The sequence below is a fragment of the Sphaerodactylus townsendi genome, linkage group LG04 (assembly GCF_021028975.2).
Source record: "Sphaerodactylus townsendi isolate TG3544 linkage group LG04, MPM_Stown_v2.3, whole genome shotgun sequence".
Lineage (NCBI taxonomy): Eukaryota > Metazoa > Chordata > Lepidosauria > Squamata > Sphaerodactylidae > Sphaerodactylus > Sphaerodactylus townsendi.
In genome coordinates this window covers 59,684,801-59,828,979 of record NC_059428.1, presented here as the reverse complement: position 1 = coordinate 59,828,979, position 144,179 = coordinate 59,684,801, and the positions used below count along the sequence as shown (strand labels likewise).

Sequence of the window (144,179 nt, the reverse complement as noted above, 5' to 3'; positions counted from 1 at the left end):
GAAATCTCATTGCCCAGAATCTGTTTCTTTTTTCATATCCTGCCTTATGCACCAAATGCACCAGCACAAACCTTCTAACAGCGGTGGCATGTGAGGTAACAGTAACTTTGCGGCATTTGTGGCATATTTACAAAGACTCAAGACAGTTTCAGGAATCAGAAAGTTTTATTTTTACTGAGATTGAACTAGGGGTTAAATGTAGCAGTACTTTCATAAGCATACAAAGCCATAAAAAAAACCTCAAAGACCATACCTTCTTCATTATGAACACAGTTGTAATGTGGACGTACTGTTACAACAAAGGTGGATTTGTGGAAATGTTTCCCCATTTTCCATTTGCCAAATACTCAGCAAATCTTGTTGTGAAATGATGCTTTGGCATTTAGAAATTTTCAGTAAATTAAACACACTAGCAGAACAAGAATTGAAGTCTTTTATACTTTAAGTTTAAAAACTGAATAAATTATAGAAACTCAAATCCATCTGGGCTGTTGCAGGAAGTGTGGGAATTTATTCATAGCTTACAAATGAATAAAATCATAACACCAATAAGTGCAGCAACACTAATCTAAATACAATCCCATCAGAAGTTCTTTCCCATGATTGCTACAAAAAATACTACATGACTTAAAATAAGCATTTTATTGTCATTGTGCACGCACAACGAAATTTACAATATATCTTTCGGCTATATTAAGATCACTGAGATAGGGCTCTAAGCTTTCCTATTGATATATCACCTATGCCACAATTGCCTCTTTTATTTTCTTGAGTGGAAATTCATGTGTTATGCTATTTGATAATTGGTTGATAACATGAATTTGTCAAATTGCTCTCGCCATGGATCATTACCTCTTATCAATGCTTTTCACCCAACAGTTAAGCCAAACTGAAGAGAACAAGCTTATCACATACTGACTGGCTCCTTCCATCTGATGGCTATCACTTAAACTGAATATAGTGAAAAGCATCTTAAGTAGCAGCTAAACTGCTTTTCCTGTGATAAGAGAAACCTAGATTGCTTGCAGTGTTGCGTATGATTCCTCAATTTGTACACGGTATTGGTTGCAAATGCTGATTTTTGTCACTCAGGTTTAGATTGACTCCTGTGGCCAGGAAGTCATAGGGAGTGATTCTATGGTTTATTTGGGAGTAACTCATTTTTTATTCATTGGGACTTACTGCTAGGAAAGTTTTTTTTTAAAAAAAAACAGTTACAGTTGTATACTCCCTAGTTGCTATCCATTTATTTCATAGGATGGGATAATGCTCCATTCATGTTCCAACTAGAGGTATGTCACATTGAACTGAAAGGAGTAAAAAGAGACTTTCAAAGACTGCTCAATTTTTTTGTGTTAATGCAAATATACCTACAAATTTCAGAAAGAAAAACTTGCATTAATAACTATTTGTGTAGACCAGGGGTCTGCAACCCACAGCTCTGGAGCCGCATGCAGTTCTTTCAGCCTTAAACTGCGGCTCCACATGGCCTGGAGATAGGAGGGTAGCATGGGCATGTCCCTCCAGAGCAGCTGCCATCCTCCCCTCTGCCATCCCCTCAGCCGCCATCTCCCCTCTGCTCCGTCGGGCAGAGGGGGTTTCCCTGCCCAGCACCTCTGCCTCCCAGCACTGTAAGGAAAAGTGAGTGGAGGGGCCGAACCGGAGGCAGCTCCATGTGGAGCTGCATCTCCAGCTCGGTAGATCTTCAGGGCAGTGGAAAACGGGTCCAAATGGCTCTTTGGATGGTAAAGGTTGCCAACCCCTGGTGTAGACATACAATACAAATCGTAGATACAGAGTTGTGTCTTGCTCCATTTACTTATTTGCTTTGTGGTGTCTGCAGCAATTGCAGAAATGTGACTCAGCAAACATAGGCTGGGTTCAGACATGGCACAAAATCATTGTTTATTGTAACTATAGCTACTTTGAGAAACCAGGATCTGGCTCACAGATGGCCATTCAAAGTCTGGGTACCTCAACAAATGCTGGTTTCATCATCTCCATTGTTCTCTTAATACTCTATTTTTTAAAAAAATGGTGCAAGAAGATTTAGTGTGTATATATATAGAATACCTATATATATATAGGGTACCTGAACACTCTTTATTTAACTCATAGAGGCAGTTTTGTCCATTAGTTTGGCTGTTAACATCACTTAAGCCTGTTTGTGAGATTACTTTTCATATATACTTTTCATATATACAATACAGTGCAACTGGCATTGCTTCACACATACACACTCTTACACAGTACAATGAGGGTCACACTTTCTCTCATCCACCACAGACCTATCATTGCTGCACACTTCTCAGAAGTCAATTGTAAAAGTAAATAGCAAGCAAATCAGTCAGCCAACTTAGGCTTGCCAAACTTTCACTGGTAGCAGTGGATCCTCTGCTTCCATCAGGCACATCCCACTGATGCTGAGGTGGCTGGTGGGAAAAAATTCAGGAAGCCTGTGGGGGTTGGGGGTGGGGTATTCATAACATTTTGTTGTGCTGATGTCACTCCCTGTACAGTCAGAAATAATGTCAGTACATCATAGGGAACACTCTGGCATTTGGGTAAAAAGTGAGGCAATACTTGGAAATACACTGACAGCACTTCTGTGTACATGGGGATTAACAACAGTGCATCACCAATGACCTAACTGTGTCTGTGTTGTCATCACTATATCACTGGCAAGACCCAGCAAGATAAGTCTGTGTCTGGTTGCCAGGGGGACCTAACAACTTTAAGCCAGATAGTAGTTATAAATACATGCTGCATGTTTTTAAAAAAATGCTTACTGTTTGGTGTTTAAGCCTGTGTTATCAATGTTATTTCACACATGCACATTTTTGCACAGCCTTATGTGAGTCATAATTTTTTTCTCTCTTATCATTTAATTACCTGACCTGTCCAACCATGGGTGAACTGATTTTATCCAAAGAGCATAAGCAGAAGACTTCACAAGGTCAGCAAATGAAACTGCACAAGGAAACATGACTCTATCACCACAGATACTAAGCAGCTGCAAAGCTGTTCATCAGCCATTTGACATGGACAGCAGTCAAATAGATTGGAGGTTTAGTTAATGTGGCTGACAAATTCCTATTAAAATTGTGTGCTGTGAAGTTAATGTCATCCATAATTGAAGCATGATAAGTTACACTAATAATTGTGCATTTTTGAAGCAACATGGTCCTCTTCATAAGTATGATCTGGATTTTTGTCATAGCTATTGGCACTAGAACAAAAAAGTGTTCTAACCATTCAACTTTTCTTTTTCTTTTGAGCCCTTCATCTTTTTTATTGTTACTTTTCTAAATAATTTCAAAGTACTAGTCTTTGGAATTCCATATCTATTGATTCAAGGAATAATGAATTGAGGGTACTAAAAAATTAAAACTGAAGGAGGGAGAAAGCATTCATGATATTTACATTAACCAGCCCTTGAAATTATGAAGCCAAAGACTACAATGAAAACAAGTAAGTACTTGGAGATTATGAGTTGATCAACACTGGAAAGAAATCAAAAGTAAATTTGTCTGATTTCAAAAAAGTTTTTAAATATTTTAAAAAGATACAGAAATAGCTTGCACTGAGGCAGATGGAGCTATGCATGACTTCTATGATTTCAGCTCAAGAGAAAAAAAGAAGCACTATATAGCACTCTTAGGAATAAATACAGTTCCTGTAAATGATTGTAGCAATTCAGTTTTGAACACAACAGAATTCAGCAAGCTGATATTAAAGCTTTCAGCTTTTAAAAACTGAACAGTAGTTATAGCAACATTATGTTTATAAACAATAGTACTTCCCACACATCATCATAAACAACATCTAATATACATTCCTAAAGAAGTCACCCTATCATCTAGAAAGTCCATAACAATAGAAATATGAATTTGTGTTTTTTTAAACCAACTTGCTTTGCAGATTTGATATACTGCAATGAAATATCCTTTTTTCATCCTAGATCCACTTCTGCCTCATTTTGTGGAGCAATATCTTGAATGAAAAAGGCTTTTAGAGGGGAAACAAGTGTACAATTCACAATTTCCAGTGCTCTGCATTCCAATGGAATTGGTGACCTATAGCTAGAAGTTTAGAACAACTCAACAGAGCAGGTTAATTCTACAGACAGCCTTTTGATAACTGGGAGTGTTTATAGAAGTAAGGTTTGAGAAAGCCTTATGTTACACACACTAGTGGCTCTATTGAATGTAGAACATCTAGTCCATAAAATAATGGGTGCCTTTTCAACACTTCATCCCACCTCTTCAGTAGAAGTAGCTTAAGGAAGTATATCTATGTATACTTTTCCCATTCCTGAATATGTGGGTCAGTACAATCTTCCTGGGAGAACGCTCGATCACCAGGCTCCAGACTGTACAAGTTAGGACTAGGAATTCTACCCTCATATTTGTTAAGCTAATATATGGATAAAATTACTGCATTATGTAGAAAATTATTGTTGATGTTCTGAGGATATGATAAGAGGTTCAAGATTACAGCATTTTCAGATTTTGTAATGTTGATGTTTAAAATGTTGTTTTTGTTTTCTGAACAGTAAGAACAGTAAGAACATAGATTGTGTGTTCCTGCATTGCAGGGGGTTGGGCATGATGGCCCTTGGGGTCTCTTCCAATTCTATGATTCTATGTTTTTCTTGAACCCTTGTCTCAGAATTTTTTCCATTACATTTTCCATATTTCTATCCCACCTTTCTAAAATCATGTCAATTTATAAAACTAATAAATTTTAACCAAACAGTAAAAACAAAACAAAATACCCTTATACAACAGTCATTATTAAAGCACAGAAAGAAATACTTGGAAAAACAAAGTACATGTGAAAGCAGACTACTTAAATCTGAACCTGCTCAACTAAATATATGCTGAAACAAAAGTCTGTATTGTTTTCCAGACTTCTGGATTGATTGGAGTCCCACCCCCAAGCCCCACCCCAAGCCCTGCCCACCGGCAGCCGCAGTCCCTTCTGCCCTCCCCTGTGGGGAGAGCAGAAGGAACTGAAAGGCTCCATCCTCAGCTCCTTTGCTTTTATAAGCACAGGAACATGGCTTGGGTGCAGGGCAAAGAGATATTTCTGCCTTTGCTCAGAAGCCTTTCATAATGTCAAACAGGAGGCAATGTTGCTGCGTGTCCAACATATGGATGGTTTTTAAGCAGATGTTATGATCTTCAGGTGATTTGCCAGAGAACTGTCAATGTGCCCATCCTCCAGAATACTTAGAAGGCTGTGGTATCACCAATAAAACAGTTAGGGTCAGCCAGACCTTGAGATAGTATTCCAGGGCCCCTGCTCTCAGTGGTTCAGCAAGGGGCAAAAATTGATGTCTGTCTTATTCTGAAATGGTAGACAACAATCAGATCAATGCTGCCTGAAGGGTACAGACTGAAGGACAGAAATTCAATTGACTCAGTGGGCAAAAAGGCACGGTAGACCTGAACAAAGTTCAGATGGCATTGTGTGTGCTGTATGTCTGGCCATATTTGCCAAGCTAGCACCTGAAACTGAAACCAAAGTGAGTATGTGTCCTAGTTGCAGCCACTTCATCTGCCTTTTTGATCTTTTTCATTTCACCTTTTCGATCTTTTTCATTTCACCTTTTTCATTTCACAAAAGGAGGGAAGATGTTTCTTTCAGTTGAGAAATAATGACTGGCCCAGGTTTACCCAGATAACTTTATGGTAAAGAGGGGATTTGAGCCCCAGTATACACAATTCTAGTGTAAAAATGAACACTTTTTAGTTATTAGTGACTTATTGTGTTTTCTTGTCTCCAAGGAGTATCATTTCCTCATTCATGGAGACCAGAGATATAATTTGAAGTGTATTTTTCTTATGTAATTATAAGCACTTCTGAATTTGAAATAAATTCTGTGTGGGCCTTTCCCCACTTTTCCCTCGGCCGTCGTCGCTGCGTGCAATTCCCAGTGTGCGGCATCCCTGGCACGCTCCTGGGCATCCCCACGATCCCGCGCTCATCAGCCCCTTTGCAAGAGCACCAGGGATGCCTCGCGCTGAGGGGGCGTGACAGCAGCAGCGTCAGGGCGGCTGCGCTGTCTCCACCCCTCTCGTGGGGAGTGCCGGGGGACCCCACAATACTCTCCTCAAGTAATGCAGGGCTTAAGGTAAGAGGGGAAAGGCCCTGTGACAACTCAAACCAGTGGGGAGAGTGAAGCATGAACGTTATGTGGTGTGAACTTGCACCAACATATTTGCCCACTCTGCTGGCATAGGTGGCCTCTACACTGGTGGGGAGCACACAGAAGGTGGTGGATGGGTGCCAAAGAGGTATGTAATGTCCAACCCAGAAGAGGCTGCCTGCCCCAGAACTGCACTGGCATAACTGGAGATGCCAACATGGCTGGGGTAGCCTAATGATGTTGTCAGGGATGGAGCCAACCTTAGTCAGCTTTCACCAGGCTTTTATGCTGGGAACACCCACAGTGTAGGCCTCTTATGCCTCACAAGGTCATTGTAAGTTTGTTCTCTCCAATAAGAGTTATTCAGGTGGCCAGGGATTCTCTGAGTTTTGCTACCTTCCAGCACCGGCTGGAAGCTCTCTGGAAGTGGTGCAGCAGGTACAAGATTGTGTGAGCTAAAGCTCCTTTTATCAGATGTAAATAGAATGAAGTCTATCAGTCCTTAAATCCAGGTCAGAAGGTTGAAAGGGTGTTACAAAGAAGGGCCAATTGGAATCAGGATGCAGAGGTACATTGCAAAATGTTATCAGTTTGATGAAAACTAGGAGATATGCGTGCAGGTGAGAAATACAAAAAATTAGCATCTGTAATGACATAAGAATTTGAAGAAAGTGATATACTATACATTACCATTTAAAAGAGGAAACCGTAAATCCATGCAGTCCATAGATGACAATTACCTTTGAAAATCACTTTTCTGTCAGAACACTGGAAGCCATGAAGCAAATGTACTGACATCACTTTTGTATTTTCTAGTCCAGGGGTCTGCAACCTGCTGCTCTCCAGATGTTCATGGACTACAATTCCCATCAGCTCCTCCCATCAGCCGCTGCCACCATGCCACCATGGTGGCAGGAGTTGATGGGAATTGTAGTCCATAAACATCTGGAGAGCTGCAGGCTGCAGACCCCTGTTCTAGTCTCTCCTTGTATTATAGAAGGCAGGAGCAGAGGGCAATCCAGGAATATCCCCAAGACTATGCAGAGGACTCTAACAAGGATGGCCATGAGAGGCTGTGGTGGCAAGAGGTGATGACTAGAATGAAGGGAGATGCAGAGAAATCAGGGGCAATGCTTTACGTAGAATACAAGGATGGTGTTTTAAGCAAAATCTGGCTCTTCCTGGAACAGGTGCAGATCAAGACAAAGCAGAAACATGTGAAAGGCTAAAAAAAGCCCTGAAAAAACTTCAAGAGCTCTTGGGTGTACTTCTCCATTAACAGAGCCTTGTCAGACTCACTGGATTCAATGGCAGATCAGATATGGACACTTCAGGGGAGGGTAGAAGGCAATGAATTGGGTACAGAAATATGCATGAATGTCAAAAAAGCAGTGATGACTCAAATTTGCTATTACTGTGTACTTGTCTTAGATCTTTCATGACAAAACAGAAAGGGAAAGCCATCTTTCACCACAAGGGACACCTTGCACCTGGGAACAGACTTTTGCAGATGTGCACACACACATTTCACAGTAGAAGAAACTAAAAACCGCAGGGAGAAAAAGGATGGTGCAAACAAAAAAATCACACTGCAAAGCAAAAATTGTCAATCAACTGCTTCTCAACATCACAGTAAATAGTACATGCATAAAGAGCTGAACTACTGAAAGCAGAGCAACTGTCTTCCTCTCATGAAAACACAAGGCTTGCAATGACAGGAAAAACTTTTCTCATAATGCGGGTCTTGTTTTGCTCTTGTTTCTCTCAAATTATTATTGTTTCTGTGTACAAGTGTTACCCGCTCCCTTAATAGTGATTTCAGTGATTTCAGCTTGGCAACAATAAGCAGATACAGAGGCAGGATTCTTCCAAAATAAAGATTCTTTACTGCAAGATCAAAGAATCTCTGACACCAAGCTCATTCCTGGCAAGTCGCACCAAGAGCATGTACAGAGCTTTTATATAGTTTCAAACAAAGGTTACAAAAGGCACACCAAACACACACAGTAACGTGCTTAAACATCGAACAATACAAGGTATTCAGAGTTTTTGTGAATGAAACTGGCAAACTCTCGTTAACTATCGCAAGAGATCGCAGGAGTTCGCAAAGGCGGGAAAAACAAAGAACAGGGAAATAGTCCTTATCTGAGGTGTTGAAAACAGTGAGTCCAAGAAGGAAGGGTGCAAGGCTGTGCCCTTGGCCTGAGGATCCCATCACAGATCTGGTACTTTAGATTTTTAAAAGACAAAAAGAAGGTCTGCGCTGTCAGTCCGGTCTTCCGAGGTGTTTCTTTGTTATGTCACAATAAAGAATCTTGAACCCGCCTTGTGAGTCCTTTGTGTTTTGATTTGTAAATCCATAATCTTGATGAAGTTACCTCCTAGGAATGTTGAAGGAGGGTGTTGGCTGAATTCTGCAGGCTCCTGGATGTCTTCCAGAAACTAAACTTATCCCAATAATTGGAACAGAAAAAAACTATCTAATAATAAACAACCTAACTAAATACAACAAAATAAATAAACAATTAATAAGATTTATTAATTGGGGTTCCACTGCTCCCACAGGTGCAGCTGTCTTTTTACTTCATCCACATCTAGTAAACTACTCTCCACATAGACATCAGAATTGTCCCTTGGCTTCTACAAATGGCAAGTGGCTGAACCTTGTCTTGAGTCATGCAGATATGCAGAACTGGGGCTGCCAAGCTCCAAGTGGGGCCTGGAGATTACTGGACTTATAATTGATCTCTAGACTATATAAATCAGTTTTCCTGGAGAAAATGGCTCTTTGGATAGTGGACCTGTAAGTATAATATCTTTCTAAGGTCCCTTCCCTCCCCAAACCTTGTCTCCCCTAGGCTGCACCCCTAACTCTTCAAAAAATTCCCAATTTGGACATGGCAATCCTATATAGAACACAGTCAGTCTTCCCCATCCCTTGAAGTATAACATGCACAAATTACTATGAAGAGTCCAGTCCAAGTATTTAGGATCTTGTAGCTTCAAAACAGTTTTTTGTTAGGAAAAATGTGTTGGAAGAATGTTACATGTGATTCCAGGCAACATATATTTTGGCCTTCTTTTACTCTGAACTGGAGACTTCACTGAAATGACTGCACTAGGCATATGGAGATAAGAGTGTTTAATAGATAGGTGGACAGCAAAAACACAAATATCTTGATCAATTACTGCTAGCCTGACCTTGAAGTCCTAATTATTAAATAGTTTTATACTATTCTGTGCTTAGATGACACTGATTCATCCATCTCATTAGATCACCTTTTCCCAAGGCATTTTTCAATAAATGAATAGCAATTTTGCTTGCCTACAGTTCTTCTGGTGTACATGACTGCTTATATAGATTATACACTGTCTTTGTTCAAAGTATTAAAATTCATCATTCAGATGTAGCAAATGGCTATAAGCATGTGGTCATTCATTTTACTCTAAGTGGCTCTATTAGTCACCCGAGTTAGATTTTACTAGGAGAAAATCCCTGTGCATTGCATGCTTGTCTGCAAAAGGAGATACTGAAATCCAACTATGACAATTTTTCTGTGAAGAATTGAAAATGAATTATGCTAATTTCCTACTGAGATATGAATCTGCAAGCATTGAACATACTCTTTTTCTTTAATATAAAACATCAGTCAGTATGATACAGTCAATGAATGCACAAAAATATTATTGTATGATATTCAAAGAGCTACTTTTGGTACACTGTGCTTGCCCAGATGGATGTTTGCCTTGTTGTTTTTTTCCTTTAATGACGTGGCTTCTTATTACAGTCCCCTTAATTTGAAATATGTGTTCTGTGTAACCCTGAACACATGGTATAATGAATGCACGTTCAACTTGTGTAAACTGTAAGAAAGAACCAACACAAGTTCACTTTACAAATGAAACTGGGGACCAGTGCCTGCCTGAAAAAATGTGGGGTAAATCACATCTTCAGCTGCCGTTGCTTTAAATGTAACATGAAAATTACTCAATGCACATAGAAACAAAAATAATGTGTATCCCGTCCACAGATTGTATATGTATTTACTATAACATGTAATCAGGGTTTGTGACATCCTGGGGTATGGGGGCTGCTGCTTGAGAGATATAACCTCAGTGCATATTTGAGAATGAAGATGTTGTACCATTCTCTTGAGATGTATCTACTTGTAAAGTCAAGAGAATCAATCTAATGCTGCAGTTAATATGTGTACTTTAACCGGAGTTCAAATTCCCAACCAGTCACGAAGTTCCCTGGATTATCTAATTGTAGCAAAGCTCCTCGCTACCACCATCTGTTGGGGCCTGCACCGTCCCTCCTTCCCCTTCCTGGGTGTTGTTAGACCCATACTGAATCCTGGTCTCTTGGGGCTGCATCATATGGAAAAGCTTCCTAGCACACAGCTTTGCAGAGATAGTTAGCTATCACTTGTACCAAGCCTTCTGAACTTTCCATCCCTCAACCAACTCCTTTCCCTGTCCTCCTCCATACTCCTCTTCCTTGTCACCACTCCTCTGCCTTCTCTGTTTTCCACATACAACACATCACCACCTCCCTCTGACAGCACACCTTCTTTCCTCTTCCCATACTCCTCCACCTGCTGCCCTTTATTCCCCTCCTTGCCAATCCCAGCCTGGCCACCCAGTCCATGCCCCACCCCCTCTGGGCTAGTTGGCATTCCCCTTCTCTCTGCTGGCCCTATCTCCCTTTTCCCCACCCTCAAGGTGGGAGATCATTGGCAGACTCTCTTGTCTGTGCGCCACAGCTGTCAGGGCCCGTCACCTCTGCCAGGCTTCCTCTGACATATTTGGCCCAGCCTCCTGCTTGGCTGGCCACCCCTGCATGGATGTTGCATTGCCCACTGTTGCAGCCCTCATTGCCACGTGTGCAGCCCCACAGGACAGCTGGCTGCCTTTGCCTGGGGCTGCGCCAATGTCATGCACCCCGGCCATGAGCTGCCATGGGGCCTGGCCATCTGATACATTCTGGGCACCTGTGCCCTTGCTGGCCAACACCTCCTTTTTGGAGGCCAGGTCAATGGGACATGCGGGTGTTGACCCGAGTCTGGGGCAAGTCCAGGGAGTGGTCTTCTGCCTGACCCCAGACACTTATGCTATTTACTATAGTAATTTTTTAGGCATTCCGAGGTTGGAGTATGACATGCAAGGGGATAATTGGGGCACGCACCAACTTCATCTCTGCATATTGGAAACCCTTTATAGAGACTATATACATATAAGTATACTAGCAACAAAGCCCAAAGTAAGGGAAGATGCAATGGGCCCTAGCAAAGGGTGGAAGAGGAAGCATCTTTTCCTGCAATGGGATTTACTGGGGCTGTAGCACACACACACCCCTGCTCCTGGAATGACACTTGCCACTTACCTGGTTCTAAGTCTGTGACTTAGCGGTGGGAGAGGTTGGACAGGTGTGGCTTGGGGTGGAAGGAGGGTGTCAAGGTGAGGCTTGGGGTTGGGAAGGTTGTAACAGAGTGGCTTGGGGTGGTAAGAGGGTTGAAAGGTGAAGCTTGGGGTGATTGGAGGGATGGAAGGTGAGGTTTCGGGTGTGGATGATGGAAATATGAGGATTGGGTGGAGACAGGGTGGAATAGGAAGGCTTGGGATGGGGGAGGCTTGGAAGATGTGGTTTAGGGTGGAGGAGAGTTGGAAGTGTGGCTTGGAGTGGGGGAGGGTTCAAAGGTGAGTATTGGGGTGGAGGAGTGTAGCCCCCATCTCCTATTAGCTCCCATTGGAAACAATGGGGGATGGGGTACCCTTTTTTGGAGTCCATAACTTTGGACTCCCTGAATGAAACCTCACCAAACCTGGATGGTATCATTAGGAGAGTCTCCTTAAAAATCCCTGAAATTTTGGTGCTGCTAGCCTAAAAACTGTGCCCCCTGCAGGCCACAAACTGAAAAAATGCTAAAAATACAAAAAAAACCAATGAACCTGAAATCTTTGCACACACACACCCCCCATGTCCCCTAAATACGCCACTGCCCACTATTGGTGGAGGGTTTGTCCTCAGGACATTCCATCCTGAACCTTTTGTTATGGGTAAAATGCATTTACAATTTTTCTGCATTAAACCTCCCCACCCATCCCACACTCACAGAGCAATCTCAGTCAGGCCTTGCTCAAGGTGGCCATATTCAATAGAAAGTAAAATGGGATGTCTTGAAATAACATTTTATTTTGAAGCCTTCAAAATGAGTTTATGTATGTATGTTAAATGAATAAATAAGTTCTTTAAAATCCCTCTATATTACACCATGACAGTTATAGAAGACTAGATTCAACAGATTTGGAGATTCCAGATGCTTTCTTTCAAGCCAATAAAAGAGGCTCCATTCACTTTTTTTGCTATACCTCAAATGATCATCTAGATGATCTACCACAATTCCATTTTGAAGTACATGTTCACTTTTGTATGAGTAGATCTGTACATATGCTCTAATGAATGTGCCTAAGTAGAATAATAGAATCGTAGAGTTGGAAGAGATCACACAGGCCATCAAGTCCAACCCCCTGCAATGCAGGCACACACAATCAAAGCACTCCCGACATATGCTGATCCAGCCTTTGTTTAAAAACCTCCAAAGAAGGAGACTCCACTACTCTCCGAGGCAGTGACATCAGGGGAAGAGCTCAGTTCGATAATCCCCTTCCTCTTCCTATACTTGTTCATTTACTAAATTTAGAACATTAAACAATGCCTTAGTCTTTTGTGGAGATACAATCCCCAGGCATGTCACCCTGAGAATGAGTGGACAGAGAGGAGCAGTATTACTGTCTCAGAACTATGATGCATCTGGTCCAGTATTCTGTTCAACACAGTAGCAAACTGGATGCAGGTTGACAAGCAGTAGACATCAATCAAAGACATCACCTATTTCTAGTGATCTTCTGAAACTAGAATTTTAAAATGGACTTCCTCCAAACATGGAGATTGTATATACACATCATGGTTAATTCCATTGATAAAGTTATCCCCTATTATCTGTTAGATTCCCCCCCCCCCCAAAAAAAAAGTGTATTAAAAGCTTCATCGCTTGCTTTGGCATAAGTTCCACAGTTGTTCAGTAAAGGTGCACTTTATTTGGTCCTGAATCTCTGATGCTCATCAAAAAAAGTTCTCTTTGTTCTCCTTCTGCGTTTGTTTCCATAATTAAATGATTTCTGTTCCGATCATATTTCTATAGCTTATTTTTAAATAATGATCTTAAACAGTGATCACATTCTGATAGATTTATTAGAATGCAAGTTACTGTTTTGCCTGTTTTTTAACTTTTATACCCTTTTTTCATAAATCATCACATTTCTTCACTTTTATGCAAATATATCATTGAAAGCCAGAGGATTGTACTGATTATGGTGTTGGACTTGTATCTATATTTCACCTCCCCATTACTTCTCAGAGTTCATGGGCTTACCTTTGGCCAGTAATTCTCTCTTAGCCTAACTTTCAAACAGGGTTGGTAGGCTGAAATATAGAACAGTTCACCATTCATGCTGCTCCAAGCTGTTAGGAGGAAGGGCAGTATAAGATACAGGGATATAATAGCAATAATCTTCCAAATGTTGCAGATGTATTTTCTGTATTTTACTTTTCAGAATTCCTTAATCTCTGCAATCTCTATCACAGCAGACATCATCTTAGGAAAAGAGTGTCAGAGAATAAAATTATGTGAATATTATAAGTCCAGTTAAAATTAAGTGGGTGATCTACTTGTCTGAGTGGTCATTAACAGAAATAATTTTGTATGTAGGCAACTCAAATCCACCCTGTTGATCAAGATGATTGTGTAACCTCTGCTTGTGGGTTCTATGGGGCAGAACTTGGAAGGAGTTTGCAACAACTAAATTTTAAACAAAATGGTTTACTTTTCCTTAACATATGACACTTATCAAACATTTACATTTAACCTAACACTTCAAGGTCCTGTTCAAGTTTCATTCCAAGTCCTTCTAATTGCAGTCTGATAATGCTAAGTCCATTTCTTCTTGCTGGTGGTTTGCTCATGAAGACTCCAGAGGCTTGGTGAACTGGATTCAAGATGATGAAGGTCCCTAAAAGAATTCTCACCAATTACATACACAGAGAGTCCTGAAACAATAAATTCTAACATTTACAATATAGCAAAAATAAACAACTCCCTTCCCACTAGTTCCCAACAACATTGCAGTTACCTTAAACAAGAGCTTATAATAATATATCCAGGTCCCAGCCTGATAGCTTTGCTCCCTTCAACCTCATGAGTTCTGCAGCCTTCTGCTTCTTTCAGACTCCACTCCTTTCTGGGTCATCCCATTCTTAACATAGGGGTTACAATTGCATCAATTATCCCTTACACCATGCTATCAGGACTGTCATAAGATAATGAGTGCCTACTGTGAAGGTTTTTTTTTTAATCTGGATCTAACTCTGCCAGGAAATTATCATTTCTTTGATCAACTAAAATGGTAAAGTCCTAGTGACTTATTTCAATCCTGCACATTGTGAGCTAGTTATTAATTTAATATTTCTCTATTGCTGCTTCCCTTGTAGATTTAGCCCTTCATCTGTCAGATGAGCAATTGTTTCTGCTATACTTGTTTGCATTTTACGTGACCAGATTTTGGATTACATATTCAAGGGGTGGGGAGAAGCATACCTGAATTTCCTAACAAAAACAGAGTTGCAACTGTTTTATGTTTTCTGCATGAACATATTTTGGCCAAACTGGATTTCACCTTTAAAGACACATGAAACAGTCTTACAAAATTACCAGGGCTTTTGTGACAGTCCAGCAGTGCCACCCACAGTACACAATGTTTTTTTTAAAAAAAATTGTTTACTTATTTTCTAACTATGGCCAAAAAAAGCCCTCATTCATAAATGTAAAGCCTGAAATTAGAAAGCAAATTTAAATCAATGATTTTGAATTAACAACTAATTAAGTGAAAAACACAATTAGAAATCTTCTTAACATGTTACCTGAATTTCTACTGCTTCTGGCTAATGAGTAAGCAACGCTGAAACTGATGTGGATCTCCAAATATCAATTATATAATATTCATACAATCTGTCTTTGAAAATTTAACTTCTTAAAAAATGCACCAGTTAGCTGCTCTAATCCATATTCTGTGGTATTTTTAAATGAAACTGAATATGTTAATGAAAGCCAGGTATAATTCAATATCTACAAGGCAGCTCCTGAATCAGAAGTAAACTAATTTTATCATTTTTGCTGTGTCTTTGTTCAAAAAATTAGAAGATACAGATAAGTAAACATCAATCGAGCCATGGAACAGCTATTACTTAGTTTGCATGCTTGCCTTTTGAAAATGTTATCTCATAAAAGGCATCTACTCTCCCTGATGTCTCCATTCTGTTTTGTTATTACAAAAACCCACTGTAAAATAAAGTTTTTATATATACACACACACACATGAAATAGCAAGTTTTTATTTTGTCCATTGAGAAATGCAGTATAAATGCTGATAGATAGATAGATAGATAGATAGATAGATAGATAGATAGATAGATAGATAGATAGATAGATAGATAGATAGATAGATAGATAGATAGATAGATAGATAGATAGATAGATAGATAGATAGATGGGTGGGTGGGTGGGTGGGTGGGTAGGAGAGAGAGAGGGGGGGAGCATATAGACTGCATTCCTCATTGGACAAAATAAAAACTTGCTATTTCATGTGTTTGTGTGTGTCTGTGTGTATGTATAAAAACTTCATTACTTTATTTTCAGTGGGGTTTTGTAATAACAAAACAGAATGGAGAAGGTGGGGTGGGTGGGTGGGTGGGTGGGTGGGTAGGAGAGGAGAGAGACATATAGACTGCATTCCTCATTGGACAAAATAAAACTTACTATTTCGTAGTAATCTTGTGTGTGTCTGTGTGTATGTATAAAACTTCAGTAGCACAATTTTCCAATTAAAGGGGTTTGCTTAACTAAACAAAACAGAATGGAGAAGCATTTAGACTGTGTTCCTCAATGGACAAAATAAAAACTTGCTATTTCATGTTACAAGACTTGACAGGTTTAAGACCTCCATATTTTTGTAATGGAATGAAAAACTGGTTTTTTTCAATGGTAGAAGTTGATTATCCTCCCCCAAGAAGCTTGCCTAGTGCCTACCTTAATACCCCCTAAATGCAGGTCAAAAGACTTCTTATTTTACAGGGTTATAGCTGCGGGATTCCATTTTTTAAAGCTCTTGGATTGTCTTCTTCCAGGCTCTTGCCTCTAGCAGTAAATAACCACATGGACACGGCTTGTTAAAAAAACAAAAACAGGAAGGCATTTATTTCCTTTCTTCAAAAGTAACATACACACAGTGCACAGCAAACGTCTCTCTACACCACCACACCACCATTGTCTCACCTCCACCCTTTATTGGACTTCTAGGCTCTGAGCCAGCCAATCAGCATCTGGATGATGCAACCTACAACATCTGGGGAAGCAGGCCACTTTATCTTGTGACCTTGCTGACTCAGAAACTTAGATCACAAAATGTAACTGGGCTTGGGTCTAGCAGACCCAGGTTTGAATCTCCACTCTGCCAAGAAAACTTGCTGGGCGAACTTGGAGTGATACACAATCTCAACCTAAACCACCAAATATGGTTTTTGATAGGGTAACGTGAAAGAGAGGAGGAAGAGGAGATCAATGTAAGCTGCTTTGGGTCTCGTTGAGAAGAAAGTCAGGGTATAATGAAGCACATGACTAAATTAATTAATTACATTGCATTTATTCATTTAAAACATTTTATGTTACCTATACACTCAAGTTAAGTTTCTCTGGCAGCAATCAAAAAATTAATACAAGCTTTAAAAACATGTGCATACATTAATAAAAGACAATGACAGGAGTACAGATATATCCATCTGGAAAGAAAATTCTATATTTTCAATAGCTTTTTTCAAGTTGCCATCCATCTAGCATCATCTAATTGTAGTCCACTGGATTTTTCTTCAAGCTTCTAATACAATTCCAGTGGATTCATCAATATAAAACATGAACCCACATACACATGTACACAGTACTTTATCTGGCTAGGAATATGCATGCTAGATAGGGAATCAGTTGGGCAAACAGATGCTACATGTGCAATTTTCAGTTCATGGCCATGGAAATTAGCCTTTTTTTTAAAAAAAAAGGTTACAATTCTTGTTTGGCAGTTAAGAACAGGAGCAGGGATCTAGATTTATAAAGCCAACTGCTTGTTCTTTGCCAAGGACTTTTAAGGAGCTACCTGCACATCCCCCTCAACTTTTCCATGTACACACTATAGAATCAGAGCTAATTTATTTATGGGTGATTCTGAGTACTCTGAAATCAATCAGTCTTAAAAAACCTTTAATCTTTAGCATCAGAACTCCATTACATTAGAATTGGTCCTTCAGCTTTATACATCTGGAATGTCCAGAACTGCTTGACATCAAGAATTAAATTGAACTGTCAAAGCCAAATTCAGGATTTATAGGGATCTTGTAATTACTTCTACCATGTAGGAGATGTTCTTGTATACTAAGATGTCCCTGTCTAAAGTGCCCAAGAACCAATAAAATATGAGGAAAGAAAAAAAGTGTTGTTTGATATGACACAAGAAAGAAGAGAGGATCTCTACAATGAATGCAGACCCCAGTGTATAAAAGATTCATTTTTCTTACAAAAAGAAGAAAAAGAAGAAGAGTTGGATTTATATCCCCCCTTTCTCTCCTGTAGGAGACAATCTCCTTGCCCTTCCCCTCCTCACAACAAACACCTTGTGAGGTGGATGGGGCTGAGAGAGCTCCGAGAAGCTGTGACTAACCCAAGGTCACCCAGCTGGTGTTTGTGGGAGTGCACAGGCTAATCTGAATTTCCCAGATAAGCCTCCATAGCTCAAGCGACAGAGCAGGGAATCAAACCCAAATCCTCCAGATTAGAATGCACCTGCTCTTAACCACTGCGCTACTGCTGCTCCTAGATGCTATGAAAAGAGTCACCTAGATGCTATAAATCCTTTCCTAAATACCACAATAACAGTTTTTAGCTACTGTTCCTCTCACTGTAGTTAAAGTCAAACAGATTCTTGAAATGGTGCCCTGAAGATACAATTCTGTTTGCTTGGATTCATTTAACATTCATTTAACAGATCCCATAAAGTAGATTTGATACCATACTTTTTTTGTTTTAAATTTTTCTTTGAATGTGTACTTTTGTTTATTAATTATTTCTATTAAATTTTGGAAGGAGGGATCGTCTTTCACTAAAGACATCTTTACATATTACAGAGAACTCTGAAAAAAGGACTTGAAACAGATGAAAGCGCTATGTAAGACCGTTTATCATTGCAACCAATGTATGCAGACACAAGCAGTGTCTTTCCCCCTGCACTGTTTTCTCCTCTGTAAACCACACCGCAGAGGACCAATCAACTCCATTTGTGAAATCTTATTATACACTTGCAAGTTTTAAATTGGAACAGTTTCACAAGATCTTTAAGGAAAAGAAAACAGTGCTGAGGACAAGGCAGCCACAACTTCTGCCTATGCACCCGGGTCACAACAAGAAAAAATATGCGAATGTGGACAACACAAAACTACTATTAAACATCTCCTTCAAAAGCCTCATATTGTTGCTCAACAAACATAAGGACGTGGCAACTTGGGCCGTTTCTGCACGGCCCCACCAGCGCATACGCCGGCAGGAGGAGTTCTGTCGGCGTGGGGGCTGAAGCCTTCTCGCATGCCTGGCGTGCGAGCAAGGCGAACGAGAGGCAGAAGGCAGGGGCTGACTCCGCCGCCCGAGGAGCACGCCTCTGCCTCCCGCCCGCCACAGTTGTGTCTCCACTCGTGTCGCCTGCGGGGAGCGTCGCTTAGCCCAGCCCACGCTGCGCCCTCCGACCCCTGGAGGTCGGAGGACGGTGTAGGCGAGGGAGCTGCGATGCCCGGCTGGCGACTGGCGCTGAAACAGTAAGTGAAGGCGGAAGAAAGCGTCTTCAGCCGGCCCGGCCCCAGCCCGGTTCGCACCGCAGCCACAGGGAAGAGCGATCCCTCAACAACAACCCTTTAAAGGGTTGTTGTTTAGGGCACGACTTGACGCACCCGCCCGGGGAGGAAGAAGCGTCAGGTCGCCGCTAGCGTTGCAGCAGCGGCCCTCTTGCGAACAGGCGACCTGAGGGGCACCTTTTTGGTTTTAGCCCAGGCCGTCGTCTGCGCTTTCGAACTGCAGATACGGCCTTGGAAAAATGTCCTAACTAATGAATGCCAGAATAATTATTGGTATTTCAACAAAAGGAATCAGTTAGTGATTTTGTGATGGGACAGTGTTCATGGGGCAATGGACAGGTCATGGCCATAGCTGTAAGGTTAAAGTTATCATGATTACATTTATTTATTAAATTTTTATTATCCCTTTTTGCATCATGGAACTCAAGAAGGTATACCTAGGATTCCTAGGAATTATCCTATCCAGGCGCTATCAGTCACAAACCTGTGAGTGCCTAGCTTTTGCAAACTATTAGGAGCACATGAACCGACAGAAAGAAATGAAGCAATCATGTTTAGAGTAAATCTTTGATACTGTTAAGAAACTATAATGACACACAAAGAATTACATTTAAAGTGGAACTGTAGTATTACTCATATGACCTCTATAGAGGATAGTGACACAAGGACAATCCAGTCTGAGTTCAGTAAATCAATCCTATATGACCCATGGATAATTATGATATAACATTTCAGAGTAGATTCATACAAAAGATTTATACTCTGCTATGAGTACCAAAAGTGACATCAACTACATATATATTTGAATAAATAGTTTTGTAATATTTTTAGCTTATGTGAAAATATTTGTTTTAGATAAATCTCCAAGAAATACTTCTGATTTCTGTTCTACTCTCAGTACATGATAGATGGGCACAGATGGATAATAATACATTTGTCCTAGTTACATTCACCTGAGGAAAAAACTACTAACAAAAATAGTTCCTTCCACACAGTTACTCACCTTTGGCAGTCTTTGATTTTTAATCATTGCGATGTTATTTTGTTTCATTAATTTAATCACAGAGAGCATCTCAGTAAATTCAAAAATGCTTTTACCCTAATCATCTATCCCTTGCTATTTTTAAAAAATAAAAGCTATAAACAGCCCTAGCACCAGTGCAAAAGTTGAATTTCCTGCAAAAAACCTCCCCACAAAACAAAACAAAAAAATGACTGGATATTAGTTTACTGATATTGTAGAATGATATTATTTTATTCCAGTTTAAAAGTTGATATTTGATATATCTATAAAATCTTTCCCCACATATGAAGAATCCAAAAACATGAGTTCAGGGGCAAATGAGGGATCTTTTGGCCTTCTCATATAACTCTCCCAGGTAGGCAATAAATCTCCCAGGTAGGAAAAAATGTAAGAAGTCAGATACTTAAACAGAAAGTAATACTATTAAACTAAACAGATGCAAATTGGAGTGTGGAATCAGTATGAATATTAATAGTGAGTAGCTACTAAATAGTGTATAGTACTAAGTGAGTAGTTATACCAATAAAAATTAGTCACTTTGCACAAGCCTGCTATTCAGTTGAATTCTTTTGAACCAAATACTTGTTACTTTTCAATTTTAATTATGTTTCTCTCACTTGGCTGGTCCAGAGAAAAGTCCAGTGTAAGAGGTAAGAGAAATGAGGTGAGAACAGGGGTGAGATAAGAATGCTCTGCAGCCAGTTAGCTGTCATAAAAGAGTTGCAAACAGAGGAGGGGGGAAAGAGAGAAGATAGAAAAAGCCTTAGCAGGAACAAGTGGGGGTAGAAATTATATATTACCTCTCTTGAAGAAGAGGTTCATGGTACTGAAAGGAGGTAGGGCAGAGGTCAGTGATTTTCAGCAATGAAATGTCTGTAGTGCAGAATTAAGATCTGTTCTGGTATTGGATCCTAATTGCTGCCCATTAATAGTCTTTGAACTGTTCTTATTAGTGGAAATTTAATGTTCTGGACCACATTGCAGTAAGTCCAGAATTCAGACTGTGATACAGGTGCACAGTGCTCCGATAGCAGAAGGGTCAACTGAATAAGCATACCATCATATCTTTTAGATTAGCTTTAGGGTGTAGTAGTTTGGGCTTTAAAGTAGGACCTGGGAGATCCAGGTTCAAATCCCCACTGTGTCATGGAAGTTCATTTGGTGATCCTGGTCCACTCACACATACTAACTTGTCTCACAGGGTTATTGAGAAGGTAAAATGGGGGACAGCAGAATAGTGTGAAGCTCTTGGAGTCCCCAGTGGGAAGAACAATGAAGCATATGTGAAATAAATAAATTAAATTAAGAGTGATCAATGTGAAAAGTGGGGGGGGGGGGCTTGGAAAGTGTTGCCCCACACCTCTGGTATGCTTAAAGTCAAAGCATCCTGAATGGGGAGCACCAATAATAATAAATGGGGGCCAGGGGATTATGTTGCATTATCCTATTGTGAATGATCCTAGCACTGACCTGATAGGGCCAATAAGCTGCACAATGGTTGCTGTACCTTTGCCACCTTGTAGAACATTCCACAGGTTTATTGTCCCATGAGAACTAAGACATTAAGTTTTAATACTCCTCCTGAAATTATTCAGGGTGGAGGGCATAAAGGCTTCATGTAGAAGAAGAAGAGTTGATTTGTATACCGCATTTTCTCTTTCCAAATATACATAAAAATACTATGTCAGGGAGAAGATGGGACTAGGAATGTTGGCTTGTGTAACGGGGACACTTATATTCAAGGGCGAGGGAGAGATATGATCCCACCACTAGCCCTTCAATTGTAACGGGACGGGTGGCCTTCAATCAAGGTTCCCACTAAACTGACCCGTGGGGTTTTCCTTTGCCAGCCAAAATATCCCAGGCTAGTGTTCAGGGATCTTCTTTTTATTCTGCTGTCACCATTAAAGAAAAGAAACACTAGGAATCCCAGAAACTGCTGCTGGCTGTCAAATATATAAAGAATCTTACCTCACATTCACTCTTTGACTGAAGGGAATAAACTTCAGAGCCCCTAAATGAAAATGGAGGGAACTCAAAATTGGCTGGGATTCTAGACTCACAGACAGGCTCTTCCCCACTCTTACACACACAAACGCAGGCTGTCTCAAATGGTAGCTTGAACACAACGAATTAAATTTATTTTTAAAACAAAAGAAAGGCTTCTTAAACTGGCTCAGAGAGGTACTAATGCTTGATGGTTTCAGAGAGGTTCTTTTCACTTAAAAATTACAGAGCTTCAGATGTTTCTTAGGTTTCACACATATACAGACACACGCAGGTGTCTCTTCAGGAACGATTTTGCTTTAGTTCAACTAAACTTCTTCACAGACAGACACTAATCCTTTCTGATCCATAACCCACTGAATACACTCACACAGCCTATGCCCAGTGAGATTCAGGCACATATAGCCTCCCTCTCTCACCCTAATCCCAATTTGGCTTCACCGCCTCTGGATTGGGTTTTTCCCAAGACTGGTGGTAAACAGTGTTATGGCAGACTCTATGACTGGACAGTCTTCACTGTCAAGCCCCTGACTGGCGCGTCACCCTGCACCAAACTCAGGGCTTCCTCTCTCTGTCAAGCCTCCTCAGCTAGCAGAGTAACTGGACTTCTGTCAGACAACTCAGCTGAGACAGAATCCTTCAGCTTCAGATCTGAAAAACTGGTCTCTGCCAAACTCTGGCTCCTTCTGATCTCTGTATCAGAATCTCTTCAGAGAGTGTGAAACCTCCTGACAGGCTCTGCTCTGTCTATTTATGCTGCCAGCACTTTAGCTCCCCCTATCCTTGGCCAAAGGCAACTGTGCCTCTGCTCGACCAATCAAGTGGGTTCTTTTGTATAGTGGAGCCTTCTCTTTAACTCTGGCTGTCACTAAGGCCTTTTCAGCAGGCCTGCTTCACACCAGCACTTCAGGGTGGAGCAAGTCCGTTACAGCTTGCATTCAGCCAACCAGAGACTGAACTCCTGATTTTCCACATTGACAGAAAAAAACCTGATTTTTACCCTCTTCACCTTTTTTCACTGTATCCCCATGATCCACAAGGCTGTTGTTCCCCCAGCCCTTTGAATAACAGATAATTTTATAGTCACATTAACCATTAATACCTTAATTCATTATTCATTCATTAGCATTAATCTGATTTTTCAGATTTTTAGGGTTCCTTCTGGACTTTTTTTTTTTACATTTTTTTGCTATACATTTCTGTGGAATATGTTAACCTGTCATGTACATTGGTAAATTTCAGGTTTGGGGTTTTTTTTCACCCAGATTTACCTGAGAAGTTGGGATGCTGTGTTTAGAAATGCTAAAATAAAAAAAAGACAATAGACAGGTTCTATGAGGATTTAAAACCACTACAAATATGCATGACATGTATTTTTTTAAAAAAAATAGAGCACACATTCCATAAAGGGAGGGGAGGAGAAAATGCCATTCATCCTTAACCACAGGAATGTGGCACAATAATTGCTGTCAATTTACTAGACAGAACATAACCATTGAGAATTCTGTCAGCCTTGAGCATCTGAGCAAGTCATGTTTATTGCTCGATTAAATATTAATATGATGAGAGGTCATGGTCTTTTGTGAAATCCCATTAGTAAATTGCACAATAGTCGGAGGAAAAACCATCTATGTTCAGCACTATTTGTAATATGCTCTGTTTAGAATTGCATGACTGTCAGCAAATAAAATAGCCTGTGATGTCTCTTAATCTCAGAATTACACTCTATTAAAGCTTTTCTCACAAAATATTTTGGGCAGTGGCTTTTCTCACAAAATATTTTGGGCAGTGGCCTGCCTACTTCATGTATAAGTCCAGATTGCTAAGCATTCGTTATGTCATCGGTCCATTCAGTGTAAAAAAAAAAAAATGCTCTCGCAGGTAACCAGCAACAGAATTTCAATAGACAGTGAACTATTGTTGCTCTTGTATCTGAGCAAGTGCCAAGATGATGTGTGATGGATGTTGGTGCCTTTGCTAACATATGAATTTTGGGTAATTGATCGGAGAAAATGGACACTAAGAGCAAGTGCATGCAATTGTCCTCACTAGTTGTGGCATGCCAGTATTTATGTATATATAAATACAAACAAACAAACAAACAAACATCGATCTGACTCAAGTTACACTTTAGACCTGGAATACTGTAAGCAGCTTGCCATTAAATTGTTCACCATTTGACATAATGGGCAACCCCATCCAAGCGGTGAGGTGGGCGGCTATGGTGCCACAACTGTGCCACCCCAACGTACCCAGAAAGACTTTCCAGCAGTACAGAGAGGCCTGTAAAACAAAATCATCTCCTTGCCACCAAGAAGCCTCTATGGGGCTGAATAGACTTACATGACAGAAAAGGACTGCATAAGTTCAAATTTTCAACACTAATTTCAGTTCTTTCCCTGGCCACATCCTCAGACCACCTCGCTGCATTGCCAGTGGCAGCACTACCAGTGACAGCTGAGACACTGGCACAGTATCCCATGCAGTTTCCCAGCTCCAGGGGAAGCCGGTGGTCATCGCACACTGGAGGTTTTGCCTCTCCGATGGGGTAAATGCCCAGGGGGAGGGCAAATGTGTTGGCATGAGGAAGCACTGCTCCCACATACCCTTTTGCCCACCCCCTTTGGATAAGGCTCCAAGCTATTCCTAGCTTTCAAATTAGAACACTGAAGCAAAACCATGTGAATTGCATGGCAGATTACACAAAATGGAGATTTATTAGTGAGGTTAAATGAAAGGCAGTGATTCAAAATTGTGTCAAGTGCATGATATTCCTAGGTACACCACTTTGAAATATGTTTTAGATCTCTAAGCAAGAACAGTTTTTTTTAAAAATAGCTTACTTGGAAAAACTACTATCTACACTTAGAGTTATCTAATTTTAGGATACATTGATTTTAATCAAAGCTCTTAATCTTCAACCATTCATTTTGTCTCACACTGGGGTCTCAAAAATAATGAACTTATTTGAAAATAATATTCAATACAACGTATGCTGCTTGTGCTGGTCTAAGCTTTTGTGTGCATTGTCTGATAATTAATATTAATAGCACTATACATTGTATTTATACAGAAATTGAAACCTGAAATTCACAGTCACAGCATCTTTAAGTTTGTCATTGTTTGCAAGGAAGTTGCAGAAGTCCTATTGACAAAGAGCAGCAGTGACCCCCAGTGGTAAGAAATATTGTCCACAATAGAAGTTACGATTTTCACTTTTTCACAGGCATAAAAAACCCTAAGCCATTCCTTTCAAAAGTCTGTCAGCTAATTGCTTGTTCTGCAGGAGGTAAAAAAACATTTGGATGATGTCTTCATGCTTTGTTCCATGGAGTGGTAAGTATGGAGGTACGATTCACTCCAGTACAAATTTATCAATATGCTATTTTTATGACATTTCCTGGAACCTATAAGGCAGTAATATACTTAGATGAAAATTTATTAAAAGGACAGATACTTAAGAACTTTCAGACAAGGATTGTGTGAAGCTTTTGTTGACAGATAAGAATGAAGCAATCACATCTACGATAGCTCATTTCCCATCAATAATAATGGTTGACAAATATCACTATGTCTACCATAACAGCAAATCGAAAACATAAATTGTTCCATTGCCATAAACAAACTTTTAATCTCTTTATGATTTCCTTCTGTGCACTTTGCTAATTATTTATAATATACCATTAAAGCTTTTTTGATTTGATTTGATTTGACAGATACTTGTGGTATATCTCTTTGTTGTTTAACAGTTCAGTACTAAACTTATTTTCAGGTACAATAACCCCCATTTTATTTCAACAGGACAGGATTAGGGTGTTTTGCAAGTGTTAAGAAAATAGAAATAAGCAACTTTTTTTTAAAGGTTTAAAATCAATACCCCTCCAAACTACAGGAAGCCCTGTATAGTCTAGGAAATACTTTATAATACACTAGAGTCAGCAGGTAAGCCCCTTGCAGATGTTTTTCAAAGGAAACCACTTTTTTTAGTTTCTATATGTATCTTGTTCCTCCAAAGCATATTTTGCTTCAGAAATAAGATCAACAATTATCAGCTGTTAGGGTGTATTGAAAATAACAGCAGTTTTAAAAATATTTTTCCATTCACTAACATTATGGTGTACTGTGGGAGCAGCCAGCAGGCAGGACGTGAATACTATTAAAATCCCACAGTTTTGTACTTGGGAAATGACAACAACGAGTGTAAAATTTGAGGAATTAATCACATTAAGATATGACATTAGGTGCTGGCAAATAATCAAGAAAAGAGATTTTCTCCTCTTTAAAAAGCAGCAGATTAGATTTGTGTTGTTTTTTTAATTTAAAAATCTGTCCTTGGTTACTATTATAGTCTGGTTTCAAACTTGCCTTTTCTGGGAAAGGTGATAGGCAGGTGCCAAAATAACTCCAAATGGTACTAAATGACTCTTAATCCTTTGCCAAGTGGTTGGATTAAAATTATATATTTAATTTAAAAGGTCAGGGCGAAAAATATGGAAGGGAATCTTTTCTGAAGAAGAAAATGGAATGTTTTCAAAATAACTCCAGATGGTATTGAATGGCATAGCTGCCCTTGATCTTTTGCCAAGTGGTTGGATTAAAATCATATATTTAGTTAAAGAGGTCAGGCCAGAAATTTGGGAGGGAATCTTATTGAAAGTTGGAACACATACACACAATATATCACTACATATTGTTTGCTATATAACTGTATGTTGTTTGCTATGTTGTTTTGTTTGTATACAAATATTTTTCTTTATCTAAGATTTTAGTGGCTGTATGTATGGAAATGTTTGTTTTATATGCAGTTTCCTACCTTTCTAGATGTGTGTGTGTGTGTGTGTGTGTGTATGTGTATACACACCTATACATACACACTTGTGTATGGCTATATGCATTAAATAATGAGTGATGGACTGGAACGATAATATGCAGAGACAGGGAAATGGGTAGGCATAAGAGTGGACAAACAGATAAGATGGCAGGGAGTGTATTTATAAGTATTCTTATAAAAGCATACTTATAAGATCATCAGTGAACCATTACAACATCTATCTTTGTTACACACTGTGCTGAAATCTAACTCCCCAGTCAAGAAGCCTTTGGCAGTCGCAAGCCTAATTTAACAAACCATTAAACATCAGTCTGATATTGAGGGTGTATGAATGTCTGCTTTTTGGCCTAATTGGGTATCTCATGTTCTGTCAGAAAGTCTATGCTAGTCTTTGTGTTTGATTTGTAGAAGGCAACTTGTAAGAGATTCCCATAAAATCTGGCCATGGAGATTGCAGAGATATTAGGGTGATTTGGAAATATATGAATATACATGGATATACATGAATGTCATGGAAAAGATGGCATAAAACATGAAGAGGTGAACTAGGGGCTCAGTTAAACTTTATGTGTGACCCAGATTCGGTTGGGAAACTCCAACCTGACTTGAAGTACATGTAACTCTTATTCTCTCATGAACATGACACAAGGACGGGCTTCAGCTTTCCTTCTCATGACATTTTTCTGAGCACGAATGTTTTAAGATGTATGTGCAAGCTACCTATTATGAACAGAGCTATGTTTGGATCTTTTGTTTTACATGCCCACTATCACAACCTTAGATTAGTTGGGACTGCATGCAGAACACAGCTAAACTCAGCACATAGAAGAGAAGAAGAGTTTGGATACGTGGAGGATTCTTACCTCTGTAACTACACATTCCTTGCAAGGAGGTGTTGTGCAAAGGAGCCATAGCAACCCGGACTGTTTGTAATTGCTTCCTGGAGGGATGAAATCTCCAGTGCGAAGGCAAACAGGGGAAAATGGGTTCATTAATAACGAGTTACACATGTTATTAATGTGCTGTGCCTACATCGTGGATGGTGTATCTCCAGATGTCTAAACAAAAATTGGAGGAAACCCTTGAAAGAAATAGTGAAGTGAAGCTACAGGTAATTGTGCATCCATGGGATTTCCCAAAATACAGGGCACTAGAGAAAAACAATCCTACACACTAGAGAAGACAGCATAGTAAAATATCTTGGAAAAAATATGATTGTATTGAAAGGATATGTATTTCCCTCAAAAAGGTAGAAAATGTTTTTTTTAAACAAAACACACCAAGACTTGCATATAACATTGACCTTAGTGACATAACTCTCTATTTACAGAAGCAAATAAAGGCAGACCAGAGCACTGACCCTGACCTAGCCACATAAATAGAATTTGACACAAAATCAAAGAGTTTCAGCACTGCAAAAGATCTGCACATTTCTTTTTCTAGTTCTTTTTCTATTAAACAAATTGAAAGCTTTGCTCCCTTTCCCCAAAGGACAGTGCATGGAATAAAGTATATTCATTTGTATGCAATAAAGATTTGCCACCCAGGAGTTCTAGTAAAAGAGTGAGTCACAAGAGCAAAGACTTTCAAACAGCACAGCTGCAACTGCTTTCATCTTTTACTTTTTATTAAATAAGCTTAGGGACATATTTCTTCCCTAGGTGCATGCACATAATTCTTATTAGCACTAATGGGAATTATGCATTCAAAGAAAAATATAACCATAAATTGAGAGTTTATAATGGTACAACTTTTTTCCTATTATTTTTGAAACTAAGCTGTAAAACGAGGGCAGCCACAACAATGAAACAATGCTGGAAATCAAAAACATGCAACAGAAAACTTCTTCCTAATGAGAAAGTGCAAGTAGTTGTAGTAGCAATGAAATAATGCACTTTATCTTAACAAAGGCATTGGATTCTTGCAAGGGATCAGGACAGTCTTCCTAGCCAATTGTCAATGGAAACAACCCCCCAAAAGTAACGTTTAAGTGCAGGTCTGAGCGGGATGACATTTTCAGAAAAATGAGACACTTCACACACTGAAAACTCCTTAAATAGTAGTAGTCATTGAGGTACCAAACAAAACATACCCATTGTGAGGGTGTGTCTCATAGCAACTGGATAATTGATGCACATTTCATACACATGTTTTTTTAAAGATTCAGACTAAGATTTCAGTGACAAGGTATGAGGAATTGGTTCTGCAAATGAAGTCTTCCTTACTTTGTGAACAGAGACAGATCACAACAAGGGTCGATTCCCCACTGACTATATAGCACATGATATTCACGTGAATTATCCAGGTTTGGTGCAGAACTCCCCACTGCTTTCCTGGTTATCACGGTTCTGGCACTCCTTGTCCGGCTTATCACATGCTTTTCCCAGGTATGGATGGACGTAGACCTTTTAAAAATGCTGTGATCAATCCGGGATGGAGGGGAGCAGTGGGGAGGATCGGGAGGTTGACGTGGAGCCTCCCATCCAATCAGGGCGCAGTGGACTGCACGCGATGTGCACGCAGCCCTTTTTTTGTGTAGTCGAGATCCACGTGGATATGAAGCAACGTGGGGTTTACAAAATGATTTACTGAGTAAAAGGCAATACAAAGCAGCACTGAAATGTGCTTGTATCCACGTGGATACATGAGGGCACAAAGCAGCACGAAAATGGGGCTTTGCTTTATTTGCCCATTTCCCCGTTTCCACGAAGAGTTGTTCTGCACATGCTCATGCAGATGTGGATACACAAGGTAGAAAATTTAAAAAATCCCACCCCAGCACAACACAGCAGCCAATTAGGAAAGCCCCTGAGCAGATTATGCAGCAGATCCGCTGAGAGTTTGGAATTTTGCGTTGCTGCTGCATTGCTGGGACCAAGCGTCTTTTGGGAGCTACAGGCTGCAGTGGGGAGCATAAAACCATGATCAAAAGGTGCCAATTCTTTTCAAACCTGGATGTATCTAGATTCATTTTTTCAGTGGGGAATTGACCAAGGAAGAGTGGGAAATGCAGATATTTCAGTGGAAAAGTAAACAAAAATATATTGTCAGTTTGCCACTATATGAATACATAAAGAAACCAGATTTAGCCAGGCATTTTTTTAAAAAAGACATCAGCAGCCAGTTCTTTCCTACTGGACCTCCACCATTTTCTCTCCATGGATGGGGGGAACTGGAGAGAAGTGTGCCAAGCGGCAATTGATTTGTGGGTCTGTAAACTTTGTCCAGTCTGTTTTAACTTACAACATCTTTAAATTACAGGGAGAACATATACACATATGTTCTGTGTAAATGTGGTGTCATTGTCTTTAAAAATAACTGTACCAGACCCTCAAATTGGTTCTTCCACTGAAAGTAATAGTCTCAAAATTCTGGAATCTTGAGAAAAAAACGCAGATTGAACTCCAACTACCTAAAAATTAGCAGTACATAGTGAATGTGTCCTCTCCAAATCCTGAACCCAAAATTATAGCATTTTTTTCTCAGAGCACAGCCCTACTGGAAACAGAACTATGAATGAGGCTACATACAATATACATAAACACTGACTATGAGCAGTAGCAGGAGGAGGAGGAGCAGAGCAGCAATAGATGTTCAACTATTATTCAAACTGTGTTTTCAGACTTAGGTTTCTTGAGGAAGACATCCTCAATATGATCAGAAATGGTGTACATACTATCTTGCCTTACCATGACTGGCCTTCCTCTATAATGTATGGTTCAGTGGTCAATATATTCTTGTGTACCCTGTAGGTCATACAGCTGTTCAGTAAGAGCTAACAGGCCTCTTTGGGATCCTCTATTAATGGATCATGCCTAATAATAAACTGTAACATACAGTTGTTTTGTGGCAAGTGTTATGGTTCCTTAATAGATGTCTATGTAGAAAGAGTTCCCTTAAGGAAGTAAACAGAAACAAAAATCTAAACTAAGTATTGGTGATAGCTTTTGAGTAGTCTCTTTTTACACAGTAGAAGGTCAGACTCATTGTCAAAACATGTGCCTTGTATACAGATAGTTCCAAGTCAACGGCCCAGAATTTGCAGCAGTGGGTGGTGGGAAATGACTTTCTCCACTGTAAAAATGGTGCCAGTCAGCATAGAAAATAGTGAAGTGAATGGCCTAATGATTGAACTTGTTAAAGATGGTATCAGATATCAGTTTGTGGTCCAAATCTTTCAGTTGCGTTAAATGTTAAGGTGGTCTTTGTCATTTTTGCAATATGCCATTCAGTACATGAAAATTCTGCAAAATTATTCATAATATTATATCTCCAAAACTATATTCTATTAGTTGTACTGATTATAGCACAAATGTTGGTTTTTACCAACCTATATTACCTACAAAAATCAAACTTTTCCCAGCTATCCAAAAGGCAGTCATTACTGATTGCAAAGAATTTTTGAAGTGAGACTTTGAAGATACTCAAGGGTACAGAAGTGAAATGGCCAGTAAAATATTTATAGAGCTTTGTGAGCTGTAGGTTTTTCTTTTCTAGTATATTTCCCAGTGCAGCACCAGCAATTTTCTATTACTGAAATGAAAGAGGAACAGTTGACATATTTTCCACTGAACTAATACTCAAAGAAACTACTGGCAAAGTCAAGCTAACAATAGTCTTTTCAGGAAAACAATCATTTCGTATTTGATACAAAATGATGGCATAACAAGATTCTCACTATATTAACAGAAGCTTTGCCTAATTAAAGATGGGAGCACAGCTAAGCTACTTGAAAATAACTCTCATGTTATTCAGTGGGGCTTACACTCTAGAAAGTACACTTAGGTCTGCTGTCTGTAAACTTAATGCCATTTTAAGACTTCTAATGGCTGAGAAACTCTTAACTGTCTACATGCAAGAACAAATTTCTGCAAGAAGCAGCCTGGTTTCACCATGGCTCTTTTCTATCATTTGTTATTTTGGCACTTATGTCTCACATACCATGAAACATACTATGCATATTCCTGTCAGTTTACACCATCACAATTTTGGGTGAGCAGGGCAATATGTATTTGTAGCATTGGTATGCACAAACATATACCCAGAAAATTAGGCTTCTGATTGCAGTACTGAAGGTGAAAAATCTCTGTGTTATCTTATTCACAAAAAATGGTGACTACCCTTACTAAGAATGTAATATATGGCAAACTCTCCTTAAACACACTGTAGGAGTCCCAATATTATAATGACTGAAACGAGTTTGAGTCCGCCACTCATGGTGAAGGAAGATAGGGTGAGTTTTTTTCTCCCTTTCCCATAATATTACAACTTGGGTGTGCTCAATGAAGTTGATGACAATAGGTATGCTATGGACAAAAGGAAATAATTCTTTTAAAGTGTAGAATCCATATGCTCTGTCTCAGGGAAGGGTGGGAGGAGATGTGTGAATAAGATCGCCACATCTTCTTGTATTGAAATGCTCTGTGAGGTCCTAGTGCCTGTCAAGATCTGCTTCCCCCTTCAGATTTTAGCATCTAATAATCTTATTTAAGTTCTGCCTTCATCAACACATTTATTCTCTGCACAGTTAAACATAGACCTTTATTTACATTGCATTTATATTGCTCCACAATTTTACAAAAAGGCAACTCTTGGTAATAGCTGTCCAGAGCAATATAACTGCAATATAAATAAAGGTCTATGTTTAACAGTGCAGAGAATAAAGGTTTTGATGGTGGCACTTAAGATTATTAGATGCTAAAAGAGAATCTGCACTACATTAAAATGTGGTTGGGTGCTGCTGCAATTTTCACCACAGCACACGTTCCCAGATTGTCAACTTTCCCTGAGTCAAGGTATACCAGTGAAGCTAGTGATGTTCATGAGCATAGAAAAGGGTTAGACAGGTTAATGGATGATACAGGTCCATCAATGGTCACTAGACATTGTAAATAAAGGAAACCTTCATATTCATGAGTAAACATCTGAAACCCAGTGCTAGGTGCCAACATCAGGGGAAGATCTTAGTATTTGTGTTCTGTTTGTTGTCTCTCCAGGTGTTAGATCCCTGGATTTCGATCCAATAAACAGTCTCTGTAGGATTATTCAGCAGCGTTTATTGATGAGGTAGATCAGTCATAACATGGCAAACCAATTCTGACTAAACTGGCATTTCAGCACCATATATCTCCTTTGAGTCCCGCCCTCCCAAATTCCCAGAGAAAGCATCTGGTACCTAGACTACAAGTATGCCCAGCCCCAAAGTCAGTGGCCAATAGCGTTGGAGCCACCGGGCTTTCTGCCCATGACAAGATAACAACAGTAACTCTTTCCCATGGACCAGGCATGTCTCCCTCACAAAAGTCTTCCACAAAAAACCTTGGCAAATGCCTGTTGGCCTTCTAACCTAAGATTTTCAAACCTGACCAAATGTCTAGCTAAGCTAAACGTTATAACAAGCACTGCAGTGTGAAAGCTATGAACTCATTATATGGTCCCCAGGCCCAATCCCAAGATGAAGAACTATAGGCCAAAAGCTATAGACTCACACTTCTGGCAAGGAGAAGCCTTGCAATTCAAAGGCTCAGAGCCCCTGTCTCTCACCTGCCACAGCAACAGCAGAAGGCAGAGCTAACAACCAACCCCAGACAAACAGACCTGCCTTACTCTGCAGCAAACTAGACAAAGGAACACAGAGATCATATTTCATTAAGTGGGCAATGTTATTTATTTAAATGCTACACCACAATCACAATGTACTGATTTACTACTTCTCATCTCAAAAAGGATATCGAAGATATAGAAAAAGTGTGGAGAAGGGCAACAAGGATGACTGAGGGATTAGTGCACCTTCCTTATGAAGAGAGGCTGCAGCGTTTAGGACTCTTTAGTTTGGAGAGGAGGCGTCTGGGGGGGGGGATATGATTGAAGTCTATAAAATTATGCATGGGGTAGAAAATGTTGACAGAGAGAAATTTTTCTCTCTTTCTCGCAATACTAGAACCAGGGGGCATACATTGAAAATGCTGGGGAATTAGGACTAATAAAAGGAAACATTTTTTCCACACAATGTGTGGATTGGTGTTTGGAATATGCATGCCACAGGAGGTGGCAGTGATGGCCACTAATCTCGGAGGAGCTTTACAAAAGGGCTTGGGACAGAATTTTATGGAGAAGTTGATCTATGGCTACCAATCTTGATCCTCCTTGATCTGAGATTGCAAATGCCTTAACAGACCAGGTGCTCAGGAGCAACAGCTGCAGAAGGCCATTGCTTTCACATCCTGCATGTGAGCTCCCAAAGGCACCTGGTGGGCCACTGCAAGTAGCAGAGAGCTGGACTAGATGGACTCTGGTCTGATCTAGCTGGCTTGTTCTTATGTTTTTATGTTCTTATTAGTGTGCAGCCTTACAGATTAAAATTCATATATCTTGCTGGTAGTGTGCAGTCCTTTCAAATGCAAGCAAACTAATAGTCAAGATAGGCCCAGCCAAGATATGAACCCAACCATCATAGTTGCCCATCCTGAATGGCTTAACTGCAGACTCATGCATTCCCCTTGCATGCATACATTTGCTCCTTCACTTTTTGACTTGTGATTACTATAGTTTGCAATGATGTCCAGATTGGAACTATGAATATTGCTAATACATGTGCTTCCTCTAAATCAATATGAAAAACTGGGGGGGGGGGGGGGTGGGGCTTTTTTGGAAATGCCCAAAATATATCTGGAACATGCTATCAAAACTGGGAAACTGGTTGCTGCAGGAACATACTGAAGAGTGGGTGGGGTGGGTGAAGGGTTGGTGCTGGAACATCATTCCAAAATGTTCCATAATGTTGTCTAACCACTGCCATCTCCAGTTAAAGAGTTCTGGCAGTAGGTGATATGAAAGACCCTGCCTGAGATCTCGGAGTGCTGCAGCCAGGCAGAGTAGACCAGATTGATCTTGATGATCTACCTGAGTATAACCCAGTTCCATGTGTTTTATATGAAGAAACTACTCCCGCAGCTGCTTCCAAATCTGCTGAGGCCTGTTGGCACTGGAAGAAGGAAAAGAATTTATTTAGGAGTGTAGTCTTGCCCACGAGGCCCCAAGGAAGAGACGAGATGTGGAGATTCCATCTGGTGGAGGAGGCCCGTAGCCAGCGGCTCAGGAAGCTGCGAGATTCCGGGTGATCCCTGGCAACTCTGCGATGTCAGAAGCTAGGCTCTGCCGTCTCAACTTTTATTAGGGTTTACAAGAGGGGGGGCAGTGTGGGCGGACCGGGAGGCAGGAGAGCGGGAGAGCGGGAGATCATCATGTGATGCATGATCTCATCGGGCTACTACGTGCAGGAGGAAGCATCCACGTCTGGGTCTAATCCACACCTGGAGGGCAAGATCCCCTTTGTCCCTTTGTCTGGGACATCTGGTGACTGTGAGTCAGGCATCTCATGACCTGTGACTCACGGGGGACTGGGGGGTGGGGGAGCTTGTGCGCCCAGAAGAGCCCGTGAGTCAGCGGCACCGGCATGCCAGGCGCTCTTTCTACGGGTTCTGCTAGGTTCGGCTGGCTCACCCTACATCTCTCCCTTGTTTTCTAAGTGTTTTAGGAAAGGAAGCTCAAATTCAGTTGGGGCAATTTAGGGGGGATGCTTGCCTCCCCAGTGAACGCACTTCGCCTGCTGGCTGAGCTGTATGTGCAACATGAGGACCTGGTTGCGTGATCGTGTAGCGGAGAAAGTCAAAGGGTCTCTTACACACATTATAAGCAAGGCTGGAAATATTACATTACATAGTGAAAAGGCTTCCGAAAGCAGTAAGCAAGCATAGGCCAATCAAACCAATGCAGGGAATTGAACAAAAGTATAAAGCATCTTGCAACTCGCAGCACTCTTCATATGAATCCAACAACAATAAGCAATCAATAGCTGCATGATTTATCTTAAGGTCGCTTTTGATCGAAAGCTCTTGCTGCCCGGAGGGCCAGGAGCATCCAGAGCAGTCCGAGGTGGAAAATGATGGGATTTCAAGCCAAGGAGCGCAGGCCAGAAATGGCCGACAGTCTTGGCGCTTACAGGAAACAAGTCCGGGTGACCTCCCCACAGGGGAAGGCTTCAACGAGGGAAAACATACTCTGCCTCGGGAAGGGCAGCCAGCCGCCTGGCTGCAGAGGGGTCGAGGGGAAGGGCAGAGTGGTGGCGACGCCCTGGGCTCCCCAGGGGCGGAGCCTGAGGCAGGATCTAGATGGTGGTAAGGCGGCTGAGACAGCAGAGAGTCCCAGCAGAAAAGATGAGCCTCGAGGATATAAGTCAACAAATAAAATAACATAAACGCGCTTCTAAAAATCAAGGCATGCAATAACTTCCCAACGCATCAGTTGGGTTACCAGTAACAAGAAACATTGCTAAACTTGCATACATAAGCTGGATGATGTACAGAAGGGAGGCAGCCCTTGGCTGCATAATTGTCCAATGCATGGCTCTTGCTTGTTTGACTACCACAAAGCTGCAGGAGCAATGGTGTTAAGAGTCCATGGATTTCTCAAGAGCTTAGGGAGAGCTACTGATAGTCTTTTAGCATTGCAAGTTCGAGTGACTCTCACGAGCAAGGGGCTGTGAGAGAGAGGCATGTTCCGATAACAATCAGGTGGCTGGAAACAATACGAGCTGAGACTTCAAAAGGTTAACCTTATCAGGGAATGTTCCTGGCTGCAACTTCAAAACTTCAGCCAGGGGGCGGTAGAGAGGGAGAGAGAGATGGCGACTGTAGATTGAGGGGCAGCTGACTACTACAGCGTCAACCTTCTTGAGCCATAGCTGGCCCAGGCTTGCCGCTCCCTTAAGGGGCCAGCCGCAAGGGCTAAGCGATCTTTGTGGGAGAATAGGTGTGCTGGCTCCAGGAGAGATCTTTCCCATCTCGGCTCAGGCAGGGCGGCAATCGGGCTTTCTCAATAGGGCTGGCTTTCCTCGTCCCTGGGATTGAGTTGGCCCCATCGAGCTGGAATCCTGTGTGGAAGAGAAAAACAAGCAAGGCTTTTTTCCCCAGGGTTTTTTTTTTGCCTTTGCTGAGTTGAGTATAGAAGAATAGTACTTTGGATATGGTCTGCCGCTGAGTGAGACCTTGATTGGGTCTATAGGGAGGGGGACTACTCCTCTTTCTTTCGTTTGTTTGGCCATTCCAGTGATCAGCTTGCAACATTCAAGGCATTAGGAACACATGACACAGAGTAAAGTTGTCACACTCCAGGTCGGGTGCTTGTTTCAGCAAAGCAATCCCACGATCACCGTCTAAAGTGTGTGGTTTTTTGAAAAGCAACTAAACAATTCACAATTATGAACATATCTTAATAGAGGCATCACATAGAGAGGATATAGAAAGAGAAAAATGCAGGAGAACAGTTCCTGGTTTATGCGGTTTTGCTCACGGGACGCAGCAATCCTGAGAGCAAAAAACCCTTTATCAAATCTTACAAAGAATTCGAGAGGTGGGGCGTGTTAGCTCCATTTGAGAGAATGCAAAAGGCAATGAAAAGAAAAGGGAGGGGGGAGGGCTTGGAAGTTAACAACTTTTACCTTGCCCTCCCTGTAAGGAGATCCTAGCTGGTTGGAATTCGCTTCCTATCCTCACAGTGGAGACTGTGTGTGAGATAGGTGGGGCTGGAGAGACCCCCCCCCCGGCACTGTGTGACTAGCCAGGTAAAAGCACTCAGCAGAAAATGTGGGAGCACGGAAATAATTCTGGCTTCATTGATATAAACTCTATGCGCCACGCCTCAATGTGGCAGTGTAGGCTCAGATAGACAAAGGAAAAGGTTCTCAAAAGGAAAAGCAGCAAAGAGAAGAAGCTTGAGGGTTAAAACTAAAATGTATGGAGGTGGCTTGAAGCAGATTCCACTGGCATCCTAGAAAGTACACAGACTGTGTTCCTTTTAAAGGCCGATGCTGTAATGGGTGAAACCTTTCAAGGCATTGGCACACATAACCAAAAGGAGGAAAACTTTAGATTGAAGCACAAGAGCATAGCTAGAAGCAATGGAAAAATCCCCCTCATGAGGGGAAAAGGGTCTCTTAAAAGGGGGCAAGACACACAGAACATACATAAGCATACACAATACAATGTGGAGGTTTGCGATTTTTAACTGTCCTAAGCAAAACCAACTGGGATTTCTCATGATAGCATTTTAAGAACAAGGCTGAAAAGGAAGTGGAGGTTAGTCTTTTGTCCTAATTCTATAGGAGGTGTTTCCAAGCTGGATCATTTTTTATTGAACATGCCACTAACTGGAGACATTATATCTAGGAGGAAATAACATGAGCTGGAAACATCCGGGCTTCCTTTACCTTTCACTGGGGGGGGCGGAGCCGATGGCTCTCCTTTTGCCATCTTGAAAGAAAGGGTTAAGGTGAGAGTCGGAATTGGGGGGGATTGTGCAGGCCTTTGTTGTTCTCTATGAGCCTTGATTCCGAACCCGGCTCATTCTGGTCTTCAGGAGGCACGCGACGTGTTGGATTTTATGAAGATGGTTACAGCTGAACTTGGGGAGCTTTACTCTCTGGGTCCCGCGAGGGCCGGTCCCTTGCAGGCTGTGATCCTGCTCTCCCAGGGGTACTGACGATTTTCCTGGTACTGGGAGCATTGAGCTTAGGGCTTTGCATATGCTCAGAGACTGTGAGGTCTGGCTTGAACCTTACTGCTGGAGGGGGCCAAGGGGGTTTCTTCTTTATGATCATGAATACAGGGGTGTTCCATGGGGAGGTTCTTCTACCAGCTGGTGCATGGCGGCTAGCTTTTCCCTGGGTAGCAGCCATTGTTCCACCCAGACGGGGGTTTCTGTGACCCACGTAAGGGGGAGAGCGGTGGGGGTGGGCTTACTCATCTCAGTCACGGCTGCCTCGACCTGGCCCTGGGGATCCCCTCCCCACGAACCAGTGTGGACACCCGAAAAGACGCGGCGAACTGTGAATTGCCTCTCGGGCCCCGGGTGCCGGCGGGGGCTGCCAGTGGGCGCCCCTGCTGTTGCTGTAGTGGTGCTGATGGGGCTCCGGTGGTCACCTGGGCTCATGGCTCCTATCGGGCCGGCAGCGGGTAGCTTGCGGGGCAGGAGGATCAGCTGGGCGTGGCTAATTCCGCTGGACTGCTCCCGTGGGGGGCTTATCCCCACCTGGTTGCGGGTGATACCCTGGGCCATGGAGTCAGTGTCCCCTGGAACGACAGACAATCCTCGCTCAATGGTGGAGGCCTTGGAATTTGTGAGGCTAACCCGACCTTTTCCGGGAGAGTAGAATGCGTCCATACTGGGCTGCCAGGCAACGAGAGCCTCACAGAGGGGCGTGGTCTCGGTTCTTGGGGTCGTCTTAGCACTCTCCCCCCTGGCCCTGGTTGGGGGGGCCCCAGCTGATCTTTTCCCCAGGGACCCTCGTCCCCTGGGGGAGAACCCTCCTCCCGTCAGGGTCGTGGAGGCCCCCCCACCGGGCAGCTCTACAATCCCTCCGGAAGATGTCCCAGGCCTTGCGAAAGTTGGAAGCACTCCCCCCGTTTGGGGCTGTCTCTGGGCGGTGGAGAGTGCGCGGCTAGGAGGCTGGGCCTGATGGGCCGGAAGATCCAATATCCTGGCAAGCCTTAAGGCTATGTCGACCAGCTTCGGGGGTTCTTCCCTAAGCCCGTGATAAGCCCTGCCGCACTTTTCGGTGAGGAGGCGACCTCTTCTGGCAAGGCGCAGGAGGAGCCTTCGTGTTGGGACTGCACTTCATTGTCGATACCAATGTCTTCGAGGGCCCCCTATGGAGCCTGTTCAGGAATTCAGCGTAAGGCTCCTGAGGCTTCTGCCGGACGTTGGAGAAACTTTGGGCTGGTTGTCTGGCAGCGGGCACTCTCACAAACGCCTTGTAGGCGCAGTCCCAGAGGCAAATCTTTACTAAAGGTTGGCCTCCGGCAGGGATCGATCTGCTTGGCCGTTGGGAAGGGCGAAGCCTCTCGCAGCCATAGAGCTGTGCGGCAGTATAGAGCACCACCAGAGGCTGCCCCTCTGCTTTGCATTGTTGGCCGGTGTTCGCTTTCCCCAAACAACATATTGCGCAGGGTTCAAGAGCATGTGAAAAGCTGTTCTCCAGTCCTCCGGAACCATCACGTGATTCCGCATGACTGCTTCCAACATGCCTCTCACATAGGAACTGGTGATCCCTACGCCCCATATTGCCTTGCGGAGCTCAGTGAGAACATTATAGCCTATGGGACGATACTCAACGACTCCCTGGACGGCGCCGTCCTCCCCCACGTTGTCAGTGTAGTGGGCTGGGCAGACGGCGAGGAGATTGGCATGTCGTCTTCCGTCAGGGTTTCCTTCCTCTGCAGATGCGTGGGTAATTGGCGACTTCCGCTAGAGTGTTGAAGAGCTTCGCACTCCATTATGTGGCATTGGACGGAGGTGCGGTGGCTTCAGAAACGGGAGGGAAGTGGAGCAGAAGGAGGAAGAGGAAGCTGACAGGGCCCTTGTGAGAGCACGAGCCGGGGAGGAGTTTGAAAGCGGGAGAAGGACAGGCGTCCTGCTTAGCAGGGATAGAGAAGAAATCTCCGGGCTTGAAACTGTAGGTGAAAGATCAAAGGAGGGAGATCCATGGCAAAGACACCATGGACCTGCAGGCTGATACGGGCATTTACATAACACTGACTCATCACGTCAGTAAGCAGCGACATCGACGCGCTGCAGGCTCTCTTGTGCAGAGTGCGCCCGATGTTTTCTCTAGTCGCCAGATTGAATGTCCCCTTTCTGGGTACCTGGGTATGGACATTGCCTTAATATCAATCTCCCCTCAACCAATTGGTGCAGCTCCCCTCTCTTTACGGAGACTTCCTGCCGCTACTTCGCTGAAGCACTTTCAGCTGCATGCTTAACGTGCGGCTTTGTCAAAAGCCGTGCTTTTACAAGCGCCTCTCATGCTTACCGGGTGTGGTTCGATCAGACGCAGAGGAGTGTCTCTAGGAACGCGAATCCCCTGGATGCGCCGATCCAGCCGGATGGTCGGGTTTACCGGAGGGGTGGGTCCCTGGATGCGCTGATCCAGCAGGAGCGCATGCGTGGTACCGAGTGGCCCCTTTCCCAGGTGACTGGTAAGCACGGCGGAGGTCTCGGAGGATTCCCCGGGTTTCGGCACCAGCTTGTAGTCTTGCCCACGAAATTCAGGCCCCCAAGGAAGAGACGCAGAGATGGAGATTCCATACTGGTGGAGAGCGCCAGCGGCAGGATAGCGCTGGGATTCCGTGCGGATCCCGGCAAAACTCTGCCGTGTGCTAAGGGCCTCTGGCCTCCTTTATTAGGGTTCATGCAAGAGGGGGGGCAGTGTGGGCGGACCGGGAGGCAGGAGAGCGGGAGAGCGGGAGATCATCATGTGATGCATGATCTCATCGGGCTACTATGTGCAGGAGGAAGCATCCACGTCTGGGTCTAATCCACACCTGGAGGGCAAGATCCCCTTTGTCCCTTTGTCTGGGACATCTGGTGACTGTGAGTCAGGCATCTCATGACCCTGGTGACTCACGGGGACTGGGGAAGTGGGGGAGCCATTAGCTTCCAGAAGGTCAGGTGAGCCGGCACCGGCATGCCAGGCGCTCTTTCTACGGTTCTGCTGGGTTTGCGGGCTCACCCCTACATAGGAGACTTCATACTCAGAGACCATCTTGTTTTAATTGGGCTGCTGATGGAAGCTGTAGGAATGTCTGCCTAAAGAGAAACTTCATTTAGTGAGACTTTTCACCTGTCTTTCAGTTTTCCTAGTCCACAAAAGCTAAGATTAATAATAATAGCACCAGACATCCTTTTTGAACATCTGTCTTGTTATACAAGACCAGACTTGAAATGTATTTGGGCATTAGTCACAGATTGTACTAGGCAATGATATACTGTCTGGTGTTTAACAGTTACATACTTACTGATTGTATCTAGAGTTTGTGTGTGTGTGTGTGTGTGTGTGTGTGTGTGTGTGTGTGTGTGTGTGCATGCGAGAGAGAGGGAGAGAGAGAGAGGGAGTGTGTGTGTGTGTGTGTGTGTGTGTGTGTGTGAAGCATGCTGTCAAGTCACAGCTGACTTGTGGTGACCCCGGCAAGGGGCTTTTATGGCAGCCAAGAAGCAGAGGGTGTTTATCATTGCTTTCTTCTGCAGAGACTTCCTTGGTGGCTGACTCAGTTCAGACTTAAAACATAAAATCGAAGTTTATTTTAACAATTGTTAAATTTAATTAGTTTAAATATATTAAATCATAGTTATTGCATGATGTCTGCACTGAGCAATTATCTGTGAAACCTTGGCCAGATAGACTCAAAATGAAACTAACAATACTAAGCAATGTGATTGATGTTACTATATTGTAATTGCATAGTTTCTCCATGGAACTCAAAGCTGTAGATCTCCATCCATTTATCGTCACAATCCTGTGAGGCGGGTTAGATGATATCACAGTTAGTAGACCAAAACCAAACTAAGAATTCTAGCTATCATATCATATGTGTGTGTGCATGCCATCAAGTTATAACAAACTTTTGGCAACCTCATAGAGAAGAATAGTTCAGAATGGTTTACCAAAGCTGAGAGAGAAATACAGAATATGATGACATTAGAAGGCAGGTGAGTTATACCAGGTTCATGGTCTCTGTTTTCAGTGCTAATCCTGTGTGTTTGAATGTGTGTGCATATCAGAATTTGTTTGTTTGTTTTTGCAATGCTTGGGTCAATTCCAAGGCATATTGTTTTAAGCTCCTAAAATGTTTTGCGAAATTCAGATGCCCTGTAAAACAATGGTCAAATATATAATAAACCAACTGTGTTTTCAAAAAGCAGGTGTATTTCTGTACTGTTGTACAAAATAAAATAAAGCCCACCACATCAGTCCTTTCATCACTTTATTGCTTAATGATCTTGTCAAGCATCCACTGTGAAGTGCTAATTAGGAGCAAGAAGTTAATTGGATTACCACAGAGGTCTAACCTGAATGTCTTTTCTCATGAGGTGCTTAAAAGCACATAAATTATCTTTCATTCAGCATTTGGTTTCCCTGTTGACTATGGATCTTGCAAAGAAATAAAGCAAATGTGATTGAGCAATTTGATCTAGAAATATACCTTTGCAATCCTATTTTTGGGCATTGGGAGCATTTGTTCAATAATTTTATTGTGATAAAAGTAAGACATATGAAGGCTACACACATCAGACAAATGATCAAAAGGCACAAAACATTTTTGTATTATTTGTATTTCCCAAGTTTGTTATGTCCAAACTCACTGAGGAAGTGGGGTGCTGTGTGGTTTCCAGACTGTATGGCTGTGTTCTAGAAGCATTCTCTCCTGATGTTTCGCCTGCATCTGTGGCTGGCATCTTCAGAGGATCTGAATCAGATCAGATCCTCTGGATCAGATCCTCTGAAGATGCCAGCCACAGATGCAGGTGAAATGTCAGGAGAGAATGCTGCTAGAACATGGCCAGACAGCCCGGAAACCACACAGCACCCCAGTGATTCCGGCCATGAAAGCCTTCGACAATTCACTGAGGAAGCTTTTCCACAGGAGAGAAAGAAATGGTCATACTACCTGATTCTCCACCTCTGTTTTATTTAGGATTATGCCCGTAACCCAGAGTCTTCAATTTGAGGTTTCCAAAAAGGTTTCCCTTGCACTAGGGAAAAAAGAATTTGTTAGTATATTACTACCATTATGTTCTGTTCCCCAAGAAAACTAAAAATCAGGTGCCTTGCACTTGGCCAGAACAGAGTGTAAGACCCACAGACAAAGGAGTAACAGTTCAAATATGGTTTAATATTATTGAAGGTTTAGGACTCTGATTCCTCCCATGAAGTCTAACTAATAATGAATACTTGAGATGCTGGAAATGATTGGAGATTGTTTGAAGAACTTGCAGATACCAACTCTTCCTTGCTTGCTTCCAAGAAAGTCTGTTCTGTTTATGCTTCTTCTGAGTTCTCCTGGTGTCCTCTAATTGGACTCTGTTTTTTCCTGCAATCCTGTTGAAACTTGCTTATTCTGAGTTCTATGGATCTCTAACACAAACATCTGCGATATTGCTGTCTCCAGCCTTCCCCAGACACCTGAAACTAAAACAAACTGAAAACAAAAAGGCCGCTAGCTAACAAAAATGCTATAGTGCTCTTGCCTATAGAGGGCTTCATAAAGGGTCTAACTCTTTCCTTAACTGCTTCTAAGGAAGTCTGTGCTACTTGTCTGTGCCTAGCATTGGTACTGCTTCTGAGATCTCCTGGTGTTCTCTATTTGGACTCCTTGCAATTATATTGAAACTGGATTACTTAAAGTATCATGAATCTTTTACACTTTGAACATCTGAGATATTTCTATTTCCAGCCTTCTCCTGACTCCTGAACTAAAAACAAACTGTAAAACAGAAACTGCAAACTAACAAGAATGCTATAGTGCTTTTGCCTATGGGAGCTTTTTAAAGGGACAGGTCTAACTAAGGCTCCCTCCCACAGAAAACTGTACAAAAAACAACTAAGCCCATTCTAACTAAGGGTATAACTGAGGCTTCAATAAATAAAGAAAATAGCGAGCGTGTCTCTAGGGGCATGACACATGATGTACTTCACAAGATACAAGAACAATTTCAATTACTTTCATCATTACTGGTTGTTAAAGGGGGTGCATTATTTGATCTGACTGCACACAGAAAAGTGCATATCACTGAAGCAAATAAAAACTTAACAAGAGCCCTGTTAGATTAGACCAGAGGTCCATTTAGTCCTGTACCATGTTTACACAGTGGCTCACCAGTTGTCTGGGACAACTAACAAGCAGACATATATACCTGGTGTTGTTGCCTAGCATTGGTATTCAAAAGTTTACTGCCTCTGGATATGGAGGTTCTTTTTTGTTATCATGGCCATAGTCAGACCTATCCTCTATCTGTCAACCCTCTTTTTAAAGCTGTCTATGCTCATGGTTATCACTACATTCTCTGGCAATGCATTTTGCCATTTAACAACTTATTAAGTAAAGATGTATTTTCTTATTATCCATCAACTTCATTGGGTGTCACTGAATTCTAGTACTATGGAAATGGGGGAAAGTTCAATCTCACTATTTTCCCACCCCATGCATAATGCTATAAACCTGTCTATTGAGTTCTACCTTAGTCGTCTTTATTCCAGTTTCTTGAGTCTTTCCTCCTAGGAGAAGTGCTCCAATTCTTAAATCATTCATTATTTTCTTGTACATGGTTACCAAGGGTATGTGGCATTTTCTGTGGTAAAATAACTTATAGGATCAAGAGATGAATGTATTGTCAATGTCACCCAGAATTTAGACCTAGTAATCCAAGAATATGAAGTGCAGGATGTTGTCCGCAGGAGTCCTGAGTACAGAATTTGGTAATAAATAGAAGGCATATGCCATACTGAATGCTTATGTAACCTCAGCTTGTGGGTTCTGTGGGGCAGTACTTGGAAGGAGTTGCAAAGAACCAAATTTAAACAAAACAGTTTACTTCTCTTTACAAATAACATTAAACATCAACATTTAACATTACAATTCAAGGTCCTGTTCAGGTTGCATTTCAAGTCCTTCTAGTTACAGTCTACTGATACTGCCAAGTCCAATTCTTCTTTGCAAGTGGGTTGGCTCCTGAAGACTCCAAGGGCTTGATGAACAGGATGCAACATGATGAAGGTTTCCAGAAGAACTCTCACCCATTACAACCATAAAAAGAAACCCTTAACAAGGTGTTAAGGGCTTATAGAAATCAAGGTCTGAGTCTGGTAGCCTTGTCTTCTCCAAAGAGCTCTGCAGCCTTTCTGCTGTTCTGAGTCTCCACCCCTTTACTGGTTCAAACCATTCTGGGCATGGGGGTTACACTTACAGCATATATTACTTTCTGATATGCATTAATTCAGCAAGTTATACATTTTAAAAATTCTGTATTTGACATGCACTATATTTTTAAACATTTCCAAGTTATAGTGATCTTCTTTTATGTTCCAAATAAGCATCTCAGTTGGTGGAGAAGAACAGGACTTTATCTGAATTCCTAGGTTTTGAAATGCATTGATAAGAACCTGGTCTTGATGCTGTCTAGACTATGGGCAGAAGGGGTAATATATGTTAAAATATGCTTGGGTTAAGATTATCTCTTTCTGATAGTACAACCAGAACTTTGACCATCACCAAGTTGTTATTAACTTTCTTTTCTTTCCACTGATAATGTAACCATTTTGGCTCCACGGCTATTGTCATTTCTTTTTGACCTTCTTGCCGTACCTGTCTCTTCTGCTATTAACATTATCAGCAAAGATAAGAAACTGATTATCTCCTATTTATAGCTCATCTACTACTGCCCTTTCCTTTGGCACAAAGGACTTTAGCCTCATCTCAATACTTAGTTACGCAGTTGATGAGATAAGAATTTTTTGTTACCATTTAATACATTTCTTATGTAATCTTTTAATGCATATTCTGTCCCCCACCCTGCCAAGTGCTAAGAATTCAATTGGTTAAAAATTACATTATCTGAACTGGAGCAAGATGGACTAGGCATGTTTCTCTGTGGGTGCATTCACACATTCATATCTGCTAGAGTTACCTAATTACCTAATATCTGAGCCATGGTGATATTAAACCCTTCACGCTTTATATAACGTGCACTACAAATAATAGCACATACATTTCCCTACAAGTGATAATAGCATACCAATTTCTCTACAAATAATCTCTATATATAAAAAGCAAACAGTGACTTTGTTAGTCACTCCCTAACGCCGAAACGGCTGGATGGATCGCCCCAAATTTTCACATGATGTCCCTCCCTGTTGCGGGCAAGTAATCGGACCTTCAAATTGCCGAAATTCCATACCTGAGCCAGGTAAAACGTCTTTTTCCTGGCGCACCAGGCCATGAAGCTGGCTGTGTTTAACTGTCACCCTTAGAATGTTCATGCAGCCTGTCTGTCTGTGGCCTGAGGGCTTGGGATGAGGGCTTAGAATGTTCGCGCGGATGGGCAGAGATGAGCAGTGAAAACAGTGAATAGGCAATACTGTTAGGTAATACGAGGGAAAGTGAAACACATACACACTTTGCCGTGTAAGACGTCAGGTGGGGTTCCTCCCCCCACACACATGCAGGTAACTTTCACTCTCTGTGCCTCACCCACTGCTACCACACAATACACATTCAGCTCATCCTCACACACCTCACTCTGCCCTCCCTCACATCCAACCACCACTTACCCACTTCCTCACCCATATTCGCCACAGCTCTCTTTTACTAAAAGCAAGCTGGAGTTTGCCTTTTTCTTTTAAGAAAATCCACGAGGTGGGGGCAAACCAACACTACTGGCTCCGCTTCTTTTGCACATGGCCCTTTAAGAACCCAGGGAGCTGGCCTCGATCTGAACACCTCACCACCCTGCCTCTGCTGCCTGACTGGGATAGCCTGCTTGCCCCAGTTCTGCCTTCCCCAAGCCAGGACTGTGCGTGTCAACCAGCCTCATGGACAGCGGGATTCGCACTCTGGACAGTTCCGTTGTGGAAAGGAAAGGGTTACCTTATACTAAAAAAACAAGACACCATCATATAACAAAGAGGGAAAGAGGGATTCCATTTGACCACCCCAAAAGGCTATGCTGCAGATCATTGGACCTGCATGGACATCTGTGTGGGTTGTGGACTGTGATGAGAAGGACAATTGCCACAGCAACGCGTGGCTGGGCCCCGCTAGTAGTATATAAATGTACACATACACACACAGACCAAAATTATCATTATATTGTCTAAGTGAACCTCTATTAATATTGCTTGTGATGAAAGACTGAGGAGCTGCTGTATGGCTCTTATTTTCTTTAACTTCTACAAAGTTAAACCTGCTACCCATGGCATTCTACATGAGAACATGAAGTGTGTACATTTTTGTATGCTTATGTATGTTAAACCCCAGCCCTTCCACAAGGTGCAGTCTAATTTGAAATCACAAGCTTAATTAGTAAACAAAGTTGGAATAGATTCTAAATTGCATAACAATTTTGTCATCATAATACTACTGGTATTGCACAAGTGCAAGGTAGTTGAAACTGTTTAGTACCTAAGCATAACACACAGCATGCGTGGAGCTTCCATACGCAGAAATCCCAAATTATGTATCAATTCATACATTTTGGCCAAACCTTCTTCCAAAAAGCTCCTGACCAAGCAACCCATTTTACTCCCTTAAACAATTCTGTATGGTTAGTCAAGCTGTTAGAGTGTGATCAGCCACATATCCTTCATACTGTGTCCAATGATCTCCAAACTATGTATTACTTAGAATACCAGATTCTTGGCGAGAGCACTGAAACTCCTATCCAGCCTCTGTTATTTGCCAGTCCACCACCATTATTGAGGCCTAGCTTTAAAGGGCCTTATATGAGCAATGAAGAAGAAGAATTTGTGTTTTAAAAGCTCAATTTATCCTTGCTGGCACTTGAAGACGAGACATGAACCAGCCTCAATGGAGCACCAAATCCAGAAACATGGGCTGAAAATACAGATTCCCAAATCCCGAATTTCATGGCCTGAAATTGCAGAGTCCCAAATTATAGATTCTCAAATTGGCTACTGGCTGATCATCCAGATTCCCAGAAACTGATTCCACCAGAGATCTCCCCCACAGCAATAATTTGGAAGCTGGAAGGGAAGGGGGATAGAAAACAGCTGAGTATGGAATACAAGCTATGCATACAACATTTAGCAAAACATGTTCTTTATTTTTTTGCATCTTACAGGCAATGCCTCTAAACCTCCAGGGCTAGCTTTCCCTTAAAAAAACAAAACACCTTACTGATGTTTTCCCAACAAAGAATTCTCAAACAGGTAGGCTTCCAGTGTTTTTTAAAGGGCATGGGTGGGGGGAGGAGAATGTTAAACATTTGTCCCTGCTTGGCAAAAAAAAAAAAACCCTTAAAATAGAATAGAATAGAATAGAATAGAATAGAATAGAATAGAATAGAATCTTTATTGGCCAAGTGTGATTGGACACACAAGGAATTTGTCTCCGGTGCATATGCTCTCAGTGTACATAAAAGAAAATACATTTGTCAAGAATCATAAGGTACAGCACTTAATGATTGTCATATAGGTCTAGTAAGCAATCAGGAAACAATCAATAGTAATAAAAACATAAAATGTAAAATCATAAAATAAAATGAAATGTCAGCACAGGCTATAGTCATACAGTCATAATTGGGAGGAGATGGAGTGAAAGCCAAAGGAATGAAAGTGAAAAAAAAGTAGTGCAGTGAATTATATAATAAAATATATAATAAATAGTTCTGACATTATCGAGGGAATTATTTGTTTTAACAGAGTGATGGCATTCGGGAAAAAACTGTTCTTATGTCTAGTTGTCTTGGTGTGCAGTGCTCTGTAGCGACGTTTAGAGGGTAAGAGTTGAAACAGTTTATGTCCAGGATGCGAGGGGTCAGTAAATATTTTCACAGCCCTTTTTTTGACCCGTGCAGTATACAGGTCCTCAATGGAAGGCAGGTTAGCAGCAATTGTTTTTTCTGCAGTTCTGATTATTCTCTGAAGTCTGTGGCACTCTTAAAAGGCACTCTTAAAAGGCACTCTTAAAAGGCACTCTTAAATCTTTTTCAAGGAGCAGCCATCACCAGGAGCTGTGATATCTTTTGGAATGAGTCCTTTTGAAAGGCTCACCATGGAAACGTAAAGAGACTTTGAAAGGTATTATAAGAACCACCATGTATGGCATTCTGAGTCATTATGCTACAGTAAACCTACTTGATTCCTGTGAAGGGTGTGTCCTGCAAGCGCCAGGTCAAGCCAACCATTAATGTGTAAACTGTACTGATACAATAATGGACAAAAAAGTACAGTTTGTGATGAAATGGACACAAGCCCTATTTATTTATTTGTTTGTTTGTTTGTTTATTACTCAATTTATATCTTGTCCTCCCCCATAGGATTCAGGGTGGCAAACAACAGTCATATTAACAACAAAACATCAATAATTATAAACAATCAGCAAAACATCAATGAAAAACATCACAAAATGGCCCAAAACATCAATAAACATGGCACAACAGCATGAAGTATAACAGTATAAATAACAACCATCAATATCATAGCAACATCAATCATAACATAATAATATATTAATAAGATCAATGAACAGACAAACATAAATAATCATATAATAACAGACAACCTAAGTCAATCGATGGCGACTTTCATTTTTGAAGCTAAAACTTCAAAGCATAACGACCAAAACTAACCATTTAATCAGCTCATAGCAGTGTTCATAGAATGCCAAGCCTAGTAAACTAACCTAAATATGACATCAATGACTATACTAAGCTTAATACAAGAACCAACTATATCTAACACTAATTCTATAAACTACAAATAATATAACAAACTAGCTATCTAAAAATACAATGCCTGAACTAACTGAAACCAACAATACAAAACTCCAAAACCTCAAGAGGCACCCCAAATGGGTCTTGGGCCTCTAATACCTGTTAATACCAACTCCCCCTCCCCCCCGGTTAGCATCTTCAGTAAAGAATAATAACGGCCACCAAACTCCGTCTTTGGTGGGCTATAGCATTCCATCTGGTGGGCTGCTGCGCCATGTTCTTGAAGAGGCACACGACTGTTGAGTGTAATGTCATTGCATGTTCCAGGAGGCTCCACTGCCACCTGGGAGCCACTGGTGATGAACAATCGCACCCCACCCCACCCCTCCACGAGCCCACATGCCATCGCTTGCAAGCCTGCCTCAGGCAGACCCGCCCAACCCGTCGTTGTCTGGGGGGCCCTGCCGATGGTCATTGAGGGGCTGCTGCCACCGGCCCCTCATGCCAGAGCCACCCAGGAATTAAAGGGGCACCTCGCTACTCAGAGGAACCTTGCTGCACACTCATTAGGTCCAAGGAACCTTGCTGCTCGCTAAATCATTGCTTGCCGAGTCAAAAGTGCAAGCCAGCAGCAGACAAGCACAGGCAAAAAGGAAGTGGAGAGGCATGCTATTTCAATACTCTATTTTTCTCCACCTCCATTCCACAATTCAAGCCAACCGATTAACAAGTACTTAGCAAGGTTTTAAGAAGTACTCAAACTACTTAAAAATAGAAGGAAAGTAGCAAAGTTTTTAAAAGTAGCAGAAAAACACACTTCTACCCCTGCTAGGTCCTAAAAAATAAAATAAACTAATTGCCAGAGCTCCAAACTAACAACCCACTCATTTACCTCATTTGCCTATTCATTTCACTGTCTAAATCTAACCCAGGAAAATAAGGACCTTAATTTTCACTTGTTAAATAAAGTGGGAGATGCTCTGGACTTCAAATGAGCCTTTGAAAAGATTTTAAAAGACAAAGAGAATGGCAAAGCATATGGATATCTTAAAGACAAATGCTACAGGTTATTTTCATTCAATGAATAAATAAATAAACATTGTCACAGCATATTAATACATAATAGGGGTGGGATGGGCATTTCCTTTTTAAATGTCTGTAAATAAAATAAACTGTAAATAAAGGAACCATTCTGAAATTTATTGCTATTTTTGGCTTGTCCAGACATGTCCCCCATGAAATGGAAGGGAGGAGGGGAGACTAGGGGATTTGGGTTGGGGGAGGGCAGTGACTATGCAGTTTAAAATGAACTGTAAGGTTAGTTAGCACAGGTCTATTTGGTCATGTTTAGGTACTGTATATTCATTACCAATTTTGAGGGCTTGCGGCATATTTTTAAATCAAAATTTTAAAAGGAGACTTACTGACAGGCCTATGCCATGCTTGGCCTGGCAGCTAGCATGTACACAGCCTTGGAGCAGATGGCCCAACTATTATCATTGCCCAAGGCCATGGGGCCTCTTTCTTTCATTTGCAAGTAACTAGAAATAGTGATCAACTGCTACTTCTTATTGGCCTGCCTGTCCCAAAACCAATGTCTCTTTCTCACTGTCCTCGTTGCCCTTCTCTGCACTTTTTCTATCTCTTCAATATCCTTTTTGAGATGTGGCAACCAGAACTGAACACAGTACTCCAAGTGTGGTCGCACCACGGCTTTATATAAGGGCATGACAATCCTTGCAATCCTTTATCAACTCCTTTCCTAATTATCCCCAGCATAGAGTTTGCCTTTTTCACAGCTGCCATGCATTGAGTTGACATTCCCATGGAACTATCAACTAAGACACCCAAATCCCTTTCCTGGTCTGTGACTGATAGCACTGACCCTTGTAGTGTGTATGTGAAGTTTGGATTTTTTGCCCCTATGTGCATCACTTTGCATTTTGCTACATTGAACCGCATTTGCCATTTCTTAGCCCAATCACCTAATTTATTAAGGTCCGCTTGGAGCTCTTCGCAATCCTTTGTGGTTCTCACCACCCTATACAATTTGGTATCGTCTGCAAACTTGGCCACCACGCTACCCACCCCTACTTCCAGGTCATTTATGAATAAGTTAAAGAGCACTGGTCCCAGATCAGAGAATTGTGCTGGGTGTGAGCTAGCAGCCACAAAGGAGGAGGCAAAGAATGATTTCTTTGCTTCCTTCATGGCTCTCTCGTAGGACTTCATAAGTGTCCCGTATGAGCATCTTGTCTCTTCATCACGAACCCACCACCACACTTGCTCAAGTCATCTCAGTTCCCATTTCATCCTTCTCAGCTCCTCAGTATACCAGGGAGATAATTTGGGATGGGTACAGAGAGGACATCTTGGAGCAACCTTCTCAATGGCTTCAGAGATTCTGGAATCCCAGCTCTCTACCAACTCACCAAGAGAGGAGCCAGTGAAATGAACATCCTCAGGATATTCTGGAATTCCTCTGGATACAAAAGCCTCCATGGGCGGACTCATATGCCCATTGCCTAGACTGGGGCGGGGGATAGAGCATCAATCTGGGTCCTCTGAATGTAGTGGTCAGACCACAGCACTCTGACAACAGAGGATAGAACCATATGCACACCCGCCACAAAAATGACCCTGCTCTCATCTCTACTGGCCCTGCTTTGTAGGATGTCTTAGTTTCACTGGGCCCCCGCATTCCTCCTCCCCATAGTTCTGGGCAACCAGATAATGGCTCTCACCTCACTAGATGTAAACATTCTGATCTCCCTGCTTTTCCCACCAGTTGGCCGGGGGGGGGGGGGTAGCTAGGGTGCTGAAACTATATCTCCCTTTGCCTTTCCCATGTTTCTCAGATCTGGTTGTGAAAACTGTGGTACCTTGCCCTGCATAGACCTCCAATAAAGATTACTATTACCAATATCAGAGTCTGGTTAATGTCTACTGACAAAGAACCTTACAAACAGGTGGAATGTAGATTGTTCTTTCATCTGGTTTCTATATAAGTTATATGTAATAATGGTGTGTCATGGAAGAATTTCTTAGTATTGGAGTGGAAAATGCTTAGTGGAGGTGGAGGGGAGCTACAAAAGCCTCAGGAACAAAGCCAGCAATCAGACAGGGTTTTTTCACGTACACATGTTTTGCTTCACTCTGAGTGTATGTTCCCTTCAGGTTTAATTCTCAGTTATGTACATGTTTTCTCCTCTTTGGCAGTCACCCCACCCTCAGATCAGAGAATCCTCACAGTGTCCAAAACCTGTTTAAATGTGACTTTTCTCTCCCTTCATAGGAAAGCAAAGGAGATCTATATACATTAGGCTTTCTTTAAGCTTTTCTACTCTTCTCCTGCACACACCACAGCACAGCTCATATAGATGGAGCTATAGACCCTTGAAATTGATATGAATTTGACACAGTCTGGCAAAGTGACACTAAACCAAAAATGGCACCAAAAAAAAAGCAGCAGGCAACTACCCCAAATGGAAGTGGAATGGAAAGAACAAAGAAATGCTGAGTGGGCAAAATGGTAGATCAGCTTAGCTAGGGAAACTTTGCAGAAGGAAAATCCCTGAGTATACAAACAAACAAAAGTAATGGGGAAGAGCCACTGTGAAGCAAACAGTCATGGAGTAAGTAGTGCATGCATAAATGGTCACAGTGTTTTTGAGAAAACTTTGTTTCTTCTATTTTCTTTGCAGATCTTTTTGTCTGTTCTTTCTAGGATGGGAACATTTTGCAAGGCAGTCTAGCACAGACAAGTAACCAGGAAACTGAAGGGTACTACTAAGATCACCAACCACATATGCCTGGTTATATCCACCGTTGAATAAGACATTCACATGCTGGATTTGGGGGGGGGGGGTCAACATGGGAAAATCTAGGATGTTGCTGTTTTTTTATGTTTATAATATTGGATTGGATTGGAATTTTAATTTATATACCACCCTCCCCCGAAGAACACAACAATTTTATGTTAATTGCACATTTCTCTCTCTCTCTCTCTCTCTCTCTCTCTCTCTCTCTCTCTCTCTCTGTATGAATGTATGTATGTATGTATGTATGTATGAATGTATGTATGTATGTATGTATGTATGTATGTATGTATTTGCTGTCAAGTCACAGGTGACTTATGGGTTTTCAAGGCAACCAATGTTTATTGTGGTTTGACATTGCCTGCCTCCACGACATATTCCTGGTATTTCCAAATACTTGCTAGGGTCAAGGTTGAGAGTGTGTGACTTGCCCAAGGTCACCCAAAAAGTTCTCTGGCAGAGTGGGGATTCAAACCTGGGTTTCCCAGGTCCTAGTCTGACACCATAACCAGTATATGACACTGGCTCTCATTTATTGCCATAAGTAATAGTAAAACAGGCATCTGGCATGTAATATCTGTAGCATTGGACATAAGGGACTTTTAATTTTCATTAAAAAAGCTTATTATTGGAGTCATATATGAAACCAGATTTGTCAAGATGATTAATAGAAGTGCAGAACAAATTAGCCATTTCTAATACTCCTCTATATGACATTATAACTAGCTGCTGTTATAATATGGATTTCTTTCAAAAGCCAGGGATGCTTATATTTCAAAAAGTTACATTTCCCAGGATATGACAATATCCATTTAAGATTCATAGCTGGTAAGGTGTCAGCAAGAATTATCAAATGGTCTTTTTTTCCACGTTTTCATCACAGATCCATTAACTCTCCGTCACAGCAGCCAACACTGCAAAATGGACCAAATCATTTAACACACCTGCTAGAAGAAAGCTGAGTCTGACTTCATCTTCTTAATAGAGGGCAATTCTGTGCATGTAACCAAATAATTTCTCCACAGATGGATTAACAAAATGTCAGGTCTTGGCTGCCTTCATCATAGATTAGAAAGTCAAGAGATTTTTAAAAAATGCTTCTCATTCTGTGTCAGCAACCTCTTTGCCCTGTGCAGTAATGATTAAAAGGGCAGAATGAAGACACCACAATGAGGCTGTAAATCTCTCAGAAGTTGCTGTTGTTGTTGACCCAACATAAATTTAATCTTAACATGAATTTGCTAGAATTTTCTCCTAAAATATATATGTTCCTTCAAAAAGAAATTAACAAGCGTTCTGGTCTTAATCTGACATCTAGAAGGCTGCGAATAGCACTTAACTAACCAGTATTTAAGGTGAAATAACCCTTCTGTCATTTGTTGGAGATGGTGCAGAGGTTGGCTTACTCCTATAAAACACAAGATTCGTTTTATATAAATTATACTAGGGTTGGAGATCAGATACCTTGGATATACTAGGGTTGGAGATCAGATACCTTGGATAATCAAAACTCTGACAGATCATGTAAAATGAATTTGTGAGCCTCACCTCCTCCCTGATGAAATCAATCATCTAGACTGGGCTCTGCAGGCTAATGGCTACTCCACAACAGAAATCAGAAGAGCTTTAAGACCAAGAGAAAACCAGAGGACTGAAGAGAAACAGCCCACCACAGGAAAAATATTTCTACCATACATCAAGGGAATCACTGATCAAATAGAGAAACTGATGAAGAAACATAACCTACAAACCATATTCAAACCTACCAGGAAAGTACAGCAGATGCTATGCTCAGCAAAGGACAAGAGAGACCCCCTCACTTCTATCTGTCGCATACCCTGCAGCTGTGGAAAGGTCTACATAAAAACCACAAAGTGGGCTTTTTCTGCCACAAAAGACTATTGCTACCTCATTTATATATTGTGGGAGGGGCTGGTCAAATTTACCTGTCACCAACTTGTCCCTTGCTTCACCCAGTTATCATGTCCTTGTGTATGCCAGCCACTTCCTTTCCTTGTTTCCTAACTTCCACGCAATTTAAATTTGCTCAAAGGCATTTGTCCCTCTAGCACCAACCCTATTCTCTCTTACTGGCAGAATAGGGGCACACATTTTGCCTTCATGGCCTTTTTTCACCAAGTGCTCTGAGCCCTGACTATGTGATTCATTCACCACACCTCCCCCAGGCTATTGACTTGGGTGAGGTGATTGTCCCTTCTCCATGACTTGCAGAAAAGGGCTTGGCCATCAAAGGCATGTTTTTGAAGAACTGGGAAAGAGATTGGCCGTTTCCGCACGGGCGAAATATGACGTCGTGGAAACGGGAAAAGAAACGTCAGAGCGAGAGCGTTCGCACGCATAGCGGCGGAGGTGCGCAGTTGTGCCGTCGCGAAAATGCTTAATCGGCGCGAAGACGCCGTATTCAAAAAACGCTTCGAATCACTCTTTTTCCACATGTGACGCACTGACGCCGCAGTCGTGCGAACCGCCACCACGGAGCCATTCTCAACAATGGTGACTGCCAAAAGGCCAAGCTTGGTCACCGTCCCCCCCCCCCACACACACGTTTGTCCCTGGTGATTTCCCTGCATGGTCAAGCACCTTTCCCAGATCCATGTCGCCTGTGCAGATGGTGGCTGCCCATACACACTCTGGTCTCACAGGTAACATGAACTGGGACTGACAGTAGCTGGGAGGGGAGGCAATGACAGATGGGGGACGGGCAGGACATCAGGGCAGTCACGTCAGCCAATCGTGCTGCTTCGCGAGTGCGCAGCCGCAACGGAGCGTGGCAAGATGCCGCTTCCGCAGCGCTTCCGTGTGAACTGTCACATTTCTGCAGGGCTCCTGACGCACGCAGCTCCACCTGTCTGTGCGAACGCTTTTTCGCGGATGCGTTGCTATTTACGACGTCATCGTGTCGCTCCTTTTGTCCGTGCGGAAACGGCCAGAGATATTAGAGGACCAATGCTGTCCTAAGCAATGACCCTTTCCATCATATGTTATGTACTGTTTTTAAAATTTGGTTGAACTCAAACTTTTTACTACATTTCCTTGTTTAAAAAAAGCCCTATTCAATCTTGGTACTGTAATTTTTGATAGGGCAGCATGTCTTTCATATAAAATACTGCCATTTGGCAGTTTTCTAAAGCAAGAAAGTATTGCTCCTCTGGCTTCCCTTTAAAATACTAATTTATACAATTGGCAAAGCCCCCCATGATTTCTAACTTGGCTCTTTATTTGATTGCAAGGGCTCAAGAATTTCTGTAAAGGAAAAAAAGCTGATAGCCATTCAAAAATTGCTTGGCAGAAAAATACCATGCACCAGGTTTGTCTTGTGGATGGCAAAATATGAGCCTTTTAATATTTCATATATGTACTTCCATGAAGAAACTCTTCTTATATTAAAGACCTTAAAATATCTCCTTAACTGCCATTTTTTTTAAAAAAATGACATTCACTCTTAGACTTTTTTGACTAAGGAAAACAATGGCAGCCAAAAATGGGTATATTCAAATCACATTTGCAATCCAAAGCATGTATTATTTCATTATTTTATGAAGATGGTTCAGATGGCAACACATGCCTATTTTTAGACTTCTTGTTAATTAAACTGGATTGATATGAAGGCAGTTACTAATTACAGTGTGAATGTTGTGATCCAATTAAATTGAATATGAAATAGAATACATAGATATATTAATAATGAATAATTAACAAACATAAAATGGTTTGATAAAATTGACATACAGGGCAAGCAAACAAGGAGTAATTCATTCTAATTTCTATTTTGGAAATTGCATAATTAAGTTAAGGTTTCAAAGGATTATATGCATCTTTATTACTCTGTTCTGCTTATGAGTTTCTTCATGGGTTTGACTACTATCAAAGACAGGTGCATAAAGTCATGCAATACATTAGCAATTCCATATGTTTGACCCTCAACATTTCTCATTTTAGAAGCTCTACAGTATGTACCAGGCCAGTTGATTAATTTTATCAATTTTAAAGTGTTTGGCTGTTCTACTATTTCATATACTTGAATCACATAGATGATCTTATTTAAAAAAAAACCTGGATGTTGATTGCAATATAATAAAGTCCATTACTGCCATAGCCTTGAAGATTTGCATGTTAATTACAACTACAGTTCATAAGTTTGGCAAAGCAGGTAAGTATATATTTTCTTAGTTTGTTAATTCTTTCAGAGCATTCTGACCAATATAAAAGAACTTACTGAATGCTCCATCATTGACTCAGCCCGTCCTCCTACCCAATTGAAGTCAAGCATCTGCAAAGCAGGGGCAGGGAGAGACTCAGTGGGGAATAATGCTATAAAATCCACCTTCTAAGGTGACTATTTTTTCCAGGTGAACTGATTTCTGTTACATGGAGATCAGTAGTAATCCCAGGATATCTCCAGTCACCACCTGGAGGTTGAAAATTCTACTTCTGATCTCCCTCTCTCTATTTTTATTTTCCAGAATTTAAATTTTACACTGTTTTCACACTCCCATCTTCTTGCACTCTCCTTTCAGCTAGGAGAGCAGGTTACCTCTTCCAAGGCAGTTAGGCACTTGGCCAGTCATCTCCTGACTTTAATATCCCAATGAGAAAATATTTACATACATTAAGACACATATGATTCTTTTTGTCAAGAGGACAGTAGTGTACATTTCGACTATAATCAGTAAAATTCAGATTGGAATTAGGGAGACCATCAATAATTAATCTAAAATTTTCAAGAATCCCAATGCCTGTTCAGGTCTGTCTGTCTGTCTGTCTGTCTGTCTGTCTGTCTTTCTTTCTTTCTTTCTTTCTTTCTTTCTTTCTTTCTTTCTTTCTTTCTTTCTTTCTTTCTTTCTTTCTTTCTTTCTTTCTTTCTATTTATGGGAGCATTGATTCCAATGGGAAATAGACAGTTTTATGGATTCTGGAACAAGTGTTTTTGGAGTGAACAGTACAAATTTGCAGGAACAGTACAAATTTGCAGTACAAATTTGCAGGAAAGTACTCCACATCTCCTTAGGCACCTCCAAGTTCAAAGAGTATTGCACAAAGGGGTACAATTTATTGACACCTGAAAAGTCGTCCCCAGCTATCTTGGTTTCATCTTCTAGTGGAAACTAAAGGAAGCATACAGCAAAAAGATGGGGGCATTGAAACACTAATTTAGCATGAATGTGTGTGTAACACACACACACACACAGAATACGGTTGCCTGAAAGGCCAAAATGCTTTGTTAGATATGATCATAAAATCATAGAGTTAGAAAAGGCCACAAGGGCCACTGAGTCCAATCTCCTAAATGATGTCCAAAGAAGGTGTTTTCCTCTGCAGATAGTTTGCTTGGTTACATTTTAGTTTCACCCAGAATCAGTTCTATAAGATAGCAAATTGTCAGAATGTATTGATATAGTCCAAAGACTCTGTGCTACAGCTCTTGTGCAAGCAGAAGCACAAGAAGACCACTGGAGCAATTTGCATTAAATTAAACTTATTGTATCTGCATTTACTTTTCTGCTTGCACAATATCTGTGCTATCAATTTATGTACACTATTATATCAAGGCTAGAAAGCCCTAGATGTTGTGCAAGATCTCATTGTAGGTTTGGAAGCTCATGGCTAGTCCTTTGGATCCTCACCTAAATCTTCTATGCATGATATGTGACAGGAAGAACTGCCATTTAGGATTTCTGTCTCAGGTCAGGTGCCAATATGCCTGTGGTTTATGTTGAGCAATTGTGAACACACACACACCAATCTTCATAATGTTTACTGAGTGATATATGCTTTCAATATCTGTCAAAAATGACCTTTGGAAACAGACTGCCATTGTTTCCATAAATCTAGAACTTTGGTTTTACTTCTTGTTGATGCAAAGGTAAATTGATATGTGCCTAACTATTTGCAGGAAGCAAGTATAAGAAGCAATGTTTAATATCACTTAACATCACTGGTGACAGATAAATGGAAGACTAATAATGCAGAACTGACAACATTTATAACCTTGGGTGTTTCTTGTGTACATATTTTATCTTGAAAATATTATTTTTTTTTAAGTGGCATATATGCTTCCTATGAAAGTATCAACCCTGCACTGGATGACACAGATGAATGACCTGAAATTACCATGTTTAAATGAAGATTAAAGTTCTATTTACCTTTTTAAAATCTCTGTTTTATAAATATCTGTCCACACTGATCATTGTTCTTGTCATCCTTTGATGCATCTGGAGTCAATTCTTAGTCACTGTTTCTAGGTTGAAACGGATATTAAAAAGTCAATAATGAAGAAAAGTATTCCTCTTAATAGTTACGAAATTCTGTTTGCTGTACTCTTCATAATTTTGATGTGTGTTTCCACTGTCTTATTGACACTGCTGTGGCTCATAAATGAAACAAGTCAACAAGGTAAGGAGTTATGTGAATTCTGTGGTAAATCTTCAGACACTTATGTTGCCTTGATTGTTTTAAATATTTGATGCTAACAGTATGATCTACTGTTTTTTAAAAAAATACAGTAAAATTAGTGAAACAATGCTTATTTTGGACCATGATTTTAATTGAAAAAATCAATAAAGTACTGAAGTATAGAATGCTTTTCTTTCTAAGTAATTGTCTATCTCATTAATTACCTAGAAAAAAGGAAGAACAAATGTGTTGATTGAAGCATCTTGATTTATCACCATGTTCTGTTAAAAGTCATATTTCGATAGTCTGATACCCTATGAGCTGAGAAATCTTACAACCAGTCTAAATGAAATAGCAAATTCTTCCTCCTCCTCCTCTGAAGCTATTATTTAGAATAAAAATACCCTGGAAATCCAATTATGGATTTTTTAACATGCTATCTAGTTTGGCAATCAGAATAAACAATATAACATCTGGGAAATTCATTACTGCATCTCCTCAGAGTTATATTTCACTTAAAATATGTTGTGAAGAGAACTACAAACTGGACCAGAACAGTGACATTAGGAAGAGAAGGATTAACAAATCTGTAATTTTCCAAACTAAAACCCAAAAAATGTGTACTGTTTTATCTGTGGAAAACACTAAAGTCTGTAAGGGAACATGACATCTGAAGAAAGGGGTGGCACCTTTTCTTCCATAACAGTTTCAATTCAATGTATAGATCCCCACAACTACTTAAGTAATAACATCAGGTGATCCAATCAAGTGTAATTCTCTCCTTACACTCTATTAGGAAATTCAAGTTTTTGACATCAGAACTGGGACCAAAAGACATTTATGTCCAGAACACATGAGACTTGCCACAGATTTGCTGCCAAATATAGCTCTTTCATGGCAAGTTATCCTTGTCCTGAGTGCTGCCATGCTGTTTGTCTCAGCATATATATCAAATATATATCAAATCAAAGCAGTCTTTTAAAGCTGCACATCAGAGAAGTATGACTGGGACCTGGAGGAACATAGTTAATCATTCTTACAATACTGTAGGAGTGTATGGTTTTGTAGTATAATTTCTTGTATTGGATGAAAGCAGCTGCCTAGCCATTGTTCCCCTGGCCAGTTATGCATTCAGATATCAACTAATTTTAATGATTACCTTTTCTTTAATGTTGTTATATAACTAATTTGAATGGAAAATGAATGCTTATTTTAGAGAAAATAATGGTTACTTTTGAGAAAAAAGAAAATTTCAGTTTCTAAAATTTATCAGGAAAATCATTTAATTGAAAGCTACAATCCCTGTGAATTTAATCATTTGAGTGATGATAAGACTACAGCTCAAAAATGAGCTCCTCACTGGAACAAATAGGAATGGAAAAAGAATATAGTGGATCAAGAACATATGATATACTAAAAGTAGAGAAAAAATAATAACATTTTCAATGTACCATGAACTAAAAACATGGATGTATGCTTACTGAACTAAAAAAATGGATGTATGCTTACTGGAAAATGCTTCAGCAACATAGCCAACGAACCCTCCATTACTTAGGCAGTAGTATCACAACTAGTAGCTAGTTGCTTCTAAGATACCGTAAATTACTTCTGCCTTTTTCCTGGCAACTTTGTTTTAACTGCATTACATTGCCACTATATTTTGCATTGTTTAACATGTCATATTTAATCCTTTCAACTTGTTTCAGATTTCTATATTTATTGCATTGTTAGTTAAATGTCTCATCCTGTTGATTGCATTGACTTTATTTAATCTGCCTTGCATCTCAGTGAGAAATAAATAAATGAGGGGTGAGTGTGGGAAGGAGACAGTGATAATGAAAATGGCTTGGACCTGTAGTATATTTCTGCAAATGGGAGGAGGCACTTTTGGCAGTTCTCCTCTCCAGCTTCAGGTGTCTGATCCTGTCTTCAATTAACATATTCCAAATCTGTGGTTTCCATGAGATAAAAATGCCTTTGAATGATACTTCTCATGATCCTTTGTATATCAGGAGAAAAATTTCAGAAATCAATTTGGTCTGTAGTAGAAAATGAGAGGGGAAGATGTCGCATTCAAACATCCTTCAATTAGCAGTATCTAATCCTATAGTCCTGTGATACAAAAAGGCCTTTAGATGTCATGCAAGGAACATGAATAGCCCTTTCTGTGTTAAGCTTAAAGACTCCTAGGAAAATATTGGTACAAGTACAAGCATTTGTGCCCATTCACGCCCAGGTCAAAATTGAACACTAACATCAGGACTGTTGTCAGTTATACTTCATAATTCTGAGATTGTCATAAACAAGTTTTCTTCCATTACTCCTGTGTGAATTCAATTTTAAGTCAGTAAATAAAACAAGAAGAGCGCTAAACAAAATATAAAAGAAATCTATCTTTGTTGTAGTGTACATTTTTCCATTTGATCTATTTCAGGTGAAAACAGTCATGAAGCCCAATGTACATTCACAATGCTGTCAGGAGCATCTTTCAGCTTGGCTTTGCAAGACAAATCATCAACAGCCTTTAAAAGTCTTGCTTTTGATGTCCAGCAAATGGTAAGAATTAGCTGACAATTACATTTAAAACTATTACTAAACGGCATTTTCTTTTTTAAAAAAATGAAAGGTATGCAGAATGCAGGAAATGTAAGTCTCTGTCTTTCTTGGAAACACACACACACACACACACACAAACTCATCAGTAATCAACACCAGGAGTTTTGGAATACTATGCAAAAGAAATTGCCTTTTGAAATCTGCTTGATTTGTGGCTGAGGATTGAAGTTGATGTGGGTACTTTGTATGAAATAGCTGTTCAGGTTTTATTTTTCCCTGACATCCTGGAGTGAAGGTATGACATGAATTGCCAAAGGTCTGCTATTTAAATTGAGCCTTACATTTTAGTGTGGCTGACAAGATTGCCAACATTTTGTATGTCTGATTCATATCATGGCCCAACATTGTTATGGGGATTCACAGTTTTGAGCCTGAATTCTAACCTGTTCCAAGAAAAGCCAAATGACACCCCCCTCATATAACATTTAGTGTTCATTTGATGTTGCCAGCACCAAGAGAGACTTCCTACTCCAATATTCTGGCTCTACAGCTGATTGAACTGGGCAACTTCATTTTTCCCTTAGATGTCTCTGGTGATCAGCAACTTTCTGTGCCCATATGTTACAACAATATGCTTTATTCCTCTCAGAACTAGTTAAAACCTCTTCATTCCCTAAACTCCATGCCTTTTTTAGTATTAATCATTTATTGATAAGGGAGTGCAAAGTAGATGAGAAAAGGTATACTCCATACCAGTTTGACAGAAATTCCAATGTATTCCTGGTTGGCTGCTACGTTTTCACAAAGGCTGGAGGACCATCATACGCTGTAAGAGGTGAGAATGCTGCATATAGCACCCCCTTGGCCAGCACCGGTCGGCCACCGTACATAAGGCACTTAAATCCACTCTGCCCCCTCATGCGTAGATGATGTCACTACCAGGTAGAGTAAGGAACAGGCCACAGTACCATACCACTACCACAGCAGTACATTTGTCTGATAGTATGTTCCCAATTGAGCATGGAGAAAGTACATAAATCTGCTGCGATCAGTTTCATTCTTGACTCTTATATGATTTTTTCCCAGCTAATATAATTCCTCTTTTTCTAAAACAACTGTATCTTCAATGGGACATTAACTCATCAGTTAAAATTCTGGGACAAATATAGGCTACACATATAGGTTTTCAAAATTTTCTTAATCCAAATTGGTTCCAGATGTTTGTGTTCCAAATGATCTGAGAAGAGTTTGTAAGGCAGAGGCAGTACATTAGGAACCCCTCATTGTTCTATTGTTATTTCAAATGTGTGTACACATTGCTAAGTATGCATACATAGTGTTGTGTCTGTCTTTTTAGTTCCTACATGTCTATAAGCCTTCATGATCAGGTGGTTAGATTCCTGGAGGCACCGCTGGAGAACCATAAAGCTGGACTCAGTGGATCATTAGGCTGATCCAGCAAAATTTTCTTGGGCTTTTATCAAGATTTTTTCCCCAGCATTTAAAAAAAATTACATTGATTAAATTTACAAAAATCCTCTAAAAAGCTTGGTGAGATTGTAAATATTAATGTAACAATATTGTTTTAATGTTATTTTATTACAGTGTTTACATAGAAGTTTATCAGACTCAAGTTTATCAATTTATCTGACTCAAATGTACAGTAGTGCTGTGGTGTTCCTCCTCCTCGGCCCCACCCACAGAGCCCTGTCCAGCCCACCTTCCCTCACCCAGGTGGTGTTCGACCCAGTCTAAGGTCTTGACTGCTGACTGGGCATCCCAAGAAGCTTGCATGCTCACAGCTTGCTGGGCTCCTAGGCTTTCCCTAGCAGTAATCCCCTTATCATCCATTCTTTCGCAGCCTCTGCCCCTCTGCCCCACATCTCCCTCACACTATCAGTCCCCTTAGTAATGATGGTCTCTCCTTCCATGCTCTCCTTCTTGCTCACACACCTTCCACTCACCGCCTCCCCATCCCTCTCCTTCTTCCTCTTTAAATACCGTTCCTCCCTTCCTCCTGCCCATGGCCAACCTCCTCCTCCATTCTGCCCCCACCCCCTCCCAACCACTTGGGCCCATCCCAGCTTATTGTTGTCTGCTGGACATCTGACCCCGCCTCCCACCAGCCTGGGCAAAAGGGGCCTGTTTGGACTTGCAGCCGCTTCCCCAGGGACCTCTGGTGTAGGTGTGTCCCAGTGGCTGCAGGGCCCTTGTGGGGCCCACAGGTCCATGAGGCTGGGGGCCTGCTCCCCGCAATCCCTGCAATCCCCCTGAGCCTGCCGAACCCTGGCTCTCCCAGCCATTCCTGGGCTGTGCACCAGACCGGGCTCCTCCCCGGCACCCCGCCACATGGCCTCGCTTCCTCTGGGTGATCTGTCCCAGCGTCTGGAGCTGTGGGATCCCCGAAGTTCCCTTTTGACCCCAGATTAGTGACGGGGGTTGGTGGAGTCAGAGAAGGTGCCCGGAGTGTAGGAAAATTCCCCTTCTCCAAAGGATTTGTGGGCACTCTGTGCTGCTGGAGGGCTGTCTGGGGAGGGGGGGATCTCCTGACCCCAGACAAGTGCTTTGGTTTTGATGATAAAAACCAGTTATTCAATTCCTTTTAATTCATCTGAAAGCTTACTGAAAAAAATACTTATTACATAGATTTCCAGATAGGTATTAACAGTTATTAATACAAGAAAAAAAGATTTTGTCTCCCTCATATTTTGATCTAGGTAGATGATATCTTTCAATCAAGTAAAGTTCAAAATGAGTATAAGAGATGTGAGGTTTTGCAGTTCAGGTGAGTGGACTGACAGACCAAAAGTTCATATTAAGGGTCCCTAATGGACACCATGGCAACATCCAGCATTTTTGGTGTCCACCAAGTGTTTTTTTAAGTGGGTGGGACCAGGAAGATCTTTTCATTAGCAGAACTTCTGATTGACTGGTAGGGATTCCATTGACTGTGCCATTTATTTTAAAAGTTGCCTTGGGAGCAGCGATGTACTATGTTACTGAAGTTAAACTGTGGCAATCATTTTGTGACTGGTTCTGCCTCTTGAAGCAGCCATTTTGTGACAGTCATTTTGCTGCTGCACCTACCACGCCATGTCAGAAGTCCAAATGTGCTTACAGGGTCGGGACTCCTTGGAATATGTTGACTGTATGGGCTGTTATACTTGTAATATTGGAAATGATTGAAGATTGTTTAAAGAACTTGCAGACACCAACTCTTCCTTGCTTGCTTCCAAGAAAGTCTGCTCCATTTACGCTTCTTCTGAGTTTTCCCGGTGTCCTCTGGACTCTGTTTTTCAGCTCATTCTATCTAAGGGTATAACTAAGGCTTAAATAAAGAAAATGGCGAGGGTGTCTCTAGGGATATGACAAAAAGCATAAGGGCAAATTATTTTCAAAGGCAAGTAAAGTTTGAAACTGCTAAAGAGGCTAGTGTTTGGGGATTATTGGATTTTGGTATAAGCAGTGTTAGGTCTGCTGATTAGGCAGGGAGTCCATTAGAGAGGTTAACTTTTTTGGGGGAAAAGACAGAGTTTGGATGCTGTTAAAAAGTAAAAGTCTTTCTGTTGCAGTCAAAGAAAAAAACTGTTTTGTGGGCTGGCTTGCATTCAAAGGCCCCAGGTCTCCAGTTACTTCTTTTTACTGTAATACTGAGAGGGCTGGAAAAAGGAAAATAAAGAAACTACCAAGCCATGACTATCACTAAAATAAACCAGTTGCAGTTGCTTAATGGTTTTCATCAAACTTAATGTATGGTTCCTTCAAGCTTACAATCCCCTCATAATAGATGAAGTGAATGCCAAGTACCACCCTGAGTCTAGTCATTGTTCTCATTGGGAGACTAAGTGGTCCTAAAAACCTTAGTTATATTAACATATATATTGGGGAGGACACTTTGTATGTCATGGAATTTAAGTTCCTTGTTTCTAGGACTGGAAACTGGTTGTTGTCCCAGACACAGCCATAAAAACTACAAACAGATCACCTGGAACTTGATACCTAATAAAATCATATAACAGATTATTGAGTAGTTCTGTGGACTTCTTGAAAGAAAGTATTGCTCACTGGGGAGGGATCGTGGCTTTTGTAGTAGAGAATTTGCTTGGCAAACAGGAAGTCCCAAGGTCAGTCCCTGATATCTCCAGTTTTAGGCAGTGTTTAAGACTTTTCTGTCTCTGACTCTGGAGAGCCACTGTCTGAGTAGATGGTGCTGGCCCTGATGGACCAATACTCTGATTCAGTATAAAGCAGCTTCATGTGTTCATGTGAACTAGAGTGTTTTTTTTTATTTTAAAAAGTTGTGCTGGACTAAACTTACGTACTTTTTGATAAAAATAATTTGTTTGATAGACCCCTGGAATGCTGCAGATACAATGTGTCTTGATTTCAGCAAAGCATTTGACAAAATATCTCATGACATCCTTGTGATCTCATTTACATGTTACACAGATGTAATTGATGTAACCGAGAAGAAAAATCATAGTTGCATTCCTAGGTAGACAGTAATTTCTGTAGCTTTTGTTTGCTTTCTTGGCATTAGACTAGTGTGTTTCTTTCATTTTTAATTGTAATAATTATGAAAATGGGGGTTCCTAATTGTCATAGTTAATATGAAAATGAAACAAATTCCCCATCTAATCAGCCTGTAACAACCACCACCCCCCCCAATGATTTCATTCATTTTGTTCTGGTTTCTTTTGTTATTGTGGTTGCTGTGTTTACTAATATATTGCATGAAGAGGCATTTTAGTGTAAGCTCTTCCTGTATTTTGCCTCTTATAGAGCTTGGACAATATAAAAAAATAATGTAAACATTAATGTAAATGATTCTTTTGTCCACAGGGTGGTGTAGTGGTGAACCAGGTTTGTTTCCCCTCTCCTTCACATGAAGCCTGACAAGTGACCTTGGCCCAGTCACATTTCTCTCAGAACTCTCTCAGCCCCACTTACCTCACAAGGTGTCTGTTGTGGAGAGAGGAATGCAAGGCAATTGTAAGCCACTTTTAGCTTCCTTAAAGATTGAGAAAAGCAGGGTGTAAGAACCAATTTTTCTTCTACATGAGAATATTGATAGGATCTATCATACTTGGAGATTTTGGTATTCTTTTCTTTGAAGAAATATTTACATTGTTATTTCAATCCAGAGAGTATAAAATTAGACTGTTTTATGAGAAAAAGTTATGCTGTATACTTTGGAGCAAGCTAGTTCTTTTTTATTTCATCCTTGGAACACAGATGAGTCATCAAGATAGCAACAGAAGCCTTTGTTTACTCAGCATTCCCTCTGCGTTATCAGAATCATTTGAGAAATTAAAGGGAAGAATATTGTCACTTCTGCTTTGTGCTCTGATAGGTTTAATCACCACTGCCATAAAAGTGTCTGTGGCAGTCTTCTAGCCCATATTCTTTGAAATTAAAAAGGTCACAATTGATTTTTTCCTCACCAAGAGAAAATTTTATTCAGTTGAGTAAGCATGATTATTGTCACAGATCATCTTCAACCCAGATCTTTCTACAAGGTAAATCAGCTGCATAAGTGAGAGTTATTGAAACCGAATAGCAGTTTCCAAAAGGCAATCAAATATCCCAAAACAATGCTCAATTAAAAAAAAGCAGTTGCAAGCTATCTTTGGATGTCACATACAAGTAACATCATGGTGTTTTTAGCATCCCTAGTGCGCTGTTTTCCACCCGTGCAGAAACAGCCCAGGTTTTAATAGATTTAAAAAAAAAAACAGAAAAGGAAGGAATAATCTCTCAATTCATGCAAACGTAACAAGCTTTTTTTTTTTAAAAAAGAATGATATCTGAGATCTCATGAGATTGCCTCATGAGGTCTTGGGTTGCTAGGCAACTTCATGCAACATTACCAAAGCCCTGGCCTTACATGGCCTGTTCTGTGATAACAGAAGCATCTAAGTCAGTAAGTCAACAGAAGGATGCTAAATCACTTAGGCCGTTTATGCACGGCCTCCAGTCGCTTCCCCACGGGCGCAGAGTTTCACCGGCGAAAGGGATACTGTTCACGCACGGAAGCCGCTATGCAGCGAGCATGCAGGGGAGGTCGGCAGAAGGTGAGCTGCTCAAGATCGAGCAGACGCCTCTTCCTTCCTCCATTTTAGCCAGCCGTTGACCAAGGTCAGCCTGCGAGTCTGCAGCCCATACGCTGCCCCCCCACCCCTGGAGGTCGGAGGACGAGTGCGGGCGGGAACTGCCACGCCCGCAGACCCACGGTAGCGACACGTAGGAAGGGAGGAGGGAACAGTTTTCCGCGGCGCTGTTCGCAATCACGCCGTTAGGGAAGATCGCGCCTCCCCAACAACAACCCTTTAAAGGGTTGTTGTTAGTTTAGGGCTGGCCTGAGGCCGCCATGGGAGGGGAAGCGTGATTTGAATTACGCCGGGCTGCCGCGCTGGTGCAGCAGCGGCCTGTGTAACGGGCGGCTCCGGGGCTACAAGCACTGCCTTAGTGAACGTCAGATTTGGGGTCAGTGCATAAAGCTGCCTACTGCCCAATCCAGAGGGCTGATCAACTTCCCCTCTGGAGATGGCATGGGCTTACACCAGCAGAAATGCCATCTATGGAGCACTTACTCAAGCAGATGGGCAAAAGTGTTGGTGCCCAGCCACTGTGGTGCCCTGCAATGCCTGGCCATGGCATCCAGCCTCATGTTGGCACATCCATATCACCGAATAGAGTAAGTGCACCCAAGACAGCTAGCCAAATACGGACCGAAAAATCATGTGACTCACGTGTGCTGCACAGTGGCTTATTTTTCACATGATTTTTCAGTCCGTATTTGGCTAACATCCATATCACCCCCAGCTGCATAACCATGGTGAGGGCATTCTGGGGGTGTCCAAGGGAGGGGACCAACCTTAGTTGACCTTGGTTGACCTCTGGAACCCAATTGGCCCTCGTGGGCTGATGGAGTGACCAGCAAAGACACACCACAATTTTAGTGGTGTGTCTGTATTCACCCCATGGGGATTTCAAGGGGAGTTCTCTTTTTTACCATTTTCAGGCTTCCTGCACCACAGGGGAGCCCTTTGGAGCAGGTGAAATGGTGCCAAAGTGGCATGGTCCTTGCCTACCTGACAGCTTTGGATTGGGCTGCAAGTGTATCAATTTTCTCCAATCCCTCTCAGTTTTTCACCTTGAGTAACCATGCAAAGAAAGCAGCAAGGTGAAGCTACTTTATTCTGAAACAGACTATTGGCTACTCAGACTGACAGCAGCTCCCCATGGTCTCAGGCAGATCACCTGTTATCTGAAATCTTTTAACTATAGATGCAAGGATTGAACTGGGAACCTTCTGCATAGCAAGTATATGCTCTATGGCCCCTCACATATAGAAGGATGTAGAAGGATTCTGAATATTGTTATTATTTTGAAGATTCTGATTATTTTTAGAAAATTAGGTTAGATATGCTGAAGTCATTAGATTGTATCCAGTTAAGTTTTTCATTAAATATTGCCAAATTATCCTCCCTACCACTGTCTATCATGGTATTTATATACATGCAGGTGCCAAAATATCCAACATAGCCCTAGTTGGTAGTTAAAAGGGAATGTTGATTTCTTTTTTAACTGCAAAAACTTGGTTAGAACCAGCTCATTAAATAAACGAAATTATTTGTTGAAGTTTCACAATATCTAAGTGCACACATCCCTTGTGTAGGAAATAATACTAAATCTACATGCTAGACATTACAGGTTCATGGGTCAGACCTGTGGATGCTGTTGCCATTTGAGAGCTGAACTCAACCATTTAAAAATGTTCCAGGGACCATCTTGATCAGCCTACAGCAAGGGAGACCAGGTGATTTTTAGCCCCCACCCCCACCCCAAGTGCTGAAATAGACACTGGCCCTATTGCACAGCTCAAATAAGACATCCTGAGGACAGGAGAAAAAGGTATCTTGGGGGAACTCCATGCACCTTCCCCTCTCAAATACCTTATTTCAGTTCAAGGCATCTTTTTTTAAGTTACTAAAATGTAGACTTGTTTCCAGACATCATCTGCAAGTCATCTCCTGCTTGCTGTGCAGAACTCAGGAACTGAGGAGCCATCTTATTTTTCCTGCCCAACAGTTAAAACTGCCTTTGTCAGTTTGCTCCTTCGCTTGCACCTGACATTTTATGTAGTGCAGTGATTTTTTGTGCCTGGAGCCATTTGTTGAAGATTTCCCCAGGATGTTTGCTCTGCGGGCTCTGCTGCTAGGCACCTTTTAAGCTCCCCAAGGTACATGGTTGCACTTACCTTGTTCTGCTGATTCCAACAATATATAGTTGTTTCCCCTTTATTAAAAAAAAATCAATGAACTGCCTTTGAAGACCCGCAGACCAACTTCAGAATTCATGCCAATTTTCATATCAGCTGATTACATACGAGGCATCTGCTGTGCAATTAGGGCAAATGTGTATCACCACAAGATTTATTTTATGGACATATTACCTCAAGCCCTGCTTTCACTTTTTATTGTCCCCAAGGCAAGCAAGACCACATCTAGCACAACTTTAATTTTGCTTCATAACCAGACCAGGCAGATTTGACAGTGAGCATAGCTTTGCCCCATACATCTTCCCTTTGTCCACAGTCAGCCCACCTAGTCTCACTCCCCACTCCCTCACACTGCTTTGCATGCTACTCCCTCCTCCTCCTCCATGTTGCTTACTCCTTACCACTTCTCTAAATGGTTATGTTGATACAACAATATAGTAACAAAACAATATAGTAACAAAAGCAAACAAAGAGTTGGCTTTTGCTTTCAACTGGTCTGAAAAGGAGCACATCCATCTTACCATCTGAGCTGGAGCAGCAAGCAGTGAAGGATAGCATTGCCTTGCCCCATTCATGACAGGTTAGGTTTAAATGGCAGAAGTTAGTTCTAAAATGGCATCGACATCCATGGCTAGGACACATGGACACCATAAGATCTAGATTTGTCCATAGATAAATTGATACCCATATATGGAATTGATGCAAATCAGATATAATAGGGTTGCTGATACACCTTTTCAGGGTCAAGTTAATTATTGATCTCATTTATAACTCTGAGAAACATGTCAGAAAAACAAAACAGTTTGACTAATTTGGGTAGTTCTACCTATACAATTACAATTTGTGATTTTCTCTAACAAAAAACACTGATCACTAAGAACTTCTATTGTTAAAAAAATACCATTGTTAAAAGAATATTGCTCCCGCTATATTAGTAATGATGGGCCATCATCCATTCAGACAATTGAGACAATTTAATTGAATACTTGAAGTTTAATTTCTGCTTAAATTAAACCTCCACACTCCAATTTACTGACTGCTCTTTTATGGTAGTTGAGATTGTTTTCTTATTTTTACTATATTCACACATTTTGAATGCTAATTTTCACCTTCATATGAGTTATTTTTTGTGAACTGACATCTAGTATTTTTGTTGTAAAAACTATTATTTAACATCATTTTTTCTGAATATTTTGCAAACTCCATAAATTGAATTAAATAATAAATTAAATCATCTGAAAATATTTTAACTAATAATGAACTGGAAAATTAACTTTAGAATCCTAAGAACACTCTTCTGGGAGAAAGTCCCATTGACCTGAGTAGAATTCTGAATAGACTTGTTTGGATTGCTCTTTGGCCTCTTCTGCACATGCAGAATAATGCCCATCCAATCAACTTTCACAGTTGTTTGAAAGTGGATTTTGCTATTTTGCACAGTAAAATACAGCTTCAAAGTGCATTGAAAGTGGATCAAAATGCATTATTCTGCATTTGCAGAATCAACCGATCAACCAGATGTTCGGGACACATTTAAAAATAAAAGCTGAACTGTCAGGGCCCTTCTACTCACTCAACATCTTCTGTCCCTCACCACTTATCAGTCAAACACCCATGACAGTTATCAAAAGAGTAGGTGGGCTGCTAGGACAATTATCATTGACTTTCCTCTCATGTCTACTGATACACACACACATTCTTATAAGCAATGAGAAGTCCAGGGAAAGTGTAACAGAATTTAGTTCCCTTGGAATCTGAAGAAATACTGAAGTTTATGTGTAATATTGGTTTATCTGTAAGTATGCAATAGAGCATATTAGAAGAAAATATAGAAGAAGAAGAGTTTGGATTTATATCCCCCTCTTTCTCTCCTGTAGGGAGCCCCAAAGGGGCATACAAACTCCTTTTTCTTCCTTTCCCACAACAGACATCTTGTGAGGTAGGTAGGGCTGAGAGAGTTCCAAAGAACTGTAATTAGCTCAAGATCACCCAGTTGGATGTAGCAGTGGGGAAACAAATCTAGTTCACCAGGTAAGACTTCACCACTTAGATGGAGAAGTGGGAAGCAAACTTAGCTCCCCAGATTAGAGTCTGATCTTAACCACTACACCATGCCAGTTACTGAAAACAGGCAGTAAAACTGCTTCTCTTGCTTTACTTTCTGAAAACTAACCGAACAACAAGAAATTAACTTTAGCTAACTCCAATTAAAATTTGGAAGCCTTAATTTCTCTGTATCCAGATTCATACCTATCCTTCAAGCTAAAGGGCACTACCTGCCAAAGGCAGGGGGAAGTTTATATAGAGCCCTTTGGGGATGGGGCGGTATATTAAATTAAATAAATAATAAATAAAAATATTTATAGGAACATCAATGCTTTTTTTTTTGGTTAATTCAGCTATGTATTATTTACCCAGGGATAGGTCTGTTCACTACTATCGGGACACAAAATTTGTAACAGCCCTGTTTTGATGGCTAATTTCTTTTGATATTGATTATTTGGCAGAAATGGCAGTGTTATTGTGGTACTCAGTCTCTTCTTTGTACAATGGTTATCCGACATAAAGATACAAAATGAACTGTCTTTGGGCATTGAAGGAAATAAAAGTGTCCATCTGCAGACTTTCATCATTGATGTGAACAGCATACAAGTAACAGGTAATAATTATTTATTTTTAAGCCTTGAAACATCTCATTTGATTAATTACTTTTATTGTTCCTTCTCAGTCCAAAATGGTATCTACACAGGTATATTATCTACTACAGCCAGGAACACTTTCATAATGGGCAAAGCCATTGGCATTTCCCTCCATCAGACATTTTAAATCTGGGTAGGCTGCACTTGTCTACAAAGCATTAACAATAATTAATTTTTGGCTCTTCAAGTAAGATTCCATGGAACTTTCTATTAATAAGGATGTGAAGTATAGAAAAAGGGTGAACCTACATCTCATGCTAATTAAAACCAATAAAGCTTAAAGGCTACCCAGAGATGCTGGCACTAATTGGTTTACTGTATTACATTGAAAACACTTGAATTTTCAAGTAATAGTTACCCTGACAACCAATGCCAAGTCTGATTTTAATACAGTGTAAAATATGCAGTGTTTGAGCAACCCTTACATTCTTATATTCTAATTGTAGTTTGCCAAATTTTTAGATACTTAAATCAAGTGACTAGAGTTAACAGGCCAGATAGATCTTTCTACAAATCTGAACAACGCCCTAGGTTTGCAGGAAAAAACCTAAAATCTAAAAAAAAATACATTGAAGTGGTTAAAAACCTAAAATGATGAAAGGAGAACCTGTAGCTTTAACAAATCAATTCTCTCATGGCTGTTGCTAGGCAACAACATCATTTCAAGCTTGTGTTTTTGTTTTATTTTGTTTTTAGTAAAAGGCAGGGAAAGAGAGCTGTTTTCACCTTTGAGGGATAATTCATTGGGACCACTCCTGACAGCAATCACTGGGTGACTAGATATCACCTGACTTGTGTGATTCACATAGGCCTGAATGCTTTTTACTCTTCAGCTCAGCCACCCTACGAAGCCAGTATGGTGTAGCAGATTGAGACCCCTTCCGCACATGCAGAACAATGAACTTTCAATCCACTTTCAACACACTTTGCAGCTGGATTTTACTGTGCAGAATAGCAAAATCCACTTGCAAACAATTATGAAAGTGGATTGAAAGTGCATTATTCTGCATGTGTGGAAGGGGCCAGAGCTTCAGTGGAGTCTGTGAGATGCAGTTTTGAATCTCCATATTGCCATGGAAGTTCACTGGGTGATTTTGGGTCAGTCATACTTGACTTTCAGTCAAACCTGCCTTGCAGCATTGTTGAAAGGAGAAAAAAAAGGAATGGATGAGAATAATGTAAGCTGCTTTGGTAACCACTGTGGAGAAATGAAGTAAATAAATAATAAATGTAGCTGAAAATGGGAGGCAGATAAAAGGTAGATTGGTGAATACCTGAGAAGGTGAAAATGAGGAAGGGAAATGGGAGAGGATACAGGGGTTGACAGGAAAAGGGGAAGAAAAATTGTGTGGGGATGGGATAGAGGGGATAGTGAAATGCCCAAACAAGTTCTTGAGGATTCCCTACTATCAATGTGGACCTAACCACATGTCAAGCCTGGATATAGGAGGGGGTGTTTTGCAAAGTTCCTTTCACTTTTTCAGGTACTTGGCTATATTTCGACCTGGGCTTGAATGTCTACTGCTGCTCAAGTCTGGGTTTCTCTGTACTGTACTGTTCTCATGTGGGGGTGGGGATGTGTGGGGCATATTATCAAATGCTTGACGTCTTTTTGCCCAAATAGTCTTTCTCCTTGTTCTCTGAAGTTTGCCAATAAAATCCTTGAACCAAATGAGTGTTTATTGGGTCCTGAACCAGGGATCTGACATTAAGACAATTCTGCCATTAATTCTGACCTCATGCTGTGGCCAATGGATGAGGTCCAAGATACCACATCCAAGGGTCTGCAAGCCTCCAGAGGTGTCCCGGAGGAGATGGTCTGTACCCCTGGAATGTTACTCCACCAGGCAGTAGAGACCCGACCTGAAGCGGAGACAGCCACACTGGGCCTGGAGAGATTCTACATCACTGAACCAGAGGAGCGACCTGACAGTCAGGGGTCAGATGTAGGCTCAGTCATTTGGAGCAGTGCGCCATCCAAGAAAGCCGAACTGGGCTTGGGGAAGCTCTGTTCCGCAGGTTGGGGGCACTCCCTCACCTGTGAGTGGAGACTAAGTCCAAAAGGAGAAAGAGTTCTGCCTGGCTCATCCGGCCAGTGAACCAGTGCTATACCAAATCGGATGAGGAGGAGAAGGTCTGGCAGCCTCCGGGGTCCTTTGCCAGAATGCTAGCCTTTGGCACCAGAAGCGGGATGATCTCCATAAAGAGATCTGTCAGATGAATCATGAGATATATCTGCTCATGGCTTGTGCTGAGGCCGCAAAGGCAGTGAATACTCGACCTGCGAACAGTGAACTACAGGGTGGCTGCCCAGGCAACGCAAGTTCTCACCTGGTGCCAATTGTTGGGGTGCAAGGACAGTTCAGTCAAATGGTAGCACAGCGGCTACCACCTCCGCCTCCACCACCTTGAGTTGTGCCAGCCCCGCCAGCACAAGCAGCACTGCAGGTGGTAGGAATACCTGCCCCAGTGGCACCCTGTCAATGGAAGCTGAAGTCAATTACTGACTCTTGATGGCATGCAGCTAATACCTGCACCAGCCTCATGAGTCTTGGTGTGATAATGTAAGGGTTTGGTACCCCAGTCAATAACAAGACTTGAGAATGGCTTCAGGAGCTTTATTAGAACTGTGTCTGACCTCTATGGCCAGGTAGCTGAGACTGAGGCCCCAGCTCCCTGGCCCCAGTATAAACCTTATAGTTGCAGTCAGTTAACCCCCACCTTTGCATTCCCCCCATATCAGCATGAGAAAGGACAGTTGAAGACAGTTGCAGTAGATACATTGTTTTGGGAATGGCTTGGCTTCTCCCTGGGAAGGGGTGATTAGGGAGAGTCGGTGGACTCCATTCACTACATTACTGCAGTAACAAAAGGCAGGGCCTCTGGCCTTGGGCAATGCTAATATGAGTCCAGCTGCAGCCAGACATGCCCGGGCATGTCTTGTGCATTTTGGCAGGTCCAGAATGGCGAGGCCTGACAGATACTTGATGCCTCTCTATCAATGGAGGCTTAAGTCATTCATGGCTCACCAGGATTTTGATCATCTGTGCCAGATGAGATTATTGGTGCCCTACTTGTCCCAAACTGACTTAGATACAGTGATCCATGCAACAGTCCCCTCTAGATTGGACTACTGCAATTTGTTTTGTGCAGAGCTGCCCTTTGGTTTGCTCCATAAGCTCAGACTGATGCAGAATATGAGAACGCAGGTCCTTAACAGGACCCATTGGCAGATATATATATAATCTATGCTTTGCCAGCTGCATTAGCTTCAGGTGGGAGACCAAATCAAGTTCAGGGTTTGGCTGTTGACCTTCAAAGCCCTAAATGGTCTGGGTATGTCCACAGTGGATGCTATGATCAGCAAATATCAATTTACTGGTGGTCCCTAATCCCCAAAAATGTCTGGCAGGCATCAAGCGGGGCCAGGGCATTCTCGGTCCTGGCCTCGCTTGGGGGAATACATTGTCTAGTGAAACCCAAACCCTACAGAACTTGGTAAAAGTCCTCAGGGTGTGTAAAACAGAGCTATTCCACATGGCTTATGGTAAGGCAGCTATAGTTGTACCATGTGAATCTTCTCCTCCCCTCTATTGTTGATATTGGCAGAATAATTTTAATAAAAAATGATTTCATGTGCTGTCTGCATTTTCATGTGCTGATTGTATTTTAAATGTTGTAAGCTGCCCTGGGCCTACCAGAGAAAGGATGGCATGATATATATAATAAATTAAAATTAGTAAAAAATATGTGAGTCCTAGATAAGCACCTTGAATTGAATTTGGATATAAACTGGTAGCCAATGTGGCAGTTTCAAAATAGTCAAAATGTGTTCCTATCAGCAAGTCCTGACAATAATTAGGATGCCATGTTCTGAATCTCTTGATATTTTTGGATTGTCTTCAAAGGCAGTCCAGTGTTATTGCAGTAATCCAGCTATGAAGTTATAGAAGCATGGCCAGGTCAGTTAAGTCTAATAAAGGAAAACACAGGGAAGCAGCTGAAAGAAGGCACTCTTAGCCACCAAATGAACTCACTTTTCAATAAGAAAGTCCATGAACTTTCTTGTCACTAATGTCACTAATAATGCCTCGCATTATTGTATTCAATTGTAGCAGGGACAATTGCTTCAGAAACAACTGCTGATATGTTTTTGTGTTTGCTTTACAGATTTGGGAACATACTCTACCAGCCCTCCTCTGGCAACTGCAGGTTAGTGAATACAATATGACAAGTGGAGGGATCAGAAGGGACTTGTGGGGCAGCTAATTTTTCCCTCCCCCACTATTTCATCTTTCTCTTCTGTGAAACTTCCATACCTCTCCCCTTTTTCTGCTTCTCTTCCCCATCCACCAGTGAACCTGTCTCCCAAGAGTCAGTTCTCTGCACAAGCATGGACAATGCTCTCTTTTTAAAAAGTTTTTTAAAGCCTTCCCTCTTTTTAAAGATTTTGTATTTTGTCTGCAAACCTTTGCCCTTTCCTTCCAAGTTGAAGAAAAATCTTACTTCTGTCAACATGCCCCCAGTCCATGGATCTAAGTTTCTACAGATTTGACCACATTGACCACATTTATTAATATGGCTTTGTATCAATTATTCTTAATACCCAAAGAGTATAAACTATATATTTCCAGGAGCTTAAGTCTATTTTTAAAGCACCATTGAAAATGCATTTTTAACTGACAAAATAAGTTCAAAAATAAAGGGGAAATTCTTTTAGATAGTGCAGTCTGAATATGTATAATTTGTTTTGGGGGAAAAAGCATTTGAACTGGAGAAAAGTTTTTTTAAGACACGTCTTTCCCACTTTAAAACTGCTAATAGTGCAAACAGTCCAATTTCAAACCTATTAACTGAAATGATCATGGCTTGAGATTAAATTTCTTCCCGTCTTGTAAGGAGCTGACCAAAACATGATTTTGCATGTACATAGTTTACTTTTTAGAGATTAATGGACTCCATCACATCTGTTTGGGCTCTGAGAATGGAACAAAACATTTTGAAATTGACTCATATGGTTTGTCTCCAGTAGATGGCATTGTAATGTAATTTTTCTGAAGTTACAAGATTCAAGTAAGTGGTCAGTCAGCATGAATACTAGTTTTTGGTATACAACTGCTGGTGCAAATGGGGAGTGTGTGAGGACTTAAGAACATAAGAACATAAGACTTCAATCTAATTGTTTTCTCAGTTTTCAAAAAGAAGTCTGACACATATGCAGTAACATATTAAGATGTTTTGTGCTTTTACATTGTTATGTTAAATATAGATTGAGCCAGTGATTAAACTACATTACTGTGCACTTTTGGCAAAATAGTTCTTTGGTGACAGAGAGATACTGCTCTGAGTGGCATTCAAGTAAGTCAGGCAAGTCAAGTAAGCATTCCAGAATAATGTAATTTCTCATTTAAAAATTAATTTCAGTTAAATGTTTACCTCCTAATGACCTTTGTGCTGATGGTATAAGCTGCATTAAAAAGGACAAATTTTGTGATGGAATACGAGACTGCCCGGATGGTTCTGATGAATACAAGAAAGCATGTGGTACGTATTTAAGCAGCTGCAATTAATCGTTGAATTTCTTTGAATAACCTTATATTGTGATCTATTAAAAATCTACTAGAAGTAATATTCTTTTCCCCAAGTGTAATGAATATTCTTTTACCAAGAGTAATAAAGAATATCTTATTTTATGTGTGTGGCATTCTGCCTCCCCTGCCGCCAGCAGGGCCCCCACCTATCCCTTCCCGGGCGCTGTCAGGCCCATTCTCACCCCTGGAGATTGAGGTTTTTCCTAAGTTGGTTACTCAATGTACCCACAGAGTGGCATGGCTTTCCTTGCAACGGAGTCCCTCCTCAGCCCCTCTTCCGCGGAGTACTGGGCCTACCCTGTCCCTTCCTTAAGGGGTGGGCCTATCCACTTCCTCTGGTCTGTTGCCTCCTGCAACTTTTTTTGCTCCTTTTCTTTCTCCCCCCACACTCCTCCTTCTCTATCTTTTCTCCGCTTCCTCTGGTCTCTTGCCTCCTGCAGCTTTTTCTGCTCCTTTTCTTTCTCCCCCACCCTCCTCCTTCTCTGCCTTTTATTCCCTCTCCTCCCCCTCCTCTCCTTGTCTCTCACCTCCTCTTCCACACTTCCTTACATCCTTTTATCTTTCCCCAGCCCTTGGACTCAATCGGCTCGGCTGCTACGGATCCCTCCCCTGGCCCTACCGGGCCACACCCCCTCCTTCGTAGCCCATGCCCATTCTGCTGGCTGAGCCTCGGGTTTTCTCCAGAGGGCAGAATCAGGGTGGGATCTCCAATGCCCATCTCAGTGTGGCCGGGTTTCCCTGCAGCTCCGCCTCCTGCTTCCTGCTTGGTGCAGCCATTGGGTACAGTGATGGATGAGTCTCTCCTCTTGACCTCGGCCTCCGGGCTGGCAAGATTGCCCAGTGAGTTGGGGGAGAGAAGCACAGCCATTGTGGTTTGCGCAGCTGTTGGGGTTTGCCTGGCTTGTTGGCCTTCCCACCGGGAGTTCGTCTGGGGCTGGGGTTGTCCCACAGGCTGGGTCACAGCCACGCGTGAGCCCCTGACAATGTAAATTATTATTATTCTGTCTACAAATGTATTTTGTATTATTATTGTTGTTGCTGCTAATTAAATTTCATAGACCACCCACCCCCAAAGGTTGTCCTTTTTTATTATTTCCAAAACATTCAAAGTAAATTCATATCAAATACTTCTGCATACATTTGGCACATTTAGAATCTATTTCTTATGGTTAAATATTTATTTATTTATCATCTGCTAGTTACTGATATAAGTACTTTCCCTGCGGGAATTCAGATCTTGTATTGTAATTCCAATCTAGATTATTATTGATTAATTCTTTTGAAACAGGAAAAAAATCCTTCATACTTCCTAATATGTTAATGTTAGCACATAGTTTAAGAATGACTTCAATAGCCATGTGAAACAAGGAGCAAGCAGTATAGTGTACAGATGAAAATGACAAAAATAATAAGAACAAAATCTGCAGATAGAGTTGTTGGGATGGGAAAATACCTGGAGATTGTGGGGGTAGATTTGAGGATAGCAAGGTTTGAGGAGCGGATGGATTTCAATGGGATATAGGTCCACAGATTCCACCTTGCAAAGTGGCCATTTTCTCCAGGTGAAATGATCTCTGTTGCCTGGAGATCAGTTGTAACAGCAGGAGATCTTCAGCCACCACATGTAGGCTAGCAATCCTATCAGCAGACCTATTAAAATTTGGAAAAAAATGAGTAAATTTTGAGATACAAATGTATACCATAGTGCCATATTTTGTGTAAGTTTATTTTAATTTAGGTTTTGTTTTGTTTTTTGCTTTTCACTCATATCTCATTGCCAACATGACAACATATTTTTCCCATAGAGAAGAATGGCATTTGTAGTGATTTTACAGTTACCTGTGCCCACCAAATAATATATTTCTTTCAAAGAACTATGTCTGACACCATCCAGCCTGCATTACAATTCCCTGTAGTGATACTTAGGTTGAGCATATGGTAAAAGTATAAAAGCATAACCTAGAAATTGTATAATTGTAACAGTTTTTTCAGGCTCAGAGTTCAGTAAAATCAATTAACTTCTCACTTGACATGTAGACAACAGGTGACATCACTTCCCAGTTTTAATGATAAAATAATCCTGAAATGAGGTGACACCACAACCATCACAGAATTACCTTAGTTCAGCTACAGGAAGAAAGAATCACAGCCTGAAATACATTTAGTACAAAAAAAGTTTAAAAAAATTCTGGAGGCATGTAGAAATCAAAACAGGGTTTCATTAATGTGATGTTCTCTTGAAAAGAAGCCATGAAGCATATCAAAATAAATGAGAAATGTAAGCATGATAAAAGGATAGCCTCTTCGGGCATTCTTCCTACTAAACAGCTCTAACAATTACTAACTATATTCTGTCTGAAGTTGTCTCTCATTAAATTTGTCTAATAACACAAATGTCATGAATGCCTACTTTCTATCTTTAATCATAGAGCATGTGGCAGGCAATAATCTGAGAAAAAATGTGGCTCTAAATGGAATTATCTACAAGCAGGGGACTCTCAAGGACTTATATGGGCATCGAATCTCCTGTCCTCCTCTATTCTTTCCATAAAAGTCCCCATTGCATTTCCCCTTTTCTTGATTCCTTCTCTCTTTCCCATTCACAAGACAATCTATCTTTTTACTTTCCCCCCTGTTATCTTGACCTCCTTCCCTCCCCCAATACCCTCTACCTGGGAAAACATATGACCCACATGTGCAGTGCAAACCACAAGGTGAGGTCCAATCATGCAATTAAAAACCCCACAGAGATTTGTGGGGTAAACCTCATTTCCCCCCATCCCCTTCCCCATACTATTTTTTCCATCCTCCTGACAACCTCCATATTCTCACCATTTCCTGTTTTTTAATCTCCTTCCCACCCACCAACCTAATTTTTATCACATATATTTATCATTTAATTCATTTATAGTCTGCCACTTTCCACAGTGATGACCCAAAGCTGCTTACATCATCTCTTCTCCATTTTATCTTCACAACAATCCTTTGAGTAGGGTGGTTAGGTCAGGTCAGGCTACTAGTGAGGAATAGGGAGGTTTAGGAAGGAAGCCTGGAGGGAGAAGGTAAGAGAACTCAGTGGAGTACAATGCCATAGAGTCTACCTTCCAAAAATCATTTTTTCACAGGAACTCATCTCTATAGTCTGAAGATAAGCTGTACTTACAATGGGTCTCCAGATTCCACCTGGAGGCTGGTATCCCTACCTGTGAGGAAGGTTAATCTGAGAACATACAACTGGTCCCGAGTCACCCAGTGAGCTTCCATGGCTGAGTTGGGATTCCAAGTGGCTTTTGTTGGGTGGCTGTCATTGAACAGTAGCAAACAGCCCAGCCTGGGTAACCACTCAGGCCATGTGATAGCAAGTCCTTTGCTTATTGATGCCAGGCCTGTCCCTAGTGAGTCTTCCCTTAAAGGCCAAAAACAGCCCTGGAAAGGAAGAAGTAGAAGAAGAAGAGTTTGGATTTATACCCCCCCCCCTTCTCTCCTATAGGAGACTCAAAGGGGCTTACAATCTCCTTGCCCTTTCCCCCTCACAACAAACACCCTGTGAGGTGGGTGGGGCTGAAAGAGCTCCGAAAAGCTGTGACTTGCCCAAGGTCACCCAGCTGGTGTGTGTGGGAGTGCACAGGCTAATCTGAATCTCCAGATAAGCCTCCACAACTCAAGCGGCAGAGCTGGGAATCAAACCCAGTTCCTCCAGATCAGAGTGCTGCTCTGCTGCTCCCTGCATTTTACTGATAGAAACCAAAGACTGAAGGCTAGTGATGCCATGTTATTTGCATAGCAATGGCTAGTGAAAACATTCATTTTTTAAAGCGACAGGTACTACTATTAATTTTGGAGGAGGCTTTCAACCACTTCCCATTTAAGCATCCACAGATTTATCCATGTTGAGAATTAGATATATTGGTGGGTTTTATTTCAGTGTCCTTGGACAATGTTGAAATGCCTGGGAACTGGCAAGGGGGAAACTGTGTGGTAGACTCTAGCAGGGATGCTTTGATTGTGTATTCCTGCATAGCAGGGTGTTGGACTTGATGGCCCTTGTGGTGTCTTCCACCTCTATGATTATTTTGATTAGAAAGAAGCCTTTGATCTTGTCTTGAAAAACAGATGTTGAAAATTGTATTGTCCCATGCTCAGAACTTACCTCATTATGAGAAACAGGAAAAAAATGAATTATATTGTGTATGAAAACAGTTCTTGAAATTTTACTGAAGTTTCTGGGCACTTCAAGCATACCCCCACCCCAGCAATGATGATTAGGAAAGCATATATAGAAAGAAGCTACCTGGCTTGGCTTGCTAGTTGTTTTGTGAAGTAATCTGTCTAGCTATTTTCTGTTGTTCACATTACAGAAAATCATTTTAAGTAACACAGGAGCAACTCCTTAAAACAAGGAAGTTGCTGCTTTCCAGATACTCTCAATGAATCTACATTACTGTCTGGCAATGTAGTCAAGCTTGTCTTTAAACAGAGAGAGTTGTTTTTCCACAAGGCAGGTAAACCAAGTTTTTTTCCATAATAAGGCATGTTGGAAACTCATATTGTTTTATTTTAATCATAGATGGGAATGGTCTTTTTTGAGTCTATATTAATTGAGAAGATAATGGTTATTTATTTACAGCTACATCTTGTGATGGGAAATTTATTCTGATGGAATCCTCCGGGTCTTTCCACTCAATTAATTATCCAGAGCCCTATATTTCAAACTTGTTTTGTCGATGGATTATACAGTAAGTGACTTCACAGAATTTTATGATCTAGGTAACCTATTTACAGATGAAATGCAACCTGTTTTCCCTATTAGTCTCAACACCTTTCCTTAAACATTCCAGTTAATGTTCTCTACTTCTCTACTTCTCTAATGTTCTCAATTTCTCTACATTTCAGATATGCCAGTAGTTCTTGAAACAAAAAGACATAACAGAGTTCTAAAAATATCTGCTAAAGAATCTACAAATTTGCCTTGTTCCATGTCTAATTATTTGAACTTGTAGAAAAGATTACTGTCAAGAAAGTATATTCCAGTTAGCTATTTCCAGTAAACAGTGTCAGTTGGGGTGGGGAATTGCTCAAACTCATTAAGAAATTGTCTTCTGCTTGACACTTCCTGCAATAGCATGCTGACATCAACAAACACCTGCAGATGTTGCCCTTTTCTGTTTATGAAAAAATTCATCAGAGGCAGCATTTTTAAAAAACTAAGATTATCTGTAATTTTTTGTATATTTCCTTTCTGTATTAACTAATAATAACTCCACTTTTCTTGAGATTTTTCAATTTCCTTTTTCAGTTTTCCTGAGCAAAGAAATAATATCATATTCATTTAACAAATGCAGACAAATAACTCGGTTGTGGTCAAATTACATCACCACATTAAATTAACCTAATATGCCTTCCTCAATTTTCCCAGCATTCTTCTTGAGTACTTTTATTGTCAGATATAATTTTCCATGCTTCTTTTACCTATGCAAGTGTTAAAAAGAATACATTGAAAAGATTGTAAGTTACATAAAAATGTGTTTTCCTGCCATTTCCAAATGAGCTTTGACAAGCATGTTGAAATGATTGTGTTCAAACATATATTTTTTCCCTTTGGGATTTGTAACCAACAGGAACAATAATCAAATTAATTCAAGATAGTTTGCTTGGAGGAGGAAGTCATTTAGAAATTTGAGCATACATTTTTTTTCTTTTATAGAAAGAAGAAATACTCTTATCAATTTGCAAGTTGTTCTAAAATAAAACCCACTTTATTTTATGCAATTAGAAGATACACAGTAGTTACCTAGGCACACATATCTTGTACATGCCTTTCAAAAGCTTTGCATATATTGCATGCATGATTTATGGGAACTCGTGACAAATGTCACCTTCTAGTATATACATCTGTTAGCCAAGTAAGGTTATACTACTCTAAGATGTTACAGGATATACTACTGATTCAGATGACACTTGCTAATTTTGTAGAATCTTAAAGGGCCATTATATTAACATGTACTATTTTAAATGCTAGGATCTTATGATCAAATTGAATAAAACAATGAAAAGGCAGTACTACAGCCCCATGTAGGAGGGCAAAAGAGCTGTAGGGAACAATGAAACCTTGTGCTGGTACATTTTCCCTCTCCAGGGCACTTGCCTCAGTGGAGGGGGCAGATGCACTGGTGGTCACCCGTTGCTTGGCTCTACCACTGTAAGTACTGTCCAGGCTGTGGCAGGGCTGTGCTGTGCTGGTGTCCCAATAAGATGCCAGCATGGGGATCGGGTAGGCTGGGGCATTCCAGGAGGCAGTACTGACAGCTCCCTCCCAGGGTTTAGAGCAAGGAACATTGTGCCCCAGCCCTTGGACTTGTGCCATCCTTTTGGTAGTGCAAAATACTCCATGGGGCTTTTTGGCAGTGGGATGGTTGGGACATGTGTTTGCTCCCCACAGCACTGGAAAGTGCTCTTGGAGACAAAGGGGTAGTGCCACATTGGCTCAGTATCCCACTGCCTCCGGTTTCGGTTGGGGCTGCCCAATTTACTCAACAATCAAAACTCATTAATAGTGAACTATTTATTCCTTCAACTCTGATGATCTTTTACATTTATTCACTTTAATTCTTTCCAAAGCCACCCTTGAGGGTAGCTATTTATATATACCTCATAGTGAAAGAAATGATTGCACATGTGCTGCTCCACTGTATGTTCTATTTATCCCAGTGGGGAACACTTATTGGACCACTGTTAAAAGGGGGTACATTGTTTACTGACAAGGGAATAGTACACTACCTTTTAGGCATTCAGCCCTTCCACACAACTGTGGAGGTTGCCAACTTTTTCTCAGTCACTATGAGAATATGTGACTCAAAATGAAATATTCTATAACTTTTTATGCTCATTGCTACACTTGATCTAAGCCAAAAGGCCGAGAAGCGATTTTATGCTCATTGCCAATAAAGCTTGTTGTTGATGATGATGAATATTGAACTATTTACAGCATCATGGTAAAAGTAATCTATCAGTTTTAACCCTACTCTTCTCCAAAATGGGCAAGACAGCTGTGGTAATCACCCTTCAAGGTCCTGCCTCTCCTCTAGGACTCTGAAGCAATCCTTGTGATTTAGACATCATGTAAATCCAAATGATTGTCAGTCAATCAGAGCCCATGGAATTCCACTGGATGGTGGGGGGAGTGAGCTAGCCTCAGCTTAAGTTGGCTGAAGAAGAAAAGTGTGGGTTTGTTTGTTCATTCATTGGGCAGGGATTATGTGTCTCTGGAAAGGAGCATCAGCTTAGCCAATATTTTCTTTGGCTTTTACATATGGTTGGGGGTCAGTTCATACACCAAAATAGCCACCACAATAGCATAGTTCTTCCTTCATCTCACAACAATGTGAGCTAGGCTAAACTGAGAAAGAACAACTAGTCCAAGATCATGAGCTTCATGGCAGTCAGAATTTGAACCATTTTATCAAACTTTTATAATAGATAAGTGATTGCTTGTTTAAATCTTGTTAATGAATTATTATTAGTAGTAGTATTGGTATTGGCATTGGTATTGGTATTGGTATTATTATTGGTTGATTTTACAGCTGCTAGTTCTTTAGCCGGTCGTTGGCCTTTCATTACAATTCAAGCCTCACCCAGAGGCCTAGGAAGTTGTAACGTATCAGTGTAATATTCGTGTGGATTCCAGCAGGGCTGCCTTCTGAATCTGACAGATGTTAATTTTGTCAATTTGAAGATGTTTCAAGTGCTGCCCTAGTGTTTTCAGGATGGCGCCCAGGGTGCCGATTACCACTGGGATGAACGCAGCTGGTTTGTGCCATAGACACTGAAGATTTAGCCTAAAGTATTTGCTTATGAATCAAACAGAATTCACTAAGATTTCATTCCAAGTAAACAAGTTAAGGACTGTTTTTTAACTCTTATTTGTGTATTTCAGCATGACATGTAAACTTAACTGTCTCTGGAATAGTTTATTTGGGTGCAGTTCAGCAAATACCTAACAGGTGCAAAGAGCTCTCCCACCCCTTTGTAATAATAAGCAGTAGTGCTTGAAATCTTTCTTGCACTTCTCTGTATCATGTTCATTGGTTATAACTATCCCATTTCTATTAAATAATCAAATATATTCTTCTTCCTTAGCATAAACCAAGGTCTGTCTATCAAAATTAACTTCACTGCTTTTGATACGCAGCAATATGAGGATACACTAAGTATTTATGAAGGGCTAGGTCCAAAAAAGATTTTACGAGGTAAGATGGCTTTTAATAATGATGCTTAATCTGTCATTTGCAATACATTGTTATCTACAATGAGGTAAACGTGAGGTTCTTTATCTAACACTTTGTATGCTCTCCATTCTTCATGGAGTTTCTATATGAGCTGGCTTCCATAAGGCAAATTACAGTCATCTCTTATACATTCATATTCTAGTCAAATAAGCTTAATCCTTACTAGGTGTGAGACACATCTCTATGAAAAATGAAGAACAAAGTGCAGGTTACCTTGTATGTCCAGGCCAAAGAACTACAGACAGCTAGACTTTTTGCCTGGTTTTTTCTCATTTTATGTCTATGGGAAACAGTGTCAGATTAACTGGTGGTGTTGGAGCCAAATAGGTTTATTTGAGCTTCCATCAATTTAGCTTAGATGGGAGTCTTTTCTGCCTGTTTTATCTTGCTGAGAGTATCTTAACATTAAATAGGCATTTCCTTTGGAATTGGAAGTACCTGCAGGAATAATGAAAATTGCTGTGACTTTTAGTTAAGGAAAATGGATGAGCTCCGAGAAGCATGTAAGGATGCAGCTAAATGGCCAGGGGTTTAGAGGTGACTTCCTTGGTGCTGGACAGCATCAGCTAGGTCGTCATGCAGGTAAGGAAAGTGAGCAATGGGAGCAACATTGAGTTGAATTTTGTGTCAGGGTGGCCAGCAGAGGTTGCCTGTTAGTTAGTAACCCACGACAGAATGGGATGGTTGCATTTAAATAGCTTCAACAAATCAGATATTCCTAAAATCCTAGTTCAACCCATATACTGATATAGTGTGTCTTCATCCTGTGCAAAAGTAGTAGCACCTTGCATGCATACTTTTTATCATTTTTAAAATATTTTATTCCACCAAGTGAAACAGAAATTTCAGGTTTTTATTTGATCACGCTTTTATAATTTCCCCAATTGCCATTTTCAAGGAGTGCATAAAGAACCTGTAACACACATCAAGAAATATCACCTGCCTGTGGGTGATAAAAAAAACATTCATATTGTATGCTGACTGACCTTTTCTGCATGCTGCAGTTTATCCTGACTTTTTAAAGAGTCAACTCACAAGCACTGCAATTGATCTGGATGGGGTTTTTACACATGTCTGCCCTCCTGTGCATTTTTACACTTGTGGAGTCAGATTATTTTTTCCACATTTTTTAAGAATGGTCTTGTTGTCAGAGGAATCATTATTGGTGGCATCAGAGCACACATTTTTTTTAAAAAATCCCTAAAATATCAGTATAACACTTTATGTAATGATAGTTCAAGCAGGTTATCTGAATTCTCAGATTTCATTTTTGTAAAAAAGTAAGTGCTTATCTTATCTCCACTAAGGTAGGGACTAGAGATTTACTTTAAAAAAAATGAAATCTGGGAATCCAGGTAACCTGAATAAACTATGGCCCATTATTCCCTCATGCTCCTCCCCTTTCTCTCTTTCTCTGCTATGACAGTTTCTCTTGCTCTGTTTTTCCTTCCTTCTCTCCCCTCTCAGCTCTTTACTCCCCCTTATTATTGGCACTCCAATTTTCTCTACCCCATCCTTTCCCTGATTGCCCCTGCGCTTCCTGGGCCAAGGTCTGCCTCCTGTCCGTCCTGTCTATCTGGCCCTGCCAGGTTGTTTGTTGGCTTTTCTGCCCAGGAGCCTATCTGACTGTTTAATGAGTAGGGCTAGGTTCTCCCTCAGCATTCTATTGCACCTTCCTGCCTGGCTTCCCCAGGCTGACCTGACCTCTCTTTCCTTGCTCTGGCTTCTTCCCTGGCATTTTGGCTGTGGTCCAGCCTGGCATAGCCTTCTCACTCTCTTCCTGAGTCATGGCTGGGTCTCACACTACTTTATGGCCTGCCAGGACAGCATTCCCCACCTTGTCAGGCCTTACCCTGGCTGCCTCCCTTTCTGCTGGAGCACCGTCCTGATGTAGCTTGGTTGGGGCACTGGTCTGCTGCTGCCACTATGACCATCCTGGGGAAACCGTATCAGCTCCCTCCTTCCCTACTCTCAAAGTAAGGGATGGGAGGGTAGGGAAGTTTGAGCCTGCCTGCGGCACTGGCTCTGACAGCCTCCTACTTCCTGATTCTCTCCTTGCTGGAATTTTTGCTATTGTTTGGGCAGAGACAGCTGGAAAGAGGAAGAAGACCCACAGAAGGCAAAAAGAACATGTTTTTTGGTGCAGAGATAGGGGTGGGAAAAGTGAAGATTTCCCAGCATATCAAAGCCATGGAGCTCCAGTTCTTTGAGGTGCAGTGAGTGCAGAGGAGGCAAAAATCTGTGCTTTACATGGAGATTTCCCCAAAGAGAATCTCAGCTTGCTTTGGCGAGGCCACAAGTACATAAATGGCCTATCAGTACAACACCATATTGTTATACTGATATTTTAGGGATTTTTTTAAAAAAATGAAACCACTCATTGGGGGGGATGGGGAGATGGAGTGGTTTAACAATGGTGACAATCCAATCATTGAGAAGTGGACTGTAGGTGGGTAAGACAAAGAAAACTGGTAGAAACATTATGCATGAGAAGAAGCTGACTCAAAATTGGTTTAAAAAAAATCAAAGTAAAAGTGGTCTCAAAAGAGCCAGCAAAACCCCAGGAGAAAAAAAAAATTGAAGTGAAAACTAAAGGCACAAAAATGCTGTGAAAATCTGAGGCTAAACTGTAGCAGTATGGGGCCACAATTGGATTTTTAAAAAGCATGTGGGAATGCATTCTGTTCAAAAGCATCCTTATGGCAACCACACATGGAGAGGCAAAGGCAATCATCTGTAGATTTGAACCATGTAGTGAGTCAAACATTACTGTGTGTCCTCATCCACGGGGAATGGTAATTTTTAGGGTCCTCATGTGGCAAAGGCTTATAAATGATTGTTTTGTTTCTGAAGCAGCTAGAGCCACCCCTTATGGTACTTTTAAGCGGTCATCTGATTGTAAAGAACTGTTCTGTTTTTATTCAGAATTTCTGAAGAACAATCAAATCGAACACATGTGAAGCACAAACACTCTCAGAGGCAAATTAACATGGCTGCTGTCTGGCTCACAGACTGCATGAAGACTGTTGACTTTAACTGAATTTAAACAGTCAGCATGCAGGATGGAAGCACATTACATTATCTAGGAACAACTTAGAAATTAATGGATGAGGACTTTAGAATAAATGTAGGGGGTTTGGTTGATTTTCTATTCCCTATAAACATAAAACATGGTGGATAGATTATTTGAATTTTATTACTGATGACAATTTATTTGTGTGTTTTTTGTCCTTAGCTTTTCTTTGGGGTTCTAATCCTGGGACAATTCACATTTTTTCTAATGAAGCCACTGTAGAATTTGCTACAGATTATTCTCAAAATTATATTGGCTTCAATGCAACATATATTACATTTAATACAAGTGAGCTAAACAGTAAGTATTCTTTGTTACAGTGCTTACTATGGAAGATGCTGCAGTCACTGCTACTGGCTAACTGTGATCAGTGACTGTAGTACAAGAAAATGTGCACCTGATTTCACTATGTGACTGTGATTTCAGCTGTGTTCCTGCCCCCTACCCCCTTCCCTGGATATAACATACTTTGGATCCAAGCTGTTTCACCACAATCCTAAAGAAATCCATTAGGTAATTTGTGTCATTGATTCTAGAGCAATGGCCTTCCAGTGGAACTACTTTTAGAAGAATAAAAGTTTTAAAAATTAATTTCTAAGCAGTGGTCCAAAAACTGGAACGATTAATCAGCAAAATGAACCAGTTAGTTCATTAGCTAGCTTATTTGGCATTTGTGGTTTTAACTTGATTTAAATCAAAGCTCATCTTTAAAATAATGTTTGGTACAAATAAAACTGTTGTGTTTCCCAAATTCCAGAAGTACACTTGAGATTAATATTTACTACAAACAATGGTCATCTTACTTATTTAGTGAAAAGGAAGTATGTTGTTACTTTAATTGGTTTACTCATCCCTTTATATTGTTGAAGGCTTTCACAGCCAGAATCACTGGGGCATTTTGTGGTTTCCGGGCTCTATGACCGTGTTCTTGTAGCATTTTCTCCTGATGTTTTGCCTACATCTGTGGCTGGCATCTTCAGAGGATCTGATGGTAGTAAAGCAAGTGGAGTATATATACTGCAGACTAATTCAGCTGGAAAAATCAGCAATAGCAGAACATAAGCTAAACCAAGCTGGGCACATAATATTATTGAAAACACAGACATTCTGGACCACTCTGACAACCACTATTTTAGACTACACAGAGAAACCATTGAAATCCATAAGCACATGGACAATTTCAACAGAAAGGAAGAAACTATAAAAATGAACAAAATTTGGCTACCAGTACTGAAAAACACTAGAATCAGGACAGTGACTAATGAACACCACCCAGACAAAGGATGTCTCCAGGCAGTGAGCAGGCTAGTGAACACCATCCAGAACACCACCCACCACTCTAGGCAGTTAAACAATCAAAGGGATCAAAAGTCCAGGCTACTACAATGCATATAACCTCACTAATTGATTATGCTATCTTCATGGTTACTCACATGCAAAATGGGTGGATTCCACCAACAAATGCAAATCAAGCTTGCTAATTACACCCTTTGCACTTGTTAACAGACAAATGGTTCTTTCTCCCAAGCTGGACATTCCACAGATATATATTCTCCACTTGCTTTACTACCATCAGATTCTCTGAAGATGCCAGCCACAGATGCAGGCAAAACATCAGGAGAAAGATCTACTAGAACACAGCCATACAGCCCAGAAACCACTCAACACCCCAATATTTTTGTAGCTTTAAAAAAAATACATCCAATTGATTGAAGGTTTGATCCCAAAATTGCTGTATCAGCATTTATTTTGGGATGCATATTACTATTCATTTTTCTTGTTCCTATTATACATAACATTTCAATATGAGTGATTGGCATAGCAACTACTGTATTAGGGCAGTATTACATACAATAGTTTCTTATGTGGGTCTGAGCAACAAACATTTAACAGATTTAAATATCTACCTGATGGCAGGATGAACTGGAGAAGGACCTGCAGAGGAAGATTTAGGACTGACAACTATGTCCAAATAGGAGAATATTACTTGCTCTAAAATACCTTCCGTAATTGTAAAGTACCATCAGCTACTGTTTGCTCCATGTGGATACATTTTTTGGAAACATACATGCTTTTATTCTGGGTAACTGATCATGGATTTAAAAAAAGAGAGACATGGAAGAATCTTAACCAAACAGTTCAATGGTACATCTTTATATAGCTTTTGATCATGTCATAGGATAGTTATCTGCACCTTCACTAAATGCTGTTAGAATGAACAGGTCTCTCATGAGGGATCAGACCAAAAGTAATGAGGAAATCTAATAAGTTTGAAATGGTACCACTGTAAAGAAAACATGTGTGGATTATGTGTGATATGCTATATCTGGACAATTATGAAATTATAAAAAATTATTGTTCATGAACTGTGAATTTATATTATCCAAATGTCATTTCAAGATGATCAGAAAATTGACTGCACTTTTGAAGATGGCTTTTGTTACTGGATTCAAGATTTAAATGATGATGATGAATGGGAGCGAATAAATGGTCCCACCTTTCCTATTACTTCTGGCCCTGATTTTGATCATACAACTGGCAATCTCTCCGGTAAGAGATTTTCTGCTTCTGTTAGCTGTCTTACCAAGGTAATGTTTTAGAAATAAAACAGAAACTTTTAGAAATAATTTTGCTGCTAGAGACAAGGAGTTTCAGCTCATGTTGCTACAGACAATTAAGGCTCCCTGGACCGGTTCTTTCCCTAGGGCTGACCAGGACCTACCACCTGCAACCATCTGCATTCTGTAGCATCCAGTTATGTCACCTGTGTCAAAATGTGTTGCCAATATTTATTCTATCCTTAATTGTTTGTTTTCAGTTTATTTTTCTGCAGCAAGCTACTGTTGCATCCAATAATGAAACATAACTATGAAAGTTTACAACTGCAATCTGTTCATATGGAGCTATTATTTTACTCAGCTTCCTCTTGACATCTGCTAGTGCCAAGCTAAGCAGACATACTTTCAGTGTAGTCCTATTTAGAAATTATTCCATTCTAACCCCGTTGATTAAAATGTTTACAGGAGTAACTTTGCACAGAATTCTTCTGTTTAAGATTGTTATCTGCTATCTGTCTTTTTAAAATTTTTAGCTAATTCTAAATCAATTTGATATGTTTCTTTCAACGCTGCTTTTTATAGAGTCCATTTCTGAGTGTAGACTTTGTATACTTGTTGGCATAGTTTTGACATTATTAGACAGCTCCTGAAATTCCAAAGACAATGAACCCTTCCTTGTAGAAGCTATTTTGGAAAATGTTTCAAACAATATTTTGAACTACTAAATGTCACTGTGCAACAAGCAACCATGTTAGCAATAGAGTATAACTGAAACTGTCCTTTCAATCATGCCACTCTCTGTGATTCAGTAAAGCTTCCTTCCTTTATAGCATTTCTTTTCCAGTCTTAACCTGGCATTCTGCCAGTTCCTGAGAACGAAGAACAGTCAGCTCAGTCTTATTTTTATTGCCACAAAGCAGCAGTTTCTCTCTAATGCCTTTATTTTCAAGAACCTCCTTTAAAACAGTGTCATTTTTCTTTTGTTAGCTTTTTGCTGACTATAAGTATATACCTTTTAGAGAGATCTGCTTTTTGCTGGACTCACCTGCAACAAGTTTTGGCCTTCTTGTGTTGATCACCATTTCACCTTCAATTCTTCATGCGAGGTGTATGATTTGAACGTAGTCTTCCTTGGGGAAAATGAAGTATCCATCTGGAAATGATGGCAGTGCCACTGACTAGACTTCTGTACCATAACAAATCACTGTGGTAAGCATTCCCTTACTATGTGATCCCAACCAGGGGAAGAAGTCTTAAGAGTCTGTGGCTTTGTCTGGCTCTCCCCTTAATCTGGAGAGGCATGCAACTCCCTCTGAAATGCTAACTGAAGCTTCGGATCCCAGAATAATTCCAAGAACAACCCTCTTGTCATGGCAAAACTGGAAGTAGATAGGATGGGGTTTTTTAAAAAAATGGGAGGAATTCAGAACTGCTACCAGAAGATATGTGAATGGATCTTGTCTCTCTTTCTTTTAAGAGTACTGCAGGATACTTTAATTCAGAACAATTCAGTACACAGGAGGGTGCTTCCCCATGACCTTTTACTGTACTCAGAGAAAATCCCCCAAAGCCATTATTTGTTCTGATTTGTGCACCATACAAGTATTCTTTACCCATTCAATGTGGCAAATACAAGCTCTAAACAAGAAGGAAAAATTGGGATCAGAGAAATTGTCAACTGTCAAAAGGTGAGCTCTTCCTCTGCACACCATGACCTGAATCAAAATAAGACCTCATTATCTTTACAAAAATAAAAACACCAATAAATCCATTCAGACTTCCCAATGTCATATTTACAGCACCATCCAAACAACTGGGCAGCTGACCATGGCACCACAGCCACACTACCTTGCCACTCCCAGAGAGGCTTCCCAGCAGCGTGAGGTGGCTTGCAAAGAGAAGAAGGCTCCCTGCCATCCGAAATGGGTGCTGCATAGTCTTATGCTGCCTTTTTGGCAGCTTAATTATAAACCAACCACCACCATCATAAAAGGGAGGAGTTTACTAGTTGGCTTCTCCCCAGCCACACCCCTGAATTGCCCTCACAGCTCTGCCAGTAGTTGTGGAAAGGCAACGATGTTACCACAGTATCCTGCATTGTGTCCTACCACCAGATATGGTGGTGCCAGCTGCACACCAACAGTTTCACCCCTCTGCCAGGGGAGGTGCCCTGGAGAGAGCAAATCTACCACACTGACAGCATGCCACTCCCAGAGGTGGATTTTCTCCCCCTTTGATGAGGCCCTTAATTTTATTTATTTATATTTATAACCCGCCCTCCCCCAAAGGGCTCAGGGCGGCATACAATGACGACCAACAATATAACATCAATATAAAAAATTCAATAAAAGGTCCATATTTGGATAAAACACATAAAACAGAAAAAAACAGATGGCAACAAACTCACCCCCCTCCCACTAAACCCAAGAGAGGCTGAGGCATAGGTGGTATTTTTACAGTCTCCTCGGCTGGTTACATGGAAAAGCTTGGGCGAACAGGATTGTTTTACAGGCCCTGCGGAATTCCTGAAAGTCTCATAGGGCCCTAACTTATCTCAGAAGCCTGTTCCACCAAATGGAGGCCAGGGCCGTAAAAGCCCTGGCCCTCGTAGAGGCCAGCTGGATACTTTTGGGGGCGGGGACCTCTAACAGGTACTCCTCAGATGAACGAAGGGACCTGGTGGGGCAGTATGGGGAGACATTCTGTTTTCAGTCTGAGGTCTCACTGATCCATGGTTGGTTAAATATCAGAAACATTCTAATCTGATCTTCCCTCAGAAACCATTGGCAGTCTCCTTTTCTTATAGCATATTAAGATCTAGAGTTGTCAGTTCTGGGTCAGGAAATACCTGGAAATTTTGGGTCTGGAGCCTGAAGAGGGCAGAGTTTGGGGAGGAGAGGGACTTCAATGAAGTTTAATGTTATACAGGTCTCCTCAAAAGCATCCTTTTCTCCAGGCAAATTGATATCTGTCACTTGGAGATCAGTTATAATAGTGGGAGATTTCCAGCTATCAACTGGAGGGGCAACACTATTAAGATTGAAATGTGCTTATTCAAGGAACATTTTATCATGAGTAAATTGGTATAGTGTACAGTGTATCTAGCTTTACTGCCTGTGTCTGTTTTTTTCTACAAAAACAGGTGCATAAACATCTTTGACGTGGAATGTGATAACTATCTTGCAATTGGCCATCACCCACAGAGCATTTTTTCCTCCCATCATAATTTAAACTTCATGCCTATCACACTGCATCAGTGTTCCCAGTGGGAAATTAAAAGGGAACATATAAACTGAGCTTGAAGCAATGGGATCTAGCTCCAAGTGTAAACCCACTCAAGCCTGAAACAATCACTGGCCCTTTATACACAATGTGTTTGCTGCATGATGGGGCAAATGTCCATTGCATCAAGATTTCTTGTATGGACCTGTCTCCTCAAGCCCCACTTTCACTTTCTATTCTCTCTGCAGCACTTTTAGCATGATTTTTAATTTGCTTTGCTTCCAGAGCAGGAAGCTTTGCCAGTGGGCACAACTTTGCCCTGGATATTGTCCCTCCACACATAACCAGTTTTCCATCTCTCTCGTGCTGCTTCACATGCCTTCTCCCTCACCCCCACCCCGCCAATATTGCTGGCTGCATCAAGTAACAGAAAAGAAGTTCATTCACACAACACCAACCTCTAATTCTCTTGATATTTTGAGATATTAATATGAAGACAGCTTGAAAATAACTAGCCTCTGTCCTCCAGTGGCAGCATCACCAGCAGCAGGAAGTGTTGTGTGGAGGAGAGGATAAGATAATATTTGCTCTATGATGGTCCCCTTCTTTAACAGCCTGTGGTCCTGGGAATTAACAGCCTGTGGTTCTGGGAATTGCTTTGCCTCTTTCATGGGGGGTGGGGGGAGGACTACTTTTGAAACAGTAATATCAATGTAAGTGCAGTTTAACGGGCTAAGCCAGCAATCTTGACTACTGGGTATAATGAGATCTATGCGAATCAATTGATGGACAAAGTTAAGAAAACCAGGCTTGGAGAGCTCTCTGCATAAAAAAAAACACTCTGGGAAAATGATAGAGTGCTTCCTCGCTTGTAAACAGAGAAACGCAAGGAGAGTCTTCTACAAGCCCATTGCACAGAGAAAAGTCCCCAGGTAAGTTTTCCATGCATAATGGGCCACTGACAGATACAAAATTGTTTATTTTAAAAGGTGAAGAAAATATTACAAGATCAATAGTGACATTTCTTTTAAACTAATCATCAAAACCTAAGAAACATCAGACCCCTCCTTCTCAGATCATCCCACTACAGTCAACATCCACCAGGTGCAGTGGAGTGACACATGCACTTTGTAAAGGTCTTCACAACTGCCAGATTAATGGCAGCTGGCCTTTTAAGAATCAGACAGCCTCTGACAACTGGCCCTTTGACAGGTAGCTGTCTGACAATCAGCTGCTGGGAGGGACCAATCTCAGGGCTGAGAAGGAAGGTAACATTACAGAAAAGGCACTATTGGTTGCTCAGAGGCTAGGATATACCCACATAAGTTGTCTGCTTCATGCCTTGCTAGGACCTTCAAAAGCTTTAAGGAAGAAAGCCATTAAGGACAGACAAGCTCTGGCTCTCAGTTCAGAGAGAAGTAGCACGAAAGGACTGAAAATGTAACAGGAGTGTACTAAAAACCTGCCCCTCTCTGTCTGAGACTAAGTGATGGCACTTCAGCCAGGAACCCCTCATTCTGTTTTTCTCACATTTCTTCGCTCCATCAGCTTCTAGCTCCTCCTGGTAGATTCAGAGCACTTTTCTCATTGCCTACTTTTTGTTTGGGGCAATTTTCTTGTGGAGCATTTGGAGTCCACTTGAAGTCCAATCAGAGCCAGCATGGTAGATTGGTTAGAATACAGGGGAAGGATCTATAAGATATGTGTTAAAACTCCCATTCTGCCGCAGAAGTTTGCTGGATGACCATTGGACAGCCATTCTCTCTCTTTCTCAAAGTAGGCTATCTCGCAGATTTGTTGAGAGAGAAAAATGAAGAGGGGTGGAAAATGTTGTAAGATGCTTTATGTTCTTGTAAGGGAAAAATGTATATAAATATCTAACCAAAAGTTCTAAATTCAGTTATATAAAAGTCTGATTCCTGAAGTATGGCATTAGTAAGGTATTAATTGATTTCCTTACTAACATTATATTCCATTTCTTTGTTTTACAGGATATTATATTTCAACACCGAGGTTGTTTGGAGGAAGACCAGTGCGAGTTCGACTTCTAAGTTTACCTTTAGTCCCTGCTTCAGATATGTTTTGCCTGATTTTCTGGTATGATGAACATACATTTACTGTGGAAAAAATATGTGGAATTCTACCTTACTTTATGAACAATTGTCTAATTTATTTCCAAGTAATTTAATCAATGTAGAAGTCAAAATTCAAAACTCAAGTGATCTTGGGGTGCACATGGAAAATTCCATTAACTGAAACTACACTACTAGTATAATCAAGATGTTAGGATTCCTAGGCAAACTGTGGGGTGCTTCTTCTGTGACCTATAACAATGTAGAAATATTGTTAGTTAAAAAGCACAGAGGAGGAGAGGAGATTTCCATCAAAAAAATAAATACAAAAATGGAGAAAGTGAGGTTCAACTCTTTGCTTAACTCTTTACTCTGCTTAACTCTTTACTCTTCTCCCTAACATTTTCCCCAGATGTTTTACTAAGGAGAATGTACTTCAAAAATTGTTGAGTGATTTCTAGTTTGCCAGCATTTCTAGATTTTCAATACCATTTTTGTAATTTTAGAGGGCATGGTTTTCCAGTTTGGGAATTTTGGCATCTGAAAATAATTCTCTTTATAAAACACATAAATTAAAACAATTTTTGAATCCATTTCCTCATAGGCAGTAAAGAGGGGGAGAGGAAGCTGTCCTAGTCATCAACTGCTAGTCGTCATTTTTAATCCCTTTAATTTTTAAAAGATTGTTTTCTTTTTTTGTGTTATTGTCAGTGGTAAGAATTGTTATTGATAGTTCTGTGTAGAGGTTAAGAGTGGTAGACTCTAATCTGGATAACTGGTTTCAATTCCTCAGTCCTCCACATGAAATCTGCTGGATGACACTGGCCAATCACAGTTTCCTCAGAATTCTTTCAGGAAAACCATCTCTGAACTTCTATTGTATTAAAACTGAATGGGTTTTCAACTTGTTAGCACTTTCCACCACTACGTTGGAAGACCCATATACTTCCTAATAGGAAATAATGTCTGTTAAAAGTGTATGATACTCTGCAAAGGATAAAATTAACTACATAGCAATGCTTTGGGAATATAAGGAATAAAGAAGAGCATTGGCAACCTTTAATTATATATTTAAATTAAGTAGTAAAATATTACATAGAACAGAGTGCTATTAGCAAGAAATGTAGGAACATCAGATGACTTTTAAACAGAATATTATTTTGGGCCATTATTTTCTATGAGAAGATCTGGACTCCAGACCAGAGACAATAACATTGATGCCAACAGGATAGGCAAAGACACAGGACAGTGTTTAGGGAGGAGAGGCAGCTCACTGAAGATGCAGTACCATAAAGACTGCCCTCTATTTAGTTACTTTTGTTTTGCAGCCCTAATGACAAAAAACTATAATAAATTAATAGATAAATTAAAAGTAGATCTGCACAGCACCTAATACACTCTTACCCAAAATTTAGAAGATAATTGGAGCATGACGAATTGCAATTAGAAAAAGGGAAAATAATTAATGAGCACAAGGAAGTACAAAGAGCTACATAACTTATTTGCATTATATCCTTATTTGCCAAGTCTCAAAAAATCTTCATTGATTCATTTTAACCTCTGGATAGAGATAATATAAAAAGTATGAGAAGATCAAAGGGCAGAATATCTCAGCTTAAATTTATTTATTTATTGTGTATTAGCAAGAGCCTTGTGCCAGGAAATGTTACTCTGAGGAAAATTTAGATAGCATCTGTAGCATATTAAAAAAACTAAATGAGTTAGAAAAATTGTAATTGACTTAATAATATTGCTTCATATGTTCTGTATATCCACATGATTTATATTTATTCAGATAAGTTTTGGTTTAATAAATTTAACTAACCTATTGCTGTCCATTCAGGTATCACATGTTTGGAGCTAATGTTTATCGTTTGAGTATTAGCATCATATACAACCATAACATTGAAAAGACAGTTTTCCAAAAAGAAGGAAATTATGGAAACAACTGGAACTACGGACAAATACTTCTAAATGAAACATCTAATTTTAAAGTATGTCAAACTATTAATATTCAACAGTATTCTCAGCCAGGTTTCTTTCACTTTTGTTGTGGCTATTTATGGACTTTGATCCCAATATTCACATCTGCAAAAATAATATCATTCAGTCTCATCCCAGTGTAGTCTGCCAAAAGAAAACAAACACTCAAAGCTAGGAAATTATATGTATTCAGTAAAAACTAGTATGATTATGTTGGAGCATTGAAACCTTCTAGAGCCAACTTTATCAAAAGTTAAACTCCTGCTAAATCTATGAAAATGTCAGAATATATCCTCAACTAACAGTAATTTCAATTCCTTCAATATGAATGAAATATGAAAGTTTTTTTCTATTGGGATTCACTCTAGGGAACTTTTGGATCCAAAACAGAATTTCTAGCACTACACATGTTGTGAAACTTGTTTCCCAATGGGTATGTGCTTAGATCCAGTTTATAAATTATTGGTCAAACATATTTGATAAATCAAGAGAAACTGAAATGTTCTTTCAGCTTTACCGTACTGAAGCATGGATGTGGTCCACAGGGTTTACAAAAAACTTCAGCTTTCATCTGTTATGATAAAAACCTTTCCACCAAAAAATGTTTCTGGGGAGAACTCCAAAGATACAGTAGGAACATAGGCTGTTTCCGCACAAGCAAGCAAGCGTGGGTGCACTAACATAATTGCAGTCGGTGCACCCCCTGGGGCCATTCACATGCAATTGTGCAAATAGCCCCAATGCCCCAGAAGCCTGTAGGGCCTCCTTCACAAGGGGCACACCGCTTTTCCCCCCTCTTACTTCCTCTCGGCTGCTGTCGCTGTAGAGAGGCCAGGGGATACGCCCCCGTAGCCATGGTGTAGCTGTGTCCCCTGGCTTCTCTACAGGCAGCTGAGAGGAGGTAAGAGGGGGGAAAGCAGCATGGGGAAAACACCGCCTTCACATGGCAGCGGGTGGAAGATGCTACTTTTTAAAAAAGCTCGCTTGTTGAGTGAGTTTTGAAAGCAGCATTTTTGAGCCGCTTGAGGGGAGTGAGCATGGCACTGCTATGATGCAGCAGTGCCAGCTGTACAAACAGGGTGTTTTTACAATCCCTAGAGTGCTGTTTTCTGCCCATGCAGAAACAGCCATAATTTGCTTGTCATTCATTTTAAGGATTCTAGAATTCCTTGTAATCTTAAAAAAATGATAATGTTTGTTATTTACCCACAGATTATTATCTATTTAAATATATAAAAATATTTGCTTTAAATGGTTGATTAAAAATAATTTTGGGGCATAATATTGGAGAAGGTTTATACCTATTGACAAGGTTTAATACATCAGATCTCACTAGAGTGTTTCTCTTTTTATAATCTGGACAAATACCAAATGAACAGACACTCTGGTTTTGAGAAAGTATTAAATATCTTCAATGGCTGAAAGTGAATTAATCACCTGTTATCAATGCAAGCATTCATTTGCCCAATTGAACCACTAGAAACCTTAAAATCTGTGGATTCCTAAAAGCTTTAAAAATTCTTAAAAGATTAAACAATGTTTTAATCACTAACTTTTTGAAAGAAAAAGGTTTGTGACTTTGGCATACACCCATTACATAATGACTGATTTTGATTGTATATGGTAGCAGTCACTCAAGTATAGAAAGATGTTTATGAAGAATGATCATGCACAGTACCAAACCTGGTGCTGGTGAAAAATCCCCCATTTCTCTTTATGTAGCATATCTGTAGTGCTACTTGATATCATAGGCCTTCCACATTGAACAAGATCTCAACAGAACATTTGCTACTACAACTGTGGACACTCAGGTGTCGTAATCAGTGAAGGCTTACTACAAGTTTTTCCCCTCTTCCTGTGACACAAGTAGCTACTGCAGAACCCCTCTCTTTTTTCTTTCTAACAAGGAGATGACAGAGGAAAATGAAGAGAAAACAACAAGGAATTTTAGCAGGAGTCTGCAATCTTGTACTTTTGACTTTTTTGGAATTTTGAGAACAGGGAATGGGTGCCATAACAAAATGGTTACCATGAGGTTGTTAGTATTATCATAACAAGGCTGCCCTGGGTACAATCACAAAACTTTGGAAAATCTACAAAATATTAGAGGGTTCTGAGCTAAGTATAGTCTTTGATGAGGGGCAGCTATTTCCAAAAGTGTGCTCCCTACAGATATTACAATGACCCCTACTAGGCTATCTGTAGTGCCTAGTAGGAGCATCAGTGACGTAGGAGGTAAAGAGCTCATGTATCTAATCTGGAGGAACCGGGTTTGATTCTCCGCTCTGCTGCCTGAGCTGTGGAGGCTTATCTGGGGAATTCAAATTAGCCTGTACTCTCCCACACATGCCAGCTGGGTGACCTTGGGCTAGTCACAGCTTCTCAGAGCTCTCAGCCCCACCTACCTCACAGGGTGTTTGTGGGGGGGGGAAGGGCAAGGAGATTGTAAGCCCCTTTGAGTCTCCTACAGGAAAGAAAGGGGGGATATAAATCCAAACTCTTCTTCTTCTCTTTACTCCAGTGAAGTGGAAGACAACCAGTATTGCTGCCTGCCAAAGTGCTCACGAGCATAATGTTGGAGATCACTGAATTACAATATTCATCTATGCATTCTATGTAATTTTATGCTTTTTTCTCATCTGTTTTATACAATCTAGTTCCTTATTAAACTCCATGTAAACCAACTGAATAAAAGCTTAGTTCCCACTGTGAAAAATGTTCCCAGTTGAGTGTTAGCTTCTTTTGATGATGATCTTCCTAATACGCACCATATACATAGTTCATACCTCTACAGGGCTTACTTACTAAATCATAATTGAAAGGATCAATGGAATTTTTGGTGATTCTTTTCCAGGTTGCTTTTGATGCCATTAAAAGACCAGGCTGGGATGACATTGCCATTGATGACATTGGATTAACCAGTGGAGGCTGCACAGAAAGTCCTTATCCAGAACCTACTCTCATCCCCACAGTACCTACAACCCCTCTTCTCCCCAGTAAGCATAGCTGTTATTTTGAAGGAGGGGTGGGTTTTTTTGGCTGTTGGAGCAGGTTTTGAAATTCTTGAAGGTTATCTTCCATAACAATCAGAACAACATGGCAGAAAGTGCAAGTTCTGTCATGGTGTTCTGATGTTCTCCTGCCTAAAACATTCAGTCTGCTGTTCTGCTTCCTACGCAACAGACTCTATCAAGTGGGTGGGTTTGGGCTAGGGAAACAGAGCAGAAATACTATATTTTTCAGAATGTTGCATTTGAGATGAGTGGATGTCGCTGTGTTGGATGGAATATTTCCTTTGTTGGCTTCTGTATATGCTACTAACATCATACACTGATGCAAAGTTATCACTGACATGAACTTTACAAAGCATCACTGATGCAAAATTCCAAAATAACTCCCATTAATTATATTACCTAACAATATGATGTTCACTGAGATGTGAGGAGAGCATTGATATGCTATGACTTGTAGCAGAGCTTAAAAATGCTTTAATCAGATTAATTCATTTTCAGCATTGCTTGCTATTGCTGAGTTAAATATTGAAAAACATCCAGCTGATGATGCACATGGGCAATCTTATCAGTTTTAGGGGAAAATGTTGTATGTACATTGGCAAATAGCAACAAGAGAAGCAAAGATACAAGAACAGTGATAAATATGTGTTTGTGGAAGCAAGATTAAATTGTTCTTTATAATGAAATAATGGTACAGTCTGTATCAACTCAGGCTGGGAAAAGCTGGCTAATATGTCTCATTTTATTATATTCCTTCTGCTACTAAGACATGCTGAAAAATATTTTCCCTATAGAGATATCAAAAGCCTTGAACATCATCAAATTCAATTTCTCAACTTGTCACAATTTTATCATGCTACTGATATTAACAATGTCCTGCCAAAAACAACAACCTGAACTCACTCTAGTGAATTACAATAGAAATTGGCAGACAGAAATAATAGTAAAATTTCCATGACTTCTAATGGAGTTACATTGTTATTTTATTTTTAAAAATTTCATTTGACAGTATCACTAATAGCCATTACAATTTTTTATTTGTTTGTGGTTTTGTTTTGTTGGATAATGTCATATTGTGATAAATCTTGGTCATGTCACTTTCCTGAAGTTTCAGTTTTCTTGGAAATGAGAAGGTTAATATCTGACCCAGGACTGTTTTGAGTATTAATGATATTAAGGACTACTACCGGCAAGTGGGGAGGGGTGTTTGCATTTAAAAAGGCCTTCGAGATACTTCACAATAGTTCTTTATATGCTATGAACTTGGATTGCAATGCCCTTTCCTTGCTACATTCCTTTTTCTGCAGAAACTCCTTGAGAATCTAATCTAAAGTTGCTCCTGGTCATTGGAGGGCCCTCAGGAATAGTTTTATTTGTGGTTTTCTAGGCTACAGGAGATAATTGACCAGAACCACATACCACTTTTTCCAAGTTCTTCTGCAAATGGAATAAGAGCTCGCATATTATTTCCAAAGGCCCTTTCCTCTTCAGGTGTGGTTGAAATAGTTCTAGTGGAAAGTGCCTTAAGGCTTCTATGGACCATTCATCATTCAGAAAATAAGCCAATAGTAATAATAATACCAACAACAACTATCAGAGGCGTAAAGGGGGAAAATGGCAAAATTGTGCCTGCCCCCTCCCCCTGCACCTCCCCCTTCCCCCATGCCACCCTACTTACCTTAGTTTTAAGCAGCCTGGTGGGAACTACACTTCCCAGGAGATCTGGTGAGCCCCAACTCCTGCAAAGGCCTCCCTGGGGGAGTGGAGCTCACAAGGTCTCCTGGGAAGTATAGTTCCCACCAGGCTGCTTTAAACTAAGGTAAATGGGGGGTACAGGGGGAAGGGGATGATTTTCCATCCACCCGTGACCCACTGGCACGTACCTGGTGTCTGGTGTGCCCTCCCCCGCCCCCATAAAGTGACGCCTTTGACAACTATACAGCATCATTTTTCAAAATAATTTGACAGAGATTTGGATTTAAAGTATTGTGAAAATAACCCACAAAGAGCAAGAGGAATTAGCTAAAGCTGTCTGAATGAAAATTACAGCAACTGTAGATAATTTCTTGTTTATTTTTACGTTCTATAACTGCACACAGCAGATGGTTCTATCTCATGTTGTTCATTCTAACAGCATGACAACAGTAAGTGGCAGTCTTCAGAGCTTGGATCTTTTGTATCCAAGACACTAATTTCCAAAATGAAAAGTTGGAATTGGGGTTTGAAGTACGTGATGTATATGGGTAAATAGACATGGAATCCCCATAGAATACTCTAGAACAGAACAGCAAGGGAAAAATACACTTTTGGCTGCTATTTTCATGTTGGCTATATTCAGATAACACTAGGCCAGCATTAAGCTAACTTGCACACAGACCTGGCCAATAACTGTGCTTGAGTATACTTCTTACTCCTCCCCCTTCCTTCTATAAAGAATCCTGGTTAGAAAAATACTGTGGTTTATCATGTTGTATGAATGCAGGTACACAGATTAACCAGAACAATTTATCACATCTATTCAGTCATTATAAATCTAAACCTTTTTTTAAAAAAAGAAACATGTATGCAGAGACTTCCTGTTTTAGTACATGGATTTTCAACTGCCAGCTGTGAAGCACTAAAATTACCGAGTTCCTCCAAAATGATATCCCATTCATATGTTCTTGGAGGTAGAAATGAATGCCTGGACAGGATAAGACAGAGATTGGGATCACCATATATTCTTGGGCTCCTGTGAGACATGGGGCCTTGAGTCATACAGTCTTGAGGGGCCAACCTGTATGACCTCTATCACCTATGCATAGGGGTTCGTTTCTGCAGATATGAATGTGTAAACAAGTCTCACATGGATTCCTCTTAATGGCTATTGGTCATATATTTCTCTTAAGTTAATTTCACTATTTTTCTTCCTAAACAACATGACAGCTATTGACCTTTGTCATTATATGCTTTTTCTGAAGCTGTGAGTAGTATATTTAATAACAGAGCATAACAGAGATGTATGAAACCATATTATAAGAGAAAAGTAGTCAAATTATCATTAGACTTAATGGTGTCATTATTGTAATGGCAGATTCTTCTTACATGCCATTTGTTAGAAGGGTCTGCCATTACACAGCTGTTAATATATTTTGTGATCAAGAATAAAAGACACCCTACCTAGCAAATGGTACAATTTTACTTGAAATTATTCAAAAAATTAGCACTTTGATATTTAAGAAGCTTTTCTACTTATTGTGTTGTGGGGCCAGGACCACGTCTCTGGTCCTACACAGCTGAATTAGTTTAAGACTAAGTTAGAAAACACCCAAGAAGCAGTTTTGAAACAGAAGATAAGTTTACTGGACAGCATAAGTATCTGACCAGGGTGTCCCCTTTAGTAAGAGGCACCGCCACTTCATACAAAAGGACCAATTTTATAGACACAAAAATACAGACGTCATACAGTCATCCCCATAACTACGTACATGATCCATACCTCTTTCACGTGCTATAAGCATGAACCTTAAAATCCCATTGGATAGTTCTGTCTCCTTGTCACATGAAGACAGCCTTTATTCTACGTATTACATTCCTTCTGTTATTCAAACGCCGCATGCTGTTAGCTCGTGGCCCTCTACCCATATGCAAAGGGCAGCAATAAAACTAGCTTCTGCCTCCAAGAAAAACCTGTTTTCTTAGTTTGCTCCCAGACAGATATGTCCTTAGGGTATGCAGCATTCTTTAGGATCATAAAACTTCCCTTCGATTCCAGTTTGAAATGATTTTACCTTTTAAAAGATTAAAACAAACAGTGATTCTAAAACAATAGGATTATAGTGAAATATAAATAAATGTGAATCTCTTATTATCATTTCTCTGTTCCTTTAACTATATAGAAAAACACTTTTTAATTTAACTAATCACATTCATGTAGCTATTCTAACAAAGTTATAAAATGCATATGTCTGCTGTCATGTTGGCCTTTAGTGACAAGATCTTAAAGATGTTATCTTTGCTTGCCTGCATAGTCACTGACAAGCTTCTAACATTCCTTTTGACCTGCTGCAAAACATGCAGGTCTGCTGGTATCTTATACAGAAGCACCCATTTTGATTCTTAGGATCTTTGGTTCATATGAATTTCCATATTCCTTGATCAAATACAATTTATAGACATTCTGCCCATCTCCACAGTGTAAATGCTAGGAAGACTTGTAATTTTGGCAGGCTTGTTCAAGCCAATATCATAGTTTTAACTTTTTTATATACAGGGCCACAAATACAAAGCCCTAGTATGGCCTTATTGACTCTAAAATCCAACCCAATGCTCAATGCAGAAAATCCAAAGCTGGAGCATTCCTATCAGCTGGGTGCCCTCTTTCTGAATGACCTGTAGCAAAAAAACAACAAAAACCCATAATGAGCTCCATTGTCGAACTGGTTTCATAGTTAGGAAGTTTCTTCTAATGTTTAACCAATGTATATCCTCCTGAAATGTATTCATGCTCTATGGAGAGAATACATCTTTGTACTCTTACAATTACAATTGATAGCTTTTAAACAGAATGATCACATCTCAGTCTTCTCTGGGCTCCTTCAACTTTTTCTCATAAGATGCTTTCCAGATCAGTTATTATATGTTTTAATATCTCTGAACCTGTTCTAGTTTGTCTGCACCTTAAAGTGTAGCACCCAGAACTGTACAGAGTACTACAGATAAAGTTTGGCTTTAGTGTCTTTATAAATCTTAAGATAAACAATCTAGTTTTGGATCTCTTTAAAGCCATCCTCTATTGGGATATTGTATACTATGAATAATGATCCTAATTCTAATAATAAACTTTAATAAGCAGAATAAATAATCATATGTCATTTGATAATTTGTCACTTTATTTAGGCAATTAGGAAATAGTAACTTGACCATTAAAGTTTTAATAATTATTTCATTTTTCCAAATTTTTAACACTTTCAGACCTACAATGAATAGTCCAAAGTATGTGCATGTCACTTCTGAACTTTTCCTCCCCTTTTAGCTGACTGTGGTGGGCCTTTTGATCTGTGGGAGCCAAATACTACATTTACTTCAATGAACTATCCCAACAAATATCCCAACCTAGCCACTTGTAAGTATTAAATCTTCAAAACTGAAACAGAATTGATGATATAACAAGCATGTAGCATAAATTTTGCTTACTTTAAAGAAAATTGTACAGGAATTGTCCATGGAACATTGTAGAAGTAGTATCTATGTTGTAAGAGTTGTAGAAGATTAGGGATATAATGTGCAAAAGCAGGAATTTAGCCAGTTGACATGCTCTTTAGAATAATTAATCTGATTATCGAAAAATAGCACATAGAAAATGTTCAGAAATGCCTATCATTCTGCTTTTCATGGTTGCACAAAATGATGTAAAGAATATGAGTGAGGTAGCAAGGGAAGACAATGTCATTGTCAATTCTTTGCTGAGATATAGTCTAACAAGAAAAAATATTTAACTCCCCCCATTAAAACTTCCCATCAGTGCAGTGATCCCAGAGAAGGACTTTCTTGATTATAGAATCAGTAGGTACTTTTTTATTTGCTGTTTGCTGTCCTTTTTGCTGCTTTGATGCTACACAGAGAAACAGTTTGACATATGTAGATGATACACTGATATGCTATGATAAAGGAATTGCTAATCATCCCCATAGGTTTCTTCCCTCCATATTGATATTCTTTCAAGTTGCAGTTTCTGTTAGATTTAGCAGCAAAGGACAAGCAACTTTTTATAGTATAGTATTTAACAGAGTCAAACCCTTCAATGGACTCATGGTACAGTTTCAATGGATTTAGAAGGGTATACTTTTGCTTGATAGCCAATGTGGTGTAGTGGTTGAAAAGTTGGATTAGATCTTGGAAATCTGGGTTCAAATATCCATTCCACTATGGAATTTACTGGTTGACCTTGGGCCAGTCACACACTCTCAGTCTTGACACTGGCAAGTATTTGGTTAGATGACTTTCAAGGAATGTGTCATGGAAGCAGGCAATTGCAAACTACTTCCGAAAATGTCTCATCTTGAAAACCATATGGAGTTGCCATAAATCAGCTGTAACTTGACAGCACTTCACACAGACACATGCACGCACAGAAAATTCTGTTTAGGATCACTATCCGTACAAGAAATCTTGCTGCAACAGACACTCACCCCCATCATGCAGCAAGCACATTGTGAGTAATAGGCCATTGAGTGAGGTGAGGGAAACAATACATGAAACTGGCATTGTAATTAGATTATGAAATATGTTACAGCCAGAAATAGTTTTGGCAGGGCAGGGATAAAGACTAACTTAAAGACAAATCGTATTGATAACTCAGATACAGAAACTGAAGAAGAAAACAGAATGAAGATGAAAGAGTACCGTATATACTCGTGTATAAGTTGACCTGCATATAAGTCGAGGCACCTAATTTTACCACAAAAAACTGGGAAAACTTATTGACTTGCGTATAAGTCAAGTCAAATGCAGCAGCTACTGGTAAATTTCAAAAATAAAAATAGATACCAATAAAATTACATTAATTGAGGCATCAGTAGTTTAAATGTTTTTGAATATTTATTTCAAAGAAAAAAGTAAACTAGCTCTGTAAGTGAAAAAGGGAGTCAACAAAAACAATATGGCCTCAACAATAACTTTAAAAATACAAAAACCTGAGCTCAACCAGCAACCAAGCTACAACACAAGAGTTCAAATCCTTCAAAACTGGATTTTTGGTCAGGTGTGGAATGCTTATGTTAGCAGTACCAACATTTCAGAGTATCTTTAGGAGACTCTCCTGAGATACCACCCAGGTTTGGTGAAGTTTGGTTCAGGGGGTCCAAAGTTATGGACCCTCAAAATGTAGTCCCATCTACTATTAGCCCCCATTGGAAACAATGGGGGATGGGGGCACCCTCTTTGGGGGTCCATAACTTTGAACCCCTTGTACCAATCTTTACCAAACTTGGGTGGTATCATCAGGTTTGTCACCTGATGATATCCTGAAATATTGGTGCTGCTAGCCTAAAAACTGCACCCCCTGGAAGCCAACAAAATAAAAACCCTAAAATATTTTTAAATATACAGTTGACTCGTGTATAAGTCAAGGGGGGCTTTTTCAGCACAAAAAATGTGCTGAAAAACTCAACTTATACACGAGTATATACAGTACACATTTTTATGAAATGTTTCGATAAAAATGTTGCCATATATGCATATTTACTAAAAGATATGTACAGAGGCAGAATCAGAAGTGAAAACTGCTCTTTCTGAACTGTTAAAACCTCTCCATTTAACCTCAGACAGTGTATTTATTCTGCACAAACATTGAGGCATGTCTCCTACTACTGAACTCAGCTAAGTGCAGTGGTGGGATTCAAATAATTTCACAACTGATTCTAAGATTTGGGGGGATGGGTGGCAGCTAAAAACGTCATGCCCAAATGGCAGAGTCATAGGGAGGGAAAATGGCACCGGGGGCAACATCTGCTCCGGCCTCCCCCCTTGCCCCAATTTCCTGAACCAGTGGTGGTCCAGGGCAGCCTAGCGGGCCAGCCCTGGAAGGGCTGAGGGACACCCTGAGGCAGCCCCATCAGGCTGCTCATTCAGTACACAAAATAAATGTAGGTAACAGCACAACTGCCACATCATCCTCTTTCTTTGAAATCAATTCTCTCTTCCTTCCAGTTGCCTGCTTTTTGACCCTCCAGAAAGGAACATCCCTGCTGTTAACTTTTCTCTGTCTCTAAAGTTCTCTGCTGAGTTGTGCTTTAAATTCCTGGAAGGGATGCTGCCTCAGGGAAAATCCCCTCTCTGCTCTTTCTGTGGTTTATGGTCCACAGCCTAATACAAGCCTCTGGGATTTGCTCTATGCACTCAGTAATGACACAGGAGTTTTGGTACACTGCATTATTAAAAGAAAATCTTTTGAATCTCTTTCTGAAATGAATGGAATGCTATCAATGGGGTTGATACAATTAAACCAAGGGAAATCACTGCCTGGAGTAGTGGGGCCGAGTCGAGGAGCACCCTGCAGCGGCCTCTCCACATTGCTCATTCAACCGGTCTCTGCGGGCAGAACAAGCAGCCTGGAGTGGCGGGGTTGGGCTGAGGGGCACCCTGCGGTGGACCCCACACACTGCTCATTCAGCTGGCCTCTGTGGGCTGAACAAGCAGCCTGGAGTGGTTGGGCCGGGCCAAGGGATACCCTGCTGCAGTCCCTCCATGCTGCTTGTTCAGCCAGCCTCTGCGGGCTGAACAAGCAGCCTGGCAAGGTGGGATTCACCATTTAACAACTGGTTCAGCCAAACTGGTCCAAACCGGCTGAATCCCACCTCTGGCTATGTGTATAACACTCCACTAAGGCAAAAGTTTTCTTCTCCTATGTTGGAACATGTTTGTTCTCTTAAGAACGTATTTTTCTTCTGAAAGTAAGCTCCACACTTAATTTATGAGAGGAGTAGAATAGAGTCCTGGAGTTTGTACTCATGGCACAAAATGTTTAAAGTTGCCCTTGAGTACAAAAACAAATGTAATTCTGGGAGACTGTAATTCTGGGAGACAGACATTCTGGATTTCCATCTGTCTCTTCAAAACACCAGCAGACTTCCCAGGATTATAACTATTTTGGCCCTGGGATAAAATTCCTCAAAACATTGTTTTATTTGAAGTGTTGTATTCTGATTTGGTCCTGATTTGGATGTCTGGACCCAAATAGTCAGGACCTGGCTAGTCTGATGTCATCAGACCTTGGAAGCTAAGTAGAGTTGATCTTACCAAGTATTTGTATAAGAGACCATCAAGGAATTCTAGGGTCATGACACCAGGGGCGTATCTGCCCAGGGCGCAACTAATCTGGTCACATGGGGGCTGCAAAATCAGCCCCCCACATGACCAGGTGCCTTCCACTGCCTTGGCCCCCTCCCTCGGCCTCATTGTTGACATGGGTGGGGCTGAGGGAGGAGGGAGAGATGGTGGCGCTCTCAGCAGCAGCAGCTCCCCATCCCTGCCATGGAGTCTGCTGGGATCTCCTGATACTGCCAGTCGGGGTGGGGAATGTTTGGATCTGTATGTGTGTTGGGGTGGTGGTGGTTCCCTCCTCTCCTTGCAAAGGCACACACACCACCAGCCAGCACCTCCAACATCAGCAGCAGGAGCCAAGAAGGCTGTGCCCACCCCCTCACCTTCTCTCTCTATTGTTCAGCCCTACTCTCTGATCCTTCCTTACCACCATCTCCATCGCCCCTTTTGCCAGCAATCGCCCTATCAGCTTCAAATGCGATTTCCCTCTGCTCCACCAAAAGGCAGCCCTTTTAATTGTCATTGTTGTAAACAACTTTGGCAGGACTTCCTGGCAAGGAACAGGAAAAGCTGGGAGGGGAAAGATCACCCATCAGGGGAGCGGCTGTGCATGCCTGGAAGAGGGAAGCATCCCTCGCCAAGGTCCAGGCTCTTTCCCTTCTCCCCAAATCCTTCTGTCACTCAGTCCCTGTCAAAGCAGTGTGGCTTCAGTGAAAACCGGCACCCCACCTTCCTGACTAATCCTTCCCTTTGTGGTTCTTGAAGGATTCAGCTCTGCTTTCCCTCACCTTGCAAAAGCGGCAATTAAAGAGGTCCAGTGTCCTTAACTGGAAGATTAACAAGCAAACAGAAGAGGAAGCGAGGCAAGAGAGGCTCAGGTGCAGAAGACGCTCCACTGGGCTAGCGGGGGGAGGGTCTCAGAGAAGATGAAGGATGGGCTCCTGTTGAATTTCAGCCAGGCTTTGGAAATGGTTGCAGACTATATTATCAACTGGTTTCCAAACAGTAATTAGGGGGCTTGACAGCAAGTCCCTTCCAGCAAGTGAAGAAACTGGTTAGGTTTTGATTCATATACAAAAGCACCTGGGAATTTAAAAGCAATAAAGATAGGGCACCTTGACAGCCTCATGGACTTTTGCTGTAGTCCTTTTATGAACACACATATAACAAGAAACTAACGTTTGATTTATAAGTTTTGGGATTCCAATCTCAGAGGTTAATTGATGCAGGGAATGACCAGGCACCCTTTCTTTGTCATTGCAAAAGTGCCTTGCCCCGAGGACAGATCTTTTTTGAGAAGTCCTTAAGTCTACTTTCTCTTTCATTTAATAATTCTGATAATCCAGAATAAAGATGTGTTCAAGCCTTACATGGCCTTTCCTCCCAGGATACAGTATTTATTTAATATTTTGTATTTTTAAAAACATTTACATCTAGAGCTAAACATGCTTAGAAGTTAATTGGGACTTGCTTTGTCATGTATGTCCAGGACAGATGATTTGCAATGCAATCCTACACTGAACACAATAGTTTGAGTTTGGAATCACTCTACACAGGATTACACAACCTTCTGACCATCAGAATCCACAACATACTGTTTCCATCTTTCCTTTTTCTCTTCTTAAAAAAAGTACTACTGTCACATAAATAGTTCAGATTGTGGTTCTAGAAGCTGGATTGCCTATATGGTTCATATTATAATTCATCATTTAATTCATATTAACACTCTTTTCTTTCACTTGCTCCCCAGTGCCTACTTAATCTGTTATCATATTTGCTTAGTTCTCTTACATGAACCCATATACATTAGTGTGAAGCTGCCAACATGCATCTTAACTTACTGGAAATATCTTCCCAATTCTAAACATGATCCAAAGAATAGTTTTTTGTTTCATAATTTCTCTGTATATTGTCCCAAAACCCTCTATGAAACAACTAATTTTCAAAATGGAATCTATAGCATTATAGTTGGGAAGAGTAATATTTCTGATTGGATTCAACTTTCCATTTGGTTCAACAGGGTTCATTCTGATGATAAAACAGTTGCTCGTTAGTATTTTTATTGCAGTAAAGTATCATCTCTCACAAGCTTGGTTTGTCTTTGTCCAAAAAGAATAGATTTCACAAAAAGCAGAGAAATCTCTGTTCCATACTCACAGTGCTTGCTATATTGCCACCTACAGACATTGTATGATGATAAACAGAATGCAAAGACAAAATAGGTCACAGGGGAGCATCTAAGGAAAATGGTGGACATTCTTTCCCTTCACAGTGTTTCAATTCACATGATTATTGCTTAGGACCTGCACTACATAAGAACATAAGAACATAAGAACATAAGAACATAAGAACAAGCCAGCTGGACTTTCAGACCAGAGTCCATCTAGTCCAGCTCTCTGCTACTCGCAGTGGCCCACCAGGTGCCTTTGGGAGCTCACCTGCAGGAGGTGAAAGCAATGGCCTTCTGCTGCTGTTGCTCCCGATCACCTGGTCTGTTAAGGCATTTGCAATCTGAGATCAAAGAGGATCAAGATTGGTAGCCATAAATCAACTTCTCCTCCATAAATCTGTCCAAGCCCCTTTTAAAGCTATCCAGGTGAGTGGCCATCACCACCTCCTGTGGCAGCATATTCCAAACACCAATCACACGTTGTGTGAAGAAGTGTTTCCTTTTTTATTAGATCCTAATTCTTCCCCCCAGCATTTTCTAATTGAATGCCCCTGGTTCCTTAGTATTGTGAGAAAGAGAGAAAAATTTCTCTCTCTGTCAAGCATTTTCTACCCCAATGCATAATTTTGTAGACTTCAATCATTATCCCCCCTCAGCCACCTCCCTCTCCAAACTAAAGAGTCCCAAGCGCTGCAGCCTTCTCCTCATAGGGAAGGGTGCTCCAGTCCCTCAATCATCCTTGTTTGCCCTTATACTCTGCACTTTTTTCTATCTCCTCCAATATCCTTTTTTGAGATGCGGCGACCAGAACTGGACATACTGAGTACTCCAGATCAAGTCGCGGTCGCACCACTGCTTTATATAAGGGCACGACAATCTTTACTGCAGTTTTATTCTCAATTCCTTTTCCTAATGATCCCCAGCATTAGAAGTTTGCCTTTTTTCTTTTACAGCTGCCATGCATTTGAGTTGGACATTCCTGCATGGAACTATCAACTAAGGCAGCCCTAAATCCCTTTCCTGGTCTGTGACTGATAGCACTGACCCTCTGTAAGCGTGTATGTGAAGTTTGGATTTTTTTGCCCTATGTGCAATTTCACTCTTTACATTTTGCTACATTGAACGCTGCATTTGCCATTTCTGAGCCCACTCACCTAATTTATCAAGGTCCGCTTGGAGCTCTTAGCGAAATCCTTTTGTTGAAGTTCTCCACCCACCCTACATAATTTGGTATCATCTGGCAAGCTTAGCCTAATACCACGCTTACCCACCCCCTACTTCCAGGGTCATTTATGAATAGGGTTAAAAGAGCACTGGTCCCAAAACGGATCGCTTGGGGGACACCACTCCCGACTATCTCTCCATTGTGAGAACTTCCCATTTACACCCCTCTCTTGTTTCCCTGTTTCTCAACCAGTTTTTTAATCCATAGAGGAGAGGGACTTCCCTCTTATTCCTTCATTGCTGAGTTTTCTCTAACACCGTCAGTCTCTGGTGAGGAACTTCTTTGTCCAAAAGCCTTTTGGAAATCCAAGTAGACAATGTCCACCGGTTCACCCCTTGGTCCACATGCCTGTTTACACCTCTCAAAGAACTCTGAAGTAAGTTTGTAGGAGACAGAGATTTGCTCTCTGCAAAAGCCATGCTGAGCTCTTTCTCAGCCCAGGAATCTTTGCTTTTGCCTCTACATGTTTTATAATGTTATCTTTTAATGATAGATTCTACTAATTTACTCAGGAACAGATGTCAAACTGACTGGCCTGTAATTTCGGGTCCCCCCCTAGATCCTTTCTTAAAGATTGGTGTGACATTGGCCATCCCTTCCAGTCTTCAGGGATGGGGAGCCCTGATTTCAGGGATAAGTTGCATATTAAAGTTTGAGGATCAGCAATTTCATGCTTGAGCTCTTTAAGAACTCTTGGGTGAATGCAATCTGGGCCAGGGGATTTTGGTAACATTTAGTTTTATCAATGGCTGCCAGAACTTCTTCCTTGTCTACTCATCTATCACCTAAGCTTAGTTCCTTGGATAAGCCTCCTAAGAAGCTTGGTTCAGGTGCAGGAATGTTCCTCACCTCCTCTTGGGTGAAGACAGATGCAAAGAATTCATTCAGCTTTCTCTGCAATCTCCCTGCCATCTTTTAGCACACCCTTTGTTTCCTTTTGTCATCTAACGGGCCTACATGGCTTCCCTTGCTGGCTTCCTGCTTTTGATGTGTACTTGGAAGAACTCGTTTGTTGCTGGTCTTGAGTGTTCGCAGGCGGCCATGCGTTCCTCATAATCCCTTTTTGCCTCCCCTTACAGCTAACTTGCTTCTCTCTTTTTGCCACCATTTGTGTTCCCTCTCATATTCTCTCATCAGCCAAACTGGACTTCCATTTTCTAAAAAAGACATTTTCTCTTTTTTCCTGATAATTTCCCTCCAACCCTCTCTTGTTAACCGTGGTGGCTTTCTTTTTTTTGGACTGGGTGCTGCCTTTTTTTCTAACCTTGTGGGAACACATTCTCCAGCTGAGCTTTTATTACTGTGTTTTTAAATAAACCTCCAAGCATCCTGGACAGTTTTGACTCTCTTGATTTTTCCCCCCCTTTCAGCTTCCTGCGCACTATCCCTCATCTTTGAGAAATTTCCCTTTCTGAAGGCGAATGTAACTACATTAGTAGTTGCCACTTGTTCCTGCATGCTGAGATACTTGAATCTGACAGTGGCATTGTGGGGTCGCTGTTCCCTATCGACTCAACAACACTGGGACTTCCTGCACCATGGGTCCTGGGGTCCCACATGTAGGAATTAGATCTAGGGATCACCTCTCTCCCTGAAAGTTGGTTCCACAACCATCTGCTCCTAAGCCACAGTCATTTAGCAAGCATATCCAGGGAATGCTCTCTCCCTTACTATGGACCCTTGAACATGCATTTTTCCAGTTTATATGGGGATAGTTAAAATCACCCATTACCACTACATTTTTGTTTTTGTTGGCCTCTCTAATTTCTTTTTCCATCTCAGAATCCTCTTGTGCACTTTGGTCAGGGGGATGATAATATATTCCTAATATTAAACTGTCCTTCACACCTGGTATTGATATCCACAGTGATTCTGTAGGGGAACCAGCTCCCCCTGCATTGTCTATTTTATGTGATACTATGCTCTCTATAATGTAAAGGGCAACTCCACCCCCAATGCGCCCTGTCCTATCCTTCCTATAGAGCCTGTAGCCTGGTATAACAGGCTACAGGCTCTATAGGAAGAGTTACTAGTACTAAAGAGTTACTAGAACAAATAAGCTTTCTATACACCCTCCACAGTTTAATGCTAATATTTGTAAGAGTATGTTTTATAAACTTTGCCCAAGCCTACTGAAACCTCAACAAACAAACAAAAACAGCTGTGAATCACCACAGGCTGCAGTTGCCACTTGGGTTGGGCAGGGCAGGGTCTGATGCTGACCTCAGCAAGGGTGGAAGCAGATGAGTGGCCATGCAGGGTCAGGGCAAGTGTCAGTGCATCGACTGCCTGATGTCCGCATCAGGGAAGGGTTAACCCGAGCCTTTAAAGGGCTAAGCCCTCCTTTGGGTCGCTGGCCAGCGATTTGCCCACCCACCTCGCCCTATTTTGCAGGACTTGTTAATGCATGCTAGCCAACAGCGGTTTTGGCACATGGGCATTGATCTGGAAGGGCCAGGGGAAGTAATCTAGGGAGCTAACCCTTCCCCCGGGAATGGCAGACAGTGGCAAGGGGCAACTGCCCCCACCAAACAGGGTGTCCAGAGAGACCTCTTGCCAGGAGCATCTGCTTGGCAGAGCCCCACAGCGGAGCGGAGCTCCAGTACGAGGCATCCGCCAGCGGGAGCTTTGCTGTGATGTCTATATGATCAGATCAAGCTGCGCCTCACACTTCTATGTGATTAATAAAGAATGGCTATGGCCATTTGATTTACCCAGCTAAGATGTGTGGTGTGATTATTGGACAGGGACTTCGCCCAGTGAGCTCCACCCTCATGGCAACTGAAATAGCAGTCTGGTTATTTCCATATGAATTTCTTGCCTAGGTTAGGTGTCATGAGGAAGAGCATTAACACATCTCACAGATTCCTTGGCTTTTTTCTGCTCTTTCCCAAATCTGCTTTGCTGACATGTTTTGGAAAGACCACAGTCCTGCTCACATGGCAGACATTTTGCTGCCTGTTGTGGTGTCAGGGCTACCCTGTAGGCCCACCTACATCGATGTCAGGGCCACATGGGGGCGGGCCTACATGACCCTCGGAGGTTGCCCAGAGGAGTTTTAATCCCTGGGCACCATTTCCTCTCGATGCACCTCTGCATGACCCAGAGGCAGGCAATGGCAAACCACTTCTAATGTTTCTTGCCTTGAAGACCCCCCCTGGGGCAGCCATAAATTAGCTGTGACTTGACAATAATATTTTTTTCTCAGATGCTTTCAATAATTTTATAATAAATAGTGCTTAATACCATTCATAACATCTTACTACTCTAAATCACTGTTTTGAAATCTTACAATTTCCTTTTCATACATTGTAAATGTTTATCTTTTGTCATGTTACTTTAAATGGTTTTGTTGTCAGACCCATTTGTTGCATTTTGACAGCCTTCAGAGATGTACACATAAGCAGTTACCTACAGGATATTTGTTTGTGAAGAATGGGTGGTCTATTGGCTGCGGGAGGGACAGCTGGTGATGCTCTGGAAGCTAGGCAGCTATAGCTCATTTTTTCCTCTTCTTCCATCCCCTGGGCTGTCAATTAAGGTGGCATTCTGCAGAGGGTTTCCAGAGGACAGGAAAGGAGCATTGATTTTGTTTATTCACTCTCAGACTGGAAGAGAATGCTGCAGCATGTGGCTGCCACTTTAAATTAACTGCTGCTCTCCTTTCATTATGTGCAGATGTTTTCAAATGAGCAATCTGGTTTTGTCTATAAAGCATAGGGAGCAGTTTGTTCTTTCATTCTTGAATGTTATTTTCTAGGTGTGTGGTATTTAAATGCTGAAAAGGGGAGAAATATACAGCTTCATTTCCAATATTTTGATCTGGAGAATATTGATGATGTTGTAGAAATCAGAGATAGCGGAGGAGAAGATTCTTTATTTTTGGGCAAGTATGACAATTCATTTGAAATTAAAATGTTCAGCATAGTGCAGTGTTTAATTTTCACTGAAAATTGAGTTACAAAAGCCATGGTACTTTCGGTAATAATTTCAATTGGCTGAGAATCAGGACATAGGATTGTTACTGTATTCTTAGATTTTTACAATAAACTTCATGAACCAAAATTTTCAACATCCATAGCACTGACTGCATAAGTAAAATGAAATATGGACAGAAGAGTCACAAGGTACCAATGTAGAAATGGTTCAGTAAAACTGAACCTCCACCTCACAAGAATTCCAGATTTCCAGAATTCATATAGTTTTTGGAGTGGCCCTACTAGATTCCAAGATGATTTGAACCCCGTAATATGGTTGCAATGATGTTAGGATAATCCCAAAATGGCTTGGTATTTGCTGTGTGCAATAACATCATTGTGCCACATTTGGGAAATTACAGAACCTTCATACATATATGGAAATTTCTAGTAGTAAAATTGTAACTTTATGGAACCTGGCAGATCTATTTATGGATTAGAAATCCATTCCAGGTGAACTATACTCCGGAAGAATCTGTAAAATTTTGACAGATTTCAGTAGAGAAAGAATTCAGCAAAATGTGTAGATTAAATGCACATCCAACTGGAGACTATTGGAGGAAAGAAGGTGTTTATTACATGGTTTTATTGAATAAAACAGCCTTTTTCTCACATAGAAACATTTAAAGAATTAAGATATATTTTTGTAGACTAGTCTTGGAAAACCATTAGATTAGGATAAAGAAAAAAATGAATATCATGGTATGACACCTTTTTGCAAACTTTGATTTGTAATAAAATATCACCATTTTTAAAAAAAAGACATTTATCTGGGATATATCCCTGTTTCTTTATGAGTAGCTGTATATACAGGAAAATCTCCAGTGCCAGATATATTCTCCACAACTCACCAGATGACTGTGCTCTTCATTACTGACAAGGCTGGAACTAAGAATGGATTTGTAGCCAATTTCTCCACTGGCTACCATCTAGGGATGGCAGGTGAGTTTACCATCCTTTTAAACAAATTACATTGATAACATTTCATCCTTGAGTAATAAAAAGTCCAAAATAATAACAATGTCCAGAATAATGATTAAAATGCTGTTTCATGAATCATATTTTTTTAATTTTACAGATCCATGCGAGCCCAAATATTATCAGTGTAGAAGTGGGGAATGCATACCATTGGTTTACCTTTGCGACCGATCCCAGCACTGTAAAGATAATTCTGATGAAACAGATTGTGGTAAATACTTTCTTATTAAACCGGGAATAAGATATTTATTTCTGCTGTGAGTTATACATTTGATTAAACAAAATCACCCAATATATAACACATCTTCAAGAAGGATAATAGTTTCACCATTCTTTTGCAGCAGAGGACTACACTCATAGATCTCTCTTTCCTAATTACAAGAAGATGAAAAAAAATAACTATAAGTTCATATTTGGTTTTAATCCTCCCTCCCACCCACCAACTTACTTTATAATGACATCAACCATCCTGACCTATATTTAATATATGTTCTTCTTTTATCTGTGAGTAATCAAAATTTGCATCCCTCAAAAACAAAGGAAGAACATGATCAACTGAGCAATTTATCGTCGAAGGCTTTCACGGCTGAATTCAGTTGGTTGTTGTGGGCTTTCCGGGCTGTGTGGCCATGGTCTAGTAGATCTTGTTCCTAACATTTTGCCAACATCTGTTACACACCTCTCTCTGTGATACACCTCTGAAGGTGCCAGCCACAGAGGCAGACAAAATGTTAGGAACGAGATCTACCCCACCACAGCCACACAGCCCGGAAAACCCACAACAACCAACTAAGCAATTGTTTCTCTATGCTATTCCAGAATACACAGATCACTAATTAGTTAACCAATATCTATATTATCAATTTATTCCATTTTAAATATTTAGAAACCAATAACCCAATAATAAAAACACTGCAAAATCCCTTTTTTGGCAGCCAAATTGAGATGACATACTGGCAAAATCTTTTTGTAAGGTTACTTTGGCTTACAATAGTTTTGTTTGTCTACCTCAGTAAGTCATTACATTAGTTAATACTGGCTTATCAAAATTGGGTACCAAGTTGATGTTGATGGATAAGGTTAATGCCATTGAAACAATTACACAGGTATCTAGTGTTACATACCTAAACTAGTATGGTTTTATATGTCTAAAATATGTTTAGACATATAAAACCATAATAGTTTAGGTATGTAACCTATGTATATGTAACCTATATATATGTATATGTAACCTATGTATATGTAACCTATATATATGTATATGTAACCTATATATATAAAACACCATAGTTAAAACACAATAAACCAAAAATGTGAAGAGCCAGACTTCATTTTATTCATTTCAGTGCACACAGTTTTCTTTAGAATGTTTGAAAAGTACGCTTAGAACTACATTATTATGCTTATTTTCAAGTATATGAGATTTGGATCAAGCATAAGCCTGATAAAGTGTTTGACAGAGTATAAAACAGCTGTGAAGAGCAGCATTTCAACTGTTTCACAACACATATGTGGGTTTCTTTGACAACAGGGACAGCTGTTGTCAAAGTACCATCTGTGGAGATAGTTATTTCCAAAACTGAATGTTCCATACAAAACTTTGTCTCACATAAAACAGATATAAAAGTCTCTGTACAACAATTTATATGCAGAACTGATGTTAAAGTGATATTGAGGACTGGCAAAAAAAATGAAATTGCTATTACAGATCAAATGCTGTCTGACAATTATTTCTGTGGGTGGATGTTTAGATTTGGAGACATATTTCCTTAGTTTATGCTAGATAAATCAAAACTGTTACAACTAAAACCCTTAGACGTCTGTTGGCAGGTATCTTGGAGTTCATGATTAGCACCATATATGTCCAGAGGCAAAATATAGTTCCTCAGATATGTTACCTTGTGGGATTTTTATGCAAAAAGCAAATGTTTTCTGTTGTGCTGTTCTCTTTTTGTAAGATAAGGCAAGTAAAACGGCAGGCAATCTTCCACCCCAGTCTAAAAATAGGAATAAACATTGTTATTGTTAAAGAATCACATGGAAATATTTTTCAATAATTTCCTAAAGGGTTTTAATAAGGAAAATAATGTATATGCTCTTGTTGAATCAAAAAATGTGATTGGTACTAGTAAATGCAGCAGTTAAACCCAAATTGCAGGATGAGACATTCTTATTAAGTGCCCCAGCTGATGTGGTTGTCCCTGCCTTCCACACTGGTCATGGCCTGCATGCACTGTGAGCTGAATTTAACATTGATTGTATTTATTTTATTAGAAGTTCCATGAAATCTCCTCTTTAGCATTACTTCAGTTAGAACAGTATGTAGCTAGGCAAAATATAACTCAAAGGGTTAAAGATACCAACTGTCAAGCTAATCTTTCAAGGACCCTTTCATTTTTGGTGCTTCCTCATAGCAGATACATTCCAGCACCAGCTGTGTATCTATCAGCTAGAAATAAATAGCCACAGAAGGACATATTGTTCAGTTCTACCTTCCACCATTTTGAAAAGAAGATTTAATAAGATTCCTAGGGCAGAGAGATTTTGTCTTGACAAATCTGGGCAGAGGCGTAGCTGGACCAAAATGCACCCAGTGCGCAGTGTGTTTTTTCTGCCCCCCATGGCCCCCCCGTGGTGCCCCCCCACAGCACACACACCCACCCCCCTTCCCACACTTACCTACGTTCCTTTTCTATTTCTACTACTTTTTGCGGCTGAAAAAAGCGGCCTCTTCACAGTTCGGGGAAAAACTGCCTGACGAACTATACTTCCCAGGAGACCTTGTAAGCCCCAAGGTCTCCTGGGAACTGTAGTTCTTCAGGCAGTTTTTAGCCTGAACTGTAAATAGGTCACTTTTTTCAGCCTCAAAAAGTACTAAAAAAGAAAAGGAACGTAGAAGTAAAGATGAAGTCAGAGGAAAATTAGCGATGTGTACCATGGAGACTTCTTGAGAGCTTATCTTGCGAGGAAAAAAAAGAGGCCCGGGGGGCGGGGGAAGAATCTTCCACCTCCAGGCATGCACCCGATGCATGACGCACACACACCCCGGCCCCTTGGCTCTCCACCACTGAATCTGGGGAGTTGGAAACTTTTGACAACGTATTTTTCAGATCATCTTTTTACAAGACTGCTTACTGGAAGATTTTTTATCCTTTGATTGAAAGATTGTATACTAGCGAAAAGTGGATTAAAAAGTTTCTTATGGGAGATAACTCACAAATTATGGGAGATAACTCACAAAATACTGTGTGATATGAGAATGTTGTGGGTTTTCCGGGTTGTATGACCGTATTCTAGTAGTATTTTCCCCTGCATTTTGCCTGCATCTGTGGCTGGCATCTTCAGAGGATCAGATGCAGGAGAAACATCAGGAGAAAATATTTCTGGGACACTGCAATATGCCCTGGAAAACCCACAACATCCTAGTGATTCCGGCTATGAAAGCCTTCGACAGTGCACTGTGTGATATTACTTAAGACCTGACAGCTTACTGTATCTTCAATTAATTCAATCTGTAATTTCTGTTTTATTTGTTTTAACTTTATTGTAATTTATTTTTTATGATTAGGTTTTGTTGTTTTTAATTTGTGAAAAGCTATCTGTTGTAGTAGTTGTTGTTGTAATTAGGGTTGAGCATTACTGAATATATTCGGTAAAATTTGGCTTTGGCTTTATTGGAATAGAAAATATTCATATAAAGCTGAATCAGCTGGATCCATATTCAATATTCCAAAATTTATTCGGATATACAAATATATTCGGGTCCGTCTATTTTTAAAATTTTAAGCTGTTTTTTTCTTTTCCAGCCTGTAGGGGGCACATTGTTAAAGCTAGCAGCACCAATATTTCAGGGTATCTTTAGGAGATTTGGTGCAGTTTGGTTCAGAGAGTCCAATCTTATGAACCCCCAAAGAGTTCCAATGGGAACTAATAGGAGATGGGGGCTACCCTTTGAGGGTCCATAAAACTGCACCCCCAGAAGAAAACTTCACCAAACTTGGGTGGTACCATCAGGAGAATCTCCTGAAGGTACCCTGCAATTGTGCTGCCACTAGCTTAAAATACGCCCCTGACAGGCACCCAAATATGGGTGGTGGATTCTTTAGGGTTTTTTCCTCTTCTCTAGGTTTCTCTTCCCTTTTTTCCATTCCCTGCTTTAAACATTGTTTAAAGGAAGTTCAAGCAATTTGAACTCCCTTTAAACAATGTTTAAAGAAAGAAAAAAACCAAACTAAAGAATCCACTCTCCGCCATTCTCTCCCTTTCAAGTCTTTCTCTCTCTTTCTCCAAAGAGCTTCTGTTCCTTTGGCATGGCACAGAAGGGGCAGAAGCGCTTGGGAGGAAGAGAGAGATTGGAAAGGCAGAGAATCACCAAGCCTCGCTTGTGGAGGGGGTGCCTTGATTTTTCTCTGCCTTTCCAATCTCTGTCTTTCTCCCAATCGCTTCTGTCCCTTCGGCATAGCCCAGAAGGGACAGAAGTGCTTGGGAGAAACAGAAAGAAAGACTGGAAAGAGAAATACTGACCAAAATGCTGACCAAATCCTAAATACAATAAAAGTTGATCTGAATTCTTTGTATTCAGATCAGCTCGTATTCGGGGGTTCTTGTATTTGGGCCACATGTGGCCCGAAAATGCCCAAATCAGCTCTTATTCAGGAATATTTGGCAATTCAGGCTACCTGAATTGCCAACCCTAGTTGTAATCACTCTGGCTCCAGAATAGTTTCAGACATTTTAAAGTTTATGTGTTGTGGTGGTGGGGGAGTACAAGTAATTTATTTGCCCTCTTGACAGTATATATGATAAGTGTAGCAATTTGTTTGTTTGTTCATTGTACCTTTTTAAAAATATTATGGCAGTAGTACTAAAAAACTGGAAGTAGGACCACTGAGAGGACGTGTTTCTGTTGAGATTTTATTTTTCCCCCTTAATATAAACGGCTTTGAGTCCCATTGATCATAAGAAAAGCAGAATATAATGTTTAAAATAAATATTTCTATATATTGTGTCAACAGTGCGCTTACTTAATGGTTCTCTGAGCCTCAATGGACTGGTTCAATTCAGAATTGAGAACAGCTGGTATTTAGCTTGTGCAGATTATGAGCCGGAACAATTAGCAAGTAATATCTGCCACTGGTTGGGGCTAGGGTAAGTAATGTGGCTTAATGAGTTTCAATTTCCTTGTTGGAGAGCACACTTGTATATTATGCTTCAAAACTATAAAACATTGGGTTTACAAAATGAAATCTGCTCATATTAATTATTGCACAGTTTGTTCTAACTGCCATATTTTTCAATGACATATTTTTATTTATTTGTTCGTTTTTTTCTATGCCATTTTTCCATGTTGTGACTGGCTGAGAGCAGCTAATATCAGTAACATACATCACAATAAAATGCATCACCCAAAATGTAACAATAAAACAATTATAGTAATAAAAATGCAAAACTTGGCTCCTTAAAATACATATCTAATGATGAGGTCAATTTAAATTTCAATATTCTTCCCATACTCCATACAGTAAATATGATTAGTAACAAAGGCAGGAGAGGGAAGAGAAGGAGAGGGAAAAGGAAGGGGAGGACAGTTAATTTGAAAAAAAAAATGTTGCTGTCCTCAACCATAGGCCTAGTGAAACAGTTCTGTCTTACAGGCCCTGCAGAATTACAATAGATGCCGCAGGGCCCTGGTCTCACTCTGGTCGAAGGCAGTCAGACACTTTTCAGGGCAGGGATCTCTAGTATGCTTCCATTTGCTGAGCATAAGCAAATGAAAAATGGCATTTACTGAGCATTTATTCAGTTAATCCATCTTGCCTTCCTCTTTTCAACTTTTCCTAGCATTATTGCTTTTCCAGTGACTCTTGTCTTATCAAACCTTACCAAAGAATGATAACCTGCTCAGGCTTACTAAGGTTAGCCCCACCCCCCACCCCAACCCCCAGAATTCCCCAATCACATCAGCACAGTGTTTTGTGCCATACTGCCATTGGGTCTGAGAAATGGTGGCAGTTTCTGGGTCAGGTGCCATGGAACCGTGTGATGCCCGGCCACCATGCTAAGTAACCCCTGGAACATTTGCCCCTTGTGCCAGCAGTGAGCAGCCATGCCAGTGCTGGTCTTTCCTAGCTCCAAAGAAGGATCCACCCTCCCCTTTGAATTGGGCTGCTTATGTTCAGTTTTCCCCTGAACATCCCACTGCCTAGGAAGACTAAATTCTAGAACTTATCGACTAGTGTGCATTCCTCCTGACTAGTCAAAGATAACTATGAGACAGAGCTTCCCCAAACCTGCCCTAGATTCTAAACAATATCTGAAGAAATGAAAGTCAGGCCACTCCTTTTTAAAAAAAGTATTCTTATTAATATATTTTTTTAAAAAAACCTAAAAGTATGCAGAGAAGAAAAAGAAAAACAATTTCTAAAAATCTAAGATAGTTTCAATTAATTGATTTTTAAAAATAATTGATTAATGAAATAATTATTTTACATTGTTTTTCCTTGTAGAACCATGAATACAACGTCTCCTTTACTGTTTGATGGAAACGGGCTCTTTGTATATGTTACAAAAACAATCAATAATAGCTTCATACTAACACCAACGTAAGTGATCACAGCCTATTATGACTTGTGCTGAACATCCATTCATTTCTTAAGTTCAGTTTGATTCCTTAACTTTTTGTATAGTATCTGAGAATGGTCCATAAATATCACACCCACAGAAATCAGAGTAACAGATATCATTCAAGGGCAAAAACATCTTCCTTCTCAACCCTACAGTGCTATGAATTGCTTCTCAATTTGTTAACACTGCTTCTGCTTCCATACTGCATGATCAATTGCCAACAGCAAAAGAAAACTGAGAGATCTCCATTTTCTATTTTCATCCATTTAGTAATTATTTTATACAAGTTTGATTTTGTTAGCTGCCTTGAGCATACCAATGAAAAAGCAGATATACATTTCAATTAATATATGAAATCCAGAGTTACACTGATTAAATATTGATCATTAAGTAGTGGAAACAATTCTTAAAGCATCAGAGACTTGGTGAACTTGACTTTTCTTCTGTATCTGGGGCACTCATAGATATGTCCCTGATTCTAATTATGTAGAAGACATGTATGATGTATGTATATGTGTAAACTAGATGTACCTAGCAGAATTTTTCAGTGATACTTTGCTGATTTGTATACTGCATACTGTAATTTTTATCATTCTTTTTAGAAACAATGTCCTTTCTCATGGTTATTAAAATTTAATTGCTTATTGTATTTTTCTCTATATATAATGCTTTTTCAACTTTTATCTGTGTTGCATTATGATACTTATCTGATCCATGATGGTTTTAACTGTTGGCACAAGGAAAGCCTATCAGGTTCAGCTGATTTAAGACTAAGGAAATATTCTTCAAGCTGCTGAATCATAGAACTGCTTGAGTAATTTAGATCTTTGTCTTCTGCTGTTCTGGAATCTTCTTTTTACTTGGTGAAATATTTCTAAAATATTTCTAAAACATCTGAATCAGGCTAAGATAAACTTGAAAGAGCAGAGTTATATCACTGAAAAGTATTTTTTCAACTCTCATGCTAAATTTTTTAAAAAAAAATATTTGGTCACACTTATTTTTAGTGGTGACTGTGTAAGAATACAAAAGTAATGCAACTATTTGTTGAGCATTCTGGAATACAAATTATCTCCCGCAAAGGAAATTTGATTGGGAAAGTACAGATTTTTTTTTCCTTTTTTTTGGTGAGGGAGAAAGATGAATTTAAATTATTATTATGGACTAACAGTAACGTCCATTTTATGGTCAAATAAAATGGGCTGTAGACAAGGAAGGAGGGTTAATCTAAGGTTAATCTCCTTGTCCCACTCTGCAACCTTTAAGGGGATTGCTTCACCCTACAACTTGGCCCTGGCCAATCAGGGTCCCTGAGTTACTCCCTAGTCCTTCCTACTGGGTGCAAGGTGGCCCTCTGAGCTGCAGCCTGCCTCCCACATCACCTCTTCTGTGCCCTGACCCCATGCCTCATTGAGCTCCTCCCACACCTCTCCCCTGTCAGTGTATCTGCTGCTTGTGATGTTGCCTTGACATGTCTCTGGTGGTGGGGCTTCAGGGTGTCTTTTGAAGGGGACTAATTACCTGGGGGTGGACAGTCCTGGGCAATATCTAGTGCAGAACAGCTGGGCACTGTTCTGGTGGCAGGACCATGAGAGCAGTGGTCATTGGGCCTGGGTGGCTGTGCAGAGCTCAGTCGGACCCAGGCGATAGAGATGCACTGAGGAGTAGGGTGGACTGGGGACTGGGTGGGTTCCGACTGAGTCTGGAGGGGCAGCAGGTGACAAGCTGCCACTGCCCCACTGGGTCCTGCTTAGTTAAACACCAACAAGGGTAGGCAGTGGAACATAGGTGATGGACCAGTCACCACATAGAACTCAGTTCCGCACATGGCTTGGCAGGAAATGTGCGGCTATTGGCTAGGAATGCATTTTGTGACATTCCAAGCATTAGGCAATTATATTATAGGATATTTGTATAGTTTTAATAATTAAATCTGTCAAGTAAGAAAACATTGCAACTGCTCTTTCAGCTATAAAGGATGAAAATCTGCATTTTGTTTTAGCTCTTAAAGGCACTTACATGCATGAGAAATGCATATTACAAAAGGTCACAGAAATGTGTGTGCTATCAGTACCGAGGAATAATATAGTAACTAACACAGAATGATCTCTAGTTGTGGGCACTTCCTTGGATGCCATTCAGGAGAGTAAGTAAATAAAATGGCATCTGGGGCATGCCCTGAGCTCAGTGCTCCCCTCATAGTTGCGCCCTGTCTGAACTCCCCGCCTGCAGAGTTCAGGGAGGAGCACAGGTGGAAGCTGGCAAGCAAGACTCTCCCCATCCCTAATCTCTATGTGGAGATTGGGACCAGCTGATCTTGCTCCTCTCCCATCTCCATATGGAGGCTGGGAGTGAGGCTGGCCATCTTACCCCACCCCCAATCTTCATGAGGAGGTTGGGAATAGAAACAACCCATTTGAGCTTGGCTAAGGCCAGGCTTGGATTGGATTGATCTATAAGCTGCAGGCTTTCTGCAGCTTGTAGCTCAATCCAAGCCTGGCCTTAGCCAGGTTCAAACAGGCCCTTGCAATTCCTGACCTCCATGTGGGAATCAGGCAAGCCAGCTGGTTCCACTTTTGACTTCTTCATGGAGATGGGGGCAGGGAGAGCCCAGCTGGCTCTGCTCTGATTGCCATATGGAGTGTGAGAGTGGGGGTGAGCCCTGCTTGCTGGGTTTCAACTGTACACCATCCCAAACTCCCTGCAGTTTGGGATGGGGTGCAGTTGAGGGGGCTGCCCTACTAGGAAGTTGTGCCTAGGGCCTGAGCCACCTCAGATCCTCTAGCTACACCACTGATGCCATCCAGTGTCCAGCTGACCAGTCCGTCTTTCAAGTTAAAGTGAAACTGACCTTTTCTAGACAGTCTAAAGCAAAGCTCCAGTGGAAAAACATGTTGAGTGTTGGCATTGAGAACTTTTAGACTGTTTCCTGTGTGGGTAAAAGATACCTTCAGTTTCTTCAATAAAAGATGTGTTACCATTGGCATTGACAGTTGCTCTCTCACTTGTTGTCTGCTTTTTCAAAAGCACCAATATCATCTTCTCTTCATTCTTCCTTCATTTATATTCCTTCTTAACAGTGCTGTCCTAAGCAGAGTTATGCCCTTCTATAATATCTGCATATATTCTGAGTATATATGTAGGTTTGGATCATATGCCTGTCTTCTGCTTATTCTTTTTCTTCCACCTTCTGCAAGTGATTCTCTGCTACAGAGCATTTTGTTTTAATGCTAGGCACTTGAACTTAATGTTATCTTTCAAAGAGCCAAAAACACCCTATGCCACAGTGCAGAACCACCTTGACTACAAGTGAGCCATAGCCAATATCTAAGCCATAGCCAATTTCAGCCAATATATTCTGATAAAATGTATTTTAAAAGCAAAACCTGCCTCCAGTATGCCAATGTGGTGCAGGGCAGATTGATATTTCCTGTAATTGTCTCTATCCCATCATCTTCTGGTGCAGATCTTCCTGTCAAACTTCCATTGCATGGTCTTGCACATCATGTTATTTTAGTTTGGCATTTTGAACACACTCCTAAATATATAGTGTCTGCAAGTGAAAGACAGACTAAGAGTAGTATAGCAATTTCTCCAAGGACCAGCAAATACAGACTCCAATATCATAGCCACTCTATGGCCAAAGTGATGTTCAATTCAAGTACTAAAACAGTTTAAGAAAACCCTTTTTTTAAATAAACTGCCTTTCAATCTCAAATGATCTGCCTAAAAATGAAATGTCTACTCTCTCATTCTAGGAAACAGTGCCTGAATAACTTGGTGATACACTTGCAATGTAATGAGAAACGTAAGTTTATACAAAAGGAAAAATGATTGAAATCAACCCACATGCATTTTTCTGATGAAAGAAAATATGTTTTTCATATTAAATACAAATAAAATAGCCATAACACCAGCTAGAACTCTTATTCCTGGGTCTTAGCAAAAAGCAACTTACACAAAACATTCTTGCAGTAGTTCTGAAAGATGCTTGGCCTCATAATTTATGGAAGCTCTGGGAAAAAGAAACCCCACTGTTGTGAGGCAGTTTTGAAAAATGTATCTCTTTTCTGCCTGTGTATTTAATTAACTGAAAACGGATACTCTTGGTAATCCTTGAGATCACAATTGACTAAAGAAACAATTTTAGCCATATTGAATGGAAGCCACTATAAAGACAATATGTATGTATGTGTGTGTGTGTCTGTGTGTGTGTGTATGTGTGTGTTATTAGGTTATTATAGATATTTGTGTGAATGGGAAAATGTGCATAATGTGACATAACCATTCTTCTTCATAACAAAAAGAGAAGAATATTTGTGTATCTATTTATAGATTTGAAAAATAGAGAAAACCCAAGTGAAACGCCATTACCTAAACTACATTAATTTTTGGAAGGTCATTATAACTGAATTCTAGATCCTGAACCTTTCCTACAAAATGATGTACTTTTCAATTCAATTTTTTTTCACTCATAGCATGTGGGAAAAGACTGGTTATTCAGAAACATGGTATAAAGATTGTTGGTGGTACCAGTGCTCAAGAAGGTGCTTGGCCATGGGTGGTATCATTACATTTTAATTCCCGACCAATATGTGGAGCTTCACTGGTTAGCAATGAATGGTTGGTCTCAGCAGCACACTGCGTATATGGGTAACGTTTATTATTTCCTTAATTTTGCATGCAAATTCTATATATACTTGTGAAACTGACATTTACTCTGTACACACAGTCTGCACTATTATTTATCCTTTCATGTTAAAACATCTCCATTTTGGATGGTTTGACCACAAGTCCAGAAAGAATGTAATGTAATGCAAACTTTTCTTTCTGCCACATGAGCTATTCATCTCATTTATATAGCTCATTAATAGCCTGATGGAAATGAGAGGAGCTTGAATAGTCTGTTTATTGATGCAAAGTGTTCTATATGTGCATATTCAAGATGCATAAAAACAAAACACTCTTACACCATGTATTTTCAAATTGTCTACATCTATATATTGGCAAAAATATAGCATTGAAGAGAAATAAGAAATATGTATTGTAAATGAAGTTAAACTATATCTGTGACAGTCAGATTATGCTGCCGCTTGCACAAATCATTCAGATGAAAATCTGAAATTATTTCTCAAAGGATAACCAGTATAATCAAAGCTGTTCCTGTCTGAAGAATGAGATTTAATTTGGTAGGTGTTCAGTTTATTTGTAGTCTCATATTCCATCAGTTCCAATAAGGAATGTCAGCAAATAAAGAGTGATCATACACTTTAAATATGTTATGCCAGGCTAAGTGTTCCTACTTTATTTAGGCTCAATAAGGCATCTGCATTACTCATCCAACCCGTTGCCAATGGTGTGATTTAAAAAAATGACCTAATGTCTTACAAAGGTACATTCAGAATGAAATACTTGCTGTCAGTTCATTGAAAAGCAATCCTAAAAACACTTTCCTGATATGGAGCCCCAATGAATAAACTTAGATTCTCTGTACTCACAACCCTACTCAGTGGAATATACTTCCAGGAAAGTGTTCTTGGGATGGTTATCTATAATTTTTATATACCTTTTAAATTTATATTTTTCGGTTTTCATTTAATTTCTATTGTATATTATCATGTTATCTATTTAATTGTTGTAAGATACACTGAGCCTGGCCTCAGATGGAAAAGGAGGAGATATAAATCCAATAGAATAAAATAAATAATAAATACTTTTAAAAAAAACTAGGCTACTCCTATTTGCCCAGATCAGCAGCATTTCCTCTTCTGTAGTTAAGAGTGCCCTCCTGGTGTAAGTGAATAGACTAAAGTCATTCAGTTGGACCCCATTTATCATGGGCAAACTTCAGTTCTCCTTTACCTGTAAAACGCAACCCCAATATGTATGTTTAAATATTTATAAATCTGTCTTTCTCCCACCAACAGGGATCCTCCCACCAACAGCTAGGTAGCAAAGTTAGAACTAGGTAGCAAAGTTAGAACTGTTACCCTAGATCGCTCCTGTGAACAGAATTTGGATCATGAGGTATGACACCATGTAGTAAAAGTGATAATCAAGGTGATTATCAGTGCCCAAGATACCATCCTGTTTTATTATAAAAGTGCCCTCTCAGACTGTCAATTTCTACTAGAGTTCTAACTGCTTTTTGTAGCAGATGGTTTGATTCTGCTTAGAGGATTGTAATGTCTGTGGTATAATTCTAAAATTAACTGGTAAATATTTGTTATGAAATATTTAAGTCAGTGATTCCTTAAATGCATGCTGAGACACACTAGTGAACTGTAAAAGGAACTGAAAACATGTTTTCAAAAGTTGAATTGTTTCACAATTTTTTAAACTCTGATGTACTTTTACATTCAGAAAGATGCTTACATATTTTCTTGATCAATTTGCAAAATAATTGGCACACACCTTTTTACACTATAAGATAGCCCAGCTACTATTACTTTGCCTCCCTAACATTACCCAGATAGTTGGGAATAGAATATGTTTACAGAAGCAATGATAGCTGAACAGTGAACTCTATGGCATTATACTCATCCCTAAACCCCAGGTCCCTTCTTCCATTGGTCCAAAATGTTTTCTATTCCTAACTATCTGGGTCTGTATTTGCTCCTGAGGGGACCAGCAAGGAAATGTGCCCCCACTTGACCCACTGGTGTGGTTCCTGGGGCCCCCACCCTCTTATGCTCACCCTAGAGCCATCTCTGAGTAACATCAGACATTATTCAGCACCATTGCTTAATCATAGGCAGCTCAAAATATGCCTTGTAATTTCCAGGAGGAATTTAGAACCACCTCAATGGGAAGCAGTACTTGGATTGCATTCTACTCTGAATCTGTCATCTCCACAAACAGTCATCCGAGAAATTGATCAAATCATCATAAATCCCCATTACAACAAGCGAACAAAAGATAGTGACATTGCTTTGATGCATCTTAAATACCATGTCAATTACACAGGTAGGATTTTTTTCCCTAGAGTTGGGATTGATTTGTACCCAGGTCTGAAAGAACTTCAGACAATTAATATACTATATGTATTGCCGAAGCCTCTGAAGATGCCAGCCACATATGCAGGCAAAATATTAGGAACAAGATCCACCAGACCACAGCCACACAGCCTGGAAAACCCACCACAACCAATCTACTATATGTTTCTAATAAAAAAGAATAATAAATTACAGAATATTTGGAGTCTTCAGAAATGGACACATTCTGGCTTACTCATACCAACAATCTTTGGAGAAGCTGCCTGAGTAATGACATCATGAAAGACCGGACACTGGAAACTGGAGTTATAATTGATTGGTCATCTCTTCTCACAGATTACATTCAGCCCATTTGCCTTCCAGAAAAAAATAAACAATTTTTGCCAGGAACGAATTGCTCCATTGCTGGGTGGGGAAAAACCACCAATCAAGGTATGTCAACACTTCATTTAAAGAAAAACTTAAAACCTTCAGTAGAACCTCCTGCCTCCCAATACTGTAAATGTTATCATCTGATGTAATAAAATATTTAGAGTGAAATATAGTTCTCTTAAATGCACTTGACATCATTGTACAATCCATTATGCCTAAAGACCAAACAACATATGGTTTGGGACCTGCATATCTTAAGGATTTCCTTATCCCATAAGAACCTACCCATCTGCTCTGATTGTCTTTGAAGACCCTGCTGCGGGTGTTCATGATATCTGAAGCTAGATGGTGTGAAGCTAGATCTGAGGCTGTCTCCATCATTGTCTTCCACCAGCAGGTGAAAGCTCTTTTGTTTGATTTTAATTTGGCATATTTTCCTACAAACTCTTATTGGCCCCCCTTCCTGACTGTTGTATTTATATGCCTATCAGTCCAATCCTATGGAGTGGGATGAGCTTATGGAGCTGGCATGAGGATGGATCTGTGCATTTGCTTAGCCTGCCACTGTAAATGGCACTTATGCTGATGGAAAGGGCGAACCAGGAGGTAGATGGGCACTGTACAGCTGGACCCAGAAATACTGGACCCAAAAATGCTGGTACTGTTGGGGTCTATCTAGGAGCAGTCCTGAAGGGTGGAGCCAACTTTAGCCAGCTTCCACCTGGACGTTCAAGCTAGGAATGCTCAGGCCTTGAACTTACATCACCCAAAGGGGGGGTGGGCTTTCCAGGCAACTGAGTTTTTTCAGTTTAGTCACTTCTGTCTGTAAAGCTCCATTGATGAAGAGGGGAGGAGATAATGGGTGGCTCCCTTTGTCCCTCCTCATTAAATACAAGTCCTATAAACTTGGGAATCAACTTTCCCAGGACTAGAAATGACTGATGAAAGTAAGGCAAGCAGGATCTATAGTCTTTGTATGAGCTGACCTCTGGATTTAATCCATATGTTTATCATTGGCACCTTTGCTGCTGAAACTCAACTGCCACTTTGATATATTTTGCAATTGCAACACATAGCTTGAGTCTTATTTTGTTTTACTTCATTTATACCCTGCCATTCTTCCCTCCAATTTTCTCCACTTTATTCTTACAAAAACCCACTGAAGTAGGTTAGGATGTGTGATGGGACCAAGTTTACCTAGATGGCTTCCATGGCAGGATGATGATTCCAGCCTGGGTCTCCCAGATCCTATTCTGACATTCTAACCACTACATCACAATGGGTCTTTATTTTTTTTCTCATTCATGTCATGGGTTTTAAGCTACCTCATTTTCATTGTTACTGCTTATTTTGGGTGGGGTTTTTGGTTCAGTTCTGTTGTACATATCTAATTGATACACAAATGTATCAAGTGGAAATGAATCAAGTGGAAAATGTATATATTTGGACCACTGGGATAGAAGTCTCCATCAAATATATTTGGAGCTGTACAAGTACCAAGGCAGCCCAAGTCACCTGTTTTTACTCATTGATAAAGTGTTGAGATGGCAAGGCTATTGTTTAGAGATTTGTGTAATGTTTTGGAATCAGGCTAGTTACAATTTGTCATTCCATATTTTAACAGGCTCAGTTGCAAGCATCCTGCAGGAAGCTGAAGTCCCTCTTATAGCAAGTGGAAAATGCCAGCAACAGATGCCAGAATATAATATTACTGAAAATATGATGTGTGCTGGGTATGATAAAGGAGGAATTGATTCCTGTCAGGTAAGCTGAAAATGAAAGAGAGCAATTCTAAACAGGCCAGTGGGCCTTAAACCTGGGAAAGTGTTCTTAAGATTGCATTGTATGTCTTTTCTGCTGACAGTACACTACAGGTAATGGAAGTGTGGATAATTTTGAGATTTTTCTGATCATAATTTGTGGCATAAATACTTTATATCCTAGTTTCATATTGATTTATGGGTTAAGCACTACTTACCTTGTCAGCAATAGAATCATCTTCTCCAGGAGTGGTATCATCATTTCTCCACTTGCAGTTGTTGCCCATTATTAGCTTAACATCCTTGCATATTTTTAGAGAAAAAAATCTAGACAACACCTAGATCCTATACATCAGAGGAACAGGAAGCTGCAATAACCATAGAAACATAGAGTTGGAAGGGATCTCCAGGGTCATTTAGCCCAATGCACAGTGCAGAAGATTCACAACTACCACACTCTCAGTGACCCCCCCCCTCAGAGACCCCTGTTTCATGTCCAGTATATGGCAAAAAAGGATCCCTGACCAATTTGGCCTAGAGGCAATTTGCTTCCTGACTGCAAAGTGGTGATCAACATTACCCTGGAAATGAAAAAGAGAGCTAGTACAGTGCAGTGGTTAAGAGACAGGGACTCTAATCTGGTGAACCGGGTTTGATTGCTCACTTCTCTGTATGAGAGGCCAACTCTTAGCTGGTGAACTGGATTTGTTTGCCTGCTCCCACACATGAAGCATGCTGGGTAGTGGTAGGATCCAATAATTTTAATAACAGGTTCCGATGGTGGTGGGATTCAAACAGTGGGCCTGCTGAACACAAGCACCTCCAGTCCCTATTGGGCAGGGAGGTTGCTTTAGTAACCCCTTCTCGGCACTCAGAAAAAATTAGTAACCACTTCTAGAGAAGTGGTGAGAACTGGTTGGATCCCACCTCTGATGTGGGGTGATCTTGGTCTAATCACAGTTCTGTTAGAACTCTGTCAGCCACACCTCCTTCACAAGGTGCCTGTTGTGGGAAGAGGAAGGGTAAACCTTTGAGACTCCTTACAAAAGAGAAAGGCAAGGTATAAAACCAAACTGTTCTTCACAAGAGTGAGCACTGATGCAACCCTTCCAGTACTCTCTCTCAAGATCTGCTTGAGTTCATAGAGTCAGCATTGCTGTCAGATGGACATCTATCCACAGCTTAAAATGTTCAAAGGAGAGCCTAGCACCTCCTAAGGAAGTCTGTTCTATTGAGAAACTGCTTTAACTGTAGGAAAGTTCTTCCTAGTGTTTAGTCAAAAACTATTTTGATTTAATTTCAACTAATTGGTTCTAGTCCAACCTTCTGGGCAACAGAAAAAAAATCCTGGACTATCCTCCACATGACAGCCATTGAAGTACTTGGTTATAATGCCTCAGTCATCTCCTCTCCTAGCTAAATATACTACAGATGTAGTTAAAGGCCATGGACTGCTGACATAACAAATGTGCTGTTTTGCATGCTAAGAAAGGCAATATCTTTTTCAGTGACATTTACAAAGCCCTTGTGACACAACCTTCATGCAAGCTCAAAAGATTTAGCCTAAAATAAGAATTCATCCAGGAAGCTGCATTAATACTACACATAACTGACAGGCCTCCCGTTGGATGCTTAAGACCTCTGACAAATCTCATTTTGGCTCGACATATTTTATTTCCAATAAAAAAGATTGCACTTAAGAATGTTTCATTTTTGTTTGGGCATTCCAGGGAGATTCTGGTGGGCCCTTGCTGTGCCCAGAGAATGAAAAGTGGTTGCTGGCTGGTGTGACTTCCTTTGGCTACCAGTGTGCTCTGCCTCACCGCCCTGGTGTGTATGTAAAAGTTTCAAAGTTCACTGACTGGATAAAAAGGACGATTCATTAGCATTTTATTTGAATGGTACAGGCAGATCAATTCACGGTGAGAAGACATACCTTTTATACGGGACATGGCGAACAATATGTCAGCAGTTTTCTTTGTCAGAAATCCTACCAATTGGAGTCCCACCTCTACAGTGTCCAAAGGATCATTTATTCCCATGAATGGTTGTTCTCCAATTAAGGCCTTCAGCAGCTGTTCAGCTGGCACCTCGCCTTAAGCATTTTTGATGCCAGATGAAAACTTATTTTGTTCACTTGGGTTTGAGCTGGGGTGGGGGGGGCGTTTCAGGGAGGTGCTTTTATGTGTGGAGGATTTCAAAAGGATTTTCTGTCATCTGTTGTAAAGAATTGTATTTTATATAATTTTTTAAAAATGTTTTAATTGGTTTTAATTGTGGTTTACATTGCATATTGTTAAATGTACTTTTGACTGTAATCTTAGAGCCCAAATAGTGAAAGGAAGAAGAAAATCATCATTAATGATTGCATGACCCTGCAGTTCTAACTAAGGCAGTGTCTTCAAGATTAAACTCCTTTCAATGAGTTCTCCTTTCAATGAATAATTCACTTTTTCAAGATGTGGTGATGGCCACTAAAGACAAGTTCGTAAGACAAGTTCATAAAGCATAGCATCATCAGTGTCTATTTGCCATGGTGACTAAATGGAATTTCCCGGTTAGACACAAGAAACCTCTGAATACCAGATGTTTTCATTTTAGGTCACTTGAGAAAGTTAGGAAAATAAATAAATAAATATAATATGAATAAACAAATATATAAAATAAATAAATAAATAATATGAATAAACAAATATATTACAAATAAACCTTCCACTGTTACACATTGTTTCCTTCAAAAATTGTACATGAGTAGCATTGTTGTATAAATATTATACACAGAAATCTAGTTTCTTTAAAGAAATAAGAGCTGCATTTATGTACAAGGTGGGAAAACTGTACTCCTCCAAACTCTGCTCAACTCATGTGAAGACACTATCATAGGTTTGCAAGGAAATGCTAATTTCAGTTGCATTAACAGTAAAAAGAAAATGTTCTGGATGGGCTTATTTAGATACCAGAATGGGCAGGGTAATTATTGTTGAGCTCTGACCTGGATAGCCCAGGCTAGCCCAGTTTTTCAGATCATGGAAACTAAGCAGGGACAGCCCTATTTAATCTGAATACCTAGTTAATACCTGAATACCAAAAACATCCAGGATTGCTATGTAGAAGCAGGCAATAGCAAACCTTCATCTTTTGCCTTGACAACCCTATGTGGTTGCTGTGAGTCAGCTGAGACTTGATGAAAGTCAATGTGTGTGTGTGACCCAACATATCCATTTTAAAAATGGGTTTCCATGCTTGCATAAATTGCTGTGGGGAGTTGATGGCTGACAATATAGATTTGTCAGATCTAACATTACTTTGTCTACACTACATATATGGCAACTTTCACAATAGAGGATTTCAGAACATTTGATCCAGGCTATCATTTCAACTGTATTGCATTTACTGATCTTTTTAAAGAAGAAAGTGAAATAGCCCATTAAGGGAATAAAAATGAAAAGTGCCTTTAGATCATTTAATCCAGTAATCTGCCAAAGGTAATCTGTCAGCCAAAATTTTATATGCCACAGTATATTGTCCATATAATTTGTATGAAATACTCTGAAGGGCAGTGTAAAATGTCAGGTAGTTTTTCTAGCACTACAACCTAGGGTTCACAGCTCTAGGTTGAGACATACCTTGAGATTTTGGTTGTAGAACATGGAGGAAGGAAGGGTTTGTGAAATTTAGAAACAGCATAGAGGGGATGGGATAAGATTAAGCAGTACCTCCCAGGACTGCTTAATCAAATTAAAAGCCTCTGGGGGCCTAAGTACATGACACATTTTTCCAGGGTTGTGTTTCTGCGAGAAAGCTAGCTATTTCCCCCATTTTAGAAGCATTCATGTACCCTTTCAGTATACATGGATCCCCCAATGGGGCACATAGGTCATCCTGAGGCCTTTGATGTTTGCAGATTTCTATTGGGGAGGCTAAAGCCTTATTCCCATCAACTTGCTGCAGTCTCATTTTGATTCAGGACTATGTACATATGGGTGCTATGGACTCCCAGAACATGTCTGCCAACATAAAATGTTTGGATTGAGAAATTCTTGGAGTCCAGGTTGAGGAATTCTTGGACATTTGGGGATACAGCCAGTGGATGTTGGGGTTTTAGAAGGGGAAGTACCTCTGCAGGGTATAATACAATAGAGTCTACCCTCCAAAATAGCTATTTTTTTCCAGGGCAACTGATTTATGTAGGCTGGACATCAGTTGTAATTCCACGAGATCTCCAGGTCACCAGGCAGGCAACTCTATTTGACCCTGAGGATAATTCAAAATAAAGAAGACACAATAACATCTGATCATATATCTCATACATTACATCTGTTTTGATCCTGAAATCTGTCATGTATGCTGCCAACCGAAAGCCACTGTGGTATAATGGGAAGAGTGCTGGATTGGAGCCCGGGTGACCTGATTTCAAATCTCCATTCAGCCATTACATTATTTAGATGCTAATGAAGTAATTACCATGTCTTTGTCTAATTTACTTCACAAGGTTGTTATAAGGATAAAATGGGGGCAGAACCATGTATGTCACCCTCAGCTCACTGGTAGAAAAGCAGGATAAATAACATGTAACAAAAATGAACTTGCATCTTTCTGAACCAAAAAGTGCTCTTACACTAAGTTGTGATCTGTCCAGTTTAATCAAACCATCACATGCCGCCATAAAAGCAACAGTCCCCAAAAGATGTGGGTTCAAGTATCACAGTTAAAAATGTAAAGAGAAAAAATACAGTGCAAGAAGAGAGCTTTAAATAAAATGGCAGATATATTACGGAAAATTAATTTGCTATTGGAAAAAAGGTTTGGAACTTGAAGAGGTCTGGCTTTATATTGTTTGATTTGCAGGTTAAATGTTGACTTGGTAAACTGCACATTCGATTGGTGGGAAGTAAAAAATCCAGGGATGTGCAGTTGTTAGAAACTGTTGGGGATTGGGCATTTGAAGAAGGATCAATAACACAACAACTCGGCAATGTGAAGGGCTATGCAGGAGGAAAGGACTAGAACCTTGAGCATTTTTTCCTGTCACAGGAGAATACATAGTTTTACAGTTTCTTTTCATACCATAAACTTAGCTGTTAAAATCTATACAGCAAGAAATAGCCTTTTTGTTTTATAAAAACATCAGTTTGTGTTCAGTGAATTAAGTGATGTTTGCATTGAACTAATTTGCGTGGGTGAAATGATTCATGGTGATGCTGGACAAAACCAATCATGAAGATAACTCAGTTGCTAGCAAAACGTACTCTCATAGTGAGTCATTAGTTTCCTCTGTGTTTTGAAAGCTTATCACTACAGAAAGGATGCACAAGAAACACCCAGATTTGCCAATTCAAATCAGCCCATGTGATTTTGAATGGTTTATTTTGGAGTGTGGTACAGAGAAAGCACAACCAAATTTGTTTGATTGCTTGTTGAACTCTGAGTAGAAGTATATTTTCATCATATTTCTTTGGTTATTCTGTTCTGTTTCCCCTCCTGTCCTTTATCTTGTTTATCTCGGCAATGAGAGCCTTGGCTTGCTGCCATTGTTACTTGTTACTGCTGCACAGAACGTGCAATCTGTGCACCTAACCTGAAGGGGGCAGACTTTCATGAACATTAGTGGAGATTCAGCAACTCCCGGAAGAATTTGGACTAGCTCATCTCCTTCTGTTAGAAATAGAGAACTTGGTCACTGTGTGCATATTAAAACCGGCTATTGACAGCAAAGCCGCTTCTCACAAATTGTACCCTGATGATACCTGGGGCTTCCAAATTGACTATGACTGGTTATGGTACTGATGCACTTTATAAGATTCCTGGCTGGAATAGGGAAGGATGTTGTTGGGTCCACTAGGTAGTGTAATTTACTGAGTCATAGATTTTTAGTTAGTCAATTTTTTGTCCATTTGAGGTACCCTAGTAGAGAATCTGTGTTTGACTGCCAGATTGTTGGCAGAATTTCAGATACGCAGCAAGGGATTAAGAGGATTGTTATTGGGCTATATTGTTAACTAGCAGGATACCCGTACTTCGCTACAGAGATTATTAAAAATGCCCCCTCCTCTTCCTTCCCCTCCCTTGCATGCCACCCCTCACTCCCTTCCCTTCACTTGCATGGCACCCCTCACTCCTTCCCCTTCCCCTCCCCTCCCCTCTGCTAGGGTGGGTGGGCCATGTCCAGATGCTGGGCCCCCTCCCCTCCCTTGCATGCCACCTCTCACTCACTCCCCTTCCCTTGCATGGCAAAAAACTGAAACTACTGAAAAATACTAAAAATATGAAACGTACCTGATAAAATTACCCTTGAAGTTTGAAATGGCATGAATTCATAAAAATATACATACTGGAAAAATACTGAGCATATAAAACGTACGGCATAAAAATATCCTTAAAAGTTGCAATTTAAGGAATTCATAAAGATCCTTTAAAAACACTGAGAATACTAAAACATAGTGAAAATATAAAAGATGCTTGATAAAAATACCGTGAAAGTTTCAAATGTAATGAATTCATAAACACTATTAACTATTTACAAACGGTAGGATGGGTTTCTGTCACAGGATAAAACATTAAAAGGCAAATACAGTGGTACCTTGGTTATCGTTGAGTTCAGTTTTCATCAGTTTTGGTTTTCGTCAACTTTTTCTGGGCAAAATTTGTCTCGGTTTTCATCCTCAAACCCAGAAAAAGTTTGCCCAGAAAAAGTCCACGAAAACCGAAACCCACAAAAAGTCCACAAAAACCCAAACCAGCTGGGGTTTGAGGAAGTCCAGCTGGGAGGCAGAGGGAGCTCCTTATTTGGGCAGTGACTCCCCCGGATGTCACTGCCCAAATAAGGAGCTCCCTCTGCCTCTCCACTGGTTGAGGTTTGAGGAAGCCCAGCCAGGAGGCAGAGGGAGCTCCTTATTTGGGCAGTGACATCAGGAGGTGTCCTCAAATCCCAGCCAGCTGGGAGGCAGAGGAAGCTCCTTATTTGGGCAGTGACTCCCCCTGATGTCATTGCCCAAATAAGCAGCTCCCTCTGCCTCCTCGCTGGGACTTGAGGAAGCCGATTAATCCCTTCCAGGCACTTTTTGGAGTGCCTTAAATGGATTAATTGGATTTACATTGATTCCTATGGGAAATGGTTTTCATCGATTTTGGTTTTCGTCGATTCCTTTTGGACAAATTATCCACAAAAACCTAGGTACCACTGTAATCACCACCCCTAGCTTTGTGTTCTACATACTTGATCAGCATACAGTTTTCATTTCTCCCTCAGATGAAGTGCTCAAAACTTCCCTGTAAACAATATTCTTGGTTTTTCTCTCTGGTTGAAGGATGACCAAGCTGTCAGGTGAACCAACTCTGGAGCACTCTGAATGTCCCTCTCATTGTTATCACCCCCAACAAAGTATATCTGAAGAAATGACGGCTG

The 144,179-nt window shown here is 40.6% G+C and overlaps 1 protein-coding gene and 1 pseudogene across 1 annotated transcript; one reads left to right on the top strand and one right to left on the bottom strand.

The window, feature by feature from the left end:
* Positions 1-60,410: 60,410 nt before the first annotated feature.
* On the top strand, positions 60,411-138,841 carry TMPRSS15 (transmembrane serine protease 15). Its single transcript, XM_048494067.1, is given in 26 exon segments — positions 60,411-60,534; positions 62,969-63,090; positions 65,808-65,875; positions 73,882-74,033; positions 78,244-78,289; positions 79,433-79,617; positions 84,292-84,400; positions 87,801-87,910; positions 91,185-91,322; positions 93,423-93,572; positions 98,794-98,899; positions 100,718-100,868; positions 103,712-103,853; positions 108,886-108,975; positions 119,829-119,954; positions 120,847-120,987; positions 121,124-121,234; positions 126,039-126,171; positions 127,530-127,625; positions 131,406-131,455; positions 132,126-132,300; positions 134,432-134,613; positions 134,979-135,074; positions 135,409-135,411; positions 136,639-136,778; positions 138,505-138,841. Coding segments are annotated over 26 exon segments (3,102 nt in total). The 3' UTR covers positions 138,661-138,841.
* LOC125432250 lies at positions 86,446-86,589 on the bottom strand (annotated as a pseudogene).
* Positions 138,842-144,179: the final 5,338 nt, after the last annotated feature.